Consider the following 144,179-nt stretch of genomic DNA (forward strand, 5'->3'; position numbering starts at 1 on the left):
TTCACTCTTGGACTCGTGGAGTCTCTGGGTGTGCCTACACTTTGACCTTGCAGTCACTGGAGGCCAATGGTGTTCACTGGTTTCAGTCTTCCCATGTTCATCCCCATGCCCTGAAGGAAAAGTTCAATGAGCAAAAGCAAGCTACAGAAGCAAAGGCAGTTGCTACAACAAATGTGAGATTAGAAAATTTAGGTTTGCATCACTTTCTAAAGAGTCAAATTTCCAAGTCAGAATAACCAATTATCTAGACTAGCTTATAGGCACATGCCTCCCAGAGAACAAGAGGGGCTCTTAGACCACTTAAGTGTCCATGGGCCCCACTAAGACTTCCTTGTCAGAAGGAAACTTCCCCCAGACAGCTAGACTACAATACTGGGGTTAAGGTAAAAAAGCAAACATCCACTAAAATCCAGTACATTGGCTGCCACAGATAAAAATATACCCATTTTTTTACACTTATACTTCTGAAAATGTTTTAGTACATAAAAACAAACAGTTCTCAAATGCAGTTGTTTTTCTATTACTAATAATGCCCCTTCCATAAAGGGAGATGATCCGAAAATCTCACCACTCACTGTATGTAGCACCCAGAATCTCCGGATGTCCATTTCTCTACTAATTTTGCTATTACCTCATCAATATTCAGCAATCTTGACTGCATATGAAAGTTAAATATGACCAACAAGTCCTCTTTTCAATAGTAAGAAAAATGAAGAGGAAAAAGGAAGAGAGAGCTTTATAAAACTACATAAATATATGGTAGTGCACGGAGGAGAAACAATAGCAATAAATAATGTTAACAATAGCTTTGCTAGTTAGTAAGTAGCATTTCTTATGCACTTAATTTTGTACTTGTTTCTATGTTACATTATGTTGTACTAATAGCAATTTTAGAAGGTAGATGCCATTGTTATCCACATTTTCAGAGGAACAGAACTGAGGCACAGAGAGGTTAAAAGCCCACAGAGTTAGTAAGTCAGTGTGCAATCCACACAGCTGGCCTCCAGAGCCTACCCACACCTGCCACATGCTGTCGCTTCCCCTGTGCTTTTCAGTCCACCATGTGGTTACAGCCCTCAATTCTGCCGCTGTCCCCAAGGCAATTGAAGTGGATGACATCTGTGATATTCCTTCTTTACTATGCTTCTGTTTACCTTCAGTTAGCATCTCGGATAACCTGGTTTCTCTACCCAGTGGAGAGGCGCAAACTTTTATTACTGAAGGAATCAGAACCTTGGACTTATGGCCAGGGTTCTCATTTGAAGTCGCATTCAGATCCCAAGGACTTCTACTTGTGCATGTAACAATGATAAGTGTTGCTGGTGATCACCTAGTGCAATTCATGCTTTTTTTTTTTCCCCACTTCATTGGATGATAACAACACTATTTTCTCTTCTTAGTCTGGCCAAATCTACACAACCCATAATGGAACTCTTTCCTTGCCCTTTCATCAAGTAGCACAAGCAAACTTAAATTGAAGAGCAGAATCCTATTTCATTGGAGCATGGATGTGTTCACCAATGATAGAATTCCTCCACTGGGCTCTAAAGTCTAAAGTCACTGAAATGGGAAGCAAATGTTTTGCTGTTGTAGGTGTGTTTTGTGTGAGGAATTTCACTCAATTCCTGTGTTTTTATGCCTGAACCTGTATGGGAAAAAGAGCAGTGTGTATTGATAGCGTGATCAGATATTTGGCCACATGCTAAAGGCAACACCACAAACTCCTGGGTCTTGTCTTGCGGCGGTGCTGTAACCATGTCTTTAATAAGCTCTTCCACCACTGTCTAAGACCAGCTGCTTCTGAGAGATAAAAGGTTAAGATCTGTGAATCTCATAAGCATCCATTCATTCTCTAGCTTCCTTCACTATAAATTAAGTCACTTTGTAGGACTCCATGTAATTTGAGATTACATTGCCATCCAGAAAGTTTCTCTCATATGACAGTGCTAGAAGGTAAATGATAAAAAAAATAAAAGCAAACCCAGATCTAGAATTAATTTCTATTTTGTGAGGACAATTCATGGTGCCCTCTCTGTGGTGAAAGAAGTCAATTTAACGACACTTCCACCAGGGAACTAACTGTTACCTGGCAGTTCTGGTACCACATAAAGGCACAAGCTTGGTTTCACTAGTAGCACATTAGGGATTCAGAGCCAGGTCAGCACAGACAAGGAAAAGCACATCTATCGCCTCCAATCCTGCCTCAAGTCTGACCTTCAATGGACATTTTATTCAAAGTGACCACAAGTATAATTGTGTAAACTGTTTTACTACAGCATGACTATGTCTTCAAGGGACCCATCATGAATTACGATTTGGGTGAGAGCTTCCCAGTGACTCTGGAGAACTCATCCAACAGTTGGAAGACTCAGATTATCAAAAATAAATGAATCAATAGTTAGATTTATTGCAGTGATTCCTACTACTGCATTAATCAAATATAATGGGATGCTTAATTGATTGAAAATCATAGATACCTTTTAAAATATAAAAAGGATAATACGGGACAGTTAAAATATGTGGAATCATATTAATTGTAGTTAAAGCTATGTTAACAGTCTTAACTAAAAGGTTTACATATTTAAATTATTTTTCTTCCTACTATTGGGCAATACAATCTGCAGAAAAATTAAAGAAAATTACTTCACTTTTTAAAAGAAAAGAAAATTATAGAATGAATAAGAAAGTTATTTCCCCTATACAAATATGACCCCCCTGAGAGTGTTGCAAGCTTTTTTCACATTTAATCTTCAGTATAATTTGGTAATTATTCAGCAAAATTGCCTATTCTTACTTACTAAACCCTATTAAATAGTTAGTAAAAAATTTAAACAATGATTTCAAATTGTTATTTATTTCAATAATATTCTCTCTAATCCTGACCTATAGGTAATTAAGCATTCCATTTCAGTGGCACCGCATGTCAAACACTACTGCCCTTCTATTCTAAACTTGTGTGCATGCACAGGCCCATTAATGTGATTTGTATTCTTATTTGCATACTTTATTGTGGTAATACTCTGAGTTGAGAGCTTTTTGGAAAGTCCCGGTTACATAGGCCAGACATTGCCATCTGTTATTCTCATGTTGGAATCACCCAATCCCAATCATATTTTGTCTTGGCAATGGTCATATTTTTGGTGCCACAAAAAAAAAGCGGGGGCGGGGGAGGGAAGGAAGGATTATGGAGGGAGAGGAGAAAGACTGGCTCACTTTAATAGCTGCTCTCATTGATACATTTCAGATTGAAACTCCTTGCCTCCTCACTGGACACTTAAAGATAATGGATCTCTAGTTTCTTACATCATCAAATGAGTCAAACGGGCCATTTTATGAAATAACACATGTGTGCCTGGTTTATCTCTTAACTTAGTATATATTTAATTTGGAAGACTTTAAATTATGAAACATAAGAAAATAAGCAATAATAACATAATCTGTGTAATCCCACACTTAGAATATCTAACTTCAAATGTGCAATCTTTGGCTTAATTATTGGGTGATTAGGGAAGATCTCACTATTAATTTACCCATCTTTACAATTAAAAAAATCTTAAATTTGCTGTGAAGGTTAAATGAGATGATAAACCTCAAATAACACAAAAGTGGATACATAGTAGGAACTAATTAAATGTTACTTCACATTTAAATTCACTGACAGCCTAGGCAGGATGCTGTAAATGAATTGCTCTGGAATTGGTGACAACTTCAGAAGGAAATCTTCTTAAATGATTGAGAAGCAATCTTATAATTGTTTTATAGCTTGAGTAATAGCATAAGAGAAACAACAATAAAACTAAGTGGTTGATGTGAAAGTCTTCTGAGTTTCCATGAAAACAAACACTAAGTCTGAATGTGAAGAAGTATCTTTGTGATAAATTCCATTATTTAATTTTTTTGAACTTTCAAAGTGATATTGAGTTGTTGTATAGACTTTGTCTCAGGGACCCTTTAATTACTCATGGAAAGTCAACAGCATTTATAGATTAGAAACTTTAGGCAGTGATGTAGGTACACAGCTTTTTTTGTTGTTGTTGTTGTTTGTTTGTTTCTAATTCCTTAGGCCCCAATGCAGAGTATCTGAGGAATTACTAGCAGTGAATACATTTCTCACAAGGCAGAGAAGGGAAAGAGATAAGCAGCTCCTAAAACCCTGCTGCTTACCCAAACCTGTGATTTCGAGATCTGGTTCATCTATTTATCCACTCGATGGGTGGCATTTTATGATAACGCAACGATGAGAAAAATATTTTGCCTTTCTATTATCAGATGCTGCAGATTGATGCCAATCTCAGAAACACAGAAATCAATTGCAATGGGAAGCAGGATCATGTTAAGCAAAGATTTGTCCCTTAGGAAAAGAAGCCCCATTGATTTCAGGAGATGTTAAAAACCTTTTAAGACTTGAACAAATAGTAAATAATCTATATTAATTTAGATAAAAGGAAATATTTGATTTTATATTTGATTTCAAGGAATGACACCTAATTTAGGAGTTTTATTCCATCATAATGTCATTCCTTAAACTTGGCCTTGAAAAGAAGAAAGCTGGCAATTTTAATCTCCTGCTTGTATTCCACTTTTTGAAGTTTTAGCATTTTATTTTCTAAGTTCAATTACTTAACATGTTAAAAAGAGAAGAGAAGGTGAATATCATTATTTTAATTTTTTATATTTGGATACTATATTTCTTTTAAAAATGGGAGTTGGTGGGGAAGGTTGGAATGGGGTGAGGGATAAGAAACTACATACTGGGTACAGTGCACACTCCTCAGGTGACAGGTACAACAAAATCTCAGAAATCACCACTAAAAAACTTACCCATGTAACCAAACACCACTTGTACCCCAAAATCTATTGAAATAAAAATTAGAAATTAAAAAAATCAACCAAAGGACTTAAGTGCAGACCCTGAATCTAAGAAATTGTAAAAACAAAGAAAAAAGAACCAGAAGAGAAGAGTTCATTCACATCACTGAATAGATATCGCCAGGATGTGATTTGGTCGCAGTTATAATAATTCTGGAAGAGTGGACATTTTGTGAGCTTAAAGGGCTTGAAGAATGCCCAATGAGGAAATCATTTTACTCAATTACATTTAAAAAAAATAACCATAGTCAGTAAATGTGTCTATAGACATAAGAGAGCACGAGACCAGCCTGGCCAACATGGTGAAACCCTGTGTCTACTAAAAATACAGAATTAGCCGGGCATGGTGGCACATGCCTGTAATCCCAGCTAGTTGGGAGGCTGAGGCAGGAGAATTGCTTGAACCCAGGAGGCGGAGGTTGCAGTGAGCCGAGATCACACCACTGCACTCCAGCCTGGGTGACAGAGCGAGATTCCATCTCAAAAAAAAAAAAAAAAAAAATTATTCTCCTTCACCTCAAAATATTCTCACATGTGCACTTCCATATACACATATAGATGCTTTATTTATTTATTTATTTATTTTTTGGGATAGAGTTTTGATATTTAGCTCAGGCTAGAGTGCAGTGTCACGATCTCTGCTCACTGCAGCCTCCGTCTCCTCGGTTCAAGCGATTCTCCTGCCTCAGCCTCCCAAGTAGCTGGGATTACAGGTGCCCACCACCACGCCTGGCTAATTTTTTGTATTTTTAATAGAGATGGGATTTTGGCATGTTAGCCAGGCTGGTCTCGAACTTCTGATCTCAGGTGATCCACCCACTCAGGCCTCCCAAAGTGCTGGATTACAGGTGTGAGCCACCATGCCCGGCCCATATATGCATTTTGTGCTCCACAAAAGTCTGCTTTCTCTCCTTCAACAGGGAACTGGCCCTGGGGATGAGTCAGGTAGGATGAGAATCAGAGACAGTGAGGATACAGCACTGCTAATCAACATGACTTTTGCTTGGTTTCCATCTTTAGTATGGCAGCAGACACCAAGTAGGAACCCAGACTAAATATGAGGGGTGTGGGCTATTGGTAATTAGTTCCATTATTTTCATGTAAAGAAAATAGGCCTGACACATATAGGCCTAAGTCCCAAATAAACCTTCTCAAAATTTTGATAACGATTTTGACTGCCTAGAAATTATATGTATTTTTTAGGAAAATAACTTTGAACTCTTAGAATAAATGTATTGAATGCTTTTTCATCATAACCTGAGCTAGCTGTAGAGTGAGCATATAGTTAAGATTGGTTTCTAGGAAATAGACTAGAAGTTTAACTGCAGCCTAGGCTGCCTGGAGTAGCCAACAAAAAACTACCTGTGTGAATGTTTTCCACTCTACGGCTGTCACAGCGGACTCAGGATACTGCTAATACTGAGCAGCAGCAAGCTTTTAGCTTCCCCTTTCCAGTTTATGTTCAGGGTCAACACGTAAGTGTTGTAACCTCTACCTGTAGCTGTAGGTTAACATATATTACAGCAATATGCACATGGTCCTAACTGAGGCTGCTAGCATTTTGGGCCCTTGTTTCTAAGCCACAAGGACCCCAGTAAAAAAATATGAATTTTTGTAGTTTATATTTTCAGTACATTGCTAATAGAAAAAAACTCCACCTTATAATATGTTCTAAAATTAAATATATATATACATATATATATATGCCTTGAAGCATTTCTATGATTAAATAGAAAAGTGTAGATTGGGTATGCATGGTAAAATGGTAAAGTTTGAAGGTTAGAACAAAGGCCACTTATCAAATATCAACAAAGCACATTAAATTATTCTGTGGGAAATGAGCTGAGTTTCCAGAATAAGAGAGAGAAAACAGTCCATTAAGTTCTTAATACAAGTCCTTAAATTGGTGTAATTGAATTCTCACTGACTACAAGAATGATATTTCTATCAGCCTGTGCAATAAGAATAGTAAACGAGAAAGCAGGGATGTTTTTCCTTTGGTGTAAATAACAGTAGATGACATGAGAATTTATAAGCCATTCTTAATCAGCTAAATGAACCTACTTTATGGTCAAATACGGCTGTACAAATACAATTCTGGGCTTTGAGTGGTAAAATTATTGTTCCAATTCAATTGATAATGGGAAAAGCTATTACTGTGGAACATTAGCCAACTAGTTGAAAACTGCATTGCTTATCTTATGAGATTTTTGCAGTAGAAATCACAATAGTTAAAAGGAAGTAGAATTTTCCAGGGAAGATAGAGCTTTGAAAGAAAACAAAAAGAAGGAAGCAAAGAAAAAGTCAACAAATTATAATTAGATAAATACTAGCTCAAGAGTGAAGACACCTATATTTTCCCCAGATTTTGTTAACTCTAGTTGGGATTCCCTTCTCATCTTTAAAAAATTTGAAATTACGCCACGTGATCTCTAAAATTTCTCCCAGCAGGTGAAAACACTTACACCTTATTAATAGATATGAAATAAATTTCACATAAACGTTACCATCTCAAATTCCTTCTGGAAAACCTCCACGATATTTTATTAATTCTTCTGTTTGTTTTTTCTTTAGGTTTTTGTTTATCTTATGATTTGTTATTATTTTGTGTGTAAAGAAAGTCATGCATTCCTAATGGTATATTTAAAGACAAGTTTGAAAAGGAAATCCAAATTGTGAATAGAACAAGGGGAACTGGAGGAACATAAGACACTGAATAAACACTTATGCTAAAGGCTGTTGCTACTATTATATTATTGTTGAAAGCCATATTGCATCGACAGCATTGTTAAATATCATACATATTGCTTCAGGTTATATAATTAGAATAGGCTCAAAGTAAAAAAAAAATAGTTTAGGGTATAGGAAGAAATTTAAAAAAAGAAAAAAAGGAGGAGGAGGAGAAAGATAAGAAAAGAAAAGGAAAGAAGAGGCAAAGAAGTGAGCTACTTGTTACAAATTCCAGTGAGCACCCTGTGTACCAACAACAATATGAACTGTGTCTCCAGCATTTTGCAATGAGGAGGCCCTAGACCAAAATCTCTCTTTTCAGAGCCACTATTAACTCCTAATAGAACTCAGAGAATCACTTCCTTTGTGGTCTCCTCACCGTTCCACCTAACTCTCTCCTTCCTTCATCCATTCTCCAAGAGGAATTTAGAATTTTCCTAAAATAAAAGTATGATCTAGTTGTTCTTTTGCTTAAAGCCCTTAGCAGACTTTCCATTGTACTTGGAATAAAATCCCAAGATCTCACTCTGTTGCCCAAGGCCCTGTATGATCTAAATCATGCCTGTTTCTTTAGTCTCATCTTGTTCCATTTTCCCTGGCTCAACAGATTCTAGACATATTGGCCTTAAAGTTTTCAAACACAACCAGACTTTGCCCTAGTCAGGGACACAGTGTTCTGTTGGTCTGCAATGCTCCCACTTACTTCCCCATTTTCTACCAGCATCCAGCCTTTGATCTCTATTTCTACATTACTTTCTCACAAACGTTTCTCCCCACCTCCCCTCTCTGCCCTATATCCTGTATGGCATACTAAATTAATTATCCTACTATGCATGTTGATTTTTTCCACATCGGTTTTCTCAATTTATACTTATTTGTGGCATTGGTTGTTTCATTCTTTTTTCACTCACTAGCAAATAAACTTTATATCTATTTCAGCCAGCTATTAATCCTATTAATTCAGAGGAGTGTCTAACACATAGGCACTCAGCTTATTTGTTGAATAAATTAATGAGAACTATCCTCAAGTTACAGGGAAAGTGAAATTTGGAATTGTTCAGATTTTCTTATTAGGTCTGAAACATCTATTAGAACTCTGCAGAAGAGAAGACTGGGGAATGGATGGTGTGACATAAAACTTTTGTGTAATAACAGGGTTGCAGGAGGATTGCCCCATAAGGGATTAACCTATTGAATTCACAGAATACAGAAAGGGTTTCTCTGATTTTGTGCTTATAAAGTAGTAAACACTATACAATGAATGTGCTTCTGGGTTAGAAAAGAAAGCAGGTCTCCTTGACCCAAAATCAAACAAAATAAAAAACTAAGAAGATGGAGGAAAACGTCAAGAAAAAAAATGATGCTAAACGAAGAGAGCTTAACTAAGTTAAAGCAAGATATTGCAGGAGACAGTACTGAGTGAAGAATGACGAAATAGAAAATGGAATTAGCACATCGGGAACTAAATGTGAGTTGAATTCATATGAATTCATTGAATCGTACATGCCATAATAGTTGGAGTCTTCAAAGAAAGGAAACTCTTCAGAGGAATTCCTTGAAAGGACAGCAGAGTGTAGCAAAAACAAAAAAGCACTAGATTCAGAGGCAGGGCAGCTGCCTCTGTTTTTAGATCTGCCTTTGATTTGACATGTAACTTTGGTAGAGTGTGACATCACATGCTTATAGATAAAATGAGAAAATATAAATGAATCTGAGTTTGAGATTCCATTTCTGGCATTTCTAGCTCGAATACCCAGAACAAAATAAGTAAGTCAAAACAGATTTCAAGACAAAAGCCAGTCTATTCTGGATAAATATGAAGATCTCAGCCAGTAAACTTCAGGGTGAAAAGCAAAGCCCAGACTCGCTTGCTCACCTGTGATGCTCTCTACTTATTGACGTATCACATCACTACTCTGACGAATCAAATGTGTGAAGCCTGATGAAACGTTTGTGGTGCTAATAAAAATCTGTGTGTTCAAATACATTTCTAGCTTTCCAGAGGGCTATATTATTTTTATTATTGCTGTTAAGAATTTCTATGGAGTCTGACTTAGCGGCTGGCTGAGGATGGCTTTTATTACCCATCACAGCGATTCCAGGATGCAGCCTGAGGTGGTTATCTATATTTTACATTTTACTAGGGTGCCTTGCTTTGCCAAAATTAATACTGCTATTTTCAAATGAATGGAGGTTGTGCCAGAGGGATGGGATTATTGGACCTCTGCAGTGACTTTGAGTTGGTAAGAAGATCACGTCTTGAATTTTCACCTTTCTTTCAATTCATACTGCTTAGCTCACAACCATAACATCCTCTGCCCAGATTATTTTAACAGTCTTCTAACTGTTCTTCTAGCCTTTAGTTTGTTCTCCCACCAAATCCAGCCAGCCATTTTCTACCCCCAGTATATGTTGTTAATGATGTACTTGTATCCCTCTCTTGCTTAAGAATCCTTGAGGATGAAGTCCAAATTCTTTTGCATGACATGGACAGACCTTCACAATCAGGCCAGTCTCCTTTTCAGCCACTTCCCAACAAACCAGATTATTCTTTTCTCTCCCATGTGCCATTTTATATCTCTTCACCTTTGCTCATGTGTTTTGTTTATCCTGATTCATGTTTCTGTCTTGTAAACTCTGACTTATCTTTCAAGCTCCAACTCAGCCATACCTTCCTCTCTATAACCTTCCCTGATATTATATATCTCATTGCCCCCATACCAGAATGAGTTGTTTTGTTTTCTGTGCTCCCAAAACACTCTATATATGCTTCTCTGACAGTTTTTTAGCATTTTATGTGGTTTACTGTAATTGAAAGTGTGTTTCTAGAAGGCATATATGTTTGAACCCCTGGAATAGTATATAGTGTCATACAAGCAAGCATGTAACAGATGGTGATTGAGTTACTCTGAACCTAACTGAATTAAATTGAACTTAAAAGTAAGACATAGTCACTACTTCCGAGTATAAAAGATTGGGAGACCTTTTAAAGTCTGAAGTATGATGGCAATGTGCCCTTTTGAGTTTGTGGAGGAATGGAGTTTATGCCTTTTCTCCAGAGCAGATATTCTCTCTTCAGAAGCCAACTTGGTGGCCAACAGCAGAAGAGCTGCTTCCTCTTCAAAGTGGACATAATCTGGATCCACCAGAAGAAGCTGGTTGATAAGATGACAAGAAGATCTATGACTAGAGCAAGATGTTTTCTGACACTGTTTTTTTTCCAACATACCACTCAGTAAAAGTCCATGGCTTAGAAAATCCTACAGGTAAAATTATCTGTGTTGGAATTTTTACAACCTGGAAAAAATAAAGGAAATTAACAAAAATAAAGAGCATACAAACACACAAGTATAGACAAGTGAGTATGAGAACCAGTGTCTAATTGCCAACTGTGCTTTACTAAGGACTATCCTTCATTGTGAGAATAAATCCTTTCTGATTTCTTCCTGTTGATTTTTCCTAGTTTAGAAGAAACGATGACAACAATAGTTGTATGTTTATTCTTTGATTGATATGTCTTTGTTCGTTGATTTCTTTTTTTGTTGTTGTTAGTTTGGGTTTCTATTTTTAAGGTTCTTACTTGAACAAATTAAAGTTAAGCAGCACTCTAGTAGAACTTAAAAGGATGTTTGAAATTCAACTGATCCAAAAAAAAAAAGCCAGTCTGGGAACAAGAAAGTGCCCAAGAACACAAAGTAAAACTGTTGATAGGTACTGGGAGAATCATAGATTGAGAGGCCAGAGGCCAGAGGCCAGAGTTTAAGTCCTGATTCTGTCACTGCTTGAATATGTGAATGCCTGAAAACTACTTTGTGTAACTATGGGAACCCAAGCTTCAGCATTTATAAATGAGGTTAGTGTAGCAGGCCTTTGGTTTTGGAGATCTGTTATGAAGTTTCTGGGTGGCACATAGTTACTGCTAGAGCCACAGAAGGAGAGAGGTGACCATGAGTGGAGAGAGTGTTTCTCCACTGACCTCTCTTCAGAGTGTCTCATTCATATCTTTTACTTACGGAGTTTCCATAAGATTTCTTTGGGGAAAAAAAAAAAACTGTGTTGTTGACATCTCCACATAGATGTCTAATAGATCATCAAAGCCCAAATCAGAGCTTTCAACTTTATCCCCAATCTGCTGCATCCGTAGCCTACTGTGTCTCTGCTGATGCTAACGCCATCCATCTAATTGCTCAAACATGAAATCTGACCAGTCATTCTGATTCTTCTCTTTTTCCCACAACCCACATCAAATTTTTCTTTATATCATGTTGGCTATATCTTCAAAATCCATTTGGAATCATACCATGTCTCACCTCCTCCTTGGAGGCTGCCTCCATAGTCCCTAACATAGATTCTATGAATACCCTCCTCTCTCTAATTTTATCTTTAAGCCCAACAGTCTATTATCCACATAGCAGCCAAATACCGACCTGTAAAACTTAAGTCAAATTATGTCATTTCTTTGCTCACAGCTCTCCCGTGGTTACCTCATCTAACTCAGAATAAAAGATAAAGTCAACACTATGAGATAAAAAAATCCTAGAGATGTGTGCTGCAGGTGGGCTGGGGCACTGCCCTGTTGGCCTCTTCTCCCACTTATCTGTCTTCATCATCCAGCTCCTGCTACACTCGCCTCCTGGCTGTTCTTTCAGCAAGCTCCTGCCTTGGGGACTTTCCATGGCCTTGGATGCTGTCCTATGCTCACGATTAAAATAACTAACTTCCCAACCTCTTTAAAGTCTTTGCTAACATTTTTTTGTTAACATTTCATTTTTTCAATGCATCCTGCCTTGGCCACTTTATTTAAAATTCAATCCATCACCTCCTCCAGCTGGTCCTATTCCTCTTATCCTATATCACTTTTTTTCTCTTTACCCATCACTCATTTTAATTTCCTAAATTTTACTTATTGGCTCTTACTTTATTACCGACATATATTTGCTAGAATATAAGCTTCATGATGGAGGGCTTCTCTGCCTACTTTTCCTCATTTTTACATCTTAAATATCTAAAACAATGCTTCCAACTAACCAGATGCTCAATTCATATTTATGAAATGTTAAAAAAATCAAGAAGGAATTTGATAACTTAAAAAAAAAGAAAGACTGCGAGACCATATGATCACCAGGAGTTCTCCTAGCTCCTCTAAAATACTCTTCTTCTAGCAGTCAATAAATGAAATTGATTCTGTGGTCTCCCAGGCATACTATCTTGACTGTGAAGGCTATCTGCTTCTAGGAACATTAATAAGAAAGCAAGTTTTTTCACGTTTTGGTTGGCCAAACTCATACATTGCTCAAACCATCTTGCACACCGCTGGTACTTGATACACTCTCTCAGCTCCCCATGTCCTTGTCAGCATCACTCACAGAGTGATTTTTAAACTCTCCTGGATTTCTCTCTTTCTTATGACTTCTGTGAGGTTCAGACACTGGGAGATATTATTTAGAATTTACACTGCTACCATACTCAGACCAGCTAGCCATCTAGTGACCAAAGAAGAGAGCTGATTCAGCAAACACGATTCTTCATCTAGAAGTTTGTCTCCAGCCTGGGTCTTCTGAAAATGAGTGCAGCTGAGGCTTGAACAAGCTATAATGACTCCAAAGGAAGCTTTGGAGATGGGAAGCTCTCTCACTGACCTGATCCAGAAGGGACCTTTCTTCAAGGGAAATACGTTTTCTGCTTACTTTGCACAGGATATTTCTGTTTTACCTCCTTACATTATTAAATCTGTACGTAGGAAACACCTCTAAGTGCTTTCAGTAAAGACAAATGGTTTGCCAAGGATGCTAAGGAAGCAAGATGTTCAGATATGTGCTCTTCTGTTCCCCCCTCTCATAAATGTGTTCTGCACTCATTTCAACAGTTGACTTTCTTATGTGTGTTCTCCTTTTTGTTTTGCTTAAATGAGCTGTTAGAGATAATTTTCACAATTCCCTTTCTGGGTAAGAAAATGGGTGATATAATTAGAAAAAAAAAAGATGGGTAAAACAATGTAGCTTTTGTGGAAAAAAAATGAAATTATTTTTGTCATTGTTTGCCATTATCTATCTTTTTTGTCTTTTTCTTCCTTTTAATTTTCTAAAAGACTTTAAATTTTTGTTGCATTCTGTTTTTCTCAGAATTTTTGTCACACTATAGAGGAAAAGATTTGGAATAAGAAAAGTGAGCTTAAAGTATCTCAAGCTATTTCTTTAATTTATTGAGTGATTATGTCAGTCAACTTAAATCAGTAGTATGTTTCTTATCTTCAAAATATGAGTTTTAAGAATGCTGATTAAACAGTTTTGTGTGAAGATGAAACAAGATAGTATAATGTGCTACATTGCAGATATATGCATATATATGTATGTTAAGTATATATAAAATCAATTGCTTGGCAATGTGATTAATATCTAGGATAAGAAATTCTTCTATTTGTTTTTATTGTTATTGTTCCTCAAATCCTCCCCAACTAGTATGAAGTTTCAAGACTTTAGAATTTTTTTTCTTGTTCAGCAGCCTATTGCCAATGCCCAGGACAGGGCCAGCCCAGTGTAGGGACCTGATACAGGTGAAGAATAAATCAATGAATAAATGGTCTCTTAGGAATTTCTCCTCTTTTTATATTGTCTTGTGAATTTGGTTAGAGGCGGCAGTTTTGGGAAAATCTCAAGAAACTTTCAAGAAATATATGACAATTACTTTATTACCCCTCCAGGAATTTTCTTCCTCTATCATTTCCCTTTTCTTTATCTCTTGATAGATTTCTAAATGTAATTATTCCGCTATCTCCCTAAAAGAGAAATAAAACAGGCTTAGAACTATGTAGAATTGTTTTTCAACACACTAAGTTATGCCATATTAAGTGGCATCTATGCCAGTTTTGTTTTCTTGTATATTTTATTTTTCAGGGCCCAAGATGTGAATGACAGAGAGGCAAAGGTCAAAGGCAGGCAGTAAAGGCTGTAATTATATCAAATGAAAGGCATTTCTTTATGTGGATAGAATGAAAAGCTCTGACATTTTTCTTTTTTAACCTTGGGGAAGTGAGGGGATATTCATCAAATACTGAAAAATGCTCCTGTTCTTTAGACAGTAGTAGAGAGAATTCAGTTGGCTCTTTGAAAAAGTAGTGAAATGACAAAAGCTTGAGATAAATTTCTTGTTAAGACTCAACAGCTGTAGAATATGCATTCTTTTCATCAGCATATGGGACATTCTCCAGGATAGACCATAAATTAGGTCATAAAACAAGTCTTAACAAATTTTAAAACATTGAAATCATATCAAATATCTTTTCTGACCGTGATAAATAAAACTAGAAATCAATAACAGAAGGAAAATTAGAAATAGTACAAACACGTGAAAATTAAACAACATGCTCCTGAGCAACAAATGGGTTAATGAAGACTTTTTAAAAGTTTAACAATACCTTGAGACAAATGAAAATGGAAACACAGCATACCAAATCCTATGGGATACAGAAAAAGCAGTCATAAGAGGGAATTTTATAGCAATACCTGCCTACATCAAAAAAACAGAAAGATCTCAAATAAACAACCTAATGTTATAACTCAAGGAATTAATAAACAAGAATGAACTAAACTTAAAATTAACAGGAAAAAAAACACAAATATGAGAACAAAAATAAACAAAATAGATATTTAGAAAAATACAAAAACAACAAAACAAACAGTTGGTTTATTGAGAAGATAAACAAAATTGACACATCTTTAGCTAGACTGAGAAAAAAAAAGAGAACATTCAAATAAATAAAATGTGAGATGAAAAAAGAGACAATACAACCCATACTACAGAAATTCAAAGGATCATCAGAGACTATTATGAGACTATTAGGAACAACTATATGCTTACAAACTGGAAAATCTAGAGAAAATGGATAAATTCCTGGATACATACAACCTACCTAGATTGTACTATGAAGAATGGACACCCTGAACAGACTAATAATAAGTAATGAGATTGAAGTAATAAAAACTCTCCCAATCAAAAAAGCCCAGCACCTGATGGCTTCACTGTTGAATTCTCCAAACAGTTAAAGAACTAACACCAATTGCTCTCAAACTCTGAAAAAATTTAATAAGAAGGAATACTTCCAAACTATTCCTTGAGTCTAGAATTAACCTGATTCCAAAACCTGACAAGAACACAAAACAAAAACTCCAGGCCAATATCTCTGATGGTCATAGATGCAAAAATTCTCAACAAAATACTAGCAAACTGAATTTAGCAATAAACTTAAAAATTATTCATCATGATCAATTATAATTCATCTCAGAGATAAAAGGATGACTCAACGTACACAAATCAATAAACAAGATACATCACATTAGCAGAATCAAAAAGAATAACCATATAGTCATTTCAACAGAAAAAAAATCATTTGACAAAATATACCATCTCTTCACGATAAAAACTCTCAAAAAAATTAAGTGTAGAAAAAATATACCTTAAAATAATAATGGCATACTAAATGAAGAAAGTTTTTCTTTAAGATCTGGACCAAGACACGGGCATTCACTTTCACCACCCCATTCAATATAGTATTGGAAGTTCTAGCCAGAGCAATAAGCAGTTAGGCAAAAGAAAGAGATAAAGGGCATCCAAATTGGAAATGAGGAAATCAAACTGTCCCTTTCTGTAGATTACATCCTAATATATATGCTACACATATATAATTATATATTTATATCTTAATATATAGTATATATGTGAATATATAATTATATATATCCATATATATAATATAATATATACTCATATATATGTGTCCCGAAGAGTTTACCAAAAAGCTGCTAGAATTAATAAATTCAATAAAGTTATAGGATGCAAAATCAATAAACAAAAACCGGTAGTTTTTAAATACACTAATAGTGAACTACCTGAAAAAGAAACAAGAATGCAATCCTATTTAAAATAGCTACAAAATAAATATATAAAAATAAATATAACCATGGAGATGAGTGATTTTTACATGAAGATTATAAAACACTGATGAAATAAAGACACAAATATATGGAAAGATATCCTATGTTCATGGATTGAAAGAATAAATATCATTAAAATGTTCATACTACGCAAAGTGATCTACAGATTCAACACAGTTCCTATCAAAATACAAATTACATTCTTCACAGAAACAGAAAACAGTCTTATAATGTGTATGATCATAAAAGATCCTAAATAGCCAAAGCAATCTGAAGCCAAAAGACAAAAGATGGAGGCATCACACTACCTGATATGAAAACATACAACAAATCCATAATAACAAAAACAGCATGGCATTGGCAGAAAAACCGACACAGACTAATGGAGCAGGATAGAAAGCACAGAAATAAATCCACACATCTACAGCCAACTGATTTTCAACAAAGTTGCCAGGAATATGCATTGAAGAAAGGACAGTCTCTTGAATAAATGGCTCTGGGGAAAACAGAAATCCATATGCAGAACAATAAAACTAGACTCTTATATTTCACCATATATAACAATCAACTCAAAATAGATTAAAGACTTAAATGTAAGACCTTAAACTATGAAACTCCTAAAAAAATAGGGAAAATGCTTAATGACATTGGTCTGGGCAAAGATTTTTTGAATAGGACCTCAAAAGCACATGCAACAAAAGCAAAAATAGGCAAATGTAATCACATCAAGCTAAAAAGTTTCTGCACAGCAAAGAAAACAAAACAACAGAGTAAAGAAACAGAATGAGAGAAAATATTTACAAGTAATGCAACTGACAAGGGGTTAATATCTAGAATATAATAGAACTCAAACAACTCAACAGGGGATAAACCAAATAATCCCATTAAAATGTGTACAGTGGACATGAATAAGTGTTTCTCAAAATAAGACATACAAATGGCCAAAAGATACACAAAAATATGCTCAACACCACTAGTCATCAGGGAAGAGCAAATCAAAACACAATAAGATATAACCTTACCCCAATTAGAATGGCTGTAATCAAAAAGACAAAAATGAATGTTGGCAGGAATGTGGAGAAAGGGGAACTCTTATACACTGTTGGTGGGAATGTAAAGTAGTACAGTCATAGAAAACAGTATTAAATTTCTTCAAAAAATTAAAAATGGAACTACCATATGATCCAGCAATTCCACTACTGGGTATATATCCAAAGGGGGGGACAAATCTGTTTGTCAAAGAGATATCTGCACTCCTGTGTTTACTGCAGCACTATTAATAACCAAGAGATGTAATCAACTTAAGTATTCATCAAACAATGGATGGATAAAGAAAATGTTATATATATAATATATGTTATATATATGTTATATATATGTTTTATATATATATATCTCACAATTGAATACTACTCAGCTACAAAATAAAGAAGAAATTCTGTCATTTGTGGCAACATGGATGAACCTGTAAAATGTAACATTAAGCAAAATAAGCTAGGCACAGAAAGACAAACACCACGTGACCTCACTTATATGTAAAATCTAAAACAACATAAAATGTTCTCATAGAAGTGGAGAGTAGAATAGTAGTTTACCAGAGGCAGGAAATGGGGATCCCTAGATAGCTTTGAGGTTGGGGATGGTTGCCAGAGAGATCAAGCATTTATGAGTAGGTTGGAAGTTTTAGATCCACCTTGGATCTAAAACCCCATCTGTATAAAAACTACAAAAATTAGCTAGGAGTGGTGGCACATGTCTGTAGTCCCAGATACTAGGGAGGCTAAGATGGGAGGATCGCTTGACCCCAGGCCGTTGAGGCTATAATCACACACCTACACTCCAGCCCAGGCAGCAGAGTGATCCCTTGTCTCAAAAAGAAAAAAAAAAAAAAAAATGTGTAATGGCGTCCAGAGAGCTGCATTTGTGAACACACTGTGGTGTTAAAACTGTAGCACATCCAGATAGGGCATGGAAGCTCTGTGTGCCTCCATAATAAACCAGTAACAGTAAGTAAAGCACTTTGCTATGTTCTGTGATTTGTTGTGGGAATTAACAAACCTGAGAGGGGTCATGGGAACTCAATTTGTAGTCGGCTGGGGAGAAATGTAGGTGTCCTGCGCAACTCATTTGCAGCTAACGCTGCAATGAGGTAGGAAAGTCTTCTGGGATTCGGCGCCTAAGTCGTGGGGTTTGGGCTTACTCCAAATAGTTTCAGAATTGAATTGAATTGTTAGATACCTAGTTGGTGTCAGATTATTGGAAAACTGGTTGTTGAAGTTCGAAAAGACATCACATATTTGGTATGAGGGAGCAAAAACAACAACAACTCTCAACTACCTACTTCATGGACCTGGGCAAACCAAAAAGCTGTCTGAACTTCAGTTTCCTTGACTTTGAAATCTGCATAATACTTGCAAAGTTGCTATAAACACAGAATATATGTATATATAGTTGAGAGGCTGAGGTAGGAGGATCACTTGAGCCTGGAAGGAGGAGGCTGCAGTGACCCACTGCACTCCAGTCTGGGTAACAGAGCAAGACCTTGTCTTAAGAAAAAAAAAGGATGAAAACTTACAGGCTTAGCATCTAAGAAAAAAAGGAAAGGAATGAGGTAATTCTTTTCACTTCAGGACTGCTTTGAACAACAGTAGGTAGATGCATTTGATATGAAATGATTGTTAGTTCCATTGCCAAGTTTGAACACCAAAGAAGTCCTTCCTTCAAAATTAAAATGAAATGACCCTACCTTTTGGTCTCAGGTGGGAGGAAGCAGAAACATTCTTTAGGATATGTTAGTCTATCAGGATGTGAGAGTCTAGACCATTTATCCTTTTCTTGGGATTCTCTAAAAGGGATAGCTTTAATTTGAGAGTGAAAACCTTCACCCCAGTTCATGCTCCACCAGGAAAGAGAGGAAGAATAGTCCCAGAAATATCTCAAACCACCATTCTCAAGGGGAATTTTCAGCCCTTCTCCCAGGTCTCACTTTAGTCTTCAGCTATTCTGAAGTATACTGTGCGTTCTAATGAAGCCCTGGATTTCAGAACCAAACGTGAGCTTGGGTGTACCCTCCATATTCAGGAAATAAACTATGTTAAAAAGCTCCATGCTCCTTACAGATTCAAGGCAGCCACAGTGAGCCTGCTTGAGAATCAGTGACTTGAGAGATCATAACTCCTTATACATGTGGGTGGGTGAAGAGGCTGGTGAGACCATTAGGCTGTTTATCACCAATAACCAAGCTACCCATGGTCCTCCCTTTTCTATATCTAGATGGACACACTAGAGCCATACTCAGAGGATTCTACATGATCTGCCTTCCATCTGACCTGCCATTTTGCCTTTCACATCTTGAGTCATGTTCCCATTGTGAAGGCACAATTACTGAAATTCTGGACAAATTTGGAATCTAAGAAAGGATATGACTCATGCCCTTGTCCCCAGACTGCCCCTTGAGTTGTAGCAATCCCCATAAAGTTCCTTAGCCCCAGCAGAGTGTGGTATGTCATGTAAAAACAAAGTGGCATTTATTTACTTGGTAAATGAGGTTTTATACCCATTTTAGAGGTATTTTGTTCTATAAAAATATTGCCTTTCATAAACTGTGTCTATTAGGCTTTATCCTGAGGCAGCAACAAAATATTGAGGAAAGCAGGGACATGGGCTTTGGCGTCTGCCACATCTGGATTTAAATTATAGCCCTCTAACTTACTGTCTATGTGAGCTTAGTAAATGGACTGAATATCCCTGGTCCTGTTTTCCATGCAGAAAAGTGGGGAAATAACCCCCATATATCATGGAATTTGTTAGAGGCTACCCTGAGAAGAGGTAAATGGAAACCCATAGCTCTATATGTCATATGTGATATACTGTGCTTTTGAAACCATTAGCACAGATGAGGACAGGCTCAGCCCAGGAATGAGTGGATCCTGATAATAACTGGGTCCCGGCATCAGATGATCTCCCATTCTGAATGAGACTGTATTAAGCCGCTCTTGCTTTGCTATAAAGAACTATTTGAGATTGGGTAATTTATAAAGAGGTTTAACAGGCTCACATTTCTGCAGGCTTTATGGGAAGCATGGTATTGGCATCTGCTTGGCTTCTGATGAAGCCCTAGGGAGCTTTTACTCATGGCTGTAGGTGAAGCAGGGCAAGCACATCACATAGCAGAAACAAGAGAGAGTGAGGGGGTGGGGGTGCCATACACTTTTAACAACCAGATCTGGAGAGAACTCACTCACTACCACAAGGACATTGCCAAGGCATGAGGGATCCACCCCTGTGACCCAAACAGCTCCCACCAGGCCCCACCTCCAACACTGGGGATTACATTTCGACATGAGATTTGGGCTAGTATGAATGTCCAAACTATATCAGGACTCTCCAAGTTCCTTTTATGTCCAGAATCAGGAGGAGCAGGGTCTCCTGAGAGAATGACAGAATGACTGGTCATAAGAGCTGTGTGGTGCTCTTCAGAGTGCTCCAGTTCTCCCTCGAGACCGTCTAGTTCAGCTTCCATGGGGACAGCTTTCTAATCAACCTTATATTCCCATCAATTCTTTTACTAAATCACAGTGGCTTAAGTATCCTATTATCTTAATTCCTTTGCCTCTGAAAAAATGACTAATTAACTGCATGAGTAACTCATTTAACAAAATTTAGGCATTAAATAATTTCCTTGGTTCACCATTTTTAAATTACTATGTGACAGTCACTGCACTGGCCTACGAGGATACAAACATGCATAGAACAAAGCCCTCAACCTCAAGAAGCTCAAAATATAATGTAAAGACAAATACATAAAGAACCAATTACAAGAACATGTGAAGGGTACAGTAAGAGAAGTGTTTTCAGGATACAACGGGCTTGGCATAAACATTAGGAAGCAGAGAAAAGATAAAACTGCTAATTATTGACCACCTGTGTAATTTTCATACCACCTTTAACAACAGTGATTATTGAATCCATTTCAGAGATAAGGACACCGAGAGTTAAGGGGCTGGTGACATTTTTAAATTCAGTTGTCTAGCCAACAGCAAGGCTAAGAAAAGCCCCTGTGTCAGTCAAAATTCACTGCTTCAAGATCACTTAGTGCCTGCTTGGCAGAAAGAAGCTTAGAACCATCTGAACTCAGCTAAACCTCATGTGTTTCCTCTGCAGTGACTTCTACATCTGCCACCAGATAATTCCTGAAAAGTCCATTAACATCCATAGGAAGGGGCATTGCATTTTTTTCAAGCACTCCATTATGAGTATTGGTATTATATCATATTTATGCCTTCTCTTGCCAAGTATATTAAATTTGACACATTTACTGTACATTTTTATTCCTTCTCTAGATCTGATTGAAACAGAGGGGTTTTCTCTAATTAGTTTACGTATTAGAATTTATGTACCATTCTGGAACTACCCACAGACCTATTAGTGTTACAGGTAGAGTATAAATGCTAGCCGTTATCATGATAAAACACCAAGAAACACTTAGGCAATGTAAAGTTATAATTTGAAGAGTTTATAGAAGAATCGAAAATAAATCATGAAAAATTCCACTATTAGCAGCCTCTGGGATGGTCTCAGTAACACATAATGCTTTGTATATTTCTACCGTAGCTGTCCTTCTACATAACTATTTCAACAGGCAAAAGCAATTAAAGTTAGTATTTTGGAACTTAGTTCATCTTCTTTGCCATTCGTCCCTCTCATCTTCACACTACATCCAATATGTCATTAGCACACACCACTCAATGCCCTGGCCTTGAGCAAGCCTCAGCAGAGCTGAAGAGAGAGAAAGAATTTCTAGGAGGGAGGGCCACCTACCAACAGAGTGTGAAGGACTTCGCACCAAGACGCAAGGATCCCAGAGACTGCCTGTGCTTTCTGGCATTTGAAGGTGTGTATAGTAGCAACTTGGCCGCAAACACAAGTGTGCATGCTCTAATAAGAGCCATGATCATCAAAGAAGTAGAAAGCTGGCCTCTGGTTAAAGGAGGGGGCTTTATGAGATGCTAAAACAGACTGCTTTCAGCTCTTTATAAATGCTGAAAGCCTCGGCAGGGCCAGATGGAAAGAAATTACTCTTGTGGCTATATCAGGGCTTTTTCTCATGTTTATGGAGTAATATGTTGCACATGCAAACAGAAATAGGCTTCTACAGCAGGAACCTTGTAACGCTGACATGGGTGTTGGAGGAGAGAACTTTTTTTTTTTTTTTTTTTTTTTGTAGGCGGAGTCTCGCTCTGTAGCCCAGGCTGGTGCGCAGTGGCGCGATCTCGGCGCACTGCAAGCTCCGCCTCCCGGGTTCACGCCGTTTTCCTGCCTCAGCCTCCGGAGTAGCTGGGACTACAGGCGCCCGCCACCACGCCGGCTAATTTTTTGTATTTTTAGTAGAGACGGGGTTTTACCGTGTTAGCCAGGATGGTCTCGATATCCAGACCTCGTGATCCGCCCGCCTCGGCTTCCTAAAGTGTTGGGATTACAGGCGTGAGCCACCGCACCGGGCCGGAGGAGAGAGCTATTTTACTTGATTTAACTTAACTGAGCGCCAGAATCTTGACTGTAATAGGTATGTTCTAACAAGCCAAACTAGCTACATATTTAATTCCTAGAGAGAGTGATCTTGTTTTCACATTATTCTCAAGTGATGTCAAGTATACAAATCTTAAATGCGCAGCTTGGTTCGTTTTTCCATATGTATACTGCCACCTTCTTAAAAATATATATTTTCTTAAGCCCCACTATGTCTCTAGCTCCTCTTTCTGGAGGGATTCTTTACTGTATGATTGCATAAAGTTGATCTTTTTTTGATTAATAATCTCACATTCAAAAATGGTATCTAGAAAGAATAATAAAAAATAAATATCCTGATCTTTTAAAAATTTTGTTTGTTTTAAGTCACTCTACAGAGCCTTGTTACCAGGAAACCCATAGCCACTCAATTAGGGTTACAAAGGGAAGCATAGTCTGAATTCGCGTCTGTCGGCCTTTTTTTAAATTTTTTTTATTATACTTTAAGTTCTAGGGTATATGTGCACAACGTGCAGATTTGTTACATATGTATACATGCGCCATGTTGGTGTGCTGCACCCATTAACTTGTCATTTACATTAGGTATATCTCCTAATTCTTTCCCTCCCCGTCCCGCCACCCCATGACAGGCCCCAGTGTGTGATGTTCCCCTTCATGTGTCCAAGTATTCTCATTGATCAATTCCCACCTATGAGTGAGAACATGTGGTGTTTGGTTTTTTGTCCTTAGGATAATTTGCTAACCTCTGTACCAGTGAGTCAGTTTCTTGAATCAAGGTCTCTCCCAGTAAGTTTGTATGCATTAGCTTGAGATGAATTTCTTAAATTCCAAGGCTTTTTTCAGTTGATTTGAATGAAAGGAGTTAGTTTCTTTAATATAACCCCCAAAATACTGGAAATGGCCATGGAGTGTTGTATCTCTCTCCCCCATAACGTGAATAAGCAGTGTCTTTTCTGTGTTCCCTATGACAGTAACATTCTGTCTGTAGGATCAACATAATCAATGCCTCCTGAGGTGATGAGTGGTATTTTATCCTCTTTTGGCAGGTAGCACTCTTCTGCATGGACCCTCCATCTTCAGAGTGCTGTAAGATTCCATGTGTGATCACATTAAATCCACTCCACCCATCCCACAGCAATAACTTCTAATAATAAGCTGGTTATTTGATGTCAAATACCTTGTGAACTCATGAGGCAAAGATGACTATAACTCATTTAACCGGAGTTTTGTATTTCACCAGGTAACTCACCATACGTTAATTCACACAATTTTCCTGTGAATAAAGTATTCTCGGTAGCTTCATTTAATACATGAGCTGTAGGAGACTTCAGAAAGTTAAGGAATTCTGCCAACACAAGACAGAGCTAGGGTCTGAAGTATTCTAATTCCAAACCCTATTCACATTTCATACATAAATATGCTACTCTATCTCCATCCAGGATAAATTTTGGAGATGTTGAATCTAGCTGGATGAAATCAGTCTGCTATCTTTATTTCTGTTGGTTGTTGGTAGATATGTTGTGCTGTTGTTTGTTTTCATTTACCTGAGGTTAAAAAGCATGGAACAAAGTTTTCAGCGAAACGAGTAAGTTTCAGAGGTTTAAGGAGAAGCAACAATAAATGCAAAAACTCCATGTGACACTGGTCTTTCTGCCCTTGTATTGAAAGTGTCTTACTGAATCACAAAGCTGACATATTAGTCTCTTACTTAGTGCTCCTGTTATCCTCTCATCTTTCACAGACAAAATTAAAAACTCATAACTAAGCTGAAAGGAGCTTCATGCTCTAACACCTGTCCAGATTCATCTGTCCTCTTAATGCACCCACATACATTCTCTCAAAAACTATACTTTAGTCAACCTGATCTTCTTCATTTTTTTTTTCTCCAGCCCAGAGACAGAGTCTTTCTCTGTCGCCCAGGCAGGAGTGCAGTGGCATGATCTCAGCTCACTGCAACCTCCACCTCCTGAGTTCAAGCAATTCTTCTGCCTCAGCCTCCCGAGTAGCTGGGATTACAGGTGTGTGCCACCACACCCGGCTAATTTTTATATATTTAATAGACATGGGGTTTCACCATGTTGGCCAGGCTGGTCTCGAACTCCTGACCTCGCGATCTGCCCGTCTTGGCCTCCCAAAGTGCTGGGGGGTTACAGGCATGAGCCACTGCACCGGGCCAACCTGATCTTCTTTTACTTCCTCAGACAGTATGTTCTTTCTCGTTTCCAGGCCACTATGCACACACTTTTCTCTACCCTGTTCATTTCCCTCTACTCTTTGCTTAGTAGGCTTTATCACATCTTAGCTTACAAGGCCTTCCTTTGAGAAATTCTCCCTTCTGATTGGTTGTTTTTGGCTTGTCTAATCATTCCTAGCACATACTAGGATCTAAGTAAATTTTTGATAAATAAAAGAAAATTGGCAGGTATAGAATAACATGGGAAAGAGAAGTGCAGATAATAAGTCTGGATTTTTTTAAAAATTATTTTTAGAAAGAAGGAATGCTAAGATTGAAAACTTAGCTGACGTAAAAAAGCTTTTTATAGTTTTCGTTCTGCTTTTTCAGCTATTTTCTCCCTCTGAGGACCACCCTCTGAACTCCAATAAATCAATACAGTGTCTCATTTCCTCACTATTCAACAAAGATATGCTATGCATTCCTGGACTTGGCACTGATCTAGAGGTTGGGGATACAGCAGTGAACAAGACAGATGAAACGCACCCCATCATGGAGCTTAGACATGGGGAAAAGGAGAGACAATGACCAAGTGCATAGTTTCAGATAGGGGTAAATGTTATGAAATAAAACAGTAAGGGTAAGAAAATATGATTGATACGGAGTCACTTGGGTCACTTTTAACAAGGAGATTAAAGAAGGCCCTTCTGAGGAGGGGCCAACTGATCAAAGACTTGAATCATGTAAGAGCATGAGCCATGCAAATATTTGGAAGAAAGCATTCCAGGAATAGGGAACAGCAAAAGCAAAAGCTGTGAGAGAAGAATGAGGTGTATGGGTGCATCAGAGTGCTATGAGAAACAGAGCAATATTATAAATAGATTTTATGTATAATAATATATATAAAACCCATGTATAATAGTGTTCTATTTACATATTGCATGTTCTCTCTCTCTCTCTCTCTCTCTATATATATATATATATACAATGGTGCAAGCCAATTCCTTGAAAGAAATCAATTGCTCTATCATTCATATTTAATACACACACACACACGTGTATATATATGTATGTGTGTGTGTGTATATATATATTTTATATATATATATGAAGAGATCATAACCACTATGGGAAAGACTAGTGAAGAGTGAGTATGCAGGGACACGCACACGCATATATGTGTGTGTGTGTATGAAATGTGAACAGATAGAGATTGATTTCTTGTAAGGAATTGGCTTGCACTATTGTACATATATATGGGGGGGAGCGCAATATGTAAATAGAATATTTTACATAGGTTATATATATACATAATTATACATAAAACCTATGTATAATATTGCTCTGTTTCTCATAGCACTCTGATTATTAGTTTATATTTATGTGTGTATATATATATAGAGAGAGAGAGAGAGACTGATTTCTTGCAAAGAATTGGCTTGCACCATTGTACATATATATATAGAGAGAGAGAGAGAGAGTGCAATATGTAAATAGAATAATATTTTACATAGGTTTTATGTATATATAATTACACATAAAACTTATGTATAATATTGCTCTGTTTCTCATAGCACTCTGATTATTAGTTTATATATATGTGTACATATATGTGTGTATATATATGTGTATATATATGTGTGTATATATGTGTGTATATATGTGTGTATATATGTGTATATATACATATGTGTATATATGTGTATATATACATGTGTATATATGTGTATATATACGTGTGTATATATGTGTATATATACGTGTGTATATATGTGTATATATACATATGTGTGTATATATATGTGTATATATACATATGTGTGTATATATATATGTGTATATGTACATATGTGTGTATATATATAGAGAGAGAGAGAGAGATTGATTTATTCCAAGGAATTGGCTTGCATTAGGGCCTGGGTAGGTAAGTCTGGAATCTGTAAGGAAGACCATCAGGAAACTCTCTGGTGGGAGCTGACTGCAGTTTACAAGTAGAATTTCCTCTTCTTACAGAAACCTCAGCTCTGCCCTTAAAGCCTTTCATCTGATTGAATGAGGCCCACACAGATTATCAAGGCTAATACCCCTTACTTAAACCCAGATGATTGTAGATGTTAATCACATCTACAAAATACCTTCACAACAACACCTGAAATGTTGTTTGAGTAAATGTGTGAAAACTATAGCCTGGCCAAGTTGTCATACAAAATCACAATAGGATGATGTATACCAGGAAGAACAGTAAAAGGACCTGTAATGTCGGTGAAGCAAGCCAGGAAGAATCATGAGATGAGATAGAAAAGGTATATAGGGGCAAGATTATGCACTGCCTTGAAGGCTATGGTACGGAGTTCATATATTGGGAAAATGTTGGATTTCAAGTAAGAGGTTTCACAGTCTATTAAATGTTAAATTTTTAGGCCAAGAGCAGTGGCTCATGCCTGTAATCCCAGCACTTTGAGAGGCTGAGGCAAAAAGATCACTTGAGGACAGGAGTTCGAGACCAGCCTGGCCAACATGGAGAAATCCCATCTATACTAAAAATGCAAAAATTAGTCAGGTGTGGTGGTGTGTGCCTGTAATCCCAGCTACTCAGAAGGCTGAGGCAGGAGAATCGCATGAACCTGGAAGGTGGAGGTTGCAGTGAGCCAAGATCGCACCACTGCACTCCAGCCTGGGTGACAGAATGAGACTCTGTCTCAAAAAAAAAAAAAAAAAAAAAGATTTTAAAAAGATTGCTGTGGCTGTAATGGGAAAAATAGAAAAATAGCTTCTGACAGACAAAGTACTTAGAAGACTATTGCTTTGGTCTATGGTACAAATGTGGATGGTTTGGATTAGGGTGGTAGAGATGGAGGTAGCAGTATATTATTTCCAGGATATAATTTGAAGGTAGAGACAACAAGATTTACTGACAGATTTGGTGTGCTAACTAAAGAGGAAAAATAAAGAAGCAAGGATGAAGTCCAGATTTTTGGGCCCAAGTAATTAGAATGACGAGATCATAACCAATACAGGAAAGACTAGTGAAGGATGAGTATGCAGGGACATCAGAGGCTGAGTTTTTGATATATTAATTTGAGATGCCTTTTAAGCACCCAGCTAGTGATGTTAAGTCGGTAGTTTGGTATATGAATATGAAGTTTAAGAAGGGTGGTGGTGGGAAGTGAATTTAGGATTATCAGCAAATTCTAAGCCATGAGACCCTCTAAGAATAGAAGCAGAACCTAGCAAAGGAGGCTGCTAAGGAACAAAGAAGGAGAGAGAAGAGTCAGGAGAGTATGTGTCCAGGAAGCTAAGTGGAGAAATGGTCCATGAAGGAATAACAAACTGTACAAACACCAAGACATTAATAGATTTCTAAACTAGCTGACAACTGTTATAACTCAGACTAAAACAGCTCAAAAGTGTGATAGGCCATGAAAAAACTGGGGTAGGCTGAAGACCTTTAGTGGGTATATCCTTCACACCGAAACATCCCTTTCATCACTATGTCCATTGCCTATTACTTTTCCCTAGCTTGTCTCCTCCCAGCCTAAAACCTCTATTATTTCTATTCTTCTTTAAACACTATAAAAATAATAAATAAAATTCAGTTGGGTGCCATGGCACATGCCTGTAATCCCAGCACTTTGAGAGGCCACTGGAGGATTGCTTAAGCCCAGGAGTTTGAGATTAGTTTGGGTAACACAGAAAGACCCCCATCTCTACAAAAAATTTTAAAAATTAGCCAGGTGTGGTGGTGTGTACCTGTAGTCCTAGCTATGGTTGAGGTGGGAGGATCACTTGAGCCCAGGAAATCAAGGCTGCAGTGAGCTATGATTGCATCATTACACTTCAGCCTGATATATAGAGAGATGATAGATAGATAGATAGATAGATAGATACAGAGATAGAGATATCTACAAGCAGAAAATCCCTTTAAGCCCTATCAGGAAATCAGGCATCTACTCAATTTGTTATTAACTCTACCTCTATCTATGATTTTTATGTATGGAAGAGAAAGCTGGGGAAGCCTGAAATCTGGGCAGATTGAGAATGGACCCATTGATGGTGGTAAGGAAGAAGAGTAGAAATGCATGTTGTTACGGGGTGGATAGTGTGAGACACAAGGGAAACTACATAGAAAAGGTGTGTTAAATATACGTAAGCAGCCCACAAACATAAATCAATGTTGTAATTCTACTACAGTGAGCTCTGCAGCAGGTTCTCACCTTCTTGACACAGGGCTACCTAATGATCATATTTACAATGCCTTATGTAGTACTTGGCACACTATGTTCTCAATGGTTTTCAAATAAATTAGTGAAGGCTTTGGCATGGTAAGAAGCACACCATTTGGGAGCTTCAAGGCCTCTTACAGACGATCTGGTACAACTCCTTTCTTTTATAGTTAAGAAAATTGGTCTTAGAGAAATGACATAATTTGTGCAATATCATCTAGTAATATTGAAAGAAGACAAACTTTATAAAATTTGACTACAGAAATGGCTTAGCTATTCAACAACAAGTATTTGTGGAAATTAATTATGACATCTGACACCTGAAAAAATGCCTCTTAAAATTTTGAATTGATTAAAAACAATAAACCAGATTGTATAACCTGACTTTCAGATCCAAGACTGAGGCAGTTTGAATTGAAAGAGGCCCACAGGAAATAGTTTTCTGATAAAAAATAAAGATGGGAAAGGGGATCGATTTCTTAAAACTTTAGATTATTAGAAATGAGAATATGATAGAAAAGCCAAAGAGATAGAGGGAAAGAAAAGGTTTGTTTTTTTTTTTTTTTTCAGCAGTAGTGATTCAAGACAGTGTGAGCTAAGGCCTTTGTCAAAAGTTCCAAAACATTTTTTCCATGTATATGTATATACCTATTATATCTGTCCCTGAGATATGAGCTATGTGTTGTTATTCAGACTACTAAACTCTTAAACTTCAGGGTCTTCCTCCGGAAAGCTGGAAAAAAATAATGATATCCACTGGTGAAGACTGAATGTGATAATCTAGGCGAAGTACTTTATTTCTGCAGAACTCACTCTAGGTAACATTGTAAACAACAATAAGCAAGAAGTAGCTGGCTTCAGAGGGAAGAATATGGGCATAGACCCTGGCATCCTACAACCTGGGTTCCCATGCTATCTCTGCTTCTCCAAGTAACTGTACATGTGTCATGTTTGGTCTTTGAAGTTGTTTTCCATATGAAATATGGGTATGGTAATGACTAAATCTCAGGTTTTCTGCAGGAATTGATAAAATATATGTAAAAGAAACTAGCATTTAGTTATTCTTTATGTCTGTTGTCTTCTCTGTCACCCCATTTGTGTCCCTCCCTGATCCTCCTAGTCCCCTTTGTCCTGGTGGATCACCCATGCCTTATTCCCAAATGGCCTGCCGCTTAAGAGATCAGTCAAAACCTCTTCAAATATATGGGCTAAAAACATTCTAATATGTTATTTCTCCCCTCAGGTTCTCATTTTAATGGCAATCCTTGAAAACCTAAAAGCCTTAGAAACCAGAAGAAATCAATGTTTAATGTTGGAACTTGAAACATTATGACAAAGGAGAAGGAGCTGAAAGGAATTTTTAGACTTCACTGAGTGCAACCAATTCATCTTCTGCATGAGCAAACTTAGAAGGAGAGAGAGAAATGACAGGTGTCACACTACAGCCCCAGGTCGGTAACTCAGGCAGGGATTCAGGTTATCAGACTCATAACAGGATGCTTTGCCTAACGTGCCATTTGTTTTGAGGGAAGACTCAGCAGTAGCTGTCTTACTATCAGCAGCCAAGATTTGCTGTCCTTTCTCCCCAATGCTCATATCCAATAGCAGCTGGATCAGTTCCTGAGCCCAGCACTCTGCTGAGCCTCTCACCCTAGGGAGCAGTATACTAAATTGATATTTAGTACCTAAAAATAGCAAGGACACTGGCAATGCCTTACTAGGAGAATACTCACTAATCAATTACTATCAAACAATTATGCCTTCTTCTGGGACCATCCTGTTGCAAGACGGGATTAATTGGTTTTATTTATTTATTTATTTTTGAGATGGAGTGTTGCTCTGTCACCCAGGCTGAAGTGCAGTGGTGCAATCTCAGCTCACTTCAACATCCCCTTCCTGGGTTCAAGCGATTCTCCTGCCTCAGCCTCCCGAGTAGCTGGGATTACAGGCATATGCCACCACGCCTGGCTAATTTTGTATTTTTAGTAAAGACAGGGTTTCACCATGTTGGCCAGGCTGGTGGCCAACTTCTGACCTCAGATGATCCTCCCGCCTCGGCCTCCCAAAGTGCTGGGATTTACAGGCATGAGCCACCACGCCCGGCCCAGCTTTATTTTTATTTTACCCCATTCTGAAGAAGCAGCCGAGCTTTAAAAGTAAATATTTTAAAAAAGGAAAAAAGAAACGTAACAAGTTGTCTACTATATTTTTTCCCCATCCCAAGTTAGCTCAGAGGTTGGAAAAGACTGTCTTCACTCTAATTATAGGCCTTATGTTAACTTAGAAATTTGGACTTTAGTTTCTAATGGTGAGAGAGAAAATAAAAGATGCCAGGAACCTGCTGGGTTCTGTGGCATGTGTTTGTAATCTCAGATATTTGGGAGGTTCAGGTGGGAGGGTGGAAGGCTGAGGTGGTAGGATGGCTTGAGCTCAAGAGTTACCAGTCTGGGCAACATAGTGACCTCATCTGTACAAAGTAGAAAACATTAGCTGGGCTGTAATCCAGCTGCTCAGAAGGTTGAGCCCAGGAGTTTGAGGCTGCAGTGAAGTATCATTGCTCCTCTGCACTTTAGCCAGAGTGACAGAGCAAGATAAAAATTTAAAAAATGCCAAGAACCTAGAAATTACCTGTATTTTGGAGGGCTTATTTAGAAAACTATGGAAATGTATATGGCACATATAACCTACAAAATGATATAATTTTGCCTGAGTTAAACCTCTTCTTTCAAGTCATATAGCTTCCCTTCAACTCTGACCCTCAATTTGTCATCTCTCAGACCTCAATTTTTGTAAAGCTTTAGGTATTTGGCAATATCAGTTTGGTCCTCCTTTAAACAACTAAGAAAGCCATTCTTGGTAACCAATTCTTTTGTAAAGGACCAATTCCAAACAAAGGAAGGGGGAGAGGCAAAAAGATGAGGTAAGATAATGAATTATTTTAAATTATAAAGCCAAGAATGGGAGAGGGGACATAGGAGTGGTATCATAGAAACAGTAAAAGGAAAGTGGGAAGATCATATTTCAAAGACATAAAAAAAGTGTAAAGATGATGAGAGAAACTGTAATAAAATTGTCAAAGGAAGATCAGAGACAAGGCAAGCTAAGCGAGTTAAATAAAAAATAGAATTTGCATAAGAAGGGATTTAAAAGACTTGAAAAAATACAAAGTAAAAGATCTAATAAAGATTATTGGAAAACAAATGAACATGGCAACGACAAGGTTTTGCAAAGAACAATAAATGCATTACAGATTATAAAAGTACTGCGAGAAAAACATCAGAGAGAAACTGCATGGTGAATTAAAAAAAAATCAGAGGAACCAAGAAGAAGAAGACAAAAAGGATAAAAGTGTTGAGGAAGTGACAGATATTAAGACAATACACAGAAGGCATGAGAGCACTACTCACACACTACTTTCTAAAGAAAAAAATCAGAGGAACCAAAAGATGAAGACAAAAAGTATAAAAGTGTTGAGGAAGTGACAGATATTAAGACAATACACAGACGGCATGAGAGCGCTACTCACAGCATAGAAGAGCAAAAAGTGGGTGATGGGTCTAAGGAAAATGTAAACTGCAAATAGGCTGAGATTTGATTTTGTTTTTAAATCTACTGCAAAAGCATTTGATATTGCTTGAATGAGCATCAACAGGATGATAAAAGTATTCTTAAACTGTAATTAAGAGTTATTTATACATAAAAGCAGCTATTGCAATATTAGAAAAGTTATGTCAGGGACCCTTATATCACCATAAATATCCAACGAGATGATTCTGCCTGCATTCACAATTTAGCTATGTTATCAACCTCCCTGAAGAGGAGCAAAAGAAAATGGTTGTGAACTTTTTCTTTACACATATGACATGAGTTTTAGGACATTTGAAAGAACAGGACTGAGTTCTAAGTATATTGCTATCAAAAATATGGTAGTATATTCTCTTCTACACCATCCTTCCTCCAACTCCAAGACCCAAGAAAAATTATGAAGTCTGAAGAATTGTCTGCTCCACAATGCTCAGACATCCCTGTCTCATGTACCATGAGCATTGACACCTGTTTATCCAGGGTCTTTCTCTGGTACCCTTTACTTTGGACAATGCCCACATCAGTGCAGCATATCAGACGTCAAAATGGTAGGCCATTGCTTCCAGACAGAACACGAATTCTCTCTTCAATTAACAGTGGGTGGAGAACTCTCTCGATTCCACCATCTGATGGCCTTCTCATTATATTTTAAGAATCTTCTAAGTTTATAGTATTATGGAATTCTAGATTGGAAAGAGACTGGGAATATCAAATAATCCACACTATTATTTCACAGATGTGGAGAGATCAAGGCCAACAGTGGTGAAGTGACTTTCTTAATCCAAAAGGTGACACTCATATATCAGAACCTCTCCTGGGTGCCCTATGAGAAAAATATATTTTATTTAGATAGATTATACAAAAAAAAAAATCTCTTAAGACTGTCATAGGAGAGTAAAGGAATTGACATAAAAATTAAGCAGATATAGAATATTTGGCTTATGGAAAAATCAAACATATTTCATTGCACTAAGCGAGTAGCTCCCAAACTTTTTTGATCTTCAGTGCTCACAATGTCTCAATAATTTTTTATAGCATACTTGGGCAAAAATAAAGACCTAACAGTTCAGTTTATTAAAGTAGATCCAAACACCTTAGCAAGTATTTATGTCTTAACAACTTATTAGCACTCCGAAAATATAATACACATAAAATAAAAATATATTCTTATTTCATTCTTATCCCCAAAACTGTAGTCACCTCTTATCCACAGTTACACTTTCTGCAGTTTCAGTTAACACCATCAGCTGTGATCTGAAAACATTACAGTATTTTGAGAGAAAGAGGAGAAAACATTCACATAATTTGCATTACAGTATGTTGTTATAATTGTTCTAACATCATTAGTTACTGTTTCTAATCTCTTACTGTGCCTAACTTATAAATCAAACTTTATTAGAGATATGTATGTATAGGAAAAAACACAGTATGTATATGGTTTTGTACTGTCCGTGGTTTCAGGCATCCATCGGGGGTCTTGAAATGTATTTCCTATGGATAAGGGGGCACTAGTCTATTTGGGGTTGGCATGTGAGCACTGTTAGGCACTGCACAACTTCTCAAACCTTAGAGTCAAATTGCATACAGCCATCTTCATTTCCTGTTCCACCCCAATTTTCATCCCATATTTGCTTTTTATCAAACCTGCTACAAACTAACCTTCACAAAGATATGTCATTGAAATGAAGGTGCCATGACATGGTATGGAGTACCTCTGCACAGTGTTTGGGAAATACAGGTCAAAATCTTCGCTTTGATCTTAGAGGAGTATTTCTCTTCCTTAATGGTGACAAAGAGGAAGGGATTAAACCCTAACAACACATCAAAAGTATTTTTCTATTCTATTATATTATATTATGCCAAAAAACCCTTTGGGGTCTCTATTTCGTAAGTTGCATAAGAATTTCCTAACTAGCCTGCTCAGTTGTCTTTAGAATTGGAGTCAGTCAAGGTCTGGAGCAAAACTTTAAAAATCTCTAACTACAGTCAAACAATTCAGTGTATATTCAGGATTTGTTTGTTTTCTTTGTTTTGATGAAATTCCAAAGCAGGAGGCAAAAAAGCACATCCTATAAAATAAAGAACAATTTCAGCTGAATTTCTGTTAATGACCTAATAGGTCTTCATAACATAACATTAGTGGAGTAATTTCCCCTCTCATACCTGATTTGATCCTCACAACAATCATATAAAAGGCAAAGGCATCATTAGTATTTCTATTTTACCTACCATGGTTTTATAAAAATGATAGTAAGTAGTCAGTACATTAATTGATAAATCAAAAGGTTTTATTAAGTTCTTTGCCTGTATTTGGCAATATGCCAAAAACTGCAGCATTCAAGAGGAGTATAAAACATGCTTTCACCCTTAAAGAAGACCTTGTACTAACTGTTGAAAGATGGTCTATATACATTCAACAATTAATAAGTTTATAGAAAGCAATAGTGACAATAACTTTATAGAACAATTAACGAATGAAACAACCTGGCAGTTGTGCCGTGCTGACAATAGATACAAAGTGAGTTAAACCACAAAGAGACCAATGTGGCTGCAGTGCTCCTGCAGTACTGAGCTTTATGCTCAATACTAAGGTCACCAGTAAAGAATCTCAAGGACACTCCAAGTTCACTTACCTGATTTATGTCTGGAATAACTGGGAGGACTCAAATGAAGGTGAAGAGCATGGTTTTTAATTTCAGTTTTTATATTGCTGCAGTCAACAACAATATAGTGTAGTAGACAAAGTTGCTTGTCACTTTATCAATCTTCATATTGCAATCAAGAAGTTCTAACCCTAAGCAAATAGAAGCAAGTAGATGAATTCTTCCCAGTAATCAACTAAAAATATCTTCAGACTTTATTTAATGTAACTATAATGGGGGCAGGAAAATGGGCAAATATATTGGAATGATGAATAAAAAAGAATCCCGGAATCGTACCTTATTTCAATAAAACTTATTATATCTTAAAGATCAGGGATGAGTAATATAGAACAGACAATAAACAAGTGCAGGGTCACTTTCAGACACAATCTGGGTCAGCTTCCAGGTTGAAAGGAAACAGCACATAACTCAGGTATACTTGAGAGAACACATTTTGGCTCACCACCAAGAGGCTGGACAGTTTAAGGTACAGGTAAAAGGTCTTCACCCCCACAATTAGGTCAACAATACAGTCATGGCAAAAACAACAAACAACAAAAAACAAACAAACAAAAACCCTTCTCAAATACTCTAAGCTGAGCATGTCTGCTTCTTCTTGCCGCTTAAATGTGATATTTTCCACAGTTAGACACTCTGTGCTCCCTTTCCTCCTCTTATTCTACACTGTCTTCCTTGACCATATCATATATTCCCACATCTTTAGCTACTACCTAAAATTTAGATTCTAAATGAGAAAGATGCCAACTTTGACCTTTAACCCATACATACTCATCTGAATATTTGACATCTCATTTTATTTTTCTCTTTAAACACCCTTCTTTCTTTTCTTCTTTCCTTCTTTCTTTCCTTCCTTCCTTTCTTCTTTCATTTCTTCCTTTTTCCTTTCTTCCTCCTACCTTCTCTCTCTTCCTCTCCTTCTCTCCTTCCTTGCTTCCTTTCCCTCTTATTACCAAGATCTCTCTCTATTCTAGCCTCTTCCTTGCTTTAGACTCACAATTTTCCCCCCTCACTTCCACCATGGCGGTGCTTATTATTATTATTACTATCTTCATTATAAACTATTAAAATATATGTAATATTCATTCATATATTTAATTATAAATGGTTATTTTTGCTAGCAAACAAATATAAACAATAGTAACATTTAGTCACATTGGCTGCATATCTTTTTTACACAAAAATTAAAGTAGCATAGTTTTTATTATTTGATTTTAAATTTGAAGTCTAAAATTTTAATATGATTTGATTATTCCCCTGACAAAAACGTAAAGATAACATCACAAACTCTTTTTTTTTTTGAGACAGAGTCTTGTTCTGTCCCCAGGCTGGAGTGCAGTGGCACAATCTCAGCTCACTGCAAACTCTGCTTCCCGGGTTCAAGCGATTCTCTTGCCTCAGCCTCCCGAGCAGCTGGGACTACAGGCACGTGCCACCACACCCAACTAACTTTTGTATTTTTAGTAGAGACGGGATTTCACCATGTTGGCCAGGATGGTCTTGATCTCTTGACCTCGTGATCCACCTTCCTCAGCCTCCCAAAGTGCTGGGATTACAGCCGTGAGCCACCGCACCCGGCCAACATCATAAACTCTTTCACATAACTTACCACCCTATCGTGATCTTTCTCCCCTCTACTTCCTCCTCTCCAGCCTCACTTTGGCCCACCCTTCAGGTGCCCTGTCCTCCTACCTACCAAACCACTAGCAATGCCTTTGCATGGGCTGCTCCTTTTACTGGAAATATTCTTCCCCACGGTATTCGGCGTACCTTTCAAAACTTAACTGACACCTACATAACAAAACAAGTGGTATAAAACATATACACACCAAATCTTTCTACCTCTAAACCTCATCTATATTTGTTTTAACATATCCTAGAGTAAGCTTGTGTGAAGAGGATGGAGCAGATGCAAAAGGTCATCTGGGGCAATGGATACTAAGAAAAGAAGGTACTTGATCCCATGCACGTATAAAAAAATCAAGCAGGCAAAAAAAACTCACAAAACTCCTGGGACACCCGGGAACCAAGGACAGAGGTCATGGGGCTGAAGGGAGACAACAGCTATAATAATGATCAAGATAGCAATCTCTAAGGTCAGACTTTCAGAATTCAATTCTAACTCCACCACTCTTCTGCCAGATAAGATTAAGCGAGTTATGCATCCTCTGTGCTTTGGTTTCCTCATCTAAAGAGGATACTTCCTGCATATGGTTGTTGTAATGGTTAAATATGATAATCCATATCGAACTGATGGAAAGAAGCTGACACATAGTAAACTTTAAATAAGTATCAGCTAGTATTTTCATTACTCAATACATAGTCAAAGATGAGTAAAACAATGACTTGTTGTGAAACAAGCTAGTCTGATAAAATTCAGATATTAGACCACAAAAAAAGGAGGAAATCACACAGAAACTTTTTGGAGAAATACTGTTTTCAAAATAATATGCTGGAAATAATTTATTATTATAAAATGGTATATGATAGAAAGGGCACCCCATGAATTAATATTTTTTTTTTTAAAAAAAAAAAGCTAATGCTGGGCGCAGTGCCTCATGCCTGCAATTCCAGCACTTTGGAAGACCAAGGCAGGGGGATTGCTTGAGCAAAGGAGTTCAAGACCAGCCCAGGTGACAAAGTAAGACCTTGTCTCTACAAAAAAGAATATAATTAGCCAGTAATTGAATTGTTTGTAACACAAAGGATGAATTCTTGGAGAGATGGATACCCTGTTCTCCATGATCTGATTATTTCACATCACATACCTTTATCAAAACATCTCACATACCCGGTAAGTATTTACACCTACTGTGTACCCACCAAAATTAGAAATTTAAAAATTTTGAAAAAGTTTGCCAGTCCTAGAGGCACAAACCTATAGTCCCAGCTACTCAAGAGGCTGAAACAGGAGGATAGCTTGAGCTCAGGAGTTTGAGGCTGCTGTGAGCTATGATCAAGCCACTGCATTCCAGCCTGACAACAGAGCAAGACCCTGTCTCAAAAAATAAAATAAAATAGAATAAAGTAAAATAAAAGTTAAATTCAACTTTAAAAAAAGAGGTTTTGAAAGACATTTTCTAAAGAAAAAGATAACAGACCTTTAGCTTGGTATTGAAGACACAGTGATAATGAATGAAAGCTATCTGGACAAATTTGTCAACCCCTCTTTGGCTTTAAAACAGGATAAGCTTCAAGATAGACAGACAGATAGATAGATAGATAGATAGATAGATAGATAGATAGATAGATAGATAAGAAACATCGTTAAGGGGAAATTGGAGTCTAAGAGAAGTAAGGAGCTGAGCTCAAAGTACTGAGATCCCTAAAATATGAGCAGGAAACTTTGAAAATGCAACTTTATGATTGGGAGATAATGAAATTGAGATAATGCAATTTCAAGGAGTAGAAAAAGGTAAATTGTTGAAATTATTAAAAGTGAGTTTGATACCCATTCCACTCACTAATGAAAGACTGTTCTGTGAGCATTCAGAGAGGAAACCAGGATTTACTGAGCTATTTGACTGTATCTGTAGAAGAAGACTGTCTAGGACAAGGAAAGAGAGAGAAACACTCCATCCTGGGCCATAAATTCACTTTGGGACACCATCTCTTCAGTGTGATAACCTGGAGGTCATTCAAAATAGACTATCAAAATAGTGGACATGTTCAAAGCAACATTGTAAGAGAAGGACTAGCATAATCAAATTGTTGCTGTTTTGCTATTTTTTGCAGTTTATTATTTTTTAAATGTAAATTTCTGTATAATTTTAAATATTAGAACTAAACATTTATGGGAATCAGTGTTAACTCTTCTTCCCCCTTCTTTGTTAAGTTTTCATTTTATTTTTAATAGCTTTATTCAGATATAATTAACATGCCATACAACTTACCCATGTAAAGTGGATAATTCAATTTTTTTAGTGTACTCACAGTTATATCACCATTAATTCAATAAAATTTAGAACATTTTTATATATCTCTTGTTTTGACAGAGATCTTATTGAATAAGTAGATCAGTATGAGAAGTATTGCCATTTTGACAATATGAAATCTTCTATTTTGACAATATGGAGTCTTTCCATCATGAACATGGAATATTTTCTTTATTTATTTAGATCTTCTTTAATTTCTTTAAAAAATGTTCCGTAGTTTTCAGAGTAAGTTTGCACTTTTTTCATTAAATTTATCCCTAAGCATTTCATTGTATTGTTTTCTCAATTCCATTTCCAGATTGCTCATTGCATATGTATAAATATACAATTGATTTTCACATACTGATTTTGTACACCGCAATCTTGATGAACTTGTTTATTAGTTCTAATATATTTGTGGTGCATTCCTTAAGATTTTTCTGCATACAAGATTATATCATCTGATTTTGGGGAGAAAGCATTCAGTCTTTCACCATTAAGTATAATGTTGTCTATGAGTTTTTCTTAGATGACTTTTATCAGGTTGAGGAAGTTCCCTTTAATTTATAATATGTTGAGTGTTTTGATCATAAAATTGTATTACATATTATTAAATTTATTATTATGTCTATTAAGATGATCATGTCATGTCTCTTCTTTATTCTGTTGTTATAGTGTATTACATTAATTGATTTTTGAATGTTAAATCTACTTTGCATTCCAGGGATAAATCCCACTTTGTCAGGGTGAATAATTGTTTTATATGTTTCTGGAATTAGTTTGACTATATTTCCTTGAGTATTTTTTGTGTTCATATTTATAAACAATGGTGGGCTGTAGCTTTTTTTTTCTTTAGATGTTTGTTTTTCTCTGGTTTTGGTATCAGAGTAATACTGACTTCATAGAATGAGTTGAGAAGTGTTTCTCCTCTTACATTCTTGGAAAAGTTTGTGAAGAATTGATTTTAATTCTTTAAATGTTCACGAGTGAAGCCGTCTAAGTCCAGAGCTTTTCTTTGTTGGCAGCTTTTGATTACTTGTTCTTAGTCTATCCTACATTCTGTATCATCTATATTCTATATTGTCTACTTCTTCAAAAGTCATTTTGAATAGTTTGTTTATTTTGTGGTACTTGTGTATTTCACCCAAGTCATCTAATTTATTGGCATGCAGTTGTTCAAAATATTGCTTTATTATTCCTTTTATTTGTGTATAGTTTGCGTTAACGTCCCATCTTACATTTATGAATTTATGATTCCATTACTTTTACATTTTTTTATCTCCCCACCTCCCCCTTCTCAAGGTTTGTCCATTTTGTTTGTGTCTTCAAAGAACAAGAGTGTGAATTCACTGATTTTATCTATTTTATTTTTAATATTCTTCACTTCATTTCCACGTTAGTTCTTATTATTTCCTTCTTTTTGCTTGCTGTAGGGTTTGTTTGCTCCTCTTTTTCCAGTGTCTTGAAGTTGAAGGTTGGGTTATTAATTTGAAATCTTTCCTCTTTCTTAGGAAAGGCATGTAGAACTGTAAATTTACCTCTAAGCACCTATTTAGTTGCACTCTACACATTTTGATGTGTTGTGTCTTTATTTTCATTCAGAGTATTTTGATTTCATTTTTGACTTTTTTCTTTGACCCATTGGTTATTTAGGAGTCTGTTGTTTAATTTGCACATATTTGTGAGTTCCCCAAATCTTTTTCTGTTATTGATTTCTAATTTCATTATGTTGTGATTGGAGAACATACTTTGTATTATCACTATTATTTTAAATTTATTGAGCTTTTTCTTTGTTTTCTTCCTTTTCCTTTTCTGAATTTTATTGGGTAGAGTGTTCTAAAGACATCATTAAGTGTAACAAATTTATGTTGTTGTTTTAATCTTCAATTTCCTTGTTGATATTTAGGCCAGTTCTTCGATCCATTAATGAAAGTAATGTATTAAAATCTCTAAATATTATGGTAAATTTCCCCTTTTTCCCTTCACTTTGGTAAGGCATTTTCTTTATGTGTTTTGATTATTTGTTCTTCAATACATGCATGTTTTCAATTGTTATACCTTCCTGATCAATTTATCCTTTTATCCTTATAAAAGTCCCCTTTTTATCTCTAGTGACTTTTTGTTTTAAAGTCTATTTTGATTTATACTACTATAGTCACTATAGCTATCTGTAATTACTTTTTGCATGATAAAATTTTTTCTAAACTTTTACTTTTATCTTTGAATCTAAAGTGTGTCTCTTGTAAATAGTATATAGTTTTTTTAAATCAAATCTGATGAACTGTGCCTTTTAATTGGATTGTTTAATCCATTCACACTTGTTATTTTTTACATAATTTGATTTATACCTGCCATTTTAATTATTGCTTTACATGTCTTTCGTATCTATTTTGTTCCTCTTCCCCCTATTGCTTTCCTTTTCCTTAAGCAAATATTTTCTAATAAGGCACTAAATTTCTTTAGTAATTTGCTCTCTTTTTTTTTTAAGTAGTTTCTTTGTGCCTATTCTACAGCTTCCCACATACATCATAACTTATCAGAACCAGCTTCAGGTTTACACTACCTTATTTCCATTAAGACATATAAATATTATTCCTATATATTTATATTTATTTTTCTTATTTCTGTGGTATTACTGTTACACACATTATATCTAATAATGGTAAAGATCCAACAATATATTGTTATGATTATTACTGTGTATAATTTTATGTCTCAAAGAAGCTGAGAGGAGGAAAGAAAGTAAGAAAAAAAATAAGAATGTTCACATTCTTATTTAAGATTTCTAATTATCTTCATTACTTCTTGTGGATTTTAAAGTTGCCATCTGGAGTCATTTCCTCAGCCTAATACAACTTTACTCCCACCTATTATATCTTCTTTTACTTCTTCAATAATGGTTTCCTTTAGTTATTTAAACGTATTTATAATGGCTACTTTTGTTGTCTTTTTTCTCTTAAATCCAATTTCTGGTCACTCTCATAGGCAGTTTCTGTTGCATGCTGTTTTTTTGTTCTAGTATATGGGTCATGTTTTTATATTTGTGTAGCTCATAATTTTTTGTTTTTGGAAACTGGACTATACATGTATTTTTTGGGGGGTGTGTTTTTTTTTTTTTTTTTTTTTGAGGGAGCCTTGCTCTGTTACCCAGGCTGGAGTGCAGTGGTGGATCTCGGCTCACTGCAACCTTCGCCTCCTGGGTTGAAGCAATTCTCCCACCTCAGCCTCCCGAGTAGCTGAGATTACAGGTGCCCACCACCATGGCTGGCTAATTTTTGTATTTTTAATAGAAATGGGGTTTTACCATGTTGGTGAGGCTGTTCTCAAACTCCTGACCTCAAATGATCCACCTGTGATCCACCTGCCTCGGCCTCCCAAAGTGCTAAGACTATAGGAGTGAGCCACCACATCCTGCCTAAAATATATTATTTTGACAACTCTGGGTATTGCCTCTCCCCTGGGGCTTATTATTGTTGTTTGCTTATCTATTTTTTCGTGACTCATTATTTTAGTGACATAGCTTTTCCTTCTCAGTGTTAAGCTTCTGATGATGCTCCTCAGTGAGGTGCAGCTTAGGATAGGTCTCAGAGTTTCCAGATAAAAGTATGTCCCAGTCAAACCTTGCTGTCAACTTTGTGGGACCTTAAACAATGAATCCAGCTGATACGGTTTTGTCAGTGTCCCCACCCAAATCTTATCTTGAATTCTCATGTGTTGTGGGAGGTAATTGAATCATGGGGGCAGATCTTTCCTGTGCTGTTCTCATGATAGTCTCACGAGATCTGATGGTTTTATAAGGTGGAGTTTCCCTGCACAAGTTCTTTTTTAGCCTGCTGCCATCCGTGCAAGATGTGACTTGCTCCTCTTTGCCTTCCGCCATGATTGTGAAGCCTCCCCAGCTATGTGGAGCTGTGAGTCCAGTTAAACCTCTTTCTTTTGTAAATTGCTCAGTTTTGGGTATATCTTTATTGGCAGCATGAAAACAGACTAATACACCAGCCAAACCCACTGCAGTTTCTTACTTGCAGAACCATGAGCTAATACACGGGTTTTGTTTAAGTCCCTTGTGCATTAGTAGTTATTTCTCATCCATTAACAGAAAATGAATGCAATGATTAACCAGTCTTCAGTACTATCCTCCTCTAATCTATTCTCCAAGCTGCTTTTAGAGAATTCTTTCTACAAAATCTGATTGTAATCCTTCCCTGCTTCCCATTAGCTTTAAAAGAAAATTTAAACAGTGTAATGTCCAAGGCCTTACCACAAGTCACCTATGCTAAAATCACATGGTAAAGTTAAGCTCTAATTTACCTCCATGTGATTGCACATAAAATATCTTTATCTTGCCTGCTTCAACTGGCTAACTCTCACTTTTTTCTAAAGACTCAGTTCACTCATGACCTCTTCTAAACTTCATGATACCCATAGCATCCTTTACATATCTATATCATAACACAAAATATTGTGTTCAGATTTTCTATTGTTACTACAATCAGACTAAGAACAGATATTTCTGCTTCTGTGTTTTAATTACTAGTATAGTGGCTGACCTCAATAGATGTTCAATAAGTTTCCATTGAATTTTTAACATATATTAATCAAATATTGTAAAAAATTTAATTGTAGCCTCAATCACCCCTTGAGCCCCAAATATGTTTATCAAACAGCTTACTCAGCAACTCACTTGAGTATGTATCTAAAAACAGCATATTAAGCTTAGTATATCTAGAAAATAACTCTTTATTCTACCCATTCAACACAACAAACCTGCTTCTACAGTGGACTTTTCCATGTCAGTAAATGACAAAAAAGTTTTTTTAGGTGCTTAAGATGAAAACACAGGATTCTGGGCGCAGTGGTTCACGCCTGTAATTTCAGCACTTTGGGAGGCTGAGGCGGGTGGATCATCTGAGGTCAGGAGTTTCAGACTGGCCAACATGGAGAAATCCCGCCTCTACTAAAAATACAAAAATTAGCCGGGCGTGGTGTCACTTGCCTGTAATCCCAGCTACTTGGGAGGTTGAGGCAGGAGAATTGCTTGAACCCAGGAGGTGGAGGTTGTGGTGAGCCGTGATTGTGCCATTGCACTCCAGCCTGGGTGACAGAGCGAGACTCTGTCTCAAAAAAAAAAAAGAAAGGAAGAAAAAGATAAAAAGATAAAAACACAGGGGTGGTTTTAATGCCTTACTTTCTTACATAGAAAATATCTATCCTATTTGTAGGATATTAGCGTATTCTATTGTCTGTACCTTCAAAATATATCCTGACCACAGCCATGAAGAGCATCCTCAACCACACCATCCTTATTTCTCACTTGGAAAACAGAAGCAACTACTAACTGGTGTCCCTGCTGGGTATCCTCTATTTGACACTCTATAACCAGAGTATCTTTTAAAAAACATCTGTCAAATCATGTCATTCCACTGCTCAAAACACTCCTATCCCTTTATATGGAGTTTAAAATAAAATCTTAATGCTTTACTCTGGTTAGTTAGTTACTACACAACCTGCTCTTTATCTCTTTACTTCTATGACTTTATCTAGTATCACTTTTCCTTTGTTTACTAAACTCCAGCCACACATGTTCTCTTCATACAGCCTTGGGACTTTCTGTTTCTTCTACCTAAAATACTCCTTTCCAGAACATTGCTTGGTTGTATACTTCTTATTGTTCAGATCTTAGCTTAAATGTCACATTTTCAGGAATACAGTTCCTGACCGCTTAGTCTAAAAGAGCCCTTGAATCACTTACACATCATTCCATTTTATTTTATTTATATCACATAAATAACTGATATATTTTCTTGTTTGTTTATTTATATCCCTCTGACACACATGCACATTACACACACATATGCTGAAATATTTGTTCTATGAAAGCAGACACCTAGGCCATCTGGTTTAATGATGTTCCTATCTTTTAGAAAAAGGGACAAAATAAGCACTTAATGTTTGAATGAAATAATTATTGCCATCAGTGTGGATGCAAGGTCGTTACATATGGGAGCACAGTGCAGAACCTACTCAATCATTCTCAGGAGGCAGCCCCCCAGAAGTAAAGCACACTAAATAAAACCCTTTCTTATAATCATGATTTAACATTCTTAAGAATGCTATAGAGCCATATATAAGGGGTGAGTGGAAAATTTTCATTTCAATTCCTTTTCCGCATATACTCAAGATTACATTATTTATTACCTTGGCAAAAGTCTTGATCACTCTCATATTAGAACCATGGCAAGTTATTATATTTGCAGGAAGGCAGGGTGGGAGATGAGTAGTTGATTTATTCAGGAGTATAATATAATTATACTAATTATTGTCTTATAATAAATTAGTAGCAATCAAGTTTTGTAATGAAGATGTTCAGTCCTTTTAGTCTGGGAACCAGAGGAATGAAATTCATTGAGCAATCTATAAAACAGACATACTCAGTATTTTTTTCTAAAAGCATACCTAGCTGATGTTGGCATAAGAAAAAGCTGATCATGAACACCAGTATGAATCACTCAAATTATACAACGTGAATTTTAACTCTAAAAACAGCCTCTAAACTCTAAAACAAATGAAGTGACTACAGTCATAGATATATAGGTTGCCAAGAAAATGTGTATTCACAGAGAAGGGCTATTTAGTGGATTAGGAGTTCCAGAATCATTGGCATAGGAGTGGAAGATTTCATTAGGGAATATTTTCGTGACAAATGTAAAAAAAATGGAACTTCAGTCATCATTTAGTAATATTGTCTAGAGGAAGACATTAGTGGATCTGGTGTTAGATAATCAGTTCGTGCCTTCGTAGTTTTGTATGAGTCTATTAAATTCGGAAAGCCTTAATATCTCCTATAACACAAAAACAAAACAACTACAAAAATGTTCCTTCCTATCACATATGAAAGGTGGGGGTGCAAATGAAAAAGCATATGATATAATATTGTAAGTTGCAATGCCTTATTAAAGGTGAGCTATGAATTTTAGGTAATAATGATACACAGATTTGCTAGACATTGAGCACCCAAATGCACAGAAATAGTCCAACCCATTTATGACACAGCAGAGATTGCTATGAAAATTCAATAAAAATTACATGGAATAACAGCTATTCTAATATTACATTTGGGCCTGCTAACTTTTACACCCCAGAGACACTGAGGCCCCAAGATCAAAGGCTAGCATGAGTGTCAATAGTTACGTTAAAACAACAGATCACAAGGTTGTAAACCTTCAGACCCCATCTTCAGATCTTGAGAGTACTGTATACCTGAAGAGTTCCTCCCTGCTCCTGAATGGGTCTTTAGCCATAAGGTTATACCTGTACTGTAGCCTTTTCTTTTTTCTCTCTCCATTTTCCCTCCATGTGGCATTTCTGTTACTGCATATAAGTCCCTAGAGGCCTAAGCATCAGTAGTCACAGCTGTCATGAGTGATTTCTATAAAGCATTTCAGGGTGAAAGGTGTTTCATCCACCTACAATGCTATCATTATCAGTCATCTCAGAAAAATCAGAGCTGAGCCTCCTTCCTGTGTGATAGCAGCTGAAAACTGCTGATATCTTCTTGATATGGATTTCTTGATTGTTAACCTAGAATACAATGTATATTGCTTTGATATAAAATGCATGCAGAAAAGCTTCTTATTTGAAGGATTAAAAGTAAAATCTGGTTTTGTTCTCATTTCCTTCTGTTCTATTTGAACAGCAGAAGTACAGACTTATTTTTACTATCCTTCTGCTTAGAGCAATGGGATTTTGATATTAAACAAAAGAAGGGATTTATTTTAAATATCTAGGCCTAAACCAAGCAAGGAACAAGGGCTACTAGTCAGTGACATGAAAATTGGACTTCGTTACATTAGAAGCAACTCTAGATATTTTTTCCCTAATTGATTCAGCAACTGCAGAAAAGTTCATTTACTATAATCAATATTACTTTACATTGTGCCTCAATCAAAAACTACTTTTCCATGGTCAATAGCAATTAGACAAATGGATAGAAATGACAGCATTGATGGTGATGGACTTCAAGATTTATACCTGCCATTCTTTTAAAAAATAACACCAGGGAAACAGCTAATTGCATTATATTGAATTTGGAAACCTTTTAAAAACAACCTAGAAAGGGCTTTGAAAATAAGTCAGAAATATCCTAGGTCAGGAAGCTGAGAAAAAAAATATGTCTAAACCTTTCTCACTGATGTTTTATTAAGTTAATCAAGATCTAACAAATGACAGGAGAAACAAGGAAACAAAACCAAGAAGGACACAAGTGGGATATAAATTGGTACCTTATAGGAATGTTCTAAGAAATGAAACAATTCCACCTGAAAGGCCTTAATAAATAGTAGTCTTTGATTTTCATGAAGAACCATGGTTTGTGTCCAATGGAAGGATAGTAAAGAAAAAAGGCAAACTATAGCAGGAGGCATACTAAGCATAAGTGATAAGAAATGAGTGAGCACCTGTAAAGAACCAAATGACTTGTCTGAATGGACAGAGAAAATGATTTACCTTCTGGTGCAGTGCGTGTTAATCCAGCTACGTGCATGCATCCCACATCTCATATGCTGGCTGCTTTGTGATGGGCATTCTCATTTTTCTCTTTGATTCATTTCAAAACCTATAGTGGATGCTTTAGACCAATATTTCCAGGAGAACAAAATTGCAGTAGTAAAGAGGGAAAGCTCATTAAGCATTGTTAGAATCAAGATGGGGTGAGTTAAACTAAGGACAGTACATGCAGTGGAAGGCAGAGAAGCACTTGCAATGGAGCATGAGGAGTTTCAGCAGAAAGAGATGGAGGCTGGTGTGGAGACTTCACTGCCACAAAAAGAGATCATCAGTGTGGATGCAAGGTCATTACGTATGGGTGTACAATGCACAACCTGCTCAACCATCCACAGGAAACAGCTACCCAGCAGTAAAGCACACTCAATACAACTCTTTCTTACAATCATGATTTAATATTATATCACAGTTTAATTTGATCAAAACAGTATGACAGCAAGACTATGTGACCAAATCTAAATTACATAAACTCAGCAGTTAGTAAAGTGGCAAGGTCCTGGAACAGAGTATGCAGATGAAGTCTGGTGGATAGTATATCCCAAATTACTATAAGACACTAAGTCTTGGGGAATATTAATATTAAAAGAGCATAACTGTATCACAACCAATGTAACTTTCTTATTTTTCTGGGGATTTCTCTCTTCAAACTAGTAGTCCTTCCAAAAAAAAAAAAACCTGGTGGTTAGTACAAAATATAACATATTGTATATATAATATATAATAATATGATAAAGTATATATTAAAATAAAAAATAGTCTGGTAGGTAGTATATCCCTACACCCCGAATTACTACAGGACACTAAGCCTTGGGGAATACTAATATTAAAAGGGCATAATTGTATCACAACCAATTTAACTTTCTTATTTTTCCAGGGATTTCTCTCTTCAAAATAGCAGTCCTTAAAAAAAAAAATAACTGGAAACACCAATCTCATACTTTTGCTTTCTGATTTGTAGAAGTTTTTGGACTGTGTTACAAATGCCTACAAAATACTCACACTTTCTTCTCTCATCTTGCTGAAGCAACCCTTAACTTTCTTTGGCCATACACCTTCTAACATCTATTCTTACCATACCTCTCCATCCATTATCCTCATAGTGCTCAGAAAAATCCTTCGAACATATAATGAATTGGATAATACTATTGTCCTATCTGAACCATTTCAATAACTTTCAGTTATACTTCAATTTGATTCCAGGATCGTACTAATGGGTCTGAAATGGGCTGCAAGATACCTTCCCCCATAGCCTTAGCTCATACTATTCCCCCTAGTTTATGGTTCTCAATGCACTAAGCACTTCTTTACCTGAGGAACTTATCCTCTCAATTTCCCTTTCCTGCCTTTCTGTTAAGAGCTGTCCCTAGTATCTGGGAAGCTATGAGACCATCTTTCTTAGCATATGATTTATGGGTATTTGTCCTGGAAAAGAGCAGAATTAGCCAGAAGCCCTGATAATCTCCCATATTTCTTTTATTTGATGTAAATAGTTATCTATGAGCACTCCACTTTGATTCCTAATAGTGTGGTTCATTGATGAGCTTCTGATGAGATTTTAAGAAGCCCCAAGAGGCAAGAAAGAAGGGAGACAGATGGAAAACAAGCAATTATAAGTGTAGTGATGAGTAGGAAAAATGAGAAAAGATCCGTTTAGAAATAATAAGTTTTAGAAAGCTAAGAAAAGAGATTGTTATCTATAGCAGGAGAAACCTAGGGAAGTAATGAATATAAAATTCCAAAATTAAAGTACCAATGGACCTAAAAAGTCAAAGAGGAATTACTAAACATGATATAAATACACATAGAGAGACAGAGAATGCAAGCAAATGAATGAGAAAGTCCAGTGTGAAATACTCTTAATAATATTTGGCTTATATAAGAATAAGAGAATAAAAAAGCTAATTTTGAATCTTTGTAAAAAGTTGATTCCTAAAATTTTGACCTGTTATAAAATTAGCATTGATTCCAAGTTCTCGTTGGTCCAACACTCAGTCACATGAACATTCTTGTTGTGTCTCAAAGGGACAAAATAGATGTTAGTACTTCAAGCAGGTTTGTTTTCCTTCAATTATGCTATTTACTTTCTGCAATGCAATGACTTTCATCAATGATCTTTTGTTAAAAATAAAATGCTGTATGTACAATACACACACAACTTGTTGAAAACAGGACAGAGCTTTAACTATTTTAACTTCACTCAGGCATCCAGTACAAGTCTGATCTTATGTTAAGCTATATTGTGTTCCTACCTTCTCATCTAAGAGTGACATGGAGATCCAATTTATAAGCATCCAGTTGAATGCAGAGGCATTCATGTCTTGTGAGGACATACACAAGTGTAGTAGGCATGAATGGGTTTGCTGTGCTTGTCACAGTTCACTGGAAGCTAAAGATGAGTCAACAACAAAGAGCACATTTTAAATTATCATTTTGATTTCAATTTACTGCTACACCCACAAGTCTCTCTAAGTAATAGAGCAAATAAATAATCACTCTATAACAGGAAAACCACTCATCCTTTACACAAACCAAGAGGACTGTAGAAATTACCGGGGACTTGAATAAGGCTAAATTGTCAACTAAAAATGATAACAAGCAGTATGAGTATTACGATTCCAAAATTGAGCTTGTAGAATTTTTAATTTTGCTTTATTTTGTTCTTTTCTTCTACTGAGAATTATGAAACAGTGTGATCAGAACAGAGTTCTGATATAGTTTCTGAAACAATTCACTTGGAAAAAAAAAACTAGAATATGAAAAAATTCTCTGAACCAGAATAACCTTTTTTATTCCAGTACTTTCAATTATATTTTATATAATCAGAATATATTGCTAAACATACACATATGGATTTCTGTGGGTGAATGATTATGTGTGTATGTGTTCACCAAAGTTTTGGGATACCTGCTATATAACAGATCTCAAATATTTCATTTACTCTTTACAAAAAAAAAAAACAGTTAAATGGGTATTACAATTCCTAATTTAGGGAAGAAGGAAGGGAGATTTAGTTAAAATAACTAGATTCAATGAACACATCTAAAGGGTGATGAAGGTGATATGCAATTTGTACCCAGGAATTTTGGCCCCTGTTATGGGTTAAATTGTGTTTCCCAAAAATAGATGTTGATGTCGTAATCCCCAGTGCCTGAGAATGTGAACTTATACAGAAATAGGTTTGTTGACAGGGCACAGTGGCTCATGCCTATAATCCCAGCTGCTTGGGAGGCTGAGGCAGGAGAATCATTTGAACCTGGGAGGCAGAGGTTGCAGTGAGCTGAGATCGCACCATTGCACTCCAGCCTGGGCAACAAGAGGAAGACTATCTCAAAAAAAAAAAAACAAGAGAAGAAAAGAAATAGATTCATTGCAAATGAGTTAGATTAATTAATTAAGATGAGGTCATACTGGAGTAGGGTGGACCATGAATCCAATATGACTGGTGTCTTTATAAGAAGACAACAAGGGACGCAGAGACAAAGGACAAAACAAGTAGGGAGATTTAAAAAATGTCCATTGTTTTAATCCACTCAGTCTATGATACTTTGTTATTGCAGCTCTAGAAAATGAATATAACCCCCTGAACCAGTGTTCCTTCTCCTGTGGCACACTGCCTCCACTTCTTAGGAATAAAGTGGGACCAAAGAAGTTTGAAGCCATGGAAATGATTTTACTCTAAAGTTTTCTATGACTTCCAAATGCTTGTCTCCTCTCTTCATTCTCCCTTTTTATCTTCCACTTTATTTGTCAGACATGGAGATAAGCACTATGCACACATTATTTTATTTTATTCTAGCAATAGCCAAAGGATAATTACTACAATTATTATCTTTATATTATAAATGAAGAAACTGAGACTTAGAAAGTCAAACTTGCCAAAGGTTGTAAATAAAGTAAGTTATGGAACTGGGATTCAAAGCTGAATCTATCTGATTTCAGAGCCCAAATTCAAGCCATCTTCTCATACTGCATTATTTCAGTCTACTTCAGGCCATGACAGTATACAATTCACTGTTTATACTTTTGAATAAAGGTAAACAAAAGTAAATGGAAGAAACCTCTAAAAAGAATGGCTAAGAAAATTATTTCCTATGGAATCTTCTGGAATAGGATGCAGAAAGAACAAGTATTTGGTGCCAGCTTACACTGTATTAAGTAAAAGGTTAAATTGAATTTGCATATTTTCTTATTTAAGTCTCAAAATATAATTTAGGTCTATTGTGCAGGCAAAGCATTGAGGCTCAAAGAGACAAGCAAAATGACTCAGGATTATATAGAGTCTATGTGAAGGAGGCAAGATTCAAATCTAGTACTTTATGCCTCATACTTTCCAGTTCCCCCTGAAATAGATGAGAAGTTTTTCACTAAAAGCAACTTAGTGCATTGTTTCTTTCTTATCTGCCTCTCATTTCCCATATATATCTCTGTAGTATTTATAATTTTAGGTCTTGCAATGAACTCCTTCACTTTCTGTTTTTTTTTTTTTCCAGAGATTTCTAAAATACCACTGGTTGCTTTTCACAGATGCCACATTCTGAAGAATTGGGAGGAATGTCCATACGTGTAGGGAAAGATGCCCAGCATACAAGGCAATGGCTATGCATGTTCCGCCAGGCCATAGGTATCAGTATTCCTTTCCAAAAAGCAAATGGAGAGGATCAACAGAACACTATTTATATAAGGAAACAGGATACCCTGGTTCCTACATTTCTATTTTCCCATCTATCAAAGACTATAGAAATGGTTGCTTGGTTAAGTTAGGAATGGAGGAAAGGCTGAGAAGTAGGAGTAAAATGATTCCGTACCCTAACATATCACTGACTGCTGTGAACTGAATTGTGTTCACATAACATTCATATATTAAAGCTCTAACCTCCAATGTGAAGGTACTTGGAGATTAGTCTTTTGACATGTAATTAGCTTTAGATGAGGTTATAAAAGTGGAGCTCTCATGATGAGATTAGTATCTTTATAAGAAGACATACCAGAGAGCTTATTTTCTCTCTGTTTCTCCTCCATGGGAAGACACAAGAAGGCAGCAGTCTTCAAGCCAATAAGAGGAATCTTGCCTCTGGAACTGTGAGAAATAAATTTCTGCTGTTTAAGTCACCAGTCTATGGTATTTTGTTATGATAGCCCAAGAAGACTAAGTCACCACCCAGTAAAAATTTTTGTGGTGATGTTGAAAATATTATATATCTGTGATGTTCAATATTATTATCACTAGCCACATTTGGGTAATGTGGATGAAAAACTGAATTGTTAATTTTATTCAATTGTATTTAATTAAAATTTGTCTAGCTGTATTTGGCTAGTGCTTACCTTATTGGACAGTGCAGCTGTACAACAAAACACAGTCTTCTTGCAATTTGTCCCCCAAAGAAGACTGCAGTATAGCTGCCTGGTCACATCTTTCCCATACATACTCACATCTGCCCCAACAGCCGGTCCTGCAGTGGCTGTGTCCCACTGACAGACCACTGCAGAGCCACCCAGCATGAAAGGTGACCCAACAGCAGCTTCACCTCTCCAGAGAGACAGATTCCTGCCTAGCTGTGCCCATACATGCCAAGCTCGTCCTCAGCATAAGATAACCATAGCACTGTCATCACAAATTCTCACAGTCTAGGCCACTGAGGCAATTGCAGACACTGCTGACACAAAAGATGCTGACAGGGATTACAGCTAAAGAGACTGCACCATGATACTGAGTCTACTCAGAACCAAACTGAATGCACCATAACCAAATAAAACCCCAGAACCCATCTACAGGAAAGCGCCTTCTCATAAAAGCTACTCCATAAAGATCACACCACTGCACTACAGCAGAGCAAAATCCCATTTCTAAATTAAATAAATAAGTAAATTTTTAAAAGGTACTGCATAAAATTCTAAAAAGTTTTTATTCCAACAGATATGCAGATATCAATGTAAGGACACAAGAAATATGAATAATCAAGGAAACATGACACTCTACAAAGAATACAATAAGTCTCCAGTAAAGACCCAAAGAAAAGAACACTAACAAAATGCCTGAAAATAAATTGAAAATAATGATCTTAAGGAAACTCATTGAGATACAAGGAAATACACTCAAATAATTCAGTGAAATTAATAAAACAATTCATGGTCTGAATGAAAATCAACAGTCATAATTATAAAAAAGAATTAAACAGAAACATTGGGGCTAAATAATGCAGTAAATAAAATGAAAAACACAACTGAGTGCTTCAACAATAGACTAGATCAAGCAGAAGAAAAAAGTGTTTAAATTTGAAGACAGGTATTTTTGAAATAACCCACTCAGAATATTAAAAATAAATAAAAGTAATAAAAACTAAAGGATGCCTACAGGACTCATGGGACACCATAAAACAAACAGCTATTTGCATTATAGGAGTTACAGTGGGAGAAGTGAGGGAGAAAGGCACAGAAAACCTATAATAAAATAATAGTTGAAATCCTCCCAAATGTGGGGAGAGATATAATCATCCAGATTCAGAAAGCTCAAATGTCCCCAATTACAATTAACCCAAAAACGTCTGCTCAAAGGCATATTATGCCCAAACTATCAAATTCAAAACAGAGAGAATTCTAAAAGATGAAAGAGAATAGCACCAAGTTACATATAAGGGAATCTCTATTAGACTACCTGCAGACTTCTCAGCAGAAACCTTGCAGGCCAGGAGAGAATAAAATAATATATTCAAATTCCAAAAGAATAAAAACTGTCAACTAAGAATACTACCTTCAACAAAGCTATACTTCAGAAATAGAGAAGAAAAGACTTCCCCAGACAAACAAAATCTGAGGAAATTTATGACCATTAAATCAGCCTTACAAGAACTGCTTAAGGGAGTGCTACGTCTGGAAACAAAAGGACGATAATCACTATCATGAAAATACAATAAAATAGAAAACTTGCCAATTCATAAATCGAACTCAAAATACCCCAGTGATGTAACAGTGTAATGTAAATCTCTCAATCCTTTAGTATGGAAGTTTACAGTCAAAATAGTAAAAAACAGTAAGCTATCATTAGCAGCTAAGGAACACATAATAGATTTTTAAAAAGTAAATTAAGACAACAAAAATATAAATTGTGGAGAGGAGAGAAAATGTCTAGAGTATTTTTATACCACAAAAGTTAAATTGCTCTCAGCTTAAAATAGGTTATTACAACCACAAGACTTTTTATATTACCCTTATGGTAACCACAAGGAAAGAAATTGTAGCAGATATAAGAATAATACAAAGAAAGAAAACAAGGCTCAGCACCACAGAAAACCACCAAACCACAGAATAAGCAACAAACAGAGGAAGAAATAAACAAAGGATCTACAAAATATTCAGAAAAAAAATTAACAAAAAGGAACGAGTAAATCCTTAAGTTCTTTTTTTTAATTAATTAATTTATTTATTTATTATTATTATACTTTAGGTTTTAGGGTACATGTGCGCAATGTGCAGGTTAGTTACATATGTATACATGTGCCATGCTGGTGCGCTGCACCCACTAACTCGTCATCTAACATTAGGTATATCTCCCAATGCTATCCCTCCCCCCTCCCCCCACCCCACAACAGTCCCCAGAGTGTCATGTTCCCCTTCCTGTGTCCAAGTGTTCTCATTGTTCAATTCCCACCTATGAGTGAGAATATGCGGTGTTTGGTTTTTTGTTCTTATGATAGTTTACTGAGAATGATGATTTCCAATTTCATCCATGTCCCTACAAAGGACATGAACTCATCATTTTTTATGGCTGCATAGTATTCCATGATGTATATGTGCCACATTTTCTTAATCCAGTCTATCATTGTTGGACATTTGGGTTGGTTCCAAGTCTTTGCTATTGTGAATAATGCCGCAATAAACATACGTGTGCATGTGTCTTTATAGCAGCATGATTTATAGTCCTTTGGGTATATACCCAGTAATGGGATGGCTGGGTCAAATGGAATTTCTAGTTCTAGATCCCTGAGAAATCGCCACACTGACTTCCACAATGGTTGAACTAGTTTACAGTCCCACCAACAGTGTAAAAGTGATCCTATTTCTCCACATCCTCTCCAGCACCTGTTGTTTCCTGACTTTTGAATGATGGCCATTCTAACTGGTGTGAGATGGTATCTCACTGTGGTTTTGATTTGCATTTCTCTGATGGCCAGTGATGGTGAGCATTTTTTCATGTGTTTCTTGGCTGCATAAATGTCTTCTTTTGAGAAGTGTCTGTTCATGTCCTTCGCCCACTTTTTGATGGAGTTGTTTGCTTTTTTCTTGTAAATTTGTTTGAGTTCATTGTGGATTCTGGATATTAGCCCTTTGTCAGATGAGTAGGTTGCAAAAATTTTCTCCCATTTCGTAGGTTGCCTGTTCACTCTGATGGTAGTTTCTTTCACTGTGCAGAAGCTCTTGAGTTTAATTAGATCCCATTTGTCAATTTTGGCTTTTGTTGCCATTGCTTTTGGTGTTTTAGACATGAAGTCCTTGCCCATGCCTATGTCCTGAATGGTAATGCCTAGGTTTTCTTCTAGGGTTTTTATGGTTTTAAGTCTAATGTTTAAGTCTTTAATCCATCTTGAATTGATTTTCGTATAAGGTGTAAGGAAGGGATCCAGTTTCAGCTTTCTACATATGGCTATCCAGTTTTCCCAGCACCATTTATTAAATAAGGAATCTTTTCCCCATTGCTTGTTTTTCTCAGGTTTGTCAAAGATCAGATAGTTGTAGATACGCGGCATTATTTCTGAGGGCTCTGTTCCGTTCCATTGATCTATATCTCTGTTTTGGTACCAGTACCATGCTGTTTTGGTTACTGTAACCTTGTAGTATAGTTTGAAGTCAGGTAGTGTGATGCCTCCAGCTTTGTTCTTTTGGCTTAGGATTGACTTGGTGATGCGGGCTCTTTTTTGGTTCCATATGAACTTTAAAGTAGTTTTTTCCAATTCTGTTAGTAAAGTCATTGGCAGCTTGATGGGGATGGCACTGAATCTGTAAATTACCTTGGGCAGTATGGCCATTTTCACAATATTGATTCTTCCTACCCATGAGCATGGAATGTTCTTCCATTTGTTTGTATCCTCTCTCACCACTCCTATTCAACATAGTGTTGGAAGTTCTGGCCAGGGCAATTAGGCAGGAGAAGGAAATAAAGGGTATTCAATTAGGAAAAGAGGAAGTCAAATTGTCCCTCTTTGCAGACGACATGATTGTATATCTATAAAACCCCATGGTCTCAGCAAAGTCTCAGGATACAAAATCAATGTACAAAAATCACAAACATTCTTATACACCAATAAGAGACAAACAGAGAGCCAAATCATGAGTGAACTCCCATTCACAATTGCTTCAAAGAGAATAAAATACCTAGGAATCCAACTTACAAGGGACGTGAAGGAACTCTTCAAGGAGAACTACAAACCACTGCTCAAGGAAATCCTTAAGTTCTTATCTATCAATAATAACCTTTGATGTAAGTGGATCAAATTCTCAAATAAAAATATATAGTGTAGCTGAATGGATAGAAACAGCAACAACAAAAAAAAAAACAAACAAAAAACAGAAGACCCAACTATATGATGCCTGTAAGAGATTCATCTCACCATTAAAGACAAACAAACTGAATGTGAAGAAATGAAAAAAGACATTTCATACAAATGGAAACCAAAAGAGAAAAAGAGTGGCCACATTTATATCAGGTAAATTAGACTTTAAGTCAAATATTGTATAAAGAGACATAGAAGTCATTATATAATGGTAAAGACATCAATTCAAGAAGAGACTGTAACAATTATAAATAAATGTCCACCCAACACTGAGGCACTCAGCTACTAAAGGAAATATTAATAGACCTAAGGAGAGAGAAGGACAGCAATATCACAAAAGTATGAGACTATACCGCCTAACTTTCAACAATGAACAGGTCATCTAGACAAAAAAAAATAGACAAAGAAATATTAGATATAAATCATGTAATAGACAAAATGAACCTAACAGACGTTTACAGAACATTCAGGACATTTCATCCAACGGTGTCAGAATACTTGTTTTTCTCAACTGCATATGTAACATTCTCCAGGACAGATTGCATGTTATGCCACAAAACAAGTCCTAAATTTAATAAGACAGAGATAATATCAGGTATCTTTTCCAACCACAATGATATTAAACTATATAAATTAACAATAAATAAAACTTTCTAAACTTTATGAATACATAAAAATTAAACAACATGCTTCTGAAAGATCAAGGAGTTAATAATTTTTTAAAAAAATTAAAACTGTTGAGACAAACAAGAATGGAAATACATCATACCAAATCTAAGGGACACAGCAAAAACAATTCTAAATAGAAAATATATAACAATAAATGCCTACATCAAAAAAGAAGATTTCTAATAAATAAGCTAATGATTCAACTCAAGGAACCAGAAAAAGAAGCTCAAACTAAACACAAAATTGGTAGAAGAAAGAAATGCTAAAACTCAGAGTAGAAATAAACAAAATATAGACTAAACAAAATGAAGAGTTGGTTTATTGAAAAGATAAACAATATTAACAAACCTTTACCTAGATTAATTAAGAAAAAATGAAAGAATACTCAAATAAAAACAGTTTAAAAGGAGACATTACAATTGATATCACAGAAATACAATGAATCATAAGAGACAATTATAGACACCTAAATGTCAAATAATTTAATAACATAGAAGAAATAGATAAACTCCTGGATATATACAACCTACCAAGGTTAAATTATAGTGAAACAGAAATCTGAACAGACCAATAATGAGTAAAGAAATTGAATCTAATAAAAAGTCTTTTATCAAAGAAAAGCTCAGGATCTGATGACTTCACTGCTGAACTCTATTAAATATTCAAATAATAATAATATCAATGATCCATAAACTATTCCAAAAAATTGAGGAAGAAGGAATACTTCCAAACTTCTTCATGAGGCTGGCATTACCCTGATTGCAAAACCAGAAAAGGACACACACACACACACACACACACAAAACTAAACAAAACAAAAATTTACAAGCCAGTAGCTCCGATGACCATAGATTCAAAAATTCCCAACAAGACACTAGCAATCCAAAGCCATCAGTACATTAAAAAGATCATTCACTATGATCAACTGGGAGTCATTCCCAGGGATGCAAGGACGATTTATAGAAATTGATAAATGTGATGCACTATATTAGGAAAAAGAAAGATAAAAATTATATGTTCATTTCAATAGATGCAAAAAAGTCCTTTGACAAAATCCAATATCCCTTCATGATAAAAATTATAACAAATTAGGCATAGAAGGTATGTACCTCAACACAGTAAAGGCTATATATGCCAAACTCACAGCCAACATCTTATGAATGGAGAAAAGGTGAACACATTTTCTCTGAGATCAAGAACAGATGAGAATGCCCACTTTTACCACTGCTATTCCACATAGTACTGGAAGTTCTGGCCAGAGAAATTAGCTGAGAGAGAGAGAAAAAAAAAAAAACTCATCCAAATTGGGAAGGGGAAGTCAAATTGTCCCTTTTGCAAATGACATGATTTTATATACAGAAAACACTAAGGATTTCAACAACAACGACAAAACTGTTAGAACTAATAAACAAATTCAGATAAGTTGCAGGATACAAAATCAACACACATAATTCATTGTATGCCACCAGTGAGCTATCTGAAAAACAAATAAATAATAATAATAATTTCATTTACAATAGCCACAATAAATAAGCTACCTAGAAATAAAGAGGTTAAAGATCTCTACACTGAAAACTATTAAACATTAATGCAAGAAATTTAAAAAGACAGAGAAACATGGCAAGATGTCCCATAGGAATGGATTGAAACAATTAGTATTGTTAAAATAGCCAAAATAATAGTAGTTAAAACTACCCAAAAAGATCTACAGATATAATGCAAGCCCTATCAAAATTCTAAGAACTCTTCACAGAAATAGAAAAAAAAATTCTAAAATTTATATAAAACCACAAAAGACTCTGAGTAGCCAAAGTTATCCTGGGCAAAAAGGAACAAAGCTGGAGACATCAAACTACCTGACTTCAAAATATACTACCAACATATAGTAACCTTGGCATATAAACAGACATGGATCAGTGGAACAGAATAGAGAACCCAGAAGTAAATTCATAGATCTTCAGCAAACTAATTTTCAACAAAGTTTCTAAGAACACAGATTGTAGAAAAGACAGTATTTTCAATAAATGATGCTGGAAAAATTGGGTATCTACATGCAGAAGAATGAGAGTAGACCCCTATCTGTCACCATATAGAAAAACCAACTCCAAATGGAATAAAGACTTAAATGTAGGATGGAAAATTATGACACTACTAGAGGAAAACACAGAGGAAACGTTGCATGACATTGGCTAAGCAAGGATATTTTAAACAAGACCTCAAAAGCACAAAAATAGACAAATGAGATTACATCAAACTAGAAAGTACAACAAATGAAGCTATTAACAGAGAGAAGATAAAAACTACAGAATAAAAGAAAATATTTGCAAATTACATATCTAACAAGATGTTAATATCCAGACTATGTAAGAAACTCAATTAGACAGCAAAAAGACAAGTAACTTGATTTAAAAATGAGCAAAAGACCTTAGTAGACATTTCTCAAAAAAAAGAAAAGAAACATACAAATCACCAACAGGGATGTTTTTAAAATGCTTAACATCACTAATCATCAGGGAAATGCAAATCACATTCACAACGAAGCACCACTTCACTTTAGGTAGAATGGCGATTATCAAAAACACAAAAGAAAATAAATGTTAGTAAGGATGTGGAGAAAAGGGGAGATAGATAGATAGATAGATAGATAGATAGATAGATAGATAGATAGATAGAGATAGAGATATAGACACAAATAGATATAGATATATGAATACTATTCAGCCATAAAAAAAGAATGGAGTCTTGTCATTTGTGACTACATGGATGAACCTGGAGCACATCATGTTAAGTGAAATAAGCTAGGCACAGAAAGACAAACAGTGCTTGATCTCACGCATATGTGGAATTAAAAAAAAAAAGAAAGAAATAGAATAGAAACAGGCAGTACAAGAGTGTTTACCAGAGACTTGCAAGGGGACATGTTAGGGAAAGGATGGAAAAAGGTTGGTCAATGGGTACCAAGTTACAAGTAGATAGCACAAATAAATTCTGGTGTTCCATTGCACAGTAGGGTGACTATGGTTGACAGTAAACTATTGTATATTACAAAATAGCTAAGAGAGGCTTTTGGATGTTCTCATCACAAAGAAATTATAAACATATGAGGTGATGGATACACTAATGACCCTGAAAGATCATTGTACAACATAGATATGCATTAAAACATCAGATTTTACCCCCTCAATATGTACAATTACAATGTCTCAATTTAAACAATTAAAAACTAAATTTAAAAAGACTAAAGCTAAACAGAATATATGCTAAATTATCTTCTGGAACAGGCTTGGTATCTTAGGTGTAGGCCCAAGGGAAAGAGACTCTAGGACAGAGACGTGTACCCCAAATTATTGAAGGGTGCCCTCAGGACTGATGCCTGACTGGAAATAGGATTAAGCCAAGGGAGAATTTTAACTGAAATGTTGATCCCATTAGATCTCTGGTGCCAAGGTGGCCCTTCAGAAGTGTCCTATCCTGGAGGAATGGGGGCTGGGCCTTTAGACCCCTACCATTCCCCACAATTGACCTGCCATTGATTGAGCTTTGGATCCATTGAAGATCATGATTTAAGCAAGAAAGTTCTCTTCCACAGAGGGCATTGAAAGTGACTCATCTGTGCACGGTCATCTGCACAGCTACTCCCAGCTGTGGGCGGAATGTTTGTCTCAGCCCTGAAGGAGTAATCTGGGCTGTATAGCATAGTATAAACTACACTTGATTTAAAATATTATTTTACTTTATTGCCATAAAAATGTTCTTACCTATCTGTTCATAGTCCCAGTTTTTTGACTCATAAAATAGATGTATCTCCGTAAGGGCATTAATGTATACTGCTAATCCTATATGTAGGTTTACCTCCAAAGCAAGCATTGGCTAGAATAACTTTTTTTAAAAAAAGACTTATTTTCAGGGCTAGGTATTTTAAATTATCAAAGAATATAAGGGACAATCTTTTCAGAAAGATTTGCTGGAAGGTTGAGAGGCCCAAATTTTAGTGTTCTTCCTGTTTGTTCTACTAATGGAATGCTAAAAGTAGCCAAAAAGCAAAGTAAGACTTTCATTTTAAATATCAGGAAATTAAAGCCTAGAAATATAGAGAGAAATGCTTAATATTTTTATTCGTGTGTCTATTCAATGTGTTATTCATTGAATTTCAACTATGTCTCAGATACTGCTAAATACCACGATATAAAAAAAGTAAGGTCTGAGTCTTGCAGTTGAGGGACTGTAGTCTCAAAGAAAAGCCAAGTGAATTATAAAATAATGTAATAACTTCTCTGTATTAGGTTGAATTGTGGTCCCCCAAAGATACGATCACCTATATCTTCAGGATGTGACTTGATTTCGAATAAGAATGTTTGCAGATGTACTTAAGTTCCGGATCTTCATATGAGATCATCTTGGTTTTGGCAGTCCCTAAGTCCAGTGATGAATGTACTTTAAAAAGACAGCATAGGGGACACACAAAGACACAGGGAAGAAGGCCACGTGAAGACAGAGGCAGAGACTGGGGCTATGCTTCCCAATCTAAGGAATGCCAGGAATCCCTGGAAGCAAAAAGGAACAATAAAGTATTCCTGCCTAGAGCCTTCAGAGGGAGCGTGGTCCTACCAACATTGATTTTGGACTTCAGGCCTAAAAAGTGTGAGAACAGAAATGTCCTCTCTCTCCAATTACTAAGTGGTGGTTTGTTGTGGCAGCCCAAGGAACTCCCTACCTGCTGTAACAGAGATAGAAGCAAAATACATGGTGAAACGGAGTAGAACCAAGCTCTCTCTGGGGCAATGTGGTTTTCCAATGGACATGATATTAGACCCAGAACTTTAAAAAAGAGTAAGTATTTTCCAGGTGAAGTTAGTTTAGGGCCAATCTACCATTTCATTCCTGTTGGCAGAGCTTAAGCTGGTCGTGCTGGTGATGTTTGGGAATGATAAGCTCACTATGCAGTTGACCTTTGAACAAAACAGATTTTAACTACAAGTGTCCACTTACACAGATTTTCTTCTACCTCTGCCACTTCTGAAACAGCAAGACCATCCCCTCCCCTTCCTCCTACTCTTCAGCCGACTCAACCTTCATCACAAAGATGAAGACCTTTATCATGATCCAATTCCAGTTAATAAATAGTAAATATATTTTCTCTAGTTTATGATTTTCTTAATAACATTTTTCTTTCCTCTAGCTTACTTTACTGTAAGAATTTAGTATATAATACATATATAAAATATGTGTCAATTGACTGTTTATGTAATCAGTAAGGTTTCTGGTCAACAGTAGACTATTAGCAGTCAAGTGTTTAGGGAGTCAAAAGTTATACGCAGATTTTTGACAGCACAGGATTGGGGGTTCAGAAACGCTGACCCCCATGTTGTTCAAGGATTAACTATGACTACCTTAAACTATGTAGAGTTTATTTTAAAGATAGATATGTAAATAAGTAAACAAGGATTTCAGCCATATGCATAGATTTCAAGGGAAGCCAGGCAAAGCAAAGCATCCAAGCTAAGAAGGAGCAGAAACAGTAGCAAAACTAAAGTCTCTGAGCTTGGACAAGTCAATCATTTGAATCCTAAACAGCTCTAGAAATCTCTGCAGCAAAGCTTCACAATTTTTATTCTAACTCTTTACTATTAACTCAAATCTACCTCTTTATCTGTCCACTTACTTTTCTGTTAACAATTTGATGATTTCCCTCCAGATTTCCTAACACAAACTCCAGGAAAAGAATCATATTGACTCACCGAGTAATCTGCCAAGCCCTGTCAAAGGCTACGGACCCTCCTATTCCACTTTTCGAAGCCTGTCAAAGATGACAAAGATGACAAACAAGTGGTAAGATTCTAGAAGAGTCTACAGTTGTGAAGGGCCTTACATGTCTATCTGAACAATTTTAATTTTATTCTTTGTATTCAGGTAATTAAAATATTCTTTCGTATGGGGAAACGTCATGATTAACTTTGCTTTTTAGGAAGACACCTGTACAACTAAAAACTAAAATGCAATGAGACTTGTGGTAAAGGTGTTAGTGAGAAGCTTTTCTAGTATTCAAATCAGATAAGGGCTGAGATAGGACTGGAACCCAGTGTTTTTCTGCCATCTACTCCTAAGTAATTTTATGTAGAAAGCTGTCTAAAATATGAAGTGCACGGATCTCTTGAGATTTTCTGCTTTGATCTTTGCTTTTTTATGCAGCTTCATTTAGCACCAATTTATCAGTGGAAAAAGGGATTTGATGACTTCAGGTTCGTGGATGGCGATGTACTATGCTTCCACACCGGAGGGAGGCAAAACCTCAAAACCTTGGCATTTCTATGCATGATTTTAACAGCTTGAGTTACATAAATGCTTTTTGCTGTAGAAAAAGAAAGCCAGGCATCAACCAAAACATCTTCCACAAAATGACTAGGTAATAAAGATTAAGTATAGAGTAAATCCATTTGACTTTAGGTAAAAGACAACCCCAGATATTTATTATTGCTGTCTTTTTTAATGTTTTCCTTTTCTTTCTCTTTCAATTAAGATACAACTTTGAGTTCTAAGCGTTCCAATCATGTCATTATCAAGACACTTTAGAGAGGGGAGGAGGGAGTGTTGGCAAGATTTATACATATACAGTGCATGCAGATAAAATAGGCACAGAGTAGAAAACAAAGGCTCATGTCAACCAGCCATTTTTCATCTTACATTTCAAACTGTCATTTTAAACAAATATAAACATTCCTGAGCAATGAGAAAAAGCAAAGCAGCGCGTTTTTTTTTTTCAGGGGGTGTTCGTTTTTTTGGTTCCACTTTTTATCTTTCAGTGAGTTTCCTAATAACGCCTTTGACAAGTAACGTGCTTTTTCCATTTGCAATAAAACTCACTAAAGAATAGGCGGCTCTCCCTTCCTTTATCAGCTTCCTTTGTTGCTGCTGCACCATGAGACTTTTTTTTTTTTCCCCAAATAAGGCCTCAACCAAGAGGGAGATGTTTTATAATGAGTAATTACACCAAGATCATTTCATTAACCCTTTATTGTCAAATCTGATTTAACCTGCTGAAGAAAAAAGAACATAATTGAAAATATAGGAAATCCATAACAATAAACGACAGAGCTGGAAGAGATATGCTTGCATGGTGTGTGATGGAAAAATGCACCTTCAGGGGCACAGCCTGACCTTTTCAGGAAACCAGCAGTCATAAATGTGTCCTAGAAGCACACTGAGTTTTCAAAGATACCAAAGGAAGAAGAGAACAACATATTACAGTTAAATGCACTTATCCTCCATTTACACTGAGTGTTATGGGCAGTTGGGAAGAGCATGGGCTCTGTAGTCAGATGGAAAGTCAGGATCTAAATTTCCCATCAGACAAGATACCTAGCCCATGACATATCTTTCTGAGATAATGGAGATTATGTCGGTTCCTAACTCATGGAAGACTGCAAAGAAGAAATGCAACACTGTATTATATAAAGCTCTTAGTATGAGGTCTGCTATATAGTAGATCCCTGAAAAATGTTAGCTGTTCAAGATAAGGTAGACAACAGCATCTTTATACTCTGCATTAAGTGACTGCCCTTGCACTAAAAGAATTTGTCATCTAATATAGAGCATAAAGATTCCAGAGATATTACTGTTTTCTCTGATTAATTTGGTAAGCTGGTTTTAATTCTAGGTCTGTTTGGAAGTGTTCATGTCCTCAATCACTCTTCAATTTGTTGTAATATCACACAATTATTCTTGGCCTCTGTTGTCTATCTAAAGCAGGAATATTTTATTACTATTGTCTGTACCATAAGTAAGAGATGACACCGAGCCCATCTAATTTTAGAATTAAATAACCAAGGAAAGATTAAGCAGTGTAGTATATTGAAAATACCTGTTGATAGTAGTAGTCAGATAAACTCGGATACAGCATCTCATTTGTTTAGCAACCTTAATGTTGGTGCTTTCTCTTTGGGTTACAGTTTCTTCATTTATGAAGTGGGGGTAGTAATATCTACACAATAGTGTTAATGAGAGGATGAAGTATAGAATTTTTTAGAATTTTATTTTGAAATAATATTAGACTTACTAGAGAGTTGTAAAAGTAACACAAAGTTTCTTCATCCAGCTTCTCCTGATGTTAACACCTTCCATAGCCATACTACAATTATCAAAACCAGGAAACTAGCATTGATATCATTCAAATTTAGAGATTGTTAACTAATGTATGTGTATTATACAAATTTCATCAATTTTCTCATTAATATCCTTTTTTCTGGTCCAAGATCCAATTCAGAATTTGGTAGTGCATTTAGTTTTCAAGTCTGTTTAGTGATTTCCAGTCTGTGGTAGTTTCTCAGTCTTTCTTTGTCATTCATGACCTTAACAATTTTGACTTGTATAGTACTAAAAATTTATGTTTTAGACTCTTCTTCCATTTGGACTTGGCTGATTTATTCTTATAATTAGATTGAGATCACACATTTTTGTCAAGAATGCAGCCTAGTGTGTAGCATTGTGATGATTGTGTGATGAGCCCTCCTCAGTACAACAAAACAGCGAGAACATGATGTTATGGCTTGTTATTTGTGATATTAATTTTGATCACTTGATGAAGATGGGCCTGCCAGATTTTATCACTGTTAAGGTGACCATTTTTTCTTTGTAATGAATGTCTTATGGTGAGATATTTTGTGACCATACAAGTGTCCCTTTTCTCATACTTCTGTCCACTAATTTTATTATCCATCCATGATTCCTGCCTGCAATGCTTATGTGCTGACTACCTAATGGTGACTTATTTTTCACTATTCCTGCATGTTAATTGGAATTTTATTAGTAAGGAAGAACTATCTCTTCTTCCCTATCTATTTATTTAATTATTTACTTACATCAGTATGGACTCATGTACATCTATTTTATTATATGGGCTATAATCTCTTTCCATCAGTGTATATTCTTTGCTTGAATCTTCCTAGATTTGACCATTGAGAGTTATGTCAAATTAGACACTGAGTTGTTTGAACATGGTCCCATCATTTTTTGAGTACTTGTTTACTTTCTGTAACCACAAAAATTCCAGGCTCAACTTGTACTTTTTCTGCTCAACTTTGGAATCAGCTGTTTCTCCAAGGAGTCCTAGTGTCTTTATTGGGAAATTGCATTTAGAAATCAAGATCCATATGCTAGGTGAGCTGATGCCTACTAAGATATTATTGCTTCTAGGTGTTTGCAATAAATACTTTTAGGAAATATGTGTATAATACAAACACATACATATGCACATGCACATATACACATGGCTATATATATACATATATACACACACACATATAGACACACACATATGGTTATATGATTTATCTAGCAATGAATTAATTTCATTCATTCATTTTTGAATATGTTCTACAGATCAGAGCTATAACAAAAGTTGTACTCAGCAAAGTATGACTCCTGCCAATCCTTTTATCCCATTTTCATTTACTCATTCTTTTTACCTTAATGTCATCTTCCCCACCTAGGTAACTTATCTCATTAGTCTCTGGTTTATTCTTATATTTATTTTTGCATATGTTATTAGGTATATATATATTTTCTTATATTCCTCTCTCTTAAATGAAAGTAGCATGCCATAGATATTTATACGTTTTGATTTTTTTTCACTTAACAATACATCCAAGAAATTCATCCATCTTACTTAATAAGATATCTTCTTATTCTTTTTTATTGCTGCATAGTTCTCTATTGTATGGCTACACCTTAGTTTATTCAAATGCTCTCCTATTTATGGCATTTGGGTTGTTCTAATATATTGCATTTACAAAGAATGCTGCAGTGAATAACCTTGTCCTTATGTACTTTTGTATTGGTATAAGCATCATAACATTTTTAAAGTGTTGGGTATATAGCAAAAGTAGTCGCTAACCCTTCCAAATTTGTAGAGGGCCTAGGCTCATATCCAGAAGTGTTTGAGGTATCAATGTTAGGAGGAGGTTATTATTGGCTGTACGTGTTTGGTATATAAAGAGGAAGAAAAAGAATTGTCTCTGACTGATAAAGCTTGAAAATCAGGAGATGGTTGAAAGCACCAAGTGTATTGGGAAGAAAGATGTAGACTAAACTTGACCTGACATAAGGGATCTGCAAAGTCAGGCAATCAAGAGGTTTTGGGAGAGGAAAATCAGAGTCAAAAGACAGGGTTTGAGGCCACCAGGAGCAGGATTGTTTTCAGTGCATGGAGAACAAACTGGTATTAAAGATGTAACCAGGGAAGCAAATGACTCTCCTTGCAGAAGGCTTGGCAAGTGTGCCTACTTTTTAAAAATACATAAATTTCTTCAAACTGTTATTAATGAAAATGTAGTAGACAGAGGCTATAGCAAGTAAATGTCAGTTTGTTCTCAGTCTGACATTTCTTGTAAATGCATGTAGGGTTTCCTGACCCACATCCCTCTGTTTGCGAATTCTTTCCTAAGACTATTTTCTAACTTTCATAACTTCAAATCAACATATATTAAAAAGAACAATTTCTAATTGTGTGACTGTTCCTTTTAATTTTATCCTGGTTTGCCTGAAGTCAAAAAGTTATTAAGAGTCTATTAATGTAGCAAAAGAAAACAGAAAATCATTGAAATTATCTTTATGGTATTGTCTTGGTTCATTTTGTGTTTCTGTAAAATAATACCATAGACATTGTTCTTTCATAATCAGCATTAATCTCTGCATGAGGGTGGATCCCTCAGGACCTAAACAACCATTAGGTCCCACCTCCCAACGCTGTTGCACTGGGGATTAAGTTTCCAGTACCTGAACTCTGGAGGACACATTTAAACCACAGCAGGTATCTAAACATTCCATTCACAAAGTGAAAGAGATGTTGTGGTACCAATAAATACATCCATCCTCCTTTTCCAAATTCCAAAATGATTGAGAGAAAGATGGAGACACCAGAGAGATGGAGAACAAAATAGTAGCTTCATTACTACAAAACAGTGCAAATCTGGAGAACGTGATGTGATACCTGTGATATACTGATCTTGTTAATGCTTCATCCCCATGACAGGAAAAACAGGAAACTTGAAGTTCCCTTGCAAGGAACTGTCTATTAGAAAATAGAAGTTTCTTATTGACAAGATCAGGCCAAAAGTGGAGAGCAGGAAGAGCAGAACTAAGCACACTCAAGTACTTCTTCCAAATTCATCAATTGAGAAAGTTCCATCTCTTTCCATTGGGTAGGGGTGATTATAGATAGGAGGAGAGGATAGAGCTCCTCTGCACACATAAATTGACAGAGGGGAAATAATTGTTTTCTTTTCCTTTCTTTTTTTTTTCTTTTTGGTAGAGATGGGGTCTTGCTTTCTTGCTTTCTCATGCAGGCTGGAGTGTAGGGGCACAATCATAGCTCACTGCAGCAAACTCCTGGCCTCAAGTGATGCTCCCACTGCAGCCTCCCAAAGCACTGGGATTACAGGCATGAGCCACTGTACCCAGCCAGGATATAGTTGACTTTTTTTTTTTTTTTGAGATGGAGTTTCGCTTCTGTTGCCCATGCTGGAGTGCAGTGGCGCAATCTCGGCTCACCACAGCCTCCGCCTCGCAGGTTCAAGCGATTCTCCTGGCTCAGCCTCCTGAGTAGCTGTGATTACAGTTATGTGCCACCAAGCTCAGCTAATTTTGTATTTTTAGTAGAGATGGGGTTTCTCCATGTTGGTCAGGCTGGTCTTGAACTCCTGACCTCAGGTGATCTTCCGGCCTCGGCCTCCTAAAGTGCTGGGATTACAGGCGTGAGCCAACACCCATTCTCACCATAAATAAAATAACTCCCAACCTACACATTTCCAAAGATGAGATTGGAGAGCTACTTTAATACTCTGGGTGCACTCATTTCCAAAGGCGTACTTTCACCTTCTGATGTGGCCCTCTGTTAGGGCCCTTGGGTTTATTGTATATATTTTGGTGGATCAGGACATGCTAAGTCCTGACCTCAGAGGCATGCTTGGTGGCAAAATTCTTAGCAAGGGTGCTGTTTAATGAAAATTAAGCACTCCAGACTCCTACCGCTTCCGTCTCTCTTTTTTTTTTTTAATCTGATGCTGCTTTTACATCTTGAATTAATTATTCTTCCAAAGCTCCTTGACTTGTTTGTCTCATGCAGGGAGAGACAGGTAGGAGGGTTAATTAAATATCTTCTTGTCAGACAGCTGATGAAATCTTCAGTGCCACTGGTCTTGGAGTGTGTTATGTATATGTGTGTTTGCGTGTGGGTGTTCTTAACTTATTTTTCTGTGAAGAGATTGAAAGTGAGTAATGGTCTCCTTATTTATTTTAATGGCTGGGTGGACTTTGCTTTGAAAAATATCAGACTACAGCAGCACAGTAGCAAAGTGGCAGTAGGGGTCTAACTGGGTGATTTATTGGACAGTGCTCATAAGCAACTAGGGCCATGTCATAGTCAAAACCTCTTTCCTGGGCTTTGCACTACTCGGTATATACCTCAAGACCTATTTCACTGCATCCTTCGTGCTGATAGGGATGGACACAGCCTATTGCCTATAAGGATATAGGAGGTTGTTGGAGAGAATTGTGTTGCTGCAAGAAGAACAAGACTATTATAAGAGCAAATATCTGGGTGAGGAATGGGAGTGAGCGATTGGGATGCTGGCCGGGCTTAAATATCATCTGGGAGAAGAGAGTACCGTTTTTGGTAACAAAGAATAATTTCCAGGCCTTTTGAATATACAGTCACAGCTATCTTTTTTTAATTTTAGACAGTCAGTTTGTTTATATATTCAAAAATAGTGTGTATCTTGTCGTTGAGGAGACAGTAATTGAGAAGAAGAAACATCGGATTTAAGATTCTTTGAGATTATCCGTACTGTTATTTAAGCAACAATCTCCTGTCCAAGGGAAGTAAAGCATGGTTTATTATAGGTAGCCAAGTATTTGATTATATGATATATATAAGCTATGTGCATATGGTCCTTTTACAGAAGAATGTAATTTCTTTTTCTTTTTCTTTTTTTTTTTGAAGGAGAGTCTCACTCTGTCCCCCAGGCTAGAGTACAGTGGCCGGATCTTTGCTCATGTCAACCTCTGCCTCTCAGGTTCAAGCAATTCTCCTTCCTCAACCTCCCAGACAGATGGGATTACAGGTGCCCGCCACCATGCCCAGATAATTTTTTTTTTTTTTGTATTTTAGTAGAGACAGGGTTTCACCATGTTGCCCAAATTATTTTGAACTCCTGAACTCAGGCAATCTGCCTGCCTCGGCCTCCCAAAGTGCTACAATTACAGGTGTGAGCCACCGCGCCCTGCCAACGGGTCGTTTTGTTGTTGTTACTGTGTTTGTTGTTGTTTTGAGACAGAATCTTACTCTGTCCCTCAGGCTGGCGTGATCTCCACCCACTGCAACCTCTGCCTCTGGGTTCAAGTAATTCTCCCGCCTCAGCCTCCTTAGTAGCTGGGATTACAGGTGCACACCATCACGCCTGGCTAATTTTTGTATTTTTAGTAGAGATGGGGTTTCACCATGTTGGCCAGGCTGGTCTTGAACTCCTGACCTCAGGTGATCCACCCACCTTGGCCTCCCAAAGTGCTGGAATTTCAGGCGTGAGCCACTGTGCCAGGCAATATAATTCCTTAAAATAAGTTATTTATTTACTGCTTCCAAATCTTTAAGAAAAACTGCCTTGAATTTCTTAGTTTGAATGATGGGAAACATTTTTGCCACATGATGAAAGAAATAATAAAATCCTCTGGAGAGCCTTGGCTGCCTCACCTGGTCTCTGTTCCATCATTCTTGGATGGTAACTTGGGATTCCTTTTCTATATGTCTTGAAAAATGTTTGCCTATGCTTTAGCCTGAGTGGAATAGTCCCCCCAAATTACATCAAACCCAGATCCTTTGTCAATTAAAGGACCACCTCGATCACAATGCTTTCCTTATTCCTTGTAGGTAGAAGTCGTCTTTCCTTGACCTCTTCTAATCTGTGGCTCAGCTTCACTTATAATACTTCTTGCACATTGTCTTTCATACCTATTTTGGTGCGTTCCCTATTTTCTTTACTACATATCTTTCTTAATATTGGGGTCTATATCTTAAGTGCACTGTCACATAAATGTGAACATTCAACATAGTCTTGTTTTCCTGGAATGCATTTCTAATTGAAGGTAGGGGTAGAGAAAATAAAAAATAAAGAAGCAAATAAAATAATAAGATAAACATATTAACGCTGTAATCATTCTTAAAAGATATAAAACAGTCATGTTGTAGAGAGTGAGCCGGCAGTGGAGGTGGGGTGGATTGTTATGCATGAGGAGGTAGATAGCAGAGGAGTTGAATAATCAGAAGAGGCTTCTGGGATGTTCAAGCTGAGGCCCGAAGGAAAAGAAAGAACTGAAGATGCAAATATCTCTTATTAGAGTGTTTTATGGACAAGCAACAGAGAGCAAGCCTCTTTCTTAGATCGTTATGAACCTGGAAGGCACAGCAAAGAAAAAATGGCTAGTATGTGGGTATGTGCTCTCGGAAACATTAAGGGATGGATAGAAGTTGGGGAAACCATTAGCTAGCGCTAGTGGGCTGTGAAAAAGAGCATCTTAAGCAGACGGGTAATACGGACTAAGTTTCATTGATAAAGACCCTTCTGAACGTTGTGTAGAACAGGATTATAAGCGTGCCAGAATGACAAGAGGAAGACCAGTTATAAGGAGGATGTGTTAGTCCAGGTGAGAGTGAATGAGTCTTGAACCAAGGTGGATTATATCATTTCACCCTGGGGTTGTTGAGAACTAAATATATAGGCAATTAAATGAAACAAAGAGGAAGTCTTCCTGGAATGAACATATGTCTTTATTTTGGCAACCTTTATTTATAAATCAGGAAAATATGGGGCAACATGAATTCTAATCCTTACCTAACCCAAACTCTAACCCTACCACAAGCTAAAGGGATTAGCAGGGGAAATTATACAGAGAAAGGGCTTTATTCTCCTTTGGAAATTTCGATAGAGGTTTGATAAAGTTGTACTTTCAAAAGATGAACCAAAGACTCTAGACTTCCTTCAGAGCAATAAATATAAACCCTGCATCTCAGCTAGTGTTCCTGCAAATAAGAGGCTCACATTCTTCATTTAGATGAAGCAGAACTGAACTGACACATGGGATTCTAAGTGGGCACAGTGTTAAGTAAATTAGGCCAAAATGTATAGGAATCAAGAAAATCTTTGTTTTATTATCCTATAATGTCCTTAATTATATCAGTTGTAGACTCTTAAAACACTCATCTCATCTCAGTACTTCTGTAAAATTGATTCTACTCTGATACCTTGAAATTTTGTGCCACCTTGAAAAATTATTTTCCTGTTTACCTATGAATTTTACCTTCAAAAATGGGGTGATATCATCACAAAAGCACAGACTGGCTCTTATGATATCATTATACACTCAGTGCCAACAAAGTCATTCATACAGCTAGAGTTCAATAAATATTTGGGGTGCTACTAACAAAATTGTTCACCATACCTAAAATGACTATTCTGTGCCTTGACATAGGGACAGATTACCTGATGAATACATGGTTACTAGGTAACCTCTAGTCACACCCCAAGTGGGTAGTTCTTTTTATAGGATTGTAGAAAATGCTTCCTGCTCCTGATTCCGGATCCTTGCTGTTGATCTTATTTACACTGAGGTTTCTTGACAACCCCTGCTCTGTCAAAGGGCAGTGACAGGTTGATATGCTAATAGCTGGTTTCTTCTTGTGCCTGCACTGCTCTTCATTGTAAAGAAGAAAGATGCCATGTCAGTAAAATACATTTTTATATCTTTTGCATTAACCAGTGAGAAAAAGATGAGCCAAGCCACTTAACTGCCTCAAAGCTGTGCTGTTCAGTGACCCTGACTGCTCCTTTAGCCTGGGCTGAATGTGAACAGTGACCTCAAGGTGAAAACTTTCATTCGCTCCTCCTAAATGCCTAACACTTCAATTCCCCTAGGATCTTGAATGTTTTGCTTTGCAAATAGAAATGTCAAAAGGTCCATCTATGAATTTATATTTAGTGACCCAGTGAAAAATTCTGGCTAAGGATTTATTTACTTAGGGAATGGTTCTAAGCTGTGAATCAGCTAGAGGGGTGTGGATATCTGTGTGAAAGATGGCACTGGTTTCCTAAAAGGCCCTGCCCTCTGTCTTCTGTCTCACCTTGCTACACATGCTGGGCAGTACCAAGAGCTGCAGGATAAGCAGCCCGGTGTACTCTGCTTTGGGACAGCGTGATGAGAATCAGCCCAGAGATGGAGATTTTAAAAGATGTTTTATTAATGTGTCCCTTGACAGTTCATTTGCTAAGGGTTTACAAATGCTTTATCAATTATTAATGGTCTTTATACCTAGCTTTAAAAAAATCCTTAAAGTTGGGAAGGATATGGGCATTGAATAATTCACACTCACTGCTACTTCTACTAAACAAATGCCTTTTAACATATAAAGCCAGGATAATCTGGATTAAATTTGTTTATCTCTGGGTTTGTTTCCTTTTCATTCCTCAATGAATGAAGATTGCACCTGGAAAAACAGGACACATCATCTAGTTGTTAAAATTGGAACCTAGGAGCCAGACATTCATGGTTTCAAGCTAATGTTTCTCCTGACCTTGGATAACAGTTGGAAAGTCATTTAATAGGTCTCTCTTCTTGACATTTTCAGATTTCTCAGGCTCTATTCTGCTACTCATATTTAAATGAATTATTGAAGATTAATTTAACCAGCCACCCATTAGTTTGCACTTTTCCCACTCTCCATATATCACTTTTGGCCTGGGTTTTTTCTTGTAAAGATGAAAACTATGACTATCTCTGCATCCTGACTCTCAGTAGATGCGTTTTCTGATTCCTCAATACTTCACACTTAGATTTTGTTGCTTTTAACCAAATGCAGTTTGAAATCAAAGAGCATTTTGCATTCCCTGTATGTGCATGTGCACATGTGTATAAATGTGTGGATGTTTCAAGGTCAAGAAGCACAGTGAATTTGCAGACAGGCCAACTTCAGAATAGAAAGCAGTTAGAGTAGCAAAGCGTTTAGAATGGGCAGCACACAGTGAATCAAGGTGAATCCTGTTGGTCAGAGTCCTTTTCTCTGACTTTCATGATATGGCTCTCAGATAATTAACCTGGCTATAGAGATTGGTCTACACAAGTACAGCTAGAAGGTCCAGTACAATTAGTTTGTTCCTGGAGATTCAATTCTGATGAGAAAACATATCAATCTAAGACAGAAGGCAAGAATTTACAAAATAAAGCATAATGGTAAATTTTATGTGATAACTTTACTGGAGCCAACGTGTTCTCAGATTAAATATTTCTGTGTGTGTCTGCGAGGGTGTTTCTGGATTAGATTAATATTTGAATCAGTGATCTCCATAAGTAGATTGCCTTCCCCAGTGTGAATGGCCATTATTTAATTCATTGAGGCCCCAAATAGAACAAAAGGCAAAAGAAGAAGGAATTACCCTCTTTTGTTTCTTGACTGCCTGTTTTAGATTAGACATTGGTCTTCTTCTGCCCTTGAATTAAGATTTACACCGTCAGCACCCTAGGTTTCTAGGCCTTTGGACTCAAAGTGGAATTACACCACTGGCTTTTCTGGATCTCTAGCTTCCAGATGACATCATGGGATCTTCAGTCTCCAAAATCACACGAGTGTTTTCCTAAAAGAAAACTCTTTCTCTTTATATATATATACATATACCCATATGTGTATAAACACATATACATATACCCATATGTGTATAAATACATATACATATACCCATATGTGTATAAATACATATACACATACCCATATGTGTATAAATACATATACACATACCCATATGTGTATAAATACATATACACATACCCATATGTGTATAAATACATATACATATACCCATATGTGTATAAATATATATACATATATATTAGATATATATGTCCTATTGATTCTATTTCTCAGAAGAACTCTGACTACATAGGAGTTGTTGCATTTTAGCTATTGGATATTGTGATATAATAGGATGCCAACCTGTAGTTAGGAATACAAAGAATGATGACTCAACACAGTGGGGTAGGGAAATAGAAGGGATTGGTTTAGTATCTGGTAGATACGATGGACTTGGATGGAATTTCTTCCAATGTCCTGAAGGAATCTCTCAAGAAGACAGTTTCAGATATGTATACTTCAGTACCACACCCAAGGCAAGACAGAAGCAGACCTATAGGTTAACTCATAGATCCAGCACAACAGACCTGTGACTTTGGATATGAAATTCTTACACTCAGTACCCACTTCTTTCTATCTCAGCAGCAAAATTGTACTCTTCTCTGATTCACCAGATCAAATTCCTCCTCATATGGTGCCTGGCCTAAAACTGAAATTGATCTATTTGTGTTGAGTCTTGGATTGTCAGTTGTGTCTCCGAGAGGTTTCATCTCTGCCTTCATTTCTCTGCTACCGTGCTAACTTTCTGATAACTCCCTCTCTTCAGAACTTCTTGAGAAACATTTCCCAACGTGCTGTGTGGCTCAAAGACCTGTACAGTCAACATTGACTACTCTTTATTGTAAACTCCAACCTCACATTGCAGGAATAATCAGTAATAAAACAAATGCTAAGGCTCATAAGACATTGATGTTGAGCCTGCTGATGCCAGTTCTGTTCCTGTAGGGTTTATGCTGAGAGACCAAGTCTTTGTTAGCCTAGGTCTCAACAGGAAACTGATCGAACACTCAAATTAGGACATGTTAATAGTGATTCATTCTCAAAGCATTACCTCCATAGATGTGGGGTTAGGGAATCACAAGAGTTTGGTCATCCAGAGTTTGTTCCTCATAAGCTCAAAAGTATGAGGTCAAAAAGGAGTGCATAAAACCAAAGAGGAAAAGAGTGCTGTAGTGTGTTGCTCACCTTGAGAAGAATAGTACTTCTGTGTAAGAACACAGCCACCCTGGGATAGTCACAGGAAGGGAGTTAGAGGACATAGAGAAAGAAGTACCCTGACCTCAATTCTCTTTTTCCTTTGATCTCTAACTGGGATCCCTATTGTATGAATGTAACTGAAAGCTAGAGGATGTGGAAACCCAGTCATGTAGTCCCCATGGGTAGCATCCAACCTTACCACTCTCATCACACCAACTGATGTAACTTCGGTCTGTCTTCCTGCCCAAATCTCATGTTGAATTATAGTCTTCAATGTTGGAGGAAGGGCCTGGTGGGAGGTGACTGGATCATGAGGGTGGAGTTCCCCTTTGCTGTTCTCATGATAGTGAATGAGTTTTCATGAGATCTGATTGTTTAAAAGTGTGTAGCAGCTCCCGCTTTGCTGTCTTTCTTCTGCACCTACCGTGTAAGACGTGGCTGCTTCTCCTTCGCCTTCCACCATAATTGTAAGTTTCCTGAGACCCCCCGAGCCATGCTTCCTATACATCCTGTGGAACTGTGAGCCAATTAAATCTCTCTTCTTCATAAGTTACTCAGTCTCAGGTATTTATTTGTAGCAATGTGAGAATAAACTGATACCAAAAATTGATACTAGAAGTGGAGTGTTGCTATAAAGATACCTGAAAATTTGGAAGCAACTTTGGAACTGTGTAACAGACTTGCACAGGGTCTGTATCCCATTTCTTTTGGCCAATTTCTCCCATTTGGAATGGGTGTATTTACCCAATGCCTGTACCTCCATTGTATCTTGAAAGTAACTAACTTGTTTTTGATTTTGGTTCATAGGTGGAAGGGACTTGCCTTGTCTCAGATGAGACTTTAGACTGTGGACTTTTGAGTAAATGCTGGAAAGAGTTAAGAATTTGGGGCTGGGCCTGGTTGCTCACACCTGTAATCCCAGCACTTTGGAAGGCCGAGGCAGGTGGATCACCTGAGGTCAGGGGTTTAAGACTAGCCTGACCAGCATGGAGAAACCCCATCTCTACTAAAACAAAATACAAAATTAGCTGGGCCTGGTGGTTCATGCCTGTAATCCCAGCTACTAGGGAGGCTGAGGCAGGAGAATTGCTTGAACCTGGGAGGCGGAGGTTGCAGTGAGCAGAGATCGTGCCATTTCTCACCAGCCTGGGCAACAAGCATGAAACTCCATCTCAAAAAAAAAACAAAACAAAACAAAAAAAAGAACTGGGGAGACTGTTGAGAAGGGATGATTGTATTTTGTAATGTGAGAAGGACATGAAATTTGGGATGTGCCAGGGGCAGAATGATATGGTTTGGATTTGTGTCCCTACCCAAATCTCATGTTGAATTGTAATTCCCAATGTTGAAGGAGGGGTCTTATGGGAGGTGATGAGATCATGGAGTGAACTACCCTTTTGCTGTCCTCATGATTGTGAGTGAGTTCTCATGAGATCTTGTTGTTTAAAAGTGTGTAGCACCTCCTTCTTTGCTCTCTTCCTTCTGCTCTGGCCATGTAAGACATACCTACTTCCCCTTTGCCTTCCATCATGATTGTAAATTTCCAAGGCCTCCTCACCATGCTTCCTGTACATCCTGTGAAACTGTGAGCCAATTAAACCTCTCCTCTTTATAGATTACTCAGTCTCAGGTGTTTCTTTATATCATTCTGAGTTCAGACTAATACACCAACCCAACAAGATTGTTGAAGTGTGGAGAGTTGATCTGGAGGGCAGAAGAAAGGAAGTCAACAAGGGTCCAAATCTATAGTTGGGACTGATAACTTAATCCTTCATGGATAGAGCTAGAAAACTTAGAGGCAGGGAAGAAAGCAGAAGCTGATATTAGTGACCCTTTACTCTGCACCAAATCATAAGGTGTAGTCAACAGAGTTGCTCAAAACTAAAATCAGTATATTTGATGCTCTGAATCAGGGGTCAGCAAACTATAACCCATGGGCAAAATCCAGCCCAGGCTTATTTTTCTAAATAAAGCCTTACTGCAAAACAGTCGCATCTATTTGTTTACCTTTTGGCTTGTGGCTGTTTTCATAATGCACTACCAGATGACTACAGAGACTGTATGACCAACAAAGCTGAACGTACATGATCTCTTGACGTTACAGAAAAGTTTGCTGACCCGTGCTCTTCAATGATGCACAAAAGTGAATCATGTAAAGTTTCTCAAATTGTATCCAGGGATAGTGGTGCTATGAAAGGGGTGGGTGGTACTTCTGTGATTCATAGACAGTATTTGTTTTATTTTCAAATAAATCCATTACAATGCCAGTCTATACATGTTTGATTCCACACTAGTCCTTCACTTTGCCTTTCTGGGAATTGTTTAAGTAGTGAGTAGGTTTGAAGATGTTATGGTTAAAATAGTATGGTATCCTGGCAGAAGCCTGTAACAATAACAACAAAAGTAATAATTGCAATAATAAGCACATACAACGTTTCCTGTGTGCTAGACTGTAGTCTAAATGCTTTAACACTTTGGGAGGCCAAGATGGGCAGGTTGCTTGAGCCCAGGAGTTCGAGACCAGCCTGGGCAACATGGCAAAACCTCATCTCTACAAAAAAAAAAAATCTGGATGTGATTGTATACTCCTATGGTTCCAGCTACTCAGGAGGCTGAGGTGAGGGTATCACTTCAACCTGGAAGGTTAAGGCTTCAGTGAGCTGAGATGGCACTATTACACAGAGTGAGACCATGTCTAAAAAAAAATAAGTAAATGATTTAATATAGAGAGTAAACTTCTCAAATCTTAAAATAACTTTATGAGTAGGTACTTTCATTGTCATCATGACTATTTTACAAATGATGGAACAGAGGCACAGAAGACTTATGCCATGGGCCCAAGATCATGAAGTGAATGAGTGACAGCTGAAATTCAAAGCCGGGTAGTCTGGCTCTAGAGTCTCTGTTTGTAACCCCTATACAATACTACTTTAATTTTTGAAGTCTATGGAATGGCTATGAAACACTATGTTCTGATGATAAACATGCTTCAACAAATGCAAGTAGAATAAAGCAAATGAGAATTACTATTTAAAAAGATCTTCATAATAAAATTAGAACCCAAACTATACCAATTACCTAAATTAATGATTGTAAAGATATATCTAGAGTTCACAGTTTTTAATTATAAAAATGAACTACTGATTTTTGGCAACATGGCAAGTCCTGCCTAATAAAGGCTTCTAAGAAGGAAAATTGGGGCTTTAACTTAGAGAAGATGTGTAATATTTTTTGTCATATTCCCTGTATTAATAAAAACATACAGTGGGGTAGAGATGTGTATATATGAACAAATGACTAAACTGGTGATTAACTATATGAAGAGGGATATAGAAACCTCTTCTGGAAATTCACAAGTGTATCCTAAACCAATGCACTGGGCTAGTTCATAACTCAATTTATGCAATATTCCCGACAGTTCTCTTTTGCTCCTAGTCTTATTTAGGTTGAAATAAATGATAGACAAGCATCATTGTCCCAGCAGCATTCTCAAAAATGTCTGTTACAATGTAGTTGCCAAACTTTTCTTTTCAGTATCAGATTTTAATTTGTTCACCTCTTGTCATTGAGAAATCACTTTTGTTTGGAATTTTAAAGCACCTTTTATTCTTTCTCACACAATACAATTAATATGTTTTGTTCTAATGCAAAAGCACAAAATATAACTGTTTTGCTATTCTGAAGTTACTAGCTTAGTAGTGAGAATAAATTATGTAACTTTAAAATGCTTTCAATGGAAAAGAAAATGTTTTCTGGATAAATTGAATCTTCATTTGTTTTTACTTTTGGGTCTTTAACATCCCCATTCCTGTTTCATCAGTGACTTATAAAACAATGCTGGAAACAATTCCCTAAGTAATGTTCCAGGCCCTGTCCTGGCATTCAGAAAGCACTTTATCTAAACCATCTTGGAAAGATCCATTCATTCTTTTATTCTTTCAATAAATATTTATTTAATGCTTAACCATAAACTGACTGCCCTGTTCAGCCCAAGTGACACAAAGATGAAAAGACATTGCCTTTTCTCTTGATGAGCTCACTGTATAGAAGGGAAGACAGATTTTTTTTTTTTAAATAAAATACATTATAGTGAGTATTTGTTGAGATAGCTGGGGAAACTCAAAGAACACAGCAATTTATTTGGTCACAGGGAGTCAGGAGCCCCTTCACCAAGGAATCAACATTTAAAGGGGTCCAAATAAGGCCATTATACAACTTATAATTTTTTGAAAATTATATATTTAAAATAAAGAAATGATTAAAAATTAAATTTTGAATTTTAAAAATCAAAAATATATATCTTAAAAAACATTGACCAAATGAATGATATCCATATCTGTGACATTCACTGGAGAATAGAACTGAAGATTAAAGAGATCCATTTTAGCTAGCCAAGTACTTACAACTTTTTTAAAATTCTAACAACATTTTTGTAAAAGTTGCTAGTTGAAATTAGAGTTTCGCTCCAAATTAGCTTTATATTCTTTCTCTAACATGGACACAGAAAGATGTGGATCGGATCTCAGCTCTATTGTCTATCCCTCTGCCTAATTTATTTATTCCTAGGCTCACGAACTTAGGGTATTACAATCATGTTATTAAAAGTCCTAAAAGCAAGAACCTTTTTCTACTTCTTTTTGAAAAAAATAGCAAGTTTTTGGCTATCGTTGGCACTTTGCTCTTCCAGATAAATTTAACAATCGTAGAATCCAGTTCATAAAAGTCTTTTGGGAATATTTTAGAATTGGTTTGAATATATAGATAAACTTGGGTAGAGTTTATATTATCACAATATTCTTCTCCATAAAATAATATATATTTTGCATTTATTTTGATCTTTTAAAATATCATTAGTACAGTTTTGTTTGTTTGTTTGTTTTTTGAGACGGAGTCTCACTCCTGTTGCCCAAGCTGGAGTGCAATGGCACAATCTCAGCTCACTGCAACCTCCGCCTCCCAGGTTCAAGTGATTCTCCTGCTTCAGCCTCCCAAGTAGCTGGGATTACGGGCACTTGCCAACACGCCTGGCTAATTTTTTTATTTTTAGTAGAGATTAGGTTTCACCATTTTGGTCAGGCTGGGCTTGAACTCCGGACCTCAGGTGATCCACCCGCCTCAGCCTCCCAAATCCCTCTCCTGGGATTACAGGTGTGAGCCACCACTCCCGGCCCTTAGTACAGTTTCATAATTCTCTTCTCTTCCCTACTCTCTGTTCAGAATTTTTAAAGTAATCTCAAGACAGCAGAGATTCTGCAACCACATGTACACACCTGATCTTCCAGAGCCCAGCTTTCTGCAAATGCCTGAATTCAGTTTGATTTTAACGTCTTTGGTTTTCTTCTGAAGCCTTTCCTGATAAATTCTATCTCACTATGATCACTTCCTTGCTCTTTTTCCCTTCATTTTTTTTGCTTGACTCTAGTGTGCATTTGTTATGAGGCCTTTTCACCACTCTTGAGTCATTTCCTGTAACATGTTTTGTCTCTCCCTAAGAGCCTATGCCGGTTTTCCACTTTGTTACTCCTCCACTATACTTAGTAAAGGCCTTGACATTAAATTAGGCTTGTATTCAAAATTATTTATTAAAGGAATAAAAGGCTTCAACAAATGATTCTTTTATACAAAGAATGTCTCATTTTCAGAGTCAGTCCCTCTTCCTGATGGATCATGAGGACAGAAATTTCTCCCCTCCTACTGTTAGTCCCTCCTCCGGGCTTGTCAACATGGCTTTCTTCACACTGAAGAAAAATAATCTATCACTTGGTATCAAACTATTTGCTTTTCAAACTGAATACCTCAGAATAATAAATTATAAAGGAAAGGCCAGGAATAAAAAATGCCACCTGAACACATCCTGTATTTTTTCTCAGTAGAGCCCAAAATGACGGTTGCATTAGAATGAATCATCAGATAATCAACACAAAAGGCCTCATTTAAGTTCATTATTCATAGTGAGAGCCTGGCTTTGAGCCCTGATACACTTCAGAACTTTGGTTTACAAAGATAATAAAAACATTCAAACATATGTCAAACTAACCTGAATGTTCCCGTCTCTGTTTAAATGAAATGATCCCTCCGGAAACCAGCTTCCGCCTCACCAGGGAGTCGCCCCCTCAGGACAAATCCCCTACCGTAAACAACCTATTTTTCTTGGCTGGGCCACCATTTAAGGGGGCTCACTCTGTGCCTCTGATGGAGCAACACTGCTTCTCACTCATATGTTCTTTATTTACCCCTCTATCAAACAAAATATTACACATTATTAAAAATTCCTATCCCACCCTACCTAAGGAGAAAAAGTAGGATTATTTGGCCATGTGTTCATCCAGCAAACACTATTGAAGGTCCAATCTGTCTGCAATAGTGTGCTTAGTGCTGAGGGAGTACGGAGTGAACCAGATCATATCTCTGCCCATAGGCAACTTACACTGAAGATGACATGTAAGAGGAAGGGCAACTTTATACACAGGGATGCTTAAATGGAGGCACAAAAGATGTCACCAATCAGCACAGGGGATGGCTGCCTCCCCTGTTCTTGAACAGACACTCAGAGCAGTTTGTACTTAGAGGGTAAAAGAAAATACCATGGAAGCGAAGCATTGGGAGAGCACGGTCTCTGTAGACAGGAGAACTGTTCTAGTTTCATCCCTGCTACTAACTAGCTCAGTGACTGATGACAAGACCCTGCTGTGCTCAAGAACTCATGTTCTCAAGTTTCCTCATGTAAAATGAGAGGATTTTAGACGATGATTTCTAACTTTATCTCCAGCTTCGATTTTTTATGATTCTGGGAAACTGCATTTTACCATCGACCACTTTAATGATAATGGAACCATTGGATATTGCACTCCTTGCCATTCATTCTATATTACATAAATCAAGGCTAGAAAGAATAGCCTAGCAAATGCAAACTCTAAACCTTGGTAATCATTTAAATTATAATCAGAGTCCAATAACTGAAATGTGAAGGTACAGCATTCATGGACTAGGCAAAAGAACCAAAAATAATATAAAAGGTACAGAACTTGAATACATTTAATTACTTTTTAACAAAAGCATTAATTTCTACATGCATTATATACTTAATATACAATATTTTCCCTGTTCTTTAAAAGATATTTGCTTGGAAAGATGAAAATACCAATGATTACAAATTTCTTCTTGATGCACATCTATATTTTATAAAATATATATTAATTTAGACATAAGACTAAACATTTAAAATTTTTTTTAAATAAGTATTTTAGCGGGGAATGATTTGAGTGGGTCTAATATCAGCCCACTGATAGTGAGTGATGCCTCCAAGTTCCTGGAATCACCATGATCCAAAACAACTAACCAGCAAGCCTCCAGCTATGATTCTCTCTTTATCTAGTCTCTGATGCATGTGGAGTCTCTGCCTTCTGGGTCTGCCATCACCTCACAAGAGTGAGAAGTTCCCAGGCCATTACGCCCAGGGTCCATCCAAGTCAAGGTGGCTGTAGAAACAAAATGTCTCTTCCCTTGCTCCCTGTTTTCCTACAATTCCCATTCCTCCTCTTCCCCATGGTCAACTCCATATTTCTCTGAAACCCTCCCTCATCCTGGCCTCTCTGACTTCCTAAACTTTCTCTCTATGAAATTGCAGCTCATGGACCAACAAATATTTCTCAGTCTTTAATTTCTTTTCTCATTACCTTAACTGACACCTGCTGATCTTCAGAGGGTATTGATTCCTCTAGACTCTCTGAGATGGCGGCAGTTTATTTTCCCAAATCTTATATCTTCAAACTAGAAATTGGTCTAGATTTATCTTTGCTACTTGTTGCTGCTTTCAGATCATCACCCCACCAATATAATCTTAAAAGCCTATCTCTCCAAAGCTCATGATAGTCAGCCATATCCTTCTCTCCTGTCCTCTACAATTATAATTTGCCATGCCTCTGATAACTTCTAATTCATGAACAACTTCAGTACCTGGGATGTGCTTTCTCCCTGCTCCAAACTCTGCTGTCATTTGGAACGGCATTAACATGAATTTCTGAGACTCAATCACAGGGGTCTCGGCTTCTCACCTCATGTCCACAGACATCCTCTGGCATGCCTTGGCTACTTCATTATTTATCATTGCCTCACCTATCAAATTCCAATCTAAGCATCTCACTTCAGCCACAGCCTTTGTGTTATCCAGGTGCTTCATTTGCAACTACTACCACCACCCACCTTGACAAACTTTTTTTTCCTGGATTATCCAAACTCTAAGAGAGACTTCAAGATTCCATCTATAGCTAATCTTCCCTTCATACTCAGTAATAGAACATTTGGATGTTGTTTTGGCACATGGAAGTCTGGAATAAACACCAAAGACGTCAACATCTCTTTCAGCTAGTGGTGACCATGTGACTACGTTGTGCAATTTCAGGAAGTATCATTGGAGAAAGAGTACATGCTCTGCTCACTCCTTCCCCTTTCAAGCTTGTTAAAATTTAGACATAACAACTGGAATTCAGAAACTGTTTTGCTTCATGATGTAAATGTGGAAAAAAGCCACACACAGCAAATGAACTAGATGGAACACTGGAGCACGACCAACATTCAAAGATAGAACATCCCCAAAGTTAGGGAATGTTCAGGGAGATAAAATTTCTCTTTTTCTTAAGCTACTGTTATTGTTATCATCAATTGTTGTGGTTTGGTTTGGCTTTTTTCTTTTTTTTGGTTACTCATAGTTGAACCTTATGACAGCCAATATACCAATTATCCACTCCTCCATGCCTATCTCTTAGTAGCTCATTGATCTTGCTAGTAAGAGACAGACAACACAGAAGATGGCATCCATTGCACATTTATGATTCAATCTCAAATGATCCTTCAATACTACTCAAAAGTCCTACCACATTTCTGTTTACTCACTCTACCACCCACTACCTCTTAGACTATTTCTCCTCAAACTCTCCATTTAGTTTTCTCATCTTCCTATTTTACCAATAAAATATAATCCATTAAACAGCAACTTCTTCATTTTCAAGATACCAAAAAAATAAATCCACGTTCTCTGTCACTCTTCTGTACAAGCCTAACTTCTTCAGTTGATTTCTCAAGAACAATTGCACAATTACTGCTTCTCTATTTTGTAGTTAGCCTCTCAATCTCTAATAGATTTTTTTCCAATGTTTGTGTTGTTGTTGTTTTGGATATGGTAACTGTTGCTGTTGTTTTACTCATTCAAATTTTTCTCCTTTTAAAAAAGAAAACATGCTCACTCAACTTCTCATCTGTGTATCTATTCCTTTTTCGCCCTTCTCCTCTACATATTTCCTTCAGTTTGGTGTAAAGTTTCTCAAAGGAGCTGTCTCTTTATTCTTATGTTCTTTCATTTCTCACCTTTCTTTCACATATCTACACAATAAAAAAAGAATCTAATCTACCATGCCTCTGAATGAGCTCTTACTACTGATACCACAGGCTGTGTCTCACTACAATCAACAGATAGTCTTGAGTCCTCATTTTACTTGACTTCCTGGTAGCACTAGGTGTTAATAACCACTTTGCCCTTTTTGAAGCATTCTTGTCCCTTAGTTTTTCTAAAGTAACAGTATCCTGTTTTTCTTTCTACATTTTTGGCAACTCCTCTTCACTGTCCTTGTTTTTTAAATTCATCTATAAGGCATTAAAAATTGGAGTTGCTCAAGACTCAATCCTAATCTTTCTCTTTTCATTCCATATTTTCTTTCTAGGTGATATTATACAAAATCTTAGATAAATTTACCATCTAAATGCAGGTAGTTCATACAGTTGTACATCTAGCTAAGCTCTCCTTGGATTTCCAGAACACATTTGAGTTGATATATTCAATCACTTGAACCTGGAACATGTTAAATGCTTTATAAGTTTAGCAATTATTTTTATTGTATGTACAGCTGCATGGTTGATGCCTTCTTTTGGATGTATCAGAGGTATCTCAAACTGTATGTTCAAAACAAATCACCTGTATGTTGTCTGCCACCAATATGGTTTTTCTCCAATGTTTCTGTTTCAGTGAGAGCTACCACCTACCATCTAGCTATAAAAGCCAAAAACCTGGTAGTCTTCTTTGATAATTGCTGTTTATTAATTTACCCATAAAAAATATCATGAATCCCTCTATCTCTATATCAATTTTTAATTCCCCCATCTTCTCTTGCCTAAATTATGGCAACAGTGTCCTAACCTTTTACCCCAAAAGCTCTTCTTCTTTTTGCAACTTTGCAGCTGGAGTGACCTTTTGAAAATTAAAATTAATTTGTGTCACTCTTCCTCATATCTTACACAATTAAAAATAGCTCCACGATCTTGGGATACGAGCAAGTGCCTCCTCATGGCCAGGAAGGCTTGTCATTGGCATTGACTTCTCCAGGTTCCTCTTGCCCTTTGCTCTTCTTCACAATCATTCTTACCCATGCCACTGACTTTCTTTTGGTTCATTGTAATTTTCACATTTCATCATAGCATAGACCTTTGCACATGTGATTTTCTCTACCTAGAAAATCTCCACTTCCTTACCTAGGTAATTACTATTTTGTTTAAGAAAGCTTTCTATGTGCTTCCTTTCTAGGACAAAGTCCTTCTATTAGGGCTACCACAGTGCTGGGCACCTTTTACAGCTCTTGACATTATCACAATTTCATGTTTTTGTTTTTGTTTTGAGATGGAGTCTTACTCTGTCACCCAGGCTGGAGTGCAGTGGCACAATCTCGGCTCACTGCAACTTCTGTCTCCTGGGTTCAAGTGATTCTCCTGCCTCAGCCTCCTGAGTAGCTGGGATTACAAGTGTCCACCACCACACCTAGCTCATTTTTGTATTTTTAGTAGAGACGGGATTTCACCATGTTGGCCAGGCTGTCTCAAACTCCTGACCTCAGGTGATTCACCCACCTCAGCCTCCCAAAGTGCTGGGATTACAGGTGTGAGCCACCACGCCTGGCCAATTTCATGTTTTTTAATAAGATAAGTTGATTAACATGTATCTTTCCTAATAGCCAGGAAGCAAGTGGGTTATTCATCTTTGTGCCTAGGTTGGAGCAAAGTTGCTTTGCATCTAGTTCATGTTCAGTAAATATATATTGAAGGGATAAATGCCTAAGTTAATTTATCTCCTATAAAGATCATCAACAAAAATTTCAGCTATCCTCTTTTCTTTCATTTTTATGTTTTCCTCCAGGAAATCTTCTATAACATGCTGAGGCTTTTAGATTTATTTTATTTGCTTTAAAACTAAACTTAAAATTGGATAATATTATTTTACAAAAGGCATAGAAGTATGAAAATATTTGATGGTTCATTACTTGAATTATGTGTATATGGACAGATGCTTTCTCTCTTTTCCTTTACTCTACTTTTTTCTTTTCATTCCCAACATCAAAACCACCTTTTCTTGAAAGAAAAAGTAATTCCCAAGGGAGAGTCAAAGAATATTTGTGTAAGGAGAATGAGAAGGGCCGTGAGGATCCTTGAAATATTGGCACGTAGCCAGATATTTATGAGATTCCGTGGAAAGGATCTTCAGGTACTTAAATGAATGAAGTACACTAACTAGTATTGCTCCTGTCCAGTGCCTTATCCAAGTCTGGTTCCAGAAAGTAGTATAGTACTAAGTAAAGTCTAGCAAAGGAGAGCATAATTCCTAGTTATCTAGCAGTGAATGAACCAAGAATTAGCACTGTTGGGGAGCATTGCAGATGGGAATTCTTATATAAGATTAATTGCCAAATGAGGGGTAAAAAAAATAAGTGCTGATTTTGGATGAGAAACGTTCATTAAGGGCTCAGGGATACCATAAGGCTTTGTGGATGAAAGACACTACTAGATCTGGGCCTTGATGGATAGAGCTTTGTTAGGTCGAGAGAATTAGGAAGAACATTCTAAACAGAAGCAGCAGAGAGAAACACTAGTCTGAAGAAGCACATTTTTAAGCAGCAATTAAGTGGTCAAGTCTGACTTGAAATTTGATAATTTACATAAGAGATAGTTGGAGATCTAAATCTAGAGATTAAGTTGTTGATAAAGAAAATCTATTAAACATTTGACTAAGGATATTTTAGGGATATGAACTTACCCAAAGTTATTGTCAAAAGAATAAAGCAGACAAAGAATGCAAGCAGAACAGGGTGATTTCACCACATATTTTTCTAATCTATGTTGATTAAATTGTGAAAGGAAAAAGAAACTCATATTTATTGAGTACCTACTATATACTCGATCACACTAGATATTTTACATACATGCCATTTTACTTTTAAAAAAACTCTTACAAATTATCAGGTATTAACACTATTTTACAAAAAGCAAATAAGTACTTAGATTTAAGTTGTAAAATATTACATATGTAGTAAGTAGTAGACTGAAGATTTAAAACTAGGTGTGTAGGATTATAAAACCTGTATTCTTCTGATTTATGACATTTTGCAATAGAAATGTAAAAAGTGAGGCAGGAAATGTATTATAAAATGTAATATAGAAAAATACGTTAAATGCTGAGTAATCTGAAATGAAAGTAGAGTTGATAGACAATTTTTAAGTGATGTTTTGAGTCTTCAGAGAAAGAGATATTCAAAGAGTTATATCTAATAGTATTCATAGCTTTGGTTATATATCCCTCCAATGTCCAGCTCTTTGATAAGAACTGAATTACCAGCTATTGACTTAGCCCTGTCTTGGGGTAGAGGTCTCTTAAGCTGTCTCTTGACTGGAATCACAATTGGTAGTCCTAAAATTTAACATTGAGCTGGAACTTTTGCTGCTATTGCTCTGATCTTTTGCCTCTAAACTTGTGCTTTGTTTCTAAAACAAGTTTTTGCTTCATGTCCAAGTTCCAGTAACTTGAGTCTTTTCTTATGATGTGAGCCCAACCCCTTGCTCTAATTTCTTATAGGAGTCTCATATTTTCCTTAATCAGTAATTTTACTTCCTTCTCCTTTTGCCCTTTCAGGATCAGATATCCTGCACTAAAGCCAGACAAGTAGGCTCTCATCTTGCCATGTGCTGCCAGTCCTTGCTGCCCACCTTACTGTTAGCAGTTTTGTTTTCTTAAGGAAGCTCATCTACTGGATTATTTCCATTAGGGTCTTGCATATTTAACTAGCTCCATCTTAAACAACGTTAAACAAACAAAAACCCTCTCAACTCCACCTCATATATCACTCTTTTTTTTTAACTTTTCTTTGCAGCAAAAAGTTTTTAGACATAATGAAAATTTACAACTCAAATTTTGATATAAAGCAATTGGCACTTTGATCCAGTTCTCTGACCATCCCACAGTCTCAAGAGAGGGTAGGCTAAAGTTCTTTACCTTGGAATGAAGAATAAGAAGAGTGTCTAGGCTGAGGAATGGCATGATTGAATTATGATGGCATGGAGTAGACATTAAATCCCTAGTATTTTTCCAGCACAATTTCAATCACTCTAATATTAGGAGACATCACAATCACTGCAGATGTCATGGGAGCCCAGATGGTCACAGGATCCAGAATCATCCATGTCTATATTTGAACAAGAGTGGACAACTGTTATGTGGTTGCAAACTATAGCCAGAACTTGAATGAATGTGGATCACACAGCTGGGCCCTTAGAACTACCAGCATGATTGCTGCATAGGTCATTTTATTAACCTTGAAATAAAGGCCCTCCACATTTTATATAATTGAAATTTTTGGATGCAGTTCATTGGATTATGGTAGGGTTTCTTGAAACTATGCTCTGTTTCCATTACTCTTTCACCCTCTGTGATCTGGTTTTACTCTCTCTCACTTCACTGAAACTGCTTCTGTTAAGGTCACTGATGATAACCATAGTGCTAAATTGAATGTAAAAATTATTTGTCTTTATTTTACTTGATCTGCATTCAATATACTTGACCACATTCTCTTATTTCTAACACACTCTTCTCTTGGCTTCCATGACAACATGCTCTGTTTTCTTCTTTCCTCTAGGGCCATTCTTTCTTAAGTTTCTTTGATTTCTCAGCCTCTTTCACCTGACCTCTAAATGGTAGAGCCTCCCAGGGTTCCATTCTAAATACTTTTCTATGACTACATGATCTCATTTACTTCTATGAATTTAAATAGCATATCTATGCTAATTATTCTTACATTTATCTTTCTATTACAGAATTCTCTTTTGAGTCTTAAGGTTGTATAACCAGTAGCCAGTTACACTTAATTTTTCTCATGGACACCTCAAGTTTTATTAAAACAAAATTTTATTATAATCAATCTTGTTTTCCCAGTCTTTCCCCTACCTAATCCCAGAAATATCCCCTATTTCTAAATTTTTCATCTCAGCATTCTCAAGGGTGTTAGATCTAGAAACTAAGGGTCAACTTTGATTTTTTTTCTCTCCCTTTGCCCTCTATTTAACACATGTGCATATCCTGTTAATTACATGTGTGTGTAATATTTCAGAATCATCCACGTCCTTTATTTCCAAAATCATCCCCTTAGACCGCCATCATCTCTTATTCGAAATATGTAATATATAACAGACTGGTCTTCCAGTGACTCATTCCCCTCCAATCTTTTCTTCACATGTTAGCAAAAGAGAGCCTCTTAAGAAATAAATAACAATGTCACTCCCCTGCATGAAACCCCTCAGTGGCTTTCCTTTCAACTCAGAAGATAACCCAGTTTCCTGAGCCCTCCCTGCAGGATACCGACTGAGAACTGGGCCACTAGCTTCATTTCTCACTGAATGCTAGCTCCACGGGCCTTCTCTAAAGTCCTCTGACATGCAAGATCTTTGTCATCTCAGAAACTTTGAATTTGTCATTCTTTCTCTATAGGACCATTTTCCTCTCTTCACTTTGCCGTAGGTTTCAGCATAAATGTCAGCTCTTCAAAAAAAAAAGGTTTTGATAATCTTAATTAAAATTGATTTGTTTTTCAGCTGGTCCTGGTGAAGTTAAAAAATAAATAAACAATAAAATTAATTTCTCCAGAGATTTTATATCTCATGCCTTTATGTTTCCTTCTTAACATTAAGCATTATATCTAAGTATTTATATGGCTTATTTATTTTGAAGGCATAGACTAAAACTGCTGTCCATAACTGTGTCCTTAACATTACTACTGTGACTGATACACAGTAGATATTCAATAAATACCTCTTATATCAATGAATTGCAAAAAAGAGCTATTATAGAGGGAAAAAATGTAGGAAGGTATATACTATTAGCAAGAAAGAAGGAGGAGATCCTTTAAACGAGGAAATTTTGATGTATGGTGTTTTCTTTAGAGCATATAAGAAGAATCAGACCTACAGTTAAGAGACAATCTAGAAAACTTAGAAAGTTACAATCACGTTTAAGAGGCTGTGTCTAACATTTTTTCTCCATATAACTAAACAAGAGCAAGGATTATGTAATCTCACTGGTCTGTAGAGTACTTGATCATTACATACCACATCTTTTCTTATTTTTTTCTGGGAGATTCTATGGTGACAATGGTTAGATAAAATGGTTTTAAGTGTTAGGTGTCAGTAGTCGTGTGACTTTACCAAAGTTGTGTAACGTCTTCAACCCTGAAAAAGGTCTCATTTATTGTTTAGGGGCGATAATAGCATCTGTTTCATGGTCATATTGTAAAAAATTAATGAAGTAGTATGTATAAGTATATTTAACACAGTGTCTGGCATGTGTTAAGCACTCAATAAGTGTTACATGTTAGCCACTATTATTCTATTTATAATATAAACCACACTTATGAATTAATCTAGCTTTTCCCTAGGTGACAGTCACAACCTCAGCTAAGGCCTACTCCATCTCAACTCTCTCTTTGTCAAACCACGGGAACATTAAACTGTAGTGTGTGTCAGAGTCATCACATGGGGAGATCGTTTAAAATGAGCATTCTTGGCTGGGCCTGGTGGCTCATTCCTGTAATCCCAGCACTTTGGGAGGTTGAAGTGGGTGGATCACCTGAGGTCAGGAGTTCCAGACCATTCTGACCAATATGGCGAAACCCCATCTCTACTAAAAATAAAAAAAATTAGCCAGGTGTGGTGGTGAGTGCCTGTAATCCCAGCTATTCGGGAGGCTGAGGCAGAAGGATTGCTTGAAACTGGGAGACGGAGGTTGCAGTGAGCCAGGATCGCACCACCTGCACTCCAGCCTGAGAGACAGAGCAAGACTCCATCTCAAAAAAAAAAAAAAGTGCATTCATGAGATGCAGCCCAGAGATTCTTTCATAAATTTGGGGTAAGATCCAGAAATAAGTGCTTATACTAAATATTCCAGGCTATTCTTTATGAAGAAGCAGTTCTGGGACCTCATTTGGGGATAAGCTGACATGGAATAGATAGTTCTATTTTCTCCTTTTAGAGGGCTAGTATTGTGGAGTTGAAAAGGTACATTGTTTGCCAGTTGAAGTTGAAAGCCAACAAATAGGGAGGAGATTTGTTAAAGAAAAACTTTAAATGTATGAAAAGAGGACTTGAGAGGGCCATGAGATAGGGAAGTCCACTAGGGAAACTCACTGAACATCTGAGCATTAGAGCTTTCTCAAAACAAACCTTAATACTTTTTTTTCCATTTCAGTTTGTGGTTACGCATTGGTTTTTTTTACTGATATTTGTTTAGTGGGAAATAAGTATTTAATACACCAGTAGCATCACCTTGAACACAAAGAACAATCTCTCAATGTTGAAAGGCAGCCCAAGGGATCCTTAGTTCATTTGTTGAGGCTGAGCATGTTTGTAGGGTTCTTCATCCTAGTGGGAACAGCAGTTACATGAATCATGAATATGCTGTGCTGCAAATGAATTTTGAAAACATGAGAACTGTTTATGTAATTGCACTAGCATTACTATCTATATTTTGCCCTTTCTTTTTCTGTACTATTGGGTAGCTACAGCCAAGTAAATGACAATGGTAAACATAACAATTACATATTAAACATAACATTAACAATGTTAAAAATATCTCATAGTGATATACCAATTTTTAAAAATATAAAACGTAACATTCATTACACAAAAGCATTTAAATCATGCCTTTTGAGGTATGAATCAGTGTATTCTCTCCTCAAATTCATTTACTTCTAATTTATTCACAGACAGACTTTCTTGTATCTTATGTGTTGAATGACTTTTTTTTTCTGAATCGACTTTATTTAACAACAACAACAACAACAACAAAGATCAGATTTGGTAAGCATTTCTCCATGTGTTTAGATGTCAAATACCACACCCTTAATTTGAAAGCAAAGTAAGATAGGAAGCTCTTTGTTCTCCAGCTTTCTTAAGAAAGGAGATATGCCTGTTGATACTTCTTTAGTTGTCTGTGATCACAAAGATGTTTGAAGGTGACACAAACAACCCATCAAATTTTAACCTTCCAATTTTAATATGAATTTCTGCCACCTCTTTTGTGTATGAGAGTAATGAATACTTTCTTTTTAAGTGCAATGGAATATGCATCTTCAATAAAGATCAAAGTTTCTTTGTTCTATTTACATCAAATCTTCCCTCAATTTTTGCCATTTAGCTGCCAGCGTAATTGCAGATGATATGCTGTGTCTGGATGCCACAGAATCAAAAATGATTAGAAGTAATTGCTGGCTATCCTAACTTTCCTTGCTATATAAAGTTGCCAATAAACTGACCAGAGGGCACTCAGGTGAAGTTACCTCAGGAAAGTAGGTATCCCCTTATTGCCTACATCAACTACAGTAGGATTCAAGTCTCTCAAATACATATCCTCAAATTATCTTCCTTGCTTCCTCACTACTGATGTTTCCTATGGACCTGATGACTCAAAATGAATCAGCCTAACCTGTCCTAGAAGGTACTGAGTCACTGAGTCTACGGAGGTACATCTAACCAAGGCTATAATAAAGTAATTGCTTATTTGATGAATAGTTTTTTGTTCCATCATATTCCAAGTATTATGCTAAGCACCGGAGATAGAGGGATGAATAAGACGTCTGTGATAACTACTGCATGAACTTTCAGTCTAGTAGAAATGAGACACAATTAAACAATCAGTGATAATAAATTCTGATAACTACTACTTAGCAAGTATATAAGGAACAATTAGAAAAGTTAAAAGGGCAACTACTCTTATCTAGTGATTAGAAATGGCATTCTGAGGGCCGTGAGGCTTAGGTTGAAGCTGGCTTGAGGAACTGAGAAAAGAAAAAAGTAATGTAACTTCGGGGTTAGAAAAAAAAACACATGTTCAGCTGCCATGAAATAAGGAAGTATAGAACATTTGAATGTCCAAAACAAATACAACATGATAAATTATAAAATGTAAGAGTTCATGGAGCCTGATAAGAGACTATAGAGTTAGGTATAACATAGATTATGGGAGAAATACTCCCAAAAAGTTTCAGTTGCATTCCAAGAGCAATGGAAAGCTGTAGGAGGGTTTTAAACAGGAATAATCAAATCATATTCTAACTGTTAAAAGGTTCACCCTGAAAACAACATACTGAGTGAACTGCAAGAGAACAAGACTAAATCTGGGAGGCTTGCTAGGGATTGATGCCATTAACCAAACAAGAGCCAAGGGATCTCTGAAAAGGATGATAGCAAGTGAGTACTAGAGAAAATGAATGCATTTGAATGAGAGTTTGTCATTGAAAGCAACAAAATGACAATTTCATATAGAACAATAAAGGTTCTGTGTCTAATAGATGAATGGCTCAGTCCATTGAAGTTAGAATGGCCACAGAATCTTCAGCCAACCAGGCATTGTGTCAGGGAGGTAAGTGCCATCCCTGCTTGCACTTCTACTTCCACTCCTCTATCCTCACTTCTTTCTCCTCTTCTCTCTGCCATTGCCTCAAAGTGGCCTAGACTGGTGCATGCCCCATCTGCATTAGAGGCAATGAGACAACAAATTTATTAGGACAAAATGAAAGGGTCATGAGAATTTAGGGTACTTTTAAAAGATTTGTTGAATTAGTTGACTCAAAATTGAATAAGGAAAAGAGAAATACAGGAGGAGTCTGAGAGACAAGGGGTAGAAGCATTTAGTGAGTTTAAAATCCTGCTATGACTAAAGAACAGGTAGACTGACAGCAGTAACTAAGCAAGACAGAAAATGGCTAACTCCATAAGTTCAAAGACAGCTCTTCATAAGAAGACATGAAGAGCAACATTCAATTTTGAGTCAACTAATTCAACAAGTCTTTTAAAAGTACCCTAAATTCTCATGACCCTTTCATTTTGTCCTAATAAATTTGTTGTCTCATTGCCTCTAATGCAGATGTACAAGACATGGCCAGGAAAAGAAAGGCAAAAAGGACTAAAGAGAAACACCAGCCAGGCAGGCTGGTTCACGCTTTAAGACAGTTAAAAAGAGAAAAGCATAACAAATTATTTTAATCAAAGTTTTATGTGACATGGGAGCCCCAAAAAATGAAAATCCAAAACCCAGAGAAAACTTTCTATTTTTAGGCTTAAGTTTGATGAAGAATGCACAGCCATGTAGGAAGGTGATTGGACAAAAGGGTATGATCTAAGGGTAGTAGACTGAAGGGAGGGGAACCCAGCAAGTTCTCTCTGTTCAGATTCTTCTTGGCCTCTCTGTGTACCATTCCTCCTCCCAGATACTAGGCAGGACTCTGAAATGAGGGTCTTTCTCAAGGGAGGAGGGAGAAGGGAGAAAGTGACCTTTCTAAGTTGTATGGCTTGCTTTGGGGGAGGCAGTTCTAGTTTCTGCGACCTACCTTAAGGAAGAGGAATTGTGGTTTCCATGACTGCTTTCAGTGGGAGAAAGAAGAGTGGAATACAGGAAGGCAGGAGAAGGTCAGAGAGACCTTGTTTCTGAGACCCTTCCAATGTCCTTCTCTTCAAAATGCTCAATATGACCAAACACCATTCTTTAGGATGTCATGTTCTGAGCCCCAACATTCCCCTGTCTGAAACTTACCCAAGAATCTTACAGTCAAGTAATTGGGATGGTGGTGTGTCTCATAAGCCATTGAACCAGTCTCTCAGTCCTGACAGAGCTAAGTCAATTTCAACAGTTAACAGCACTTGTGTCTCATTTTAGGAGGTGGTGTGGCAGATGGGCTTCTACCAAAGTCAGGCTTGTATATAATTTGAAAAATCAGGTATTTCATAAGAAGCATTTCTATGAAAAAAAAAGAAAAAAAAGGTTAATGGTTAGAACAAACTATGAACTCAGTTTTGGGGTCTAGAGGGCAACCAGATGAGATTTCTAGATGTTGGGCTCAAAGCATTCTTAGTCAGAGTGAGGATAGGCAGTGATATTCTGAGAGAGTTTTCTGATTTGCAGTTTGTTTCTGGTGTCCCAGTAAACATTCTGAGTAGTTCATATAGCAACAAGCACAGAAGTTGTTCAATATAAGTTGTTGTAATGATTTCTTGGAAGTCTATATCAGTCATTTAGCTTCAGTTTGTGGGGCTTCAGGAAGAAGGCAGTCTTAATTTCAATGGCCAAGCTAGAAGGGTGAGAGAAAAATTATAAATATTAGTTTAAAGAATCATAGCCAGATATAAGAGGAAACTGGAAGAATTTAAGATCCAGTCCAGATTTCAGGTGGATAACAAATCCTCAGAAACAGTGAGCTAGAATCTCATAATCGGTGTACTGTAGTTTTTTTAAATGTAATTTTTCTCTCTACAATTACCTCTATTTCTGCCAAAGATAATCAAAGTGACACTAATTTGTTGCAAAATAAGTCTAAACTCATTAAACTTGGTCTGATTATTTATATAAGTACAGGAAGAATAGTGACTGACCACACAGGATCTCTTTAAGTTCGCTTTGATGAAAATGTTCATAAGGAACTTCAGATTAAACTTTTAAGAAGCTTCTCAAGGATAGGAAGTCAAGCCAAAAACTGATCATCAAACTATTTCGTACTGTAGCTGACTGTGAATGGTTTTTAAAAAGAATCAAAACAATAACTGAATTACAAATATTTAGAATGACTATGGTTGAAAATCTGATGAGTTTATCAAGTTAATGGTGCAACTCAGGAGGAAATTTGGTTATTTTCATGGCATATAACATTTTAACGTAATAACCAAAATTATGATTGATAACATATCAGATTCCTAGGAATTTTACATAAACTTTGAAATACTCATATCAATGGCAGGAGTCACTTATTTGGCCATGCTTCTCACATAATTTAACATATAAATAAGCCAAATTCATTTACTATTGCTCTTGTGCAAGGTGAGACACATCCTTTCAGGTTTTCAGTGACAAAACTTGGAAATTCCAAAGTTAATTCAAGGTCAAAAGACTAAATTTAGAATAGGATTAATGGAAGTTTGTCAAAAATGTAAATAGGTTTAAACAATTAAATAGGGTCTTCTTGTTTATCTATTTAATCAAAGCAACAACAAAATATTTTAAAGGCAAAAACAGAAGGTCACATAGTTGCAAAAAGCAACTTACCTCTTTTAACATTAAGAAGACTCACTTTTCTTAAGTAATCAAAGTCCTGATAAAAGACAACAATAATTTTAAAAAAATTAATAAAACACATAATATTTGTTTCCTAAGCAACAGCTTGTAAAAAAAGAAAACTAAATTTTCAGACCAATACTCCATTTTAACACACCAAGTTTGACTTCTGCATCTGTGTAATATTAATACTAAAGGCTAATTTTTAATGAAATCTTTTAAATAAATTCATTCAATCTCAAGTTTTAATCACATAATATGATTTACACAAACCTTTTATAATCTTTTTCCATATAATCAGCTGTTTTTTTGAAGAAAAACTCATTCCTCATACTTTTCCTTATCAAATACACCTTACTTTTCTCACATACATGTTTCCTTTGTAATTTCTAGTAATGTAGTCACATTAATTAATTGTAATACTTAACTCTTAGTCATCTTTACTTCTAGTGAAAGCTAGCAAGGATTGTGAACTGTATTACATCAGCATTCACTATTTTATAATTTTTAGAAACTCACTTTATCTCAATTTTTATTAATAGAACCAAATATATTTAGCTTCCCTATACCATATGAAAACAAGAGATGTCAGCACATATAAACTTAAATTTATGCTTAGCAATTTATATTTCAGTATTTTAACTTACTTAGAAATGACCCCGATAATGAGTATCTGTTAATTTCACTTTAAGGTTATAAGTTACCAAATATATTTTTGAAACAATTTTTAAATAGATATTTTGTAAAATATTGTCCTCTACCTGGTAGAAATCAGAGTTTGTTCTCACTGGTCACAACGCCAAACTCTCAGGACACAAAATGAGACAAACAAGAAAGAAAAAGCTGTCCCTGAGAGGGAAAGGACCAACAAGAAATGGGTATCCCCAAACGAAAACCAGATTTACAAAAGACTCACAATCCAAACAAATGATTTTCTCCAGCTACCCTGAATTTAGAATGGGAGGGATAAAGAGAAATGTTTACTTTCTATTCCCAATCAGGCACTACAGTCTGAGATCCAGGAGAGCTGACCTTAGTAAAAAGTTCTTTTTTTTTTTATTATTATTATACTTTAAGTTTTAGGGTACATGTGCACAATGTGCAGGTTAGTTACACATGTATACATGTGCCATGCTGGTGTGCTGGAACCATTAACTCGTCATTTAGCATTAGGTATATCTCCTAATTCTATCCCTCCCCCCTGCCCCCACCCCACAACAGTCCCCAGAGTGTCATGTTCCCCTTCCTGTGTCCATGTGTTCTCATTGTTCAATTCCCACCTATGAGTGAGAACATGTGGTGTTTGGTTTTTTGTCCTTGCGATAGTTTACTGAGAATGATGATTTCCAATTTCATCCATGTCCCTACAAAGGACATGAACTCATCATTTTTTGTGGCTGCATAGTATTCCATGGTGTGTATGTGCCACATTTTCTTAATCCAGTCTATCATTGTTGGACATTTGGGTTGGTTCCAAGTCTTTGCTATTGTGAATAGTGCCGCAATAAACATACGTGTGCATGTGTCTTTATAGCAGCATGATTTATAGTCCTTTGGGTATATACCCAGTAATGGGATGGCTGGGTCAAATGGTATTTCTAGTTCTAGATCCCTAAGGAATCGTCACACTAACTTCCACAATGGTTGAACTAGTCTACAGTCCCACCAACAGTGTAAAAGTGTTCCTATTTCTCCACATCCTCTCCAGCACCTGTTGTTTCCTGACTTTTGAATGATTGCCATTCTAACTGGTGTGAGATGGTATCTCATTGTGGTTTTGATTTGCATTTTTCTGATGGCCAGTGATGGTGAGCATTTTTTCATGTGTTTTTTGGCTGCATAAATGTCTTCTTTTGAGAAGTGTCTGTTCATGTCCTTCGCCTACTTTTTGATGGGGTTGTTTTTTTCTTGTAAATTTGTTTGAGTTCATTGTAGATTCTGGATATTAGCCCTTTGTCAGATGAGTAGGTTGAAAAATTTTCTCCCATTTTGTAGGTTGCCTATTCATTCTGATGGTAGTTTCTTTTGCTGTGCAGAAGCTCTTGAGTTTAATTAGATCCCATTTGTCAATTTTGGCTTTTGTTGCCATTGCTTTTGGTGTTTTAGACATGAAGTCCTTGCCCATGCCTATGTCCTGAATGGTAATGCCTAGGTTTTCTTCTAGGGTTTTTATGGTTTTGGGTCTAACGTTTAAGTCTTTAATCCATCTTGAATTAATTTTTGTATAAGGTGTAAGGAAGGGATCCAGTTTCAGCTTTCTACATATGGCTAGCCAGTTTTCCCAGCACCATTTATTAAATAGGGAATCCTTTCCCCATTGCTTGTTTTTCTCAGGTTTGTCAAAGATCAGATAGTTGTAGATATGCAGCATTATTTCTGAGGGCTGTGTTCTGTTCCATTGATCTACATCTCTGTTTTGGTACCAGTACCATGCTGTTTTGGTTACTGGAGCCTTGTAGTATAGTTTGAAGTCAGGTAGCATGATGCCTCCAGCTTTGTTCTTTTGGCTTAGGATTGACTTGGTGATGCAGGCTCTTTTTTGGTTCCATATGAACTTTAAAGTAGTTTTTTCCAATTCTGTGAAGAAAGTCATTGGTAGCTTGATGGGGATGGCATTGAATCTGTAAATTACCTTGGGCAGTATGGCCATTTTCACGATATTGATTCTTCCTACCCATGAGCATGGAATGTTCTTCCATTTCTTTGTGTCCCCTTTTATTTCATTGAGCAGTGGTTTGTAGTTCTCCTTGAAGCGGTCCTTCATGTCTCTTGTAAGTTGGATTCCTAGGTATTTTATTCTCTTTGAAGCAATTGTGAATGGAAGTTCACTCACGATTTGGCTCTCTGTTTGTCTGTTATTGGTGTATAAGAACGCTTGTGATTTTTGTACATTGATTTTGTATCCTGAGACTTTGCTGAAGTTGCCTACCAGCTTAAGGAGACTTTGGGCTGAGACAATGGGGTTTTATAGATATACAATCATGTCATCTGCAAACAGGGACAATTTGACTTCCTCTTTTCCTAATTGAATACACTTTATTTCCTTCTCCTGCCTAACTGCCCTGGACAGAGCTTCCAACACTATGTTGAATAGGAGTGGTAAGAGAGGGCATCCCTGTCTTGTGGCAGTTTTCAAAGGGAATGTTTCCAGTTTTTGCCCATTCAGTATGATATTGGCCGTGGGTTTGTCATAGATAGCTCTTATTATTTTGAGATACATCCCATCAATACGTAATTTATTGAGAGTTTTTAGCAGGAAGTGTTGTTGAATTTTCTCAAAGGCCTTTTCTGCATCTATTGAGATAATCATGTGGTTTTTGTCTTTGGTTCTGTTTATATGCTGGATTACATTTATTGATTCGTGTATATTGAACTAGCCTTGCATCCCAGGGATGAAGCCCACTTGATCATGGTGGATAAGCTTTTTGATGTGCTGCTGGATTCTGTTTGCCAGTGTTTTATTGAGGATTTTTGCATCAATGTTCATCAAGGATATTGGTCTAAAATTCTCTTTTTTTGGTTGTGTCTCTGCCCGGCTTTGGTATCAGGATGATGCTGGCCTCATAAAATGAGTTAGGGAGGATTCTCTCTTTTTCTATGGATTGGAATAGTTTCAGAAGGAATGGTACCAGTTCCTCCTTGTACCTCTGGTAGAATTCGGCTGTGAATCCATCTGGTCCTGGACTCTTTTTGGTTGGTAAGCTATTGATTATTGCCACAATTTCAGAACCTGTTATTGGTCTATTCAGAGAGTCAACTTCTTCCTGGTTTAGTCTTGGGAAGTTGTATGTGTTGAGGAATTTATCCATTTCTTCTAGATTTTCTAGTTTATTTGTGTAGAGGTGTTTGTAGTATTCTCTGATGGTAGTTTGTATTTCTGTGGGATCGGTGGTGATATCCCGTTTATCATTTTTTATTGCATCTATTCTCTCTTTTTTTCTTTATTAGCCTTGCTAGTGGTCTATCAATTTTGTTGATCCTTTCAAAAAACCAGCTCCTGGATTCATTAATTTTTTGAAGGGTTTTTTGTGTCTCTATCAGTTCTGCTCTGATTTTAGTTATTTCTTGCCTTCTGCTAGCTTTTGAATGTGTTTGCTCTTGCTTTTCTAGTTCTTTTAATTGTGATGTTAGGGTGTCAATTTTGGATCTTTCCTGCTTTCTCTTGTGGGCATTTAGTGCTATAAATTGCCCTCTACACACTGCTTTGAATGTGTCCCAGAGATTCTGGTATGTTGTGTCTTTGTTCTCATTGGTTTCAAAGAACATCTTTATTTCTGCCTTCATTTTGTTATGTACCCAGTAGTCATTCAGGAGCAGGTTGTTCAGTTTCTATGTAGTTGAGCAGCTTTGAGTGAGTTTCTTAATCCTGAGTTCTAGTTTGATTGCCCTGTGGTCTGAGAGACAGTTTGTTATAATTTCTGTTCTTTTACATTTGCTGAGGAGAGCTTTACTTCCAACTATGTGGTCAATTTTGGAATAGGTGTGGTGTGATGCTGAAAAAAATGTATATTCTGTTGATTTGTGGTAGAGAGTTCTGTAGATGTCTATTAGGTCCGCTTGGTGCAGAGCTGAGTTCAATTCCTGGGTATCGTTGTTAACTTTCTGTCTTGTTGATCTGTCTAATATTGACAGTGGGGTGTTAAAATCTCCCATTATTATTGTGTGGGAGTCTAATTCTCTTTGTAGGTCACTCAGGACTTGCTTTATGAATCTGGGTGCTCCTGTATTGGGTGCATATATATTTAGGATAGTTAGCTCTTCTTGTTGAATTGATCCCTTTACCATTATGTAATGGCCTTCTTTGTCTCTTTTGATCTTTGTTGGTTTCAAGTCTGTTTTATCAGAGACTAGGATTGCAACCCCTGCCTTTTTTTGTTTTCCATTTGCTTGGGAGATCTTCCTCCATCCTTTTATTTTGAGCCTATGTGTGTCTCTGCACGTGAGATGGGTTTCCTGAATACAGCACACAGATGGGTCTGGAGTCTTTATCCAATTTGCCAGTCTGTGTCTTTTAATTGGAGCATTTAGTCCATTTACATTTAAAGTTAATATTGTTATGTGTGAATTTGATCCTGTCATTATGATGTTAGCTGGTTATTTTGCTCGTTAGTTGATGCAGTTTCTTCCTAGTCTCAATGGTCTTTACATTTTGGCATGATTTTGCAGTGGCTGGTACAGATTGTTCCTTTCCATGTTTAGTGCTTCCTTCAGGAGCTCTTTTAGGGCAGGCGTGGTGGTGACAGAATCTCTCAGCATTTGCTTGTCTGTAAAGTATTTTATTTCTCCTTCACTTATGAAGCTTAGTTTGGCTGGGCTCGAGAACTACGTGAAAAATGCAAAAGCCTCAGGAGCCGATGCGATCAACTGGAAGAAAGGGTATCAGTGATGGAAGATGAAATGAATGAAATGAAGTGAGAAGGGAAGTTTAGAGAAAAAAGAATAAAAAGAAATGAGCAAAGCCTCCAAGAAATATGGGACTGTGTGAAAAGACCAAATCTACGTCTGATTGGTGTACCTGAAAGTGACGGGGAGAATGGAACCAAGTTGGAAAACACTGTGCAGGATATTATCCAGGAGAACTTCCCCAATCTAGCATGGCAGGCCAACATTCAGATTCAGGAAGTTCAGAGAACGCCACAAAGTTACTCCTCGAGAAGAGCAACTCCAAGACACATAATTGTCAGATTCACCAAAGTTGAAATGAAGGAAAAAATGTTAAGGGCAGCCAAAGAGAAAGGTCGGTTTACCCACAAAGGGAAGCCCATCAGACTACCAGCAGATCTCTCGGCAGAAACTCTACAAGCCAGAAGAGAGTGGGGGCCAATATTCAACATTCTTAAAGAAAAGAATTTTTGACCTTAGTAAAAAGTTCTTATCTTTTCTTGCCTGGCTTTTCGTCAGTTGTTCCAGATTCTCATCTGCAGGCTCTGGAGCAAGTCAGGTGTCTCAGCCACCCTGGGTTGTTTGCCAAAACTGCAGGGTTAGAAAGATGTGACCCCTTTCCTCACTCATCATAAGCGTCACAGCCAACACGTATATTACAAAAGACAGGCTCTCAAGAGAAAAGCATAACAAATTCATTTAAGCAAAATTTTATGTGACACAAGAGCCTTCAGAAATGAATACCCATAGGCCCAAGCAAAACTGCCTAGCAGTGGTGTAAAAATGTGATTGGAAAAATCAATTTGACCTAATGGTAATAGATGGAGGTAGTGGGGAACCCCACCAAGGCCTGTCTGTTCAGATTCTTCTTGGCTGCTGTGTGTAGCGTTCTTTCCTCCTGGGTATAGAGCAGGACCTCTCTAGAATGAGAGATTCAAGGGAGAATGGAGAAGGAAGAGAATGACCTTTCTAGGTTTATAATTTCCTTTGGAGGAAAGGGTTCTAGTCTCTATGACCCACCTTGGGGAAGAGGGATTCTGGTTTCTATAATTGGCTTCAGGAGAGAATGAAGAGTCAGAGATAGGAGGGCAAGAGAAAGTCAGAGAGGTCTCAGGCCCTTCTAATCTCTTTTCATTTTAACTATTTAGCAGGCCACAGCACCATACTTTGAGTATTGTGTCATGAGCCCCAACATATTAATATCTCTTGATAGATTTTCTGCCAAGATCAAGGGAGACACAGATTTTGGCTCACATGCCAGCTTTTATCAATTGATCGTCACTCCCTAGAGTACTGCTTTAATAAGGATTGTTGAGATTTCTTCCAGGCACTGCAGAAAAGAGCATCTTAATGGACTTAGGAGCCATGTCATTGGTTCAGGATTTTGGCATGATGGTAATTGTCAAACATACTTGCCCTTTAGAGCTTTTAAACCTATGTTAAAGTGACAATCCTTGTGTCCTCAGTAGAGACATTAGGCTACTTTACAATTTTGAATGTTGTATCTACATTCCAATTCTCACTAATCTTTCATCTGTGGAAATTCTAAGAGATCCTATTGTCTAAAATGTACAATTTAGATTATCAATTACTGTCTATTGCTCTGGATTTATCTTCCTTTACTGACTAGATTGTTAAGCAATGTGAAAGCAAGAATCTTCTTTCCCCAGTTATTAACTATGTGACTTCGCCCAACATAATTGTATCTGTCAGCTATTGCTACATAAAAAACACACCCAAACTCAGTGGTATGCACCAATAAAAGCTGGTTATTATGCTCAAAAGTCTTTTGGTAAATTAGGGTGAATCTGTTTCAAATTGCAGGTCTGCAGATTGGTTAGATTGTCTCAGTTACCAAGGATTCCAGGAACAGTCACCTAAGGTAGCTCTGCTCAAAATGTCTACAATTATTTGTGGACAAATGAGCTGCCAGGGCCACATTGTTTTTGTAGCAATGGCAAAAACCCAGAGAGATGGCTCTAATGGAGAAGCACATTTCAAGTCTCAGATTGAATCATGTTTTGCAACACCTTTTGGCCAAGTCAAGTCCATGGCCCAGCCCACTCTCATCAATGAAGTAGGAAAATGTACTCCACCCACAGTAGGACAGAGAAAGGGTGACTATTTGCTGAATCCAAACCCCAATGTGATTCTTTTTCTGCAAACTAAACGTAGTGATAACATGCAGAACTCTGAGGTTGCTTTGTGACAAGTGGAAAGAAAATGCTTGACATACATTGGCGTTCAATAAACATTTGTTGACTGATTGAAATTCTCTTTCTACCCTCACGCTATATACAACGTGTGATTGTGGATTTTAGTGATTTACTAGACTTTGATCCAGAAATGATTTCCAGATTTTAGCTCTGTTTCAGGTTGTAACCTTAGGCAAATTCAGAAATGCTTCACTTGATTTCATCTGGCAGTTAAGTTCTCTATCTCTGACATACTGTTATCAGAGAATACTTTGGGTTTCTGGAAAATATATGTTTTACCAAGTATTCAAATATCATAGCTTCTAATCAGACCTTAGCAATAATTGGGTGGAAAATGTCACCTATTAAATTACTAATTTTTGTAATTTTAAGTACAAACTACTTTCCACTAGTGAAATTAACCTTTCCATCATTCAGACACCAATTCTTGTACTACATAAAAGTCTGAAACTCAAAACTTTTGGCTTTGAAGTTTTATTTTCTTTGAAGCTTTATAAATATAAATAAGTTCTCATGAAGTATTAATACATCCTCTCCAGGCCACAAGGAAATAAGTCATAATAAATAAAAATATAATATCTTTAAATCCATAAAAGAATACATTTTAAAAGGAATAATCAGAAAACTAAGTTACCAGTAGTTTATCACTTAATAGTTTCCAAAAACAAAATGCTTTGCCTGACATCTTAGTCACCTATGATAAAGGAGAGCACAATGTGATAGATATCAGTTTCTCTAAGAAAAAAGCACCTTCCAGGAGACTTTATTTAGAGAAGTACCAAGAAGGCAAGAATTTTCACTCTGTGGAATGCCTGCTGTTTACAACAGAATCTGTCAATATTTTTTAATGTTGCATTTCCTAAAACCTGGGACAGGTTTGTTGACTGTATTAGAATATTAATAAATATTTGTTCTCTCATCCCACTGTATTTTCACATTTTTCTCAGTATATATCTATACATTTTGTGTGAGGGAAAATAATAATAAATAGTAATATTTATAATGTATACATCAGACACACTTCTAAATGTGTTACTTTTAATTTCTAACTACTGTAAGGGGGATATACTATTATTATCTTCATTTTACAGATGAGAGCATTCAGATACACAGAGGGTAAGTAGCCCACTGAAGTCACAAAACTAGTAAGTGTCAATAACCAGGATTAAAACTCAGGCTTTCTGGATTCCAATCTATGCTCCTAACGATTATGTTATCAAGCTAACTTGGAAAATGCATGTATTTTTAGAATGGCACCACGGCATATTGAGTAAGAACATAAGTTTTAGAATGAAAAGGTCTCCATTAAAATCCTATTTCTTCTCTTTATTAGCCCTGCAACCTTGGGCAATATTCTTAACATCTCTAAAATTCTGTTTTTTTTTTTTTTCTGTGTCAATGAAGGTACATTTACTTCAAAGGGTTATTAATGGTAAAAGAACGTATTTAGCAGAGTATTGGCATATAGTAAACTGGAATTATTAATACTATTTAGTCTAAGTATCCTGGGAAATTAAATGGCTTGCCCAAGGTCATACGTCTAGTTATGGAAGAGTGAAGTCTAAACTATGGATTTCTTCATTCCAAGTTCAGTGCTTTACACTTGCATTGGCCACCCCACAAGGATTTCTTACATTCCTTGACAAGGCGAGATGATACAGAAAGGAAACACACTGCCTTAAAATGTGGTAATAAATCATAAAGTGTGGTTAAGTTTACAAATGCATTGCAACACTTGGATCACTGCATTTATCATGGTCTATTCCTCAATAGACCAGAAAGGGTAATTAACAGAATATTTACAACAAAGCCAGATTTCTTCATGGGGGGGTTTCCATTCAAATTTGAGGCCTCAGTTAAATTTACATCATCAATACCTACATCTTTTAGTAAATGCTTATTCATTTCCAGCTCTAAATCCTAACCTTTATCATTAATCACTTAAGAATTCCAGGCATCTGGCCTGCGCGGTGGCTCACGCCTGTAACCCCAGCACTTTGGGAGGCAGGCGGGTGGATCACTAGGTCAGAAGATCGAGACCATCCTGGCTAACACGGTGAAACCCTGTCTCTACTAAAAATACAAAAAATTAGCCGGGCGTGGTGGCGGGCGTCTGTAGTCCCAGCTACTCGGGAGGCTGAGGCAGGAGAATGGCGTGAACCCGGGAGGCGGAGCTTGCAGTGAGCAGAGATCACGCCACTGCACTCCAGCCTGGGAGACAGAGTGAGACTCCGTCTCCAAAAAAAAGAATTCCATGCATCTTTAGATTTTTGTATCTCAGCATTTATCTGCCAGTTTCTTGCTTAGCATAGTTTATCAAGCATTTTTAAAAATCTACTCGTTACCAAACCATGACGTTATTTTTTTATTCTCCCTAGTTTAATAGGAGTCAATATATGTATAAGGGGCATATTTTATTTGCCTGGCATTTGGGATTTTATTTAAAGCTATTTACAGGCATTAGAGCACATAAGCTATTTTGTGTCCTTGTTACATTTTGCATTACTAAAATTATCTATTTTGCATTTAATTCTTAGGAAGTCAATTCAGCACACTCAAAGTGGCTTTAGACATCTCTGTGGTGTTCCCAGCATTATTCCAGAAACTCCCTAAACACTGCTTTTTAAAGTCATATTTTTGACGACCCCCTCCGCCCCCACCGATGCTTTCTGCAAATATTTTCTGTACATTCTCCAAGTCGGATTTGATTTACCCCCACAGCTTTATAAATGTCCCTGAAACACGTGGGGTAAACTGTAATTGACGACTCAGCACGTTTCCATCACATAAGAATCCAATTTCCAGTGACACTACTTACTGTTTATTGTGCTGAGATCAGTAGTTGAAAGAACCCTTAACCCAGCCGCGTGCACCACTACCCAACACGTATTCATAACACCAGTCTATAAGTTCAATAGAAATATTAGGTTGCGGGGGCATCCATGCTCGGAATAGCAAGATTTCTTGAGTTTTTGGAGTATGCTTCAAACAAGATTGCTCTTCCGACTCACCAAAGTCTTTCAGAATGAAAGTGCACCACAAAGCGGGACTCTCTGAACCACTAGAATTGTGTGTAGCTGAGTACATGGGCAAGGTGAGTTCTGAGGTATTTTTAGAACATAAAAAAGCTCCTGCTTTCCCATCTATTAGGGTGGTGCAAAAGTAAGTGTGGTTTTTTGCCATTTGAAAGTGATAGCAAAAACCACAATTACTTTTTTTTTTTTTTTTTTTGAGACGGAATCTCGCTGTCACCCAGGTTGGAGTTCAGTGGCGCCATCTCGGCTCACTGCAAGCTCCGCCTCCCGGGTTCACGCCATTCTCCTGCCTCAGCCTCTCGAGTAGCTGGAACTACAGGCGCCCGCCACCACGCCAGGCTAATTTTTTTTTGTATTTTTAGTAGAGACGGGGTTTCACCGTATTCGCCAGGATGGTCTCCATCTCCTGACCTCGTGATCCGCCCGTCTCGGCCCCACAAAGTGCTGGGATTACAGGCATGATCCACCGCGCCCGGTCTACTTTTGCACCAACCTAATACTTAGTTGACTGTAAGAACTGACATTCTTGTATGTGTAAATGTTTTCTATTTGCCCAACCTTTTCAAATCACTTGAGATTCCCTCTTCTTCTGGGTCATAATGGGATTTTGCAGCACAGCTGTGCAGGAGATTGCCCCGAATTGAATGTAGATTCAGAGCTACTGATCTGCTTGAAACCGCTTTTCTTTCCTTCTTCTTCTTCTTGTGTGTGTGTGTGTGTGTGCACGCGTGTGTGTATGGTGTATGTGTTTGTTTTTAAAGAGACAGAGTAGTCTTGCTCTGTCACCCACACTGGACTACAGTGGCACAATCTTGGCCCACTGCAGCCTCAAATTCCTGAGCTCCAGCAATCCTCCTGCCTCAGCCTCTCAAAGTGCTGGGATTACAAGCTTGAACCACCACGCCCTGCCATTGTTCTTGTATTCCTTATATATTCATGACAAAAGTACCTGAAAATATTTTTTAGGCCCCATGTCCCATCTAAACCCTAGAAAAATGTTAAATTGGACAAGATGTATTTCATGGAAACTTTCAAAACACACAAAGCTTGGAAGCAAGCACTTTATTTTTTTCTTTTTTCTTTTTTTGAAATGAAGTCTCACTCTGTTGCCCAGGCTGGAGTGCAGTGGCACAATCTCGGCTCACTGCAAGCTCTGCCTCCTAGGTTCGAGCATTTCTTCTGCCTCAGCCTCCCGAGTAGCTGGGACTAAAGGCGTGTGCCAGCAAGCCCGGCTAATTTTTGTATTTTTTTTTTTTTTTGCTTTTTTTTTTATTTTATTTATTATTATTATTATTATACTTTAGGTTTTATGGTACATGTGCGCAATGTGCAGGTAAGTTACATATGTATACATGTGCCATGCTGGTGCGCTGCACCCACCAACTCGTCATCTAGCATTAGGTATATCTCCCAATGCTATCCCTCCCCACTCCCTCCACCCCGCAACAGTCCCCGAAGTGTGATGTTCCCCTTCCTGTGTCCATGTGTTCTCATTGTTCAATTCCCACCTATGAGTGAGAATATGCGGTGTTTGGTTTTTTGTTCTTGCGATAGTTTACTGAGAATGATGGGGTTTCACCATGTTGGCCAGGTTGGTCTCAAACTCCTGACGTCATGATCCACCTGCTTCGGCCTCTCAAAGTGCTAGGATTACAGGCATGAGCCACTGTGCCTGGCCTGGAAGTACTTTTGAACCTTTGGTTCTTACAATAAGCAAAGCAACTTTACATAAATTTCCCCGGTAGATTTTAATGTTTTCTGACTTAAATTGTTTTAAAAAAGTAAAATAAAGCAGGCTATATTTTCTTTGTATGCTTTGCTTAAGCTAGTTCACTGGTTACTGAGCTAAATCCAATGTGTTACCCCTCAACCCCACAGGCTGTGAAGAGATTTTTACTGAATTTTATCCCAACTAAGATTTTACCCGAAGACTTTATTGTTTTAAGGCAGGAAAATTAGTTTGAGGAGAGAGCAATCTTTTGTTTACCAAAAAGATTCAATGAGCCATTTTGATTTTAGATTTCAGTAACTAGACAAGGGAAATAAGACCAAGGGAGAGCTAAAGAGCATTCCATAATAAAATAAAGGAAAAAATGAGTTTCTAGGCATTGCTGGAAAGAGAGGATGAAAAGACCCATAAATGGGGAGAAGACACAAAAACCAGCGAGAGGAGGCCAGCGGTAGCCCTGCGCAAAGACCAGGAATCTGAAGAGCTAAGACAGCCAGGAGATGGAGGTGAGGATGCCTGAGGATTTCATGACAAAAGACATGGTAATGCTCGATTTCAAGTTGTTGACTCTATGATGACTGTGTGCAGTCCCATTCATTACTCTTGATCTTCATCAAAAAGTCTGCTAGACACAGCTGGTTGTGTGAGTGACATTTTTAAAAGTTAAGAGACTTTAAGCACCTGGCGGGGTGCAGTGGCTCACATCTATAATCCCAACACTTTGGGAGGCCGAGGCAGGTGGATCCAGAGGTCAGGAGTTCGAGACCAGCCTGGCCAAGATGGTGAAACCCCATCTCTACTAAAAATACAAAAAAATTAGCCTGGCGTAGTGGTACATGCCTGTAATACCAGCTACTCAGGAGGCTGAGGCAGGAGAATCTCACTTGTACCCAGGTGGCAGAGGTTGCAGTGAGCCAAGATTGCGCCACTGCACTCTACTCTAGCCTGGGCGACAGAGCAAGACTCCATCTCAAAAAAAAAAAAAAAAAAGAAAGAAAGAAAAAAGAAACTTTAAGCACCCAAAATGTAGCTTTGAGAAGAGCTAAGGGGTGTGGAACAGAGAAAAGTAGTCAAAATTAAACAAAGATGAATAAGAAACGAGAGATGAGAGAAAAAAATGGTAAAGAAACTGTAAACCCTCCCAAAATACCTGGCATCCCAAAGGAAAAAGAGATGAGATCGTAGATTTTCTTGCATAGATGATAGCATGAGAGTCCAAACCAACTTATTTGCTTTATATCAAAGCAAAGATTGCATAGGCTAATGAGCCTGGGGACAGGTGGGCCATCACATGATCATACAAGGATGTTTACAGATGAGAGACAGAATTTAAGGATAAAAGTACAACAAACAGAATGACTTTTGGCCAGGTGTGGTGGCTCACTTTGGGAGATTGAGGCAGCAGGGACACTTGAGGCCAGGAGTTTGAGGCCAGCCTGGGCAACAAAGCAAGACATTGTCTCATGAAAAATTAAAATATTAGACGGTCGTGGTGGTGCATGCCTGTATTCCCAGCTATTTAGAAGGCCAAGGCAGGAGGATCACTTGAGCTCAAGAATTAGAGATTGTAGTGAGCTATAATAGCACCACTGCACTCCAGCCTGGGTGACAGAGGGAGGCCCTGCTGCAAAAAAAAAAAAAAAAAAGACTTTCCTTTCTCTTTCCTTACTGCTTCTTATGTTCTGCCTGTGCCACCAAATTTTTGGCTTCTCTTAACCCTGATATTTCCGAGCTTCAGGTCCTGGAAGTGAAGGGAAGAGGAAGAGTCTTAATGGGGGCTGGCAGATTAGATTAAGCTTGCAGCTGCAAATGCCCTTCCCTCAGCCTTGTGTCCTCTGTAGGCATATCACTACATATGCCTCCACATCACACATCTACAGACTTCTACATCTTCTAACTCAATTTTTTTAACTTAAAGAATTTTATGTATCAGACTTGAAATGGGTCTTGCCATGGTATTGAGACAATTGAAGCAAATTTAATGATCAATGCCCTGAGACAGAATAGAAACAATTCCAGAATGGCAAGGCAGGATGCTGATCAGTGTCTTGAGAGCCTAAAGGTGGTTCCTGCTCCTCTGGAGAATGGGGTAGGGTTATAAGACTGAAGAAGGTGACAACCTTCTGCTTTACTTGTATGAGTCCATGGCTTGCCTTTGTTTCCTCAGATTTGAGAAGTGATCAATTTTACTAATAATGTTCCAGGGAAATGTACACATGAACTGAAAGATGCTTCTGTAAAGCCATCTCTAAAGCACAGTCAGAGTTACTCATTTAAATCAATGTTATGACCAGGAAGGTGAAGTGATGCATTTTGGTTTACTTCCATTTGGAAAACATATGGTTCAAGTTATACTTCTGCCCACAACAACCACCTTACTTGGCATGTAGAAAGATGTTTTAGAATGTATACAGAGAATGTGGAGACAAAACAGATTCCACTATTGACTTATTGTGAAATTTTGGGCAAATTTACCTAACATGTCTGAAACTCCTTTTCCTCATTTGAAAAACAACAGATTAATCATAATCAAGAATGATTTGTGATAGTTCAAATATATTATTTTTAAAGTGCCTTTTAACAAACAAATACATAAATGGTTTAGCATGCCAGTTAGATTTCTTTCTAGATAGCATTCTGGCTAGATTCCTCATGCTGCTGCCTCTCTCGTCCTAGCAAACCATGGCTTCCGCCATTTGAAATCAGTGGCTATGCCAAACAGCTTCATAGGCTAAATGCATTTTGAATGCTTAGAGTCAGGAGTCTTGCTTCTGACTGCGTTGAGAGAGATTTTTGGCTCTGCTTGATTGTGGAAATTATACTTGGAAGAATGGAAAGACTCAAAGCCAGTGTATCCACCAAGCAAATGACCATCTATTTTAAAAACAGTTAAAAGCTGTATTTTCTAAGGAAATACACACACGCATACACACATAGCACCACCATCATCGATCACCACCACAAAGCATTAGCCATTTGCTTCCCAAAGCCAAATTAAACTATTTACATTTTACTCTTATTGTTGCTTTCTTATCATGTTTTTCTACAGGAGCCAAATACATCTAATTTCCTTCCTAACCCACACAGACTCTCACCTCTTCTTTAATGACTCTGAAAGGATACAGCTAACCTCACTGAGTACTTGCTATGTGGTGGGGGCTTTGCTAAGTATTGGACTCTCTGGGTCCTCAAAACCACATTGTGATACTTTACAATGATTGGTAATTTATAAGTACAGAGAAGTTAAGTAACACTTGCAAGGTTCTATGGGTGGTAAGTGGTAAATACTTCCCCAGTCTGTCTGACAGCAGAGTCCATGCCATTAATCATCATTCCATCTTGCCTTCCAAGTTCTTTACCACCAAAATATATTGACAGTAGTTAACATTATTTAGTATACTTCTGATACTGGTGAGCTGGGAAGGTCCCCACACACCAGTAGGACCTTCACACCAGCCAGTGTCCAGACTCTTGACACCGTAGTGAGAAGGCATTCAAGGACAAATTGGAAAATAGCGAAAGTACAGAGATTTATTGCAAAACAAAAAGTACATACTCAAGAAAGGGGAGTGTAGGTGTGCTCAAGAGAGGGTTCGGCAATGGGGCCTGGGGCTTCTAGATTTATGGGTTTCTTTAACCAAGGGGTGAAATACTCATGGAGATTCCTGGAAAAAGGTGGAGATTTCTCAGAACTGTTTTGCCACCCATTTTTACACCAAATATGGGTGTTCCCAGAACTGTCATGGCACGGGTGGGTGTGTGATCTAGGATGTTAATGAGTGGATAATGAGGTCCTGGGAGAAAATCTAGGTTAAGTCCAGGGCCATGTTACATCCAGTGTTTTTAGCCAGATTGGTCCACACCCTGGTTTTCATGGTTTTATCAGCCTCTAGCTTGTGCAGTTATTTGAACGGTTTTTTTTTCTTCTTTTTTTCTAATCATGTAAAACGGTTGACTGGATTTGTCTGTTATTTTACGAACACCATATATTATTTCTGTCTCACTTCTAGGTGACAGGCCCTGTTCTAAGTTCTTCATTTCACTATCTCTTTAAAACCATACCATGAGTTTGAAATTGTTTTTATCATTCTCAGTTTTCAGATGAGGACACTAAGGCACAGTTAAGGAATAACTTGTCAAAGATCACAGTGTTATTAGTAGTGAGAAAGAATGCAGATACAAATCCTCCAACTCTGCATCCCCTGTGTGCCCCACACCCTGCCCCCGAGGCCACACTAAAGACAGAGAACCACGGCAACCTGGTTGCAGGCTACCTTTTCAGCCCTCACTGTCACCACACTAGATGCTGGGCCACTACTTCTGGAATGCTCTACTCACTCCGTGCTTTCTCCATTCCTGGGGTTTTCCTCTGCCTCCCTCTCTTCTCTGTGCTCACCTGGAGAAACTCCTTCATCCTTCAAGGTCTCCAATGTCACTCACTCCCTGTGGACTTCCCTTCCCACCTCCCTTCCCTTCCCTAGACAGCGTTTAATTATTTCCACAGCACTAGGATCAGGCTTCTATCGTGCAGTTCTCATGTTATGTCACAGCTAATTGTTTACTGTTCTGTCTCTTCTTCCAGATTAGGAGCTCCTCAAAGAAGAAATATCATTTTATTCATCTGTGTTCTCTAATGTCAAACAAAGTGACAGGCATATAATAGATAGGCATTTAATTATACATTGAATTGAATTGGATACAACTGCTTTAGCTGTCCATTTGATTTTGACCCAATAAGGGTTACAACAAAATAAAATCAGAAACTCTTTTGCCTAGTGTAGGACTAATATAAGATTTTAGTCAATGAATTCACAGCTTTGGTCTTGATTCAGAATAGCTTATTTTATGATTTTTGTTTCTGTGAGGGCATTCTAATTTAGTAAAAATACCTGTTTGGTGTGTCAGGTTACTATGGGCGAATGTAGAGGGCTTGAGCCTGTGATTTGGTTGGGTTCTGTTCTCTGACATTCCCCTATCTCTCATTTCCTTTCTTTTAATGGTTGATTTCTAAGCCTTTTATAAATTACTTTTGGCTATTAGTAAAATTTACCAATTTTCCTTGAAAGAATCATGTGTTCTGATTAAGGTACCAATTTTAGAACCATCTACTATGAAATCTTATTTTATGCTTTTCTGTACGATGTTAGTGTTATTTTCTTCATCTGTTCCAAATTTTCACTCTTAATATTGTTTAGTTGTATTGTAAGATGTAAACAGAGATCAAACGTGATGTTTGATGTGTGAAAATCTAACTCAATATACAGATCCTGCAGCAATCTCTCAAATTGAGATCAGAAGCTGTACCAGTCCCTTTAAAGAACAGGGGGTGGGGATAGGGAAGGGGTCCTGCCCTAGCAACAAGCACTTACGCAGGTCAGATGGAGCAACAGTGCCCGTTTTATGGAATTTTGCTGTAAGGGTATTGCTTGCATATATTGATCTAAACACCTTGATATTCCCTGTAGCATTTTGTGCCTCACAGTTACCTTGACTTCTACTTCTCTGTCTACTCTCCCTGGATGTTAACTTACTCTTCACCATCTAATCCATGTTCCCATTAAGGCTGTGATTATATATGCTACTTGCACCACATTAGATTGTACCAATTAAATCCTTTGACTCCCCAACACTGTCCAAATCTGTGCATGGGTCTTTATCTTTGACTTAATATTTCATCCTGAGGGTATGACAACACAGGAGTGATGATACAGTCACAATTTTTCCTTCAGTAACAATAGAAATATTACTGGAATATAATATACCTGGCTTCCATTCTATAAGTTGTTCATAGTAAGTGCTATAAACTTAGGCAAATAATCAATATGATCAATGAAGTATGTGAATCAGTATAACTTGTGCAACTCCTTTAATATGCAAATTTTTGTGCTCAATCTTTGACTTACTGAATGGGAATCTCTGGAAACAGAATCCCAGGAATGTGTATTTTTCATATAGTAGGTGATACTAACGACCACTGTTGGGTTAGAAAAACAATTCAGTTTTGATATCTCAAATGTTCCTTCCAGGGGTAGAACGTTTCCCTATCCAAGGTGTTTATCTTCTAAGAATTTTGGAGAATCAGACAGAAATATTAAAAACCAGAATTCATATTAATCTAAAACAAATTAATTTTTTTCTAGAATGTACATGCTCCTTAACCCTGTTTCAGCATATTGTTTCTGGAAATTAAAATGACCAAGTTTGCATTTTTATTAAAAAAAAAAAGAAATGCAGAATTTGAGTAATCTGGAAGAGTAACAACAAAAAAATATATTCCTTATCCTGACTAATTGTTGCATAGCTTTCTCAAAATCCTCAGAACCCAATGTCAATTGTCATTAATGGTAATTAATGGCACATTTTATGACTTCTGAGTAACTTATTTTACCTAAAAGACCAATGAGATTGCACCTCACATCATGCCTTACACATGAAATCACTGTTGTCCCAAGGCAAGATAATCCACAATTTGAGGCATAAAAATTCTGAACAGAAAAACCACTGGTGCCAACAGAGCTGCTTACTGGAAGGTGGAGAGGAAATGTGTAAAAGGGAAGGAGAAGAATTCATTTGCAATTTAGCAATTTAGGAGGGAAAGTTGCATCAAGTCATTGACTTCTGCTTAATGGTGTTTTTTTTTTTTCAGTTAATACTCAAGTTGAAAATTATTTTCCTCCTGTAAAAAGACAAGGAAGTTTGTATAATGTCTTCAACCATCACATCACAGAGCAAAGCAGAGAGAGAGTTGTCATTTAATGATAACGAGCATCTGCAACAGTCATTTTGTAGTGAGGGCATTGAAAGAAACAAAGCTTCTGGCACAGAATAAGAAATCAGAAGAGGTATAAGTAGGGCTATGAGTTTACAATTGATGAAGCATAGCTATCCTGAAATTCTGATTTTTTTCAATTGCAGATTGAGAATACTCTGCATTTATTTTATAAGCCACAACCATGGAAATGGTGCATTTTAGCAAAAATAAAGACAGCACAGATAATTGACAAATGAAACCGAACCAGAATAAGGTCTGGAATGGACTAAAACAAAGATAATTCATTACAAATGCCCCGACTATAAATTTCATCAGTCATTAATAAGCAAGATTTCAGGCCAGGCGTGGTGGTTCACTCCTGTAATCCCAACACTTTGGGAGGCCGAGGGGGGGCAGATCACTTGAGGTCAAGAGTTTGAGACAAGCCTAGCCAACATGATGAAACCCCATCTCTACCAAAAATACAAAAATTAGCTGGGTACGGTCGTGCATGCCTGTAATCTCAGCTATTCAGGAGGCCAAGGCAGAAGAATCACTTGAACCCCAGAGGCAGAGGTTGCAGTGAGCTGAGATCATGCCACTGCATTCCAGCCTAGGTGACAGAGCAAGACTCTGTCTCAAAAAATAATAATAAAATAAAATAAAAAGCAAGATTTCACATTAATGCTGCTCATTATATATAGTTTGTATTTATGTTCTTTTTATGTGTTTAATTTTAAGTAAACTGAATATAACTAATTTCATGATGTGATTTCAATCATATTTTCTTATCAATTTTGTCATCTATGTACATTGTGAGTAAGGAAACACTTTCCAGAATCATGCGAAGCACTGCCTTGTGTTGCTTTGTTTTTTGTGTTGAGTTTTCTTTCTGGGAGGTTAAGTTCTCAAGAAGGTAAAATCTTAAATGAAGAATAAAGTCAGGTTTCTTGCTGTAAATTTGTTCTGGTTTTCCCTCCTTTCCCTTTCCTCTTTCCCTCTTTAATTCTCTTCTCTCTTTTCTTCCTTCCTTCATGGTTTCCTTCTTCTCTTCCCTCCTTTACCACTTTCTATGTCCTTCCATTTCTAACATAAACATCTCTTGAGTAGCAAACACAGTGTGTATTTTACTGCTTTAGTTTCCTCTGTGCCTAATGAAAAATGTCCAAAAAGTCAGTGGGTTCCTGCTACTGAGCCCTGTCTCCCAAGCCTGAATGATGTTCTATGGTGCATAACTTTGCTGAGTTGGACACACATGGCAGCTCTAAGATAACAGGATATGGAGACGATGTTGTCTGGTGAACTGAAGTGAATCAGCTGCAAGTAAGAAGGGTGAAAAAACACTTTAAGGACGTACCGAAGCATGGAGATAAGCAATCCACCCAGCAGGAGCTCCTAGGTAAGAGCAGAAGCAGAGAGAATGGCCTGATGTTCACAAGTTACAAACTAACTAAATGTGGGCTGAATATGAGTCTATATTTATGAGTTTTATAAGTCTGATACTGAAACTCCATAGGATCGACTTTTTTGTTCCTAAGATGGAATGCTCTCCTAATTGTCACCCTCTCCAGCAATAACTGCATCCTGATAAGTCCTGTAAATATTTAAAAGAAAGGTCAGTTTGAAAGATAGCTACACAGCTAACTATATATTACCAAAGGTCTTAAGAAGATGCATGAACTTAATGTTTCAGAAACATCAAGACACAGCAGATTAATCCTATTAAAAGTGACCTATTTCTTATTTGTCATGTAGGATACATCGGGCTATACCTGACCATGAAACTATTGTATATATGCATCACATGCACACGCACACACACACACACACACACACACACCCCTATGTTCTTTCTTTTTGGTGCCAAAACCCAGAAATGAAGTATGGGAGGAACTTACATAGAAGATTGGGAATCATGGCCAAGTACTCTGAAATGCAGACAGAATAGTGGACTCTCCATTGCCATATACCTGGAGAATACCATTGTAAGAGATGAGAAAGACTCTGGCAAAGGCTAGCCATAAGGGATAGAAACACAGGCTTTAGCCATTAGTTTTCAGCTTCAAACTCATAATGCCACATTTTCAAGTACACTGAAAACCCAGCAGTTAAAGTAGCTACTTTAAAGGAAAAAAAGTGATGCATTGGAAGTTAAGATCATTATCACTGCACATTATTTTTTTTTTATAAATCTCTTTCTTCAAGACATTGAGAACTCAGTTTTCATAATGATTCAATAAATATAAACTGAAGAAAAAATTCCACCAGAATCCCAGAAGCGGAAATAACATTACAATGCTAATACAGTCAGTAGGAGGCCACAGTAATCCAGATTATCATACATAACTGTCTCATGGAAACTAATTTGACTTTTATTGTGCTGCTAAATGAAATTATGACATGATCTATAGATTATTGAGCCCTGTGGCAATGTCAGGGAGTGAGGCACTGAGCTGCATCTTTTACTTTGATGGTTGCAAGATTTTTAAAGCACTTTACACATTAAGAGTGAGTAAAGAAGACTATAATACTCAGAAACGACAAGCTACTAAATAAATTACTTTCCAGAAATGGTAATGATGGCAGGAAGAATGCAGCAAGCAAAGCATTTCCTCATTAACTATGTGCATCCAATGAAGACAAGGTATTGAAAAGAACTTTCATGTGAGGGTTAGATAATGATGAAGACACAGTTTTCCCTCTGACAGGCATGCCTAGAACAATGCCCCCAGCTGTTTCCTAAGCAATCCCCCTAATAGACACTGAATATTCTGGGACCTTTGTTTTTTGTTTGTTTGCTTGCTTGTTTTTATTTGTTTTTTGTTTATTTGTTTTTTGAGACAGAGGGAGTCTCGCTCTATCGCCAGGCTGGAGTGCAGTAGCGTGATCTCAGCTCACAGCAACCTCTGCCTCCTGGGTTCAAGCGATTCTCATCCCTCAGCCTCCCACCTGAGTAGCTGGGATTACAGGTGCCTGCCACCACATCTGGCTAATTTTTTGTATTTTTAGTACAGACAAGGTTTCACCATGTTGGCCAAGCTGGTCTCAAACTCATGACCTCAAGTGATCCACCCGCCTCACCCTCCCAAAATGCTGGGATTAACGGTGTGAGCCACCATGCCCAGCCCTTCTGGGAGCTTTGCTATCTTACTTCATGGTGTTGGAAATAATGCACTGAACATCCAAATCCTAAGGCTTTGAAACTATTGGAAGTGGTGCAATATGGTTAAGGATGTGGTTCATTTAAGACACAGTCCAGGCTGGGTGCAGTGGCTCATGCCTGTAATCTCAGCATTTTGAGAGGCCACGGCAGAAGGCTCACTTGAGCCCAGAAGTTTGAGACCATCCTGAGCAACATAGTGAAATCCTATTTCTACAAAAAATAAACATTAAAAAACTGGGTGTGGTAGTGCACGCCTATAGTCCTAGCTACATGAGAGGATGAGGTGAATCTCTTGAGCCTGGGAGGTCAAGGCTACAGTGAAATGTGTTCACACCACTGCACTCCAGGCTGGGTGACAGTGTGATGAGACCTTGTCTCAGAAAAAGAAAGAAAAAGAAAAATTCCAGGGCCAAAAGGAGGACACATGTTTGGAGATAATTAAGTGTTTTCATTACAGGAATTAGATTTAAACATAATAAGAAACACACTTCTTGTTATAGAAATTGGCATTTGAATCATAATTAATATGTTAACAGCAATGATTCATATTAGTAGTAACAGCTAAAATTTCATGTCATTTTGGAGGTCCTCTTTAGAGTTCTCACCTCCCAAGTAGAGTTAGCTCCCTCCATTCCACTGTAATACCCACTGTGCTTTCAGTCATTATTGGAATATTTGTCACCCTTACTACAGATCAGTATGCATGTCTTTCTCCCATGTTGAAAGCTCTGGTAGTTTGGGGTCTGTGCTATTGGATTATTCTGCTCTATCTTCCAGCTGGGTACACCAACCTACCAGTCACTCAAGCCTATTTATTGAAGATTTTATTACTTGATCACAATCCTCCTCACTACTCCAAGCTGTGAAGTCATCCAGAGTGGCTTCAGTATCATTGCATATCCTGGCTTTATCAGTCTTTGGTGATCTCATCTTCAATGACATTTTCTTTCACTCCAGTTTTGCTATCTGCTCCCATAGATACAGCCAGGACCTGGTGATTTCCTGAAATTGTTCCTTGTCAAAAATTTCAAATTCAAAAGTATTAAACTATAACTACATCTTTCCCTCCTTCTAGCTATTTTTTCAGTTCTTCCTAGTGTTTTTCAGATCATCAAGTTTTCTTGTACATTAAACCCTTTATCTTCTCCTAGACCTCCAGTTTCTACTTTTTCACTTTCCCCATCATCCAGCTGAGGTCCTAGGGTCCGTTTGGCAAGATCCTTTGCTCACTGCTGTTCATCACTTTTTTCAGCCAAACACCAACCCTGAAAGACCCCTGTTGTCTTCTTTCTCCACAACTACTCCCTATAGCCAAGTACTACTTGGTACAGAAAGGCAAACTGCTTCCATGAAGACATAATAATCAACTTCAAATGTTCTCCCCATATGTCTCAACTTAACCCATTCTCCCACTTTCACAACAACTATTTCACACTTTCTTCACTGTCCTCAGAATTCCAAGCCACCCCTCTTCTCTCATGCTGTTAGTTGATAATTGTTTTCTATTTTATCAGAGCAATAGAAACAACCAGACAAAAGTCTTTATCCTTCACAATAACAAATATTGCACTATCTGTTTCTGCACTATTCCATCTTTTTTTTCTGATAAGAGATATTATTTATTTACTTGCCTAAGGCTAGACATTTCATTTACCTGTTCATTGGATCCCACCTGCTCACCACTTCTTAAAACCCCTGAAACTCTGAATATTAATATTTTTTTATCTTCTGGATATTTCATTGCTTCCTTAAGTCAAATCTTCCCTCTGATATTTAAACATGTTGACGTATCCCTTATATTCATAAAAACTCTCCCTGAATCCCAATAACACTCAAGCCTCATCCTCCATTTCCTCTCCGTCAAAGCCAAACTTTTAATCTCAATGTCTCCATCCTTAATCTTTTACTCAGGGAAAAATCTAGTGTCTTTCCTGATCACTGCAAGGAAAAGGCTATTATTAGAGTATTCAATGAAATCATGTTGATTGACCTCTAAGCAGCATTTGACAGAGTTAACCCCTTTCTTCTTCTTGATATGTTCTTCTATTGGCCTCTGGAACTCTTTCATCCTAGTTTTCTTCCTGCCTCCCTGGTCAATCTCTCTATGCTTCTTGGAAAATTCCTTCTCTAAACAGGCATTAAATATTTGCTTTTCTTAAAGTTCAGATTCTCACCCTCCTTTCCTTCCACAATATTGGTTAGGGATTTTATTCCAATCCATACTTTTAGCATTATTGACATGCCAATGATTCAGCACAGGCCTCTCTTCTTGAGTTCCAGATCTATGTGTATAACTGTCCACCAATACTTCTATCTACTTCCTCAAATATCTTCAAATACAACAAAACCAAAACCAATTGTATGATTCTCTATCCATGTACAGGAGATAACAACCCAGTTCTCTTCCAGTGCCTTTTATCTAGTAGAATAGCATCATTATTCACCCAGTTATATAAACCAGAAACTCTCTTCCTCAGCCTACATTTCTCATTCATTCCTGAGGCCCATCAAATCCTTTTTACTGTGAGTATCTGTCAAATTTCATCCCTTCTTTCCATCTTCATGGTTGCTAACCTAGCCCAAGCTGCCAACCTGTCCTACTTGAAGACCTGTAGTAGTTCATTATGAGGTCTCCCCCAATCTACTATAATTCATTCTCCAAAATGATGGTACATTGATTATTTCAAAATACAAATATGATTGTGTCCTCCCTACCTTACCCCTATCTAAAACTCTTTAGTGTTCTCTATTCCTTTAAAGATAAGAAAACAGAAACTACTTGTATTAGTTCATTTTCGTGCTGCTGATAAAGACATACCTGAGACTGGGCAATTTACAAAAGAAAGAGGTTTAATTGGACTTATAGTTCCACGTGGCTGGGGAAGCCTCACAATCATGGCTGAAGGCAAGGAGGAGCAAGTCACATCTTACATGGATGGCCGCAGGCAAAAAGAGAGCTTGTGCAGAAAAACTCTTGTTTTTAAAACCATCGGATGTCTTGAGAGTTATTTACTATCACAAGAACAACATGAGAAAGATCTGCCCCCATGATTCAATTACCTCCCACCGGGTCCCTCCCACAACATGTGGGAATTCAAGATGAGATTTGGGTGGGGACACAGCAAAACCATATCAGTACTCAAGGGATTGTTTGGTCAAAGCTGCTGCCTGCCTTGGAAGCCCCACTTGACATCTTCTTTGCCTCACTCTCTGGAATCCTGTCATTCACTCTACTGCAGTTCCCCAAATGTGCCATGTTTCCTTCTGTAACAGGATCTTGACAGATGCAGTTCCCTGTGTCTATATATTCGTCCTCTCTTTGATGTTGAATAAACTCATAATCAACCTGATCTCTACTCATGTCACTTCCTGAGATGAACTTTTCTTCCCCCAGCATATTCCTTTCTTCCCCCAGCATATTCCTTTTCTTCCAAGCCCCAATCTCATTTCCACATATACCCAGTATCATTACTTAATTTGATCCATTCCTATCTCATAGGACTGAATGTTCCATGAGACCTGGGGAGAGTATATTTAGTACTTGCCCTTTATAAGAACTCAATAAATGTTTCTGGTTGAATAGACATATGGAAGTATGGATGGACAGGAAAATTTAAAGTGCATGGCATGTTCAAAATGTAAGCAATAAACTAAGATACAGTATCTATCTATTTTCTTTATTTTTCATGTTTATTGTATTTTAATCAGACAAAATCTATTACTGAACTTTTAATCTCTTAATTTTTTCTAATTAAGAAAAAAATTGAATTCTTTAACTTTTTTTTATGAGAGTCCTAGGCTTTTTATGTTAAATCCATTATTTTAGAATAACCTCCCATCTCCCAAACCACCTACTTTACAATTCAAAATTCTCATAATACTCTACAGCGGGCAAGAAATATTATTTGGTCTAATGAAAATAACTTCCTTTTACTCAAATATTTGGTATTCAATAATAACCATACTATTAAAAAGGGAATTGAGATAATCTATTTGAACTCACTTTAATACATATTTATCACACATCTACAATTTGTCACAGTGTTTGTGAGAATATGAAAATGAACAGGGCAAGGCCGGGTGCGGTGGCTCATGCTTGTAATCCCAGCACTTTGGGAGGTCAAGGGGGGCAGATCACTTGAGCCCAGGAGTTCAAGACTAGCCTGGCCAACATGATGAAACCCTGTCTCTACTAAAAAAAGAAAATGAACAGGACAGATATTTACCCTGCTGGTATGAAGTTGCTAACAGAAAAGCTCGTAGTCTAATCATTTTATTGTAACATTTAATTATTTATTGTTTGAGTTTCCAGGGCTTTTGAAACACTTTACTGAATAACTGAATAATATTGACCAAGAGTGGTTCTGTAATAGGACAATCTACACTCACAATAATGATTTTAATAAATTAGGGAGCACTCTACCAAAGGAGACATATGATAATATATGACCAGAGGAAGATAAACATGATTTTAATGAATATTTTTAATCATCATTCACTCTTCATAATAATCTTTAGCTTAAAGACTGTATCAGAGTCACAAAATGAAATAAAATAATAGTTAATATCATAATGAACCCCAGGGGAAAACACAGAAAATATAGATGATATCCATAATACCCTAGGCATGGGTATTGTTTAAAATGTAATATGTTTATTAAATTCTGGCAAGAGTAATTAATTAAGAAATGAATACTTTTAAAAATATCAATATCAGAAAATTCAAAATAAACACAATACCTATCGAATGAGACTGTCTCTCGTGGCACCTGCTTCTTGAACACTACATTCCTTGAAGGAGTGATTACCCATCCCCCAGTTGGCTTCCATTATTACTTTAAATATTAATTGATAATTTGCTGTAAGCTAGAAAGGCATTGGGCTAAGAACTTTCTACAGATAATTTCATGTAACTCTATAGGAAAATTATGAGCTAGGCACAGTTGCTATTCCATTTCACTGATGAAGGAAACTGTGGTGCAGATAAATTAAATAACTTTTTCAGGATCACACGGTTAGTAAGTGGTAGAGCAAGGATTTAAAACCGTATTGTGTGACCCCAGTGCTCTTACCTGACTATATATTGGTATACTGTTGTCTCTCAGCATTTGTAAAGGATTGGTTCTAGGGCTCCCCTTGGATACCAAAATCCATGAATGTTCAAGTCCCTGATATAAAATAATGTAATATTTACATATAACTTATGCACTTCCTCTCATATACTTTAAATCATCTCTAGATTACTTATAATACCTAATACAATGTAAATGCTAGCTAAACAGATGTTGCACTGTATTGTTTAGGGGTAATGATAAGAAACAATGTCTGTACATATTAAGTCCAAATGCAACTACTTTTTTTTCTTTTTCAATCCACTGTTGATTGAATCCATGGATGCAGACCCATGAATAGGAAGGAATGACTGTGCTCTTCTCCAATAAAATCTCCTAATAAGTGAGTTTAAATTCACATAAGTGAAACAGGCACCAATTTTAGAAGAGTGGTGTGTAATTTAGAAATCAAACACTGATCAATATACAACTCCAAAATATTGGAGGAATCATCACCTTTCTGCCTTGCAGTGAAAAGAGAAAAGTCATTTAGATAAGATCGAAATTGACCATCTGTGCTTTGTTTTGTTTATTTTATTTTACTTTATTTTATTTTGAGAAAAAGTCTCTCTCTGTCACCCAGGCTGGAGTGCAGTGGTGCAATCATGGTTCACTGAAGCCTCTAACTCCTAGGCTTAAGCAATCCTCCCACTTCATCTTCCTGAATAGCTGGGACCACAGGCACACACCATCATGCCCATCTAATTTTAAAACTTTTGTAGAAATAGGGACCCTCTATGTTGTCCAGGTTGGTTTTGAACTCCTGGGCTCAAGTGATCCTCCCACCTTGGCCTCCCAAAGTGCTGGGATTGCAGGCATGAGATAGGGCCAGGGACAGTGTCTCCTGCCTATGATCTGTGGATCACATGCCTCCAATTGGGTTTTAGTAATTTTTTTCTGCTTTTTCCTTTCCAAAAGTTGTAACTAAATTTGTGGGGAGACTTGATGAAACTTTCTAGGCCTTCACTGTTTTGTTTTGTTTTTTATAAAAAGTATTGTTGCCTTTTACAGTAAATCTGAAATTGATCTCTCAAGCTAGGGGCAGGGAAATAATGTTGAGTAGGGGGAGCCACACAGGAATGAGAACTATAAAACAGAGCAAATTACAGCCAAGAGAGCGTGATCTGTAACTGCTTGGTCATAGCTGCATTAAAGGGCAAATTCACATGTTCACAGAAAGTGCTTTCATCACTCAAAGGGGCACTTCTGAAAATGACGACTCACTGGAAATGAGAATGAGGGAGGTGAAGCCGAGGTCATCTGCTACAGTTACCTGCTTACTCATTTTAGCTACAGTGGGAAATGCTGAAGTTTTCATAACAAACAATCTTGTCTTTCCCTTTATATTTCTCTTTGGTCAACAATGAACTTGGTTTGTATGTGTCAGGCATGAAGGAGAATGTTAACTCAAGATTAATCTACCTAAAATACTGAGACATCTGAGTGTGCTCTTGTTAACTACTTGCTCATTTTTGACAAAACAAAACACACAAACATATACACAGATACAAACACATATACAAATACACAGAGTGTTCACAGATGTGCATTTTACTTCAGTCATCTGGGTGTGGTAGTTGGAAACTTTAGCATGAGGGAGAAGGGGAGAGGGGAACATGTATGGGATTTACAATGCAGCATGTGTACAGCTTCATTGTAGACATTAAACCTCCTCTTTCTCAACATTTACTATCAAATGTCCTGCATTTACCTCCCTTCAGGGTATTTTGATAGCACGCAAGTCCCAGACTCACCCCATCGCAACATTCTTCTCTTCTCATTCTCTTCACTTCACTCTCTTCTTTTGCCTTTTCCTTCCCTTCTCAGAGGCAAAACGCTAAAACAAACAAAAACAGGAAGGAAGAAAGGAAAGAAGGAAGGAAGGAAGGAAGGAAAGAAGGGAGGGAGAAAAGAAGGGAGGGAGGAAGGAAGAGAGACAGGGAGAGTGGGAGCAAAGAAAGAGGATGGAGGGAAGAAAAGAAGAAAAAAGGCTGAGAGAGAGAGAGAAAGAAAAGAGAAAGAAAGAAAGAAAAATAAAAAGAAAGAAAGAAGAAAGAAAGAGAAAGAAAGGAGGGAGGGAGGAAAGAAAGGGAGAGAGAAAGAAAGAAAGAGAGAAAGAAAAAAGGAATGAAGGAAAGAAAAAGCTAGTAAGCATGCAGGAGAAAGAAAGGAAGTGAGAGGCCAAATAGATAGACAATGGCCAGACAATATATGAAAATAGAATTTTCACCCACAACCTACAGAAGTCAGAAATCTGCTAAGAAACTCACCCCCATACCTACAACAACCAGCCCAAGAAGCCAGCCTGCTACAGGTCAGACTTGTAGGAATCCAAACTGCTATCTCTAATAACGATCCAGGAAGCTAAACAATAACTTTCAGAACAACAGACCCAAAATGGCCTGGGCTTGATTAATAGCTGACCCCTCCTTCAATTTTTATCCATACATCAAATTTAGGATCAACCAGGAAAAGCCAAATATGCCCCCCTAACTAATCCCATAGGATGCCTTTTATCTAGTCAGCCCACTCACAGGCTTCCCATGCCAACAGCCTCCAATTTGGGCACACCTGAAGCCTTCCCTCCTTTCCACTATGAAGCTTCCCCATTCCTCTGCCTGCCTTTGAGTATCTGCCAAAATGCAAGTGATAGTGACTGACTTCCTTAGCTACAGCAAGCTCAGAATACATAGCCTTTGTTTGCTCTCATTTGGTTGATCTTCATTTATTTCCACAGAAGAAAGGAAGAAAGAAAACAAGAAAGAGAAAGAAAAGAAAAAAAAATCTCATTACTAACTGTATCTTTGTACTCTGTTTTCATTTTCTACATATCCAATAAATAGTATTAATAATTTCTTCAGGGCATGGATTCTTATATATGTGTATACATATATTTGCATTCCCAGATATTCCTAGCTAAAGGTCATTAATATAGTAGATAATGAATAATACTTTATTAATTATTAATTACACTATGGTGTTTTTTTCATTTAATAATTCTTTTGACTTATATATCAAAAGAACCTTATATATGAATTTAATGCAACGTCCATCTCAAATTGGGGAGCTAAATTGCATGAATATAAAATTGCATCTTATAAATGCACAACTATGGGAGACCATAATATGCCACCCCAAAATGTTCTTGAGCTGAAAACAATTAAGAAGATGGAGATGCTAGAAGCTCTCTGTCTGCCATCTACTTAAAATCAGGACATAAATTTATTTTCAAAAAAAAAAAAATTCCTGCCTCCCCTCTACCAGGGAGAATAAAGGTTAACAACTTTAGACCCCTGTCACGTGGAGATTGTACCAGAGGAAGCTACATTAACCAGATTTACTAACCAGCTTTTATCCACCAGTTACTTGCCTTCCCCCAAGTTCCACCCTTAAAGACTCAAAGTCCCTTTTCTTTTTTCTTGTCATTTCTCTAAACATTTACTGCTCTTTGTTGAAGATGTTCTATAAATAAGTTGAAATTCAAAGTCACCTCTTTGAGAACTTCTCGTTCCCTAGGTCTCCCCCATGTACATATGAAATATATGTGTTAATTGACTTCTTTTAGGATTTTTTTTCTTGTTAATCTGTCTTTTGTAACAGGGGTCCATTCCAACCAAGAGTCTATGGTATTATTCTTTCTTTAGCTAATCAGCAACCTTACAAGACATCTGACTGCTGCTTGTTTTCCTACCACATTATGCTGTTTTTCATACTTAAAACAAGTTCTGAATGTACATATAAATTATATTAATGCATGTATCTATCTCATATATATGTATCAATAAATTATTTTATAAATTTGGAAAAATTATACTCTAGTGTATACATTTGACATGGAAAGTAATATAGTGGATAGTATTGTTACGAGATCTTTGGGGTGTTGCTTTTCTGGCCAGAAACCTCTGTGGCCAATAGTGCCTTTGTCTGAGTTCTTATCCTTCGTTCAGGAAGAATGAGGTATGCAGACAAGTGGAGAGTGAGCAAGACAAAAAGGAGCTTTATTGAGAGTTATGACAGCTCAGAGGAGGCCCGCAGTGGGTAGTGGGTAGCTCCTCTCCATAGGCAGGTTGTCCCGTTGAGTGTTCAGCTCTCAGCAGAGAGGAGACCCTGGAGTGGGGGCCTCCCCTCCAGGCAGGTCAACCTGAGGAGTGTTTAGCTCTCAGAAGAGAGGGTAGCTCCTCTCTGCAGCTAGTCAACCCAACTGTCTGCAGCTTTCAGCAGAAAGGAAGCCCTGGAGAAGTCTGCTTCTCCCTGGCTGAGTCCAGAGATTTTCTTCCCTTCAGAGAGAAGTACATGCTGATTAGTCCATGAGCAACCATGAGTGGGCCAAGGAAAAAGCACCGTGAGTTCCTCCTCTGGTAGGCAGGACTGGAAGCCCAGCCCCCAGGCTTCAGGCCCTCCCTGGCCTGAAGGCGGGGCTTCACCACAGCAGCCCCCTCCCACCCAGGAGCCAGTCTGCCTCCCACAGCTTCATGGAACTCAGGCTGCTTGTGACAAGGGGAGCCTGCAGGCTACACCCCCTCAGCTTCTCTCCCATGCTCCTAGGGGTCAAAGTCCAGAGGTGGCAGGAAGCTGGTGTGTCACCACTGCCCTGAGCATGCCCACTACGACAGTACCCAGGCACAGCCCCAAACTTGCTCCATAATCAGAGCAGGTCCTGGGGGCAGGAAAAGGCCAGGCAGTGGGAGCAGGCACTTCTGAGCCTGTGGAGAGCAAGGGAAACTTCCTGGGCCCCGAGAGCACAGAGATGTCTGGGTCCCCACCCAGGATGGGTGCCTGCAGCTGCAACCAGGGAGCTCCTGCCCAACCAATTCCGAAGGGGCAGGGCTCCCCCTTGCCTACTCTTGCCAGTTCCTGGAGCATGCAGCCCCAACCATGCCTCTGAGATTGGAGAGGGCACCAACAGCAAGTAGAAACCAGACACTGGAAGCAAGAAAAAGTCTGCAAAATATCCAAATCTATTTAATCTTCTTGAGTCTGTTGCTATTGCAGAAAAGTGACAAGAGGTAAAGGGTGGTTTTAAGACCACTGTCTTTCTCCTATGATACTGAGATGCTAAGAAGCACTTCCTAAAGTTGGTAGAACAAGAAACAGGAGTTCAGGAATATCATTTATATTTGTACACATAACTATAAGTAAAATTAAACACTAAAACTAAACCTTTCTTTTTTTTTTTTCTGAGACAGGGTCTTGGTCTCACTGTTGCCTAGGCTAGTCTTGAACTCCTGGGCTTAAGGAATCCTCCTGCCTCAGCATCCTGAGAAGCTGAGACTACAGGCATGTACCACCTTACCTAGCTGTTGGACATATTTTTTAAAATAGGGCAAAGCAAAAAGAAAAAATAGGTAAGAATTCCTATCTGTTACAATAGAGCTGTGTGGTCTAAAGTTGGTGCATCCAGGAATGAAGTTATTATTGTTATTTAAGTTATTTTGAGTTAAGGTGACCATCAACTATAGAAGTGAAAACAGAAACAGCCGAAATCAGTAGGGCTAGTAATGGTAGCAGGAGCAAGAAACTTTAGTTATTAATTTAATTCTATTATATAATGCTTGCTTTAAAATAAAAAGTTCAAGCTTTTCCAATATGATGTATGGTGTCATAGTTTGGTTTTATGAAATGGTGTGGTCTAATTTGAAACTATATATTATTATAAAAATATTGAATTATAATATTTAATGTTATAAAATTAAGTGATTGTAATATTTAAATATTTAATTCATATGAATAACATTTTTTATAAATTATAATATTAAATATATTGGAGGTAATAAATGGGTAATTATAAAAGTCTGAAATTGAGACACCTTTTGTGGATCTTACATGCTGGATTCTTTATAAAGCTTTCTTGCAAACAAAATTGTAAGTTAACAAAACAAGCAAACTGATAATGTGTGCTGAAGTGGTTTGTGGTAAAAAGTCGTTGATTCTGAGAGGTGAAACCAGCTGGACTTCCTGTGTCCAGTGGGGACTTGGAGAATTTTTCTGTTTTACAAGAAGATTGTAAAATGCACCAATCAGTGCTCCGTAGCTAGCTAGAGGTTTGTAAAATGGACCAATCAGCACTCTGTAAAATGGACCAATCAGCAGGACATAGGTGGGGACAAGTAAAGGAATAAAAGCTGACCACGCAGCCAGCAGGGGCAACCTACTTGGGTCCCCTTCTACACTGTGGAAGCTTTGTGCTTTTGCTCTTCACAATAAATCTTGCTGCTGCTCACTCTTTGGGTCCATGCCATCTTTGAGAGCTGTAACACTCACGCAAAAGTCTGTGGCTTCATTCCTTTTTTTTTTTTTTTTTTTGAGACGGAGTCTCCCTCTGTCACCTAGGCTGGAGTGCAGTGGCGTGATCTCGGCTCACTGAAAGCTCCGCCTCCCAGGTTCATGCCATTCTCCTGCCTCAGCCTCCTGCGTAGCTGGGACTACAGGCTCCTGCCACCATACCCGGCTACTTTTTTGTATTTTTTAGTAGAGACGGGGTTTCACCATGTTAGACAGGATGGTCTCGATCTCCTGACCTCGTGATCCACCCGCCTCAACCTCCCAAAGTCTTGGGATTACAGGCATGAGCCACTGCACCTGGCCGGTGGCTTCATTCTTGAAGTCAGCAAGACCAGGAACCCACCAGAAGGAAGAAACTCTGGACACATCTGAAAGAACAAACTCCGGACAAACCACCTCTAAGAGCTGTAACACTCACTACGAAGGTCCGCAGCTTCATTCTTGAAGTCAGCAAGACCACGAACCCACTGGAAGGAACAAACTCCAGCCACAATTCTATAATTTGATTCTATAGTATGAAATGCATCAAAGAAATTAGATGGATTGATGGATAATTAGAAGAATGGACTGGTGGGTAGTATTAAATAAAACAATTAGAACAAAAAATTAATTTTAAAACCTAAGTAGAAAGTATGTGTGTATTCGCCCTACTGTCTTTTTAATTTCTCTTCTACTTAAAAATTTTCATAATAAAATGGGATTTTTTTTTGAAAAACTGCAAACAAAACAAAGTCAAGTAAAAAACACATAAAAAACCTCTATGCTTTCCTGTCCTTGCTTTTGATACATCCTGAGTTTATGTCAGCCATGAGGTCTGTTTTGAACAGAAGTCTCAAAATCTTCCTTGTTAGTATGACAAAGAAGCAATTCTAATTCTGAGCAGAGATGTGAGAGGAAGAAAAATTGTGCTTACAGACTCGCCTTTCCTGTGGCCAGTTCGATACAGACACTTATGGAAGAGTTCCATTTTAGCAATTTGCCTTAGCAGTTCTTACAATCTGTCTCCAAAATTGATTTTAGGACTAAATACTATAAAATTATTGGCCTCGGGAATAAATACTTAATTTTTCTATAAAATGCGAACATACCTATTTGACCTTTATTGTTACTATTGTTGTTTTTGTGAGAAACTTTAAAATTTAAGACTTGCCTATGAGAGGATTACCAAGAGACATCTCAGGGTCTCAGGATTGGAGGTGGGAGTGGGGATTAACATAAATGAAAAAGTTGGTTTCATCAATAAAAAAGTAGATTATTCAGAAATGCTGAAGAGCATCACACAGATTCACCTTGTGAATCCCCTCTGGTTTCAATTCCTCTTCTTCACCATCAATGCAGAGAGACCTTGCAAAGACCATTTCATCAAGAATAAGTACAACTCCCCTATCTGCTGTCTCTAATATTTCAGAAACGCTAAATGAGAAGAAAGGAAATGAAGGTATCATAATAATTTCCAAGTACTATCTTCCATATTTTAGGTTCTAATATTCAGCAGTTCTTGCTTAGAAGCATACTATACCTGCCTAAGAACTTTCTATATCTTTTCTTTTATCCTACTTAATCTGGCCATCTATTATTACAAAACAAGAAGAGAAATGCAGGTTCCATGTGTACCACAGTTGTATTAGGTTCAGCATTCTTTTCAACCACTGAGCAAGACCACAGTAGAAACTCTAGCAAAACATCTCCATTTTTTCAGGCAATTGGGTTCAGGGAGACTTGTTGTTGCTTTTTTTTTTCTTTTTTTTTAATAAAAAGTTTCTTACTCATTATGAACTATGTTGTTACTTTTGTTTTGTAACAGATATAAAGTTAGAAAACATCTTAGTAGCTCTTCACCTTTGCCCTTAGTATTCTCTACTTAGAAATGGAGACATGGAAGATTTATCTCCTCAGTTAAAAATAACAACTTAGGAAATGCAAGGGTGAATTCAGCAGCAAGAACCTGCTAATTGGCAAGTTTGAGTTTGCTTAGGCAGTGTTAAGGGAGAAGATACATATTTTGAGTAACACAAGAGAGACTCTTTGCAAACACTTCACTTCACTTCAGATTTTGTGGTGTTAAAGCAGAGTGACTCAGTGTCAGGACTAAAGGATCTTAGAAGCTAATAGCTTGCCAGTACCCAAAGCACCCCACAAGCCTGTGTAAATCTCCTCAATTAACCTCCATTTAAAAAAAATAGATAAGTAAACAAAAGTAATCCACTGAGCAGAATCTCCAGAGCATTAAGGAAACAAATGCAATACGTCATTTTTCTTTCATAAGAACAGAGGAGGGAGAGCAAGGGGGAGATGGAGAGGGTTTACACATGAGTGTGGACAGGGAGGTGTCTGAGGGTGTTGAGTCAATAAGTCACATTAACTCACATTGATAACCTTATTTATGATTCAATCATAGACCTAACCAATCACACAACTTCATAATCTAAGTCCATCACATCCCTGTTGAAGGTATAATGCCTGGTGTTTACTTTTAATCCTGTTATGGGTTAGGTTGGATTGAATATCCAGGGAGCAAAATTTTCTTGTAGATTTTGTCTTACATTCTAACTAATGAAGCCATCCTCACAAGGTTAATAAGAATTCTGGACAGGAATATAATTATAATTAAGCAGTCCTTTGACCCACTTCCTTGTAACCAAAAGTCACCTAACACTGCTTACTGATCATTTGCATCTCCATTATTTCTACAGATAGGATTTCTCATGTTAGGATCATAAGGCTTTGGTTTAAGAGTTGCTTAAGCAGATCCTGACTTCCAGCAGAATAGCTGACACCAACCAATTTGAAGACCCCTATAGAGAAACCAAATCAGCATGAGAATTCTGTTTCTCTGTCTCCCTGTCTCATGACTTCAGTATAGCCTCTTGAGAAATCAACAATCTCCACACTTTAGTCCATTCCAAAACCTTAAGAACCCTAACTCCAAGCTCCCCAAGGAGACTGATTTGAGGTTTCCTCCTGTCTCCTCATTTAACAGCCCTATTATTAAATTTCTTTCTCTTCTGCAACTTGTTACCATGTATTGACTTGCCATGAGCACGAATCTATTACATTTACACTAAAATCATTTTATTTCACATAGTTTCTCAGATTTTGGTAGCTAGCAGATGGAAGAAACCAGATTCTCTGAGATTTAATGCATAACTCCAGCACATTTTGAAAGTCCTAACTTTCTGAACAGGAACTCAGGACACCAGGGTTGTATTCTTACCTGTGACTCTTACTATCCCATTTGTCTTGAGTAGGGTTTTTAACCTTCCTAGAGTCTTAGTTCCAACATTGGTAAGATATGAAACTCACTAATGGAATACAAAGTTCTATCTTGTACCTTCAGGAAGGGTGTTATAAGGACCTGGAGGGACGATGATGGTGATAATGGTGATTGCTAACATTGATCAGTCATTTGCTACATTTGAGGAATGTGCTAAATACTTTCAAATAACATTTTACTTTATTCTCACAGATCCCCTATAATGAGTGATCTAAGATTTATCTTACATTGTGGGGGGAGAGAGTATATTTCAGCATGTTCACTAATTCTTACAAAGCAAATAGTTTTACCCACCTTCCTCCCTCAAGATCTGTTGAGATGTCAAAAGAGGTTGGTGTATGTAAAAATTCTTTAGAAATTGTAAAGCAAATGCAAATGTGAATTACTATTTGGATCACCGGTCAGCACAGTCTGCAAAATTTCAGGCAAGTTACCTTCCTTTTTCCCTGGTACATTTTAATCTTAATTTCAATCACTCTATAGTCATTTCTATTGTTTAACTGTCTTTCTAAGTTTCATTTTTAATTTCATTTTATTGTAATAGAAACTTAGCCATTGTTTAGCCTACTATTCAAACTTTAGTGTCTTTATTTTCAAAGTATAAGTAAATTGTCACAGATTATTTTTCATTATAATAGTGTTGATTTTTCAACAATAAAAATAATTATCCTTTTGAGTGGTCATGTTGTGTTCCCATGCACGAGGTGCCCTTAGGGTTAATAGCCATGGAACGAATGAATGAAGAATAGAATTGTTTGGGAAAGTTGAACTGCCATGTAGTTTTTGTGGGAGTCCTAGTCAATACTACAGATAATCTGAAGCTGGAATGAAAATTCAGAGATATTCCAAGTCACTGTAAGACAGCCAGGTCTTTCTATTTCCACACAGTTCAGTCATTAATGTGGGCAATTCCCCTGGAAGGGATATGACCTCAGCTCTCTTCAGCAGATGTAAGCCCAAAGGGAGATAACTCCTGATAGCTGGTCTCCTGCAACTTCCCAACAACTGCCGTCTAGTTTTTCATTCCTGAAGAGGAATCTAGATGTGTCACATATCACAAGGTATACCACCTAGGCTTAGAGAAATACAAAAATTTACCTTGAACAAATCTTTGTTTGAAGAGCAGCCTTTGAGCAACCCTCTTTGGTTATGTAAATATTAGTTTAGTAGTCATCCAAGCTTAACCTTGGAGGATAAGCAGGAAGACCTTTTGTGACCTAAACACATCTTTTCCAAATATATCCTGGTATGCAAAACTGGTCACTGGATAAATTTGCCGAAAGACCATCCTGGAAGAAAAAGATGGAGAATCTGACCTCTTCTCTTTTGAGATTTAATTCTGCACCAAATCTCATCTATCTATAGAAAGCCTCCTAATTGAGATCTGCTGGTAGGAAAGGACCAAGACTGTCCAAGGGGAACTGTAAAGAACAGAAATGGAAAAGCATCCTGATAACACAGGCTTTTCATGAGAACTGAAATGTTTGACTGAAGATACTTGGTGCTGATTCCTGTATCTTCTTGAGATTGGAAAGTCTCCTGGATCCAGCAACCCTGACATGATAACCTTGCTTTAAGAGCAAAAGCTGAGAATGTGATTAGGAAATACAAATGGTTGCTGCTTAGCAAACTTCAGTGAGAGGTACCATTGCAGATGGTATCAAGAACTGGAGTAATAAAGGTAACACAGCAGTGAGCAAGAATGCTTAGAACTGGATAAGACTTATTTTCAGTAGTGACATCTTACAGCCCTGTTCAAGACAATTCAAACATTCATTCACTAAATATTTGAGTGACTACAATGTAAGGAGATTTCATCTAGGGATCTGGGAAGACAGCAGCAAACAAAACCAACATAATCTCTCCTCTTAAAGGGTGTAGGACAGGGGCAGTGGCTCAAGCCTATAATCTCAGCACTTTGGGAGGCTGAGTCAGGAGAATCACTTGAGCCCGGGAATTTGAGACCAGCCTGGGCAATATGATGAAACCCCATATCTGCAAAAATCAGCCAGGGGTGGTGGTGTGCACTTGCAGTCCCTGGTACTCAGAAGGCTGAGATGGGAGAATCACTTGAACCCTGGGAGGTTGAGGCTGCGGTGAGCTGTGATGGCACCACTGCACTCCAGCCTGGGTTACAGAGTGAGACCCCATCTTACACAAACACAAAATAAAGAGATTAAATTCTGGCAGCTGAGACACAAAATTTAAAAGTAACTTAGTAACTAAAGATAAGATAATTTAAGATAGGTTATCCACAATAAAGGAAAGTATCAGGGGAATCCACCCCCAATATTTCAACATAGGTTCTTTCTATTTTCCATAAGTGTTGGCTGGGTGAGAAATAAAAAGAAAGAGTACAAAGAGAGGAATTTTACAGCTGGGCTGCCAGGGGTGACATCACATATCGGTAGGACCATGAGGCCCACCTGAGGCTTAAAGCCAGCAAGTTTTATTAAGGATTTCAAAAGGGCAGGGGGTGCAAGAACAGGGAGTAGGTCACAAAGCTCACATGCTTCACAGGGCAAAAAGGAGAACAAAGATCACATGCTTCAAAGGGCAAAAAGGACAACAAAGATCACATGCTTCTGAGGAAACAGGACAAGGGCAAAATAAAAAACTCCTGAGAAGGGCCCAACAAGGTCACAAGGCAAAGGGCAAAGATCACAAGGCAAAGGGCAAAGATCACAAGGCAAAGAGCAAAAGCAAAATTACTGATAAGGGTCTACATTCAGCGGTGCATGTATTTTCTTGATAAACATCTTAACAGAAAACAGTGTTCAAGAGCAGAGAACCGATCTGACCTCAAATTTACCAGGGCGAGGTTTTTCCCCACCCTAGTTAGCCTGAGAGTACTGCAGGAGACTAGGGCATATTTCAGTCTTTATCTCAACCGCATAAGACAAACACTCCCAGAGTGGCCATTTATAGACCTCCCCCCAGGAATGCATTCCTTCTCCAGGGTATTAATTATTAATATTCCTTGCTTGGAAAAGAATTTAGTCCATTTATAGGCTCTCTGCAAGAAGAAAAATATGGCTCTATTTTGCCCAACTCCACAGGCATTCAGACCTTATGGTTGTCTTCCCTTGTTCCCTGAAAATCGCTGTTATTCTGTTCTTTTTCAAGGTGCATCGACTTCATATTGTTCAAACACACATGTTTTACAATCAGTTTGTACAGTTGACACAATTATCACAGTAGTCCTGAGGTGACATACATTCGAGCTTATGAAGATAACAGGATTAAGAGATTAAAGTAAGGCAGGCATAAGAAATTATTAAAGTATTATTTGGGAACTGGTAAATGTCCATGAAATCTTCACAATTTATGTTCCTCTGCTGTGGCTCCAGCTGGTCCCTCTGTTCGGGGTCCCTGACTTCCCGCAACACAAAATAAAGCAGAATAGTTCTGTAGAGAGTAGCTAGAGAATGCTACCTCATGACAAAGACAGTTTCTGTGACCAAACTTTAGTTAGGTCCCACTGAGCCCTCTTCCCAACAAGGCCTTCATGTTGATCCCCATCCTGGCAGGGTCTGCATTGTTCAGTCTTAGCAAGAATCCTGTTAAGTCAGTCTAGCAAGGATCCCCCACCCTTGATATCTGATCACTCTTGATGATGTCTGATGGAATTCTTCATCCTTTACCCTTGTACTTGGTGACCCTGGCCTGCCTTTATCAAGAATCTCATTGAGTAGGTTTAGCAAGAATCTCCTCTACCCTTGATGTCTCCTCTTAGTAATTTTACACCCACTGATCCTTTCACTGTTCTCATTGGCTGCAAGTCCCCAGCTGTTTTTGCTGTATTTGAAGTTGATTCTGATCTCTCCTCACTATTCTAATGGCTTTGACACCTATTACAATGGTCTTGAATAGTCTTCGTCACTCTTTTAACAAGTGTCAGAGTTATCTTTTCTTTAAAACTTTCCCAAATGTCATCTGAAAAGCATGTTGCTAAGACAAAGGAAAGTTTATTGTTTATTGCATTAAGAGAGACTACTGCTTCAGTGGAATCTGACAGTCTTCCTATCAGAGGAGGAAGAATAAAGTCTATCTATTGAGATACTAAAGTTTGAGTTAGGGCAGTGGGGATTGGGGAAAAGATTTGTATTGGGCAGGAATCATGATAAAATAGTTTAGGATTTGAAGACAGAGCCAAAGGAAGATTTCGAAGAGAGAAGTTCAAGAGTATCAGGATGCAAACTGCCTGTGTTGATTCTTTATTAAAGGGCTGATTAGTCATTCTGGAAGTTGGAAGTTGTTATAATGAATAATAAATTTATCTACAATTTATTTTCCAAGAGTCTCCTGGAATTGTGAAGTTATACTAGTAATGACAATGAAATGATAAAATCATGTTAATGGATATTAGTGGTTGTGATACAGGAGTTAAGAAGAAATTACTTAGGCAGATAGTAAGGGTATAGGAGTCATTGGTAAGGCTTTTGTTTTTAATGAAAAGCAACCTCAAATCATTTCAAATCATTTTCTGACAAAGAGCAACCTGTAAAGTCAAGCTACAGACATATATAAGCAAGCTGGGAGCTTGCATGGGTGAATGCAGGCAGGAACTAGGGACTAGGCATATTCAAGACGGCAGTGCCATCTTCCCTTCTGTGCCAGCCAAAATGTCCAGTAAGAAGCAGACAAGATGGCACAGATCAACTTGAAAGCCCATTTGCATAAGAGTAGGGTGGGGCCACCAGCCTTCCCCGTGCACTATATAAACATCATACCTGTTTGAACCAATCTGTAAGCCTTGGACACTAAATCAGACACTGCCTCCTCAAACCTGACTATAAAATCTGGCACATTCACCACCAACCAGTCCTTTCCTCTCAGAGACCCCTGTCTCTATAGAGAGAGCTGTTTGTCTTCTCTTCTATTCTGCCTATGAAACCTCTGCTCCTAAACTCCCATGTGTGTCCATGTCCTAAATTTTCCTCTTGCATGACAACAAATCCCAGACAATGTAGCCACTTCATAATGAGGGCTCGTCCGAGATAACAAGATACAACACATATCAAAATAGTGAGTAGAGGAGCAGACTCCAACTAGATCCTTTCATTTTAAGGATCTGAGTCTCCATTTTAGCACCAAATCAAGCCAAATACTGTGCCCCCTTCAGTCATTTAAAAACAATTAGAGTGGCTGTCAACCTTACAAGACTTGGGGGACAGGCTTACTGGAGAGAACACAGAAGGTCCCCCAGCACCCACAGGTTGCTGGGCACGTTGGCCATGTTTGAACCAGCTTCCTTTCACAGAGGACTTAGCCATCACGTGGGGATGAAAGAAGTCCTGGGGCAACAGGATTTCTGGCTGGGGCTACCCCCTGATGTTATCCAAAGGCTTCTGGATTTTCTATTGCAATTTCCTCCTTTTCTGTCCGTGAGAGTCATACCTCTTATCCTCTCTGTGTATGCAATGTTTGGGAAGTTTTACAGTTCAGGGAAGTAATCTTGTTTGGGAAAATCAGGGAATGTTGTAGTAACCAGGGATATAGCTCAAGGGAAGGTGTCTTTTTTATTTTCTAGGAACAGAGGGTCCCCCCACACAGTGAGCATCACTCTCTGCCCTTGGTCTGGAGAGCACATGGCACTTTCAGGTCACTCTCTGACCTTGGTCTGGAGAGCACATGGCATGTCAAGGTCAACAGCGACACCTAGTGGAATAGGGATCCTGTCCATAAGACACATTGTTGGTCTTTTAGTGAAACACTCTAACTTCCCAGTTCTCCCTTTTTGGACCCCTCTACTAGAGATAAGGCTTTATGCTGCTTCTGTAAATTGGAAAATTCTGCCTTCAACAATTAGGAGTAAAATATCCTCGAAAGCCAAAGTTTAGTCTCAATATGGTCCCATCAGCAGGAAAATGGCCATTCGGTCCCTACATTCTTTTAAGGCACATATTCTGCTTCCAATTAGAATGGTACTTAATTAATAGGGGGATTTTAATTTAGGAAGTTAACTGAAACCATTTTCTTAGGGTAAACACTTTCACACAGGCCATAATACAAGGATATAGAGCTCAAATCAGCACACTTTCTCCATTAAGGAGGGAAGTACAACAGTTGCCCAGATGCAACAGGCACATAGTCTCCCCCGAGATCCACTTTTTGGGGAGACAGGCAGGTCACACAAGTCTAGGAAGTCAAAGGGAAGTCACGGGCAGAGGACTAGAGCCACATGGGTGAGGATGACTAACCCCAATCTCTTAATTCCTCTGGTTCCATTGCTGGGGATCATGCCTTCAACCATGGGCAGCACATTCAACAAGGTGCTGGGACCCAGGAACCATGGAGGGAAAAACAGCAGAGGGGACACCTCCACTGTCTTCCTCTCCACCCTGGGTCACACCAAAAGGAAGGAGAGTAAAGGGATGCCTTTTTCTCACTTCTGTTTATCATATATTGCCTGTACTCCTCTGGAGTGCATTCTGAAGCACAGAGACTCCACTGACCCTGAGACTTTGAAGAAAATGTTGCTCATTTTCTTTTGCACAGGGCCATGGCCTTCTTACTAGACCTTTGCAGGTGTTACAAAATCAACCCTTTTAGCAATCATATAAGGCAGGCCCAAACAGAATGATTCCCCAAGACTAGAAAAGCAACTTCCAGGGGAACCATCTGAGGCAGCTATTGGGTGTCATAGCCCTTCTAGTCCCCCTTATCTGGGGCCGTCTCCAACCACACCACAAGTTCTTCCACCTCCACCATATCCAAAATTTCCTACTCCTCACCTTCACTCTTACTCCTACAAGAAATGCCCAGTGGAGGTAATGCCACTAGGGTTCATGTTCCCTTATCATTGCAGGACCTTCGGCAAGTAGAGGGAGACTTGGCTGATTTTCTGAGACACTGATATATATATATAGAAGCCTTCCAAAATTTAACTCAGGTATTTAACCTCTCATGGAGGAATGTTATGCTGCTCCTAAGCCAAACCCTAACTACAGCTGAGAAGCAGCCAGCTCTGAAAACAGCAGAGAATTTCAGAGATGAGCAATAGGTCTCCTATACTAGGCCATAATGGAAAAGGGAAAATAGGGAAGGTGAAGAAATAGGGGAAACACTAATTCCAATAATAAGAGGAGCAGTACCTCTTGACAATCCTAATTCGAACCTCCAGACTTTTCTGTGGTGTTTTCTCTTCTTTTACAGTTTAAAATTGCTCCTATCTCTCTTTTTATAATATTCCTCAAAACTCTGAAATGTTAATTTTCCCAAAACTTAAAATGCTTGGCTTAGAGTTGAGCTAGGGGGAAGGGAACCCAGATGCCTGACATGCCAGCAAAAGGGTAAAAGTTTACCAGTTGAGTTTTGGCTTCTCTCTCCCTGTTCAAACTGGCAAAATGGATAATAAGCATCATTGTTTATATTCTCTGTAAAGTTTTAATTTGTGAGGTTGGATTTGTGAGGTTGGTCTTAAGCTGTAGCTAATCTGGTGTGCTTTTTGTGTCTTTCTGTATTTTTCTGTCAAAAGAAAGGGTATGTTATGTTAGAATGAAGGCCCTGGACCCCATAAGCCTGCTGTTCAAGCCAGCAAAAAAAATTATCAGTAATAAACTTTGCTGCAGTTCTCCATCTTGTTTTATGTCCTTGGGAACATGACCTGTAACCATGTAGCAATACTTTGTTATAGTCTCCTCCATTTTGCAATGGTGGCTGTCTTCTTGTAATTAGTCAGTTCCTGGGTGGGGAAAAAAATCAGATAAGCTAGTTTATTGATCTGAGTGGGGCCAGCTGATCCATCAAGGGCAGGGCTTACAAAATATCTTAAGCATTGATCTTGAGGGCAGTTTAGGGAAGGTCAAATTCTGTCCCCTCCAGCTGCGTAATTTCTGGGCCATAGTTTCTAATCCTGTGGCTAATTTTTTAGTCTGGTCCCCAGGCAGAAGGGAAGTATATCTTAAGAAGGGGCTGTTGTCATCTTTGTTTTAGACTATACTGTAAAACAGGCTCCTCCCAAAGTTGGTTTGGCCTACACCCAAAGATGGGCAAGGACAGCTTGGGGACTAGAAACAAAATGGGGTTGTTTGGGTCAGATGTCTTTCACTGTCTCAGTCACAGTTTTGCAATGATGGTTTTAAAAGCTGTTCATCATGTCTTTAAAAATATCTTTTATACTCATGGTTAAGTCATAACCTAATTAGGGATTGTTGGTTTCACCTGTGAAATTCCTTTTTGTAAAGTTCAAAAGCCAAAAACTTTAACTGCTTGGTGTGTCTAATGTAGGCTAACAAGGGATTTAAATGAATTTTCTTAAAGAGTGCTCAGCTTAATTAAAAGTGGATATTGAAGTTATAGGTATATTTAAATACCTTTATGTTTTTCTGTTCTTGGATTTTGTTTTTCTTGAAAAAGGTTTTTTCTTCTCAGCCGATTGAATTATTTTTCTCCATTTTTTGTCTTGCCACTCTTAATGCAAGCATGAGAGGCCCTGAGATAACTTCTGGTACCCTGGGACTCCTTGGAAAAAACAGGGGACACAGACCTCGTTTTGAGGAAAAAACAAACAAACAAACAAAC

The 144,179-nt window shown here is 37.4% G+C and overlaps 1 long non-coding RNA gene across 1 annotated transcript; it reads left to right on the forward strand.

The window, feature by feature from the left end:
• Positions 1-22,246: 22,246 nt before the first annotated feature.
• On the forward strand, positions 22,247-115,319 carry LOC129042935 (uncharacterized). The gene is made up of 4 exons (XR_008504238.2): positions 22,247-22,422; positions 30,697-30,904; positions 64,084-64,217; positions 115,174-115,319. It is a non-coding gene; the product is annotated as an uncharacterized LOC129042935 (long non-coding RNA).
• Positions 115,320-144,179: the final 28,860 nt, after the last annotated feature.

Source organism: Pongo pygmaeus, chromosome 7, assembly GCF_028885625.2.
Source record: "Pongo pygmaeus isolate AG05252 chromosome 7, NHGRI_mPonPyg2-v2.0_pri, whole genome shotgun sequence".
Taxonomy (NCBI): Eukaryota; Metazoa; Chordata; class Mammalia; order Primates; family Hominidae; genus Pongo; species Pongo pygmaeus.